Source organism: Marmota monax, unplaced genomic scaffold (assembly GCF_021218885.2).
Source record: "Marmota monax isolate L192 unplaced genomic scaffold, Marmota_monax_Labrador192_F-V1.1 WCK01_AAM20220418_F8-fsc00405, whole genome shotgun sequence".
NCBI classification, from domain to species: domain Eukaryota; kingdom Metazoa; phylum Chordata; class Mammalia; order Rodentia; family Sciuridae; genus Marmota; species Marmota monax.
In genome coordinates, this window is record NW_026694917.1 from 340,596 (window position 1) to 449,470 (window position 108,875).

Below are 108,875 nucleotides of genomic sequence, written 5' to 3' on the forward strand. Positions count from 1 at the left end.
AATTTCTTCTAATGGGTTAAAACACTAATTGGAATCATTCTTTCTATCTTTGTTTTCCTAGCCCTAGTTTGTATTTGCTCATCTTACCCCCTATTCTCCCTCTCACATGTCTTTAGGACCTCAACCCCACCCCATCATCTTTTTCTGCTTTTTAACTTGGTCTGTATCTCATAACAAAGTGGACTTCAAGACAAAGTTGACAGAAGAGACAAAAAAGATCACTTCATATTGGTTAAGGGAATTATCCAACAACAAGATGTAATGATTTCAATATTTATGCCCCAACCTGTGGGGACAAGTGCATGGAGTACTGCATACATGGCATACGTTAAGGGCGTAGGGCATCTGAGTTGCAGGCCACTCCCCTCGTCCTAGACAAGTGAGCAGCAGGCCTCTTAACCCTTAGGTAAGCCCTGGACGTGAGGCTATGTGTTGCAGTCCCTGTGCTTGCTCCATGGCCCACTCCTCAATTGGTTGCTGCAAGGACAGTTAGCAGGACATTGCATTGGTGGCTGCCTGTAACCCGCTTAGCTACTGCCTGAGTATATATACATGGTAACTGTGCAATAAAATCAGACCTGCTTCCTGCTTTGTTTCTGGAGATCTTGATTAGCAACTCTGCAGCCACACTCTCCTCCACCCTGTTCTGTGGACCTCCTCACTGGACGAAAGAGAGCCCACGCACCAAACAATGGTATATGTATATGTGTGTGTGTATATATATAAAACAAACTCTTCAATATTAAATATTATACTTAATACTGGGTGACTTCAACACACCTCTCACTACTAGATAGGTCATCCAGACATAAACTAAGTAAGGATTCCTCAGACCTAAAAAATACTATTAACTAAATGGACCTAATAGACATCTATAGAATATTTCATCCATCAATTACTGAATTTACCTTCCTCTCAGCAGTGCATGGAACATTTTCTAAAATATGTGATATTTTAGGTCATGAAGCAAATCTTAGCAAATATGAAAAAGTAGAATTCCTTGCATCCTATTGGAACATAATGGAGTGAAATTAGAAATCAATGACCAGATAAAAAATAGAAACCACTCTAACACCTGGAGATTAAATAATACATCTTTTAATGACAAATGGACAGCAGAAGAAATTGGAGGAGATATAAAAAAATTCTTATAAACAAATGAGAATATAAAAATCTCTGAGCCAGTATGAAGGCAGATCTAAGAAAAATTTTTAGCCCTGAGTTCATACATTAAAAAATTAGATATCACATAGATAATCTAACATTACACCTCAAGGCCCTGGAAAAAGAAGAACAAACAAACACCAAAGTCAGCAGAAAACAGGAATTAAAATCAGAGCCCAAAACCAATGAGATGGAGAATAAAAAAATACAAAGGATCAATAAAACAAAGAGTTGATTTTTTGAAAAGATAAGCAAGAATGATAACCCCCCTAGTCAAGTTAACCAAAATGAAGAGAGAAAAGACTCAAATAAATACAATTGGAGATGAAAAAGGAAATATTATCAGATACCACTGAAAGCCAGAGGATCATCAGAAATTATTTTGAAAATTTATACTCCAATAAGCTAGAACTTCTTGAAGATATCGACAAATTCCTAGAGACACATGACCTACTCAAATGAATCATGAGGATCTAAAAAACTTAAACAGATTAATATCAAGTAATGAAATTGAAATAGCTATCAAAAGCCTTTCAATAAAGAGAAATCCAGGACCAGATGGAGTCATAGCTGAGTTCTATCAAATCTTTAAAGAAGAATTAGTACCAGTCCTCCTCAAATAATTCCATGAAATTGAAAAGGAGGGAATCACTGCCAAATTCATTCTATGAGACCAGTATCACCCTGACCAGACAAACACACATCAAGGAAAGAAAACTTCAGGCTGATATCCTTGATAAACACAGATGCAAAAAATTCTTAAGAAAATATTGGGAAGCCAGGTGTGGTGATGTAGGCCTGTAATCCCAGTGGCTCTGGAGACAGGAGAATAGTGACTTCAAAGCCAGCTTCAGTAACAGTGAGGTGCTTAGCAGCTCAGTGAGACCCTGTCTCTAAATAAAATACAAAATAGGGCTGGGCATGTGGCTCAGTGGTCAAGTGTCCCTGAGTTCAATCCCCAGTCCCTCCTTGCCCCCTCCAAATATTTTGGAAAACTAGATACAAAAACATATTAAAAAGATAGTACACGACAATCAAGGGAGTTTAATTCCAGGGCTGAGAGGTTGGTTCAATATATGCAAATCAATAAATGTAATTCACCACATAAATAGACTTAAGGATAAGAATCACATGATTATCTCAATAAATGCAGAAAAATCATTTGACAAAGTACAACACCTATTAATGTTTAAAACATTAGAGAAAGTAGGGATAGAAGGAACTTACCTCAACATTGTAAAGGCTATACATGACAAATCCAAAGGCAATATCACACTGAATGGAGGAAAAACAGAAATCACTTCCTTTAAAAACAGGAACAAGACAAGGATGTCCACTATCACCATTCCTATTCAATACAGTCCTTAAAACTCTAGCCAGAGAAATCAGGCAAGAAAAGGAAACTAAAGAAATACAAAAAGGAAAAGGAGCTCAAATGATCTCTGCTAGCTATTGACATGATCATATATTTAGAAGACCCCAAAAACTCCAACACAAGACTTCTAGAGCTGATAAAATTTTAGTAAAGTATCAGCATCCAAAATTAACATATATAAATCAACCACTTTCCTATACTTCAATATAAATCAATCACTTTCCTATACTTCAATAAGGAACCACTGTAAAAGAAACAATAACCTGAAAAAAGTGGGACTAAATATCATGAAGGATGTCAGGAACCTTTGCAATGAAAAGTATAGAATGCTAAAGAAAGAGATTGAAGAAGACCTTAGAAGATGGAAAGATGTCCCATGGATAGGCAGAATTAATATTATTAAGATGACAATATCACCAAAACCACAATAGAGATTCAATCCAATTTACATCAAAATACCAATGACATTCTTAACAGATCTAGAAAAGGCAATTCTAAAATTCATTTGGAAAAATAAGAGACCCAAAATAGTCAAAGCAATCCTGAGCAAAAAAAGATGCTGGAGGCATCACGATACCAGACCTCAAAATATGCTACAGAGCTATAATAACAAAACAGCATGGTACTGGCACCAAAACAGAATGAAGAACAATGAAATAGAATAGAAGATAGAGAGGCAAATCCACATGAATACAATTATCTGATACTAGATGAAGGTACCAAAAACATTCATTGGAGAAAAGATAGCCTTTTTAACAAATGGTTTTGGAGTTATTGGAAATCCATATGTAGAAAAATGAAAGTTAACCTCTATCTCTCATCCTGAAAAGGTCAACTCAAAGTGGATCAAAGACCTAGGAATTAGACTGGAAACTGCAACTCCTAGAAAATGTAGGCCCAACAGTCCAACATGTTGGCACAGGAACTGACTTCTTTAACAAGACTCCTAAAGCAAAAGACATAAAACCAAAAAATCAATAAATGGCATGGCATAAAAATGAAATTTTTGTATAGCAAAGGAAACAAGTGAGTGAAGAGAAACCTTGCAGAATGGGAGATTTTTGCCATCTGTTATTCAGACAGGGCATCAATATCCATAATATAAAAAGAACTTAAAAATCTTGACACCCAAACCTCGCCAAATAGCTCAATTAAAAATGGGCAAAAGAATGAAACACACTTCTCAAAAGAAGAAATACAATTGGACAACAAACATGTAAAAATGTTCAATATCTCTAGCAGTAAGGGACATGCTAACCAAGAGTACATTGAGATTTTATCTCACCCCAGTCAGAATAGTAATTATCAAGAGTACAAATAATAATAAGTGTTGACAAGGATGTGGGGAAAAGGTATGCTTATACATTGTTGGTAGGACTGAAAATTAATGCAACTACTCTGGAAGGCCATATGGAGATTTCTCAAAAAACTAGGAATGGTCTCAGCAAAGGAAACAATCAATGAGGTGAACAGAGAGCCTACATTTTGGGATCAAGTTTCTGCCACACGTCAGATAGAGTACTAATCTCCAGGATATATAAAGAACTCAAATACTTAACGCCTAAAAACCAAACAACCCAATCAATAAATGGACTAAGGAGCTAAATAGACACTTCTCAGAAGATATATAACTGATCAACATATATATGAAAAAATGTTCAACATCTCTAGTAATTAGAGAAGTGCAAATCAAACTATTCTAAGGTTTCATCTTATGCCAGTCAGAATGGTAGTTATCAAGAATACAAACAACAATAAGTACTGGTGAGGATGTGGGGGAAAAGGCACACTCATACATTGCTGGTGGGACTGCTAATTGGTGCAACCAATCTGGAAAGCAGTATGGAGATTCCTTAGAAAACTTGGAATGGAACTACCATTTGTGTAGAGGGAAGTGAGGACTGGGGTGGGGCTGTGGGGATGAGAAAGATGGTAGAATGAGACAGACATTATTACCTTATATACACGTATATACTGGAGTGACTCTGTACCAAGTACAGTCAGAGGAGTGAGAAGTTGTGTTCCATTTGTGTACGATATGTCAAAATACATTCTACTGTCCCACTCCTTGGTCTATACCCAAAGGACTTAAAATCAGCATACTATAGTAACACAGTCACCAAAGTTTATAGCAACCCAATTCACCATAGCTAAACTGTGGAACCAACCTAGAACATATAGAAACTGTGTTACATATACACAATAGAATATTACTCAGCATTAAAAGAGAATAAAATTACGGCATTTGCAAGTAAATGGATGGAGTTGGAGAATATGATGCTAAGTGAAGTAAGTCAATCCCCCAAAACCAAAGGCCGTATTCTCTCTGATAAGTGGATGCTGATACTTAATGGGGGGACATGGGGAAAATGGAGGAACTTTAGGCAAAGGGGAGGGAGAGAAGGGAGGGGTCATGGGGGCAGGAAACATGGTGGAATGAGATGGACATCATTACCCTAGATACCTGTGAGACTGCACATATGGTGTGATGCTACATTGTGTACAGCCAGAGAAATGAAAAGTTGTGCTTGCTGTAATTGTGTACAATGAATAAAAATGCATTTTTCTGTCATATATACCTAATGAGAATAAATAAATAAATAAAAAACCCAAAGAAAAAAATTGAAAATTAAAGCAAAAAACAAAAACAAAAACAAACAAACAAAAAACAATATAGGAATGGGACCATCATACGTCTCCCACTTTTTGGTATATATCTGAAAGAGATAAAGTCAGCATGCTGTATGGATACAGCCACATCAGTGTTTGGTAGAAACACAATTCATAAAAATCAAGCTATGAACCAACCAAGGTGTCCTTCAACAGATGAATGGACAAAGAAAATGTGAAAATGTGATATATATCCATCTGTAGCCAATGGAGTATTAGTCATAAAGGAGATTGAAATTATAGTATTTGCTGGTAAATGGATGGAACTGGAGACCATCATGCTAAGTGAGTTAAACCAGAATCAGAAAGCCAAAGACTGAATGTTTTCTCTGATTTGTGAAAGCTGGCCCAAAATAAGAGGGAAAAAGAGAAAAAAAAGATAAAGGGAAAATGATTTCATAAAAATAGAAGAAAGATAGGTGGAATAGATAAAGGGGGCTGAGGGGGAGGAAGAAGGAACATGATAAGGGAAGAACAGCAGAGTGAATCTGACCTAACTTTCACATATATGAATATATGTGAAATACATATATGAATATACCACATATGTGAATATACCACAGTGAATCTCACATATATATCCACAAGACACTAACTATAAAAAACACAAAGTTCAATAGCAGAAAGATCTGTAGAGTAGAGGATAGGGAAGATGGGGAGGGAGGAGGGAAGGGAAAGGGAAAAATACTGGGGACTGAATTAGGACAAATTATATTTCATGCTTTTATAAGTATGTGAAAATGAATCTTAATGTTATATATAACTAAAATAACAAAAAATTTTGTTTCATGTCACTTGCATGGACATTGATTAATACAAATCCTTAACACAAGCTGACATAGTTGTATCTGTAAATCTTAAGGAGGAAAGGACCCCTCATGCTTGTTAATCACTATGTAATCAATCCAGTGCATGGTACACAGCAAGTGCTCATACAATGTCTATCAAACAAATGAATGAATCATATAAATGCCATAGCTGCCTTAATTTAAAGCTAATTATATTCTTGCATAAAGGAAGGTACGGGATAAAAGTAATAGTCTGTAGGTTTTGAAGACAGTGATAATACATTTCATCTATTTAAACAACAAGCCACAATATGGAGTCAAGTAAGCTCAGTGAAGCAAGACATTTTGATATCTAAGTTGAGAAAAGAGAAACAATAGCTCAAATATGCTTATGATGAGTGCTGGGGCTGTGGCTCAGTGGTAGAGGGCTTGCCTAGCATGTGTGGGGCACTGGGTTTGATCCTTAGAACCACATAAAAATGAAATAGATTATGTATGTCCATCTAAAACTAAGGAAGGAGATCCAACATGGCGATGGGAGCAGAGAGATCAAGTCTCTGACCTCTTCAGCTGTGCAGGCATAGGGAGTCGTAAACCGTCTAAATGCTGTTTGCTCAGGATCACTAGGCAATGCTGAGCTGACGTGGATCTGGTGTGAACAGTCTGGGCCTCTCAGAACACACACCGAGTCCAGATCGGCTGAATTCAAGCTCCCGTTTGCCTGCTTCTCGCAGACAAACTGCTGTGACTCAGCACTAAATGATCCCGCTGAAACAACTGGTCGGCCCTTCTGAATCTATGGAGGTTAATGCCAACCGAGCCTTCATAGGCAGTGGCCACAGGATTGAAATGGGGCTTGGTAGAGCCAGTCAGGACCCACCCGTTGCATTGGTCACCCGGCAAAGGGAACGAACTGTCGCCATTTGCATGGGATACCACCATGGCAGAGAACTGACGTCACCAGAATGCGGCGGAGGAGATAACTCCATTGAAACCTGCGGCAACAGCATCAAAAAAATTTATAGGAGTAAACAGTAACTCAGCAGTCAAACAGAACAAGAAGTAACATGAGCAGCATGAAAAAGCAAGGAAGAAAAGGAGTACAAACAATGCAGGACAGCCTAAATATTCAGGAGGACCTAGAGGCATCAGAAAAATGGTCAAATAAAGAACTCAAGGATTACCTTAGACAGATGGAATGGAACCTTAAAGAGGATATGCGACAGCAAATTCAAACAGTGAAAGAACACATTGAAAATGAATTACATAAACAGATAAAAGAAGAAATTCAGCATCTTTATCAGGAGATAGAGATTATAAAAAAAATCAAACAATAATTCTAGAAATGAAGGAAACTATAAACCAAATTAAAAACTCAAATGAGAGTATCACTAACAGAGTGGAGCAAGTAGAAGCCAGAACTTCAGATAATGAAGACAAAATATATCATCTTGAAAAGAGTCTAGCCAACTCAGAAAGGCTGGTAAAAAATCACGAGAAAAAAATCCAAGAGATATGGGATAACATAAAAAAACCAAACTTAAGAGTCATCGGGATAGAGGAAGGTATAGAGGTTCAAACCAAGGGAATGAGCAACCTGCTGAATGAGATAATTATAGAAAACTTTCCAGAAATAAAAAAAGGAAGCGGATATACAAATTGTAGATGCATACAGGACACCGAGCATACAAAATCACAGTAGACCAATGCCAAGACACATTGTTATGAATATATCCAATATACAGAACAAAGAGAAAATATTAAAAGCTACAAGAGAAAGGAGGCAGATTACATTCAGGGGTAAACCAATAAGGTTAACAATGGATTTTTCATCACAGACGCTGAAAGCGAGAAGATCCTGGAACAACGTATTTCAAACACTGAAAGACATTGGATGCCAACCAAGAATTTTGTATCCAGCAAAATTAAGCTTCAGGTATGACAACGAAATAAAAATCTTTCATGATAAACAAAAGCTAAAAGAATTTGCAGCCAGAAAACCAGCATTGCAAAGCATCTTGAGCAAAACACTACACGAGGAAGAAATGAAAAACAATAACCAAAACCATCAGTGGGAAGTGCCTCAGTAAAGACAGAGGGCGGGGGGCGGGGAAAGCTAATCATGGAGAAACAAACTAAATTAAAAAAAAGATAAATAATCAAACATGGCTGGAAGTACAAACCATCTATCAATAGTAACTCTAAACGTTAATGGCCTAAACTCTCCAATAAAGCGACATAGGCTGGTAACATGGATTAAAAAAAAAAAAACAAATCCAACAATATGCTGCCTCCAGGAGACACATCTGATTGGAAAAGACATACACAGGCTGAAGGTTGGGAAAAAAACATACCACACACATGGTCCTCGTAAGCAAGCAGGGGTGGCCATCCTCATATCGAATAAAATCGATTTCAAGACTAAGTTAATCAAAAGGGATAAGGAAGGACATTATATACTGTTAAAAGGAACCATTCACCAACAAGACATAACAATTATCAATATTTATGCACCAAATAATGGTGCTGTGATGTTCATAAAACAAATTCTCCTCAAGTTCCAGAATCAAATAGACCACAACCCAATAATTATGGGTGACTTCAACACACCGCTCTCTCCATTGGACAGATCCTCCAAACAAAAGTTGAATAAAGAAACTATAGAACTCAATAACACAATCAATAACCTAGACTTAACTGACATATATAGAATATATCAACCATCATCAAGTGGATATACCTTTTTCTCAGCAGCACATGGATCCTTCTCAAAAATAGGCCATATATTATGCCATAGGGCAACCCTCAGTAAATATAAAGGGGTGGAGATAATACCATGCATTTTATCTGATCATAATGGAATGAAACTGGAAATCAGTGATAAAAGAAGGAAGGAAAAATCCTACATCACATGGAAAATGAACAATATGTTACTGAATGATCAATGGGTTACAGAAGACATAAAGGAGGAAATCAAAAAATTCTACTAGAAATAATAAATGAATTCATCAAAGTGGCAGGATATAAAATCAACATGCATAAATCAAAGGCATTTCTGTATATCAGCGACAAAACTTCTGAAACGGAAATGAGGAAAAACACCCCATTCACAATATCTTCAAAAAAAATAAAATACTTGGGAATCAACCTAACAAAATAGGTGAAAGATTTATGCAATGAAAACTACAGAACCCTAAAGAGAGAAATAGAAGAAGATCTTAGAAGATGGAAAAATATACCCTGTTCATGGATAGGCAGAACTAACATCATCAAAATGGTGATATTACCAAAAGTTCTCTATAGTTTTAATGCAATGCCAGTCAAAATCCCAACGGCATTTTTGTAGAAATAGAGAAAGCAATCATGAAATTCATATGGAAAAATAAAAGACCCAGAATAGCAAAAACAACTCTAAGCAGGAAGTGTGAATCAGGCGGTATAGCGATACCAGATCTCAAACTATACTACAGAGCAATAGTAACAAAAACAGCATGGTACTGGTACCAAAACAGGCAGGTGGACCAATGGTACAGAATAGAGGACACAGAGACTAATCCACAAAGTTACAACTATCTTATATTTAATAAAGGGGCTAAAAGCATGCAATGGAGGAAGGATAGCATCTTCAACAAATGGTGTTGGGAAAACTGGAAATCCATATGCAACAAAATGGAACTGAGTCCCCTCCTCTCGCCATGCACAAAAGTTAACTCAAAATGGATCAAGGAGCTTGATATCAAATCAGAGACTCTGCGTCTGACAGAAGAAAAAGTTGGTTCCGGTTTACATATTGTGGGGTTGGGCTCCAAATTCCTTAATAGGACACCCATAGCACAAGAGATAATAACAAGAATCAACAAATGGGACTTACTTAAACTAAAAAGTTTTTTCTCAGCAAAAGAAACAATAAGAGAGGTAAATAGGGAGCCTACATCCTGGGAACAAATCTTTACTCCTCACACTTCAGATAGAGCCCTAATATCCAGAGTATACAAAGAACTCAAAAAATTAAACAATAAGATAACAAATAACCCAATCAACAAATGGGCCAAGGATCTGAACAGACACTTCTCAGAGGAGGACATACAATCAATCAACAAGTACATGAAAAAATGCTCACCATCTCTAGCAGTCAGAGAAATGCAAATCAAAACCACCCTTAGATACCATCTCACTCCAGTAAGATTGGCAGCCATTATGAAGTCACACAACAACAAGTGCTGGTGAGGATGTGGGGAAAACGGTACTCTTGTACATTGCTGGTGGGACTGCAAATTGGTGCAGCCAATTTGGAAAGCAGTATGGAGATTCCTGGGAAACCTGGGAATGGAACCACCATTTGACTGAGCTATTGCCCTTCTCGGACTATTCCCTGAAGACCTTAAAAGAGCATACTACAGGTATACTGCCACATTGATGTTCATAGCAGCACAATTCACAATAGCTAGACTGTGGAACCAACCCAGATGCCCTTCAATAGATGAATGGATTAAAAAATGTGGCATTTATACACAATGGAGTATTATGCAGCACTAAAAAATGACAAAATCATGGATTTTGCAGGGAAATGGATGGTACTAGAGCAGATTATGCTAAGTGAAGCTAGCCAATCCCTAAAAAACAAATGCCAAATGTCTTCTTTGATATAATGAGAGCAACTAAGAACAGAGCAGGGAGGAAGAGCAGGAGTAAAAGATTAACATTAAACAGAGACATGAGGTGGGAGGGAAAGGGAGAGAAAAGGGAAATTGCATGGAAATGGAAGGAGACCCTCATTGTTATACAAAATTACATATAAGAGGTTATGAGGGGAATGGGAAAAAAAACAAGGAGAGAAATGAATTACAGTAGATGGGGTAGAGAGAGAAGATGGGAGGGCAGGGGAGGGGGGATAGTAGAGGATAGGAAAGGTAGTAGAATACAACAGTTACTAATATGGCATTATATAAAAATGTGGATGTGTAACCGATGTGATTCTGCAATCTGTATTTGGGGTAAAAATGGGAGTTCATAAACCACTTAAATCTAATGTATGAAATATGATATGTCAAGAGTTTTGTAATGTTTTGAACAACCAATAAAAAAAATAAAACTAAGAAAAAAAAAACTCCAAAATATCCTTATTATAAGAGGAGGGCAGGGAGTGAATGAAACATGGGAGTAAATGCAATGTAGGGAAATGCACTTTTCTTTTTATTTGTCCATATAAAATCTCCTGACATGTTATTTAATGTACTTTATAAGAATTGGAGTACCAACAAGACTGAGAGTGGTAATTACCTGCTATCATTTGTATAATATAATACATGGGAAAGACAGAAAAGTGGCCATTGTGCAAGAAGATACTCAGACTGTCTTCTGAAAAGGGTAGCATGGAAAGAGGCTACAGAGATCTGGATTCTGTAATGAATACATTGTTATAAAATATCCTAACATGTTTTTTTATGATACTGTGCTCTGATTTTTAAAAAAATTGTTCTAATTAGTTATTCATAAAAGTAGAATGAATTTTGACATATTGTACACACATGCAGCACAACTTCTCATCCCTCTGACTGTACATGGTGCAGAGTCACTCCAGTATATACGTGTATATAAGGTAATAATATCTATCTCATTCTACCATCCTTCTCATCTTCACAGCCCCACCCCACCCCTCACTGCCCTCTACACAAACACCAAAGTTCCTTCATTCTTCCAGACCCACCTGTCCCAGTATGGATCAGCATCCACATACCAGAGAAAATATTTGGCTTTTTTTTTGGGGGGGGATTGGCTTATTTCACTTAGCATGATATTCTCTAGTTCCAACTATTTACCTGAAAATGCCATAATTTCATTCTTATTTAAGGCTGAGTAATATTCCATTGTGTTTATATACCACATTTTCCTGACATGTTATATTTATGTAGTAATATTTATTTCTGGAGAATCACCAAGTGTTAGTGTGGGAATTAACTTCCTTCATTTCTTAAATTCTTTTCTGTGTAAAGATATTCAGGAAGACCGTTAAAAGGGCATACTGGGTAAGGGAGACTCGATCTTTCTCAAAAATTGTCTTCTCAAAAGGGTAGCATGGAAAGGGGCTACAGAGATCTGGGTTCTGTAATGAATAAAACAAGTCAGGGATTGTAGGAATAGTTACTCTGCATTGTTAATTGGCCCCTAGAGAGGGTATTCCCATGCTATCTTCAGAGCCAGAGTCCCAGAATTATCAAGGTCCCCCAACCCTGCAAACAAACTTCAAGTACAGAACTCTGGGATTATCACCTCAGTGCACACAGCACAGAGTAATTGGTATCTTGGGTAATGGTGCCCAGAAGAGATCCGGCGTGTGTTCTGGTGGGAATTCTTGATGCCACTAGGGATTCAGATCTCTATTCACTTCTGCTGACATCATAGGTCCTGAGGACCAGGGGGCTATTTCATCTCTCATGGAGTATGCTCCTCTTTTCTCATGAATGACTCATGTCAGGCCAAGTCTGGCCTCTTCTAACCCTTGTGATTATTGTTGAGGAAACATCTGTGTAGTCCAGAAGGAGCTTAGTAACTGCATAACATATACATGTTTGGATGTTACTAAGTAGGGAATGAAGGTAAAGCTAGAAAGAGGGTACCTTAGTGATTCCAAACCACAGAGACTGCAAAGTGGATCTTTGTTGGACTCTGGGAGCATTGAAGATTAAGCTGGTATTATGTTTAGCATCTTACTCAGGTAACATAAATGGCCATTCCTATTTCCCAGGCTCTCAATCTGGTAATGAAAGGTAGTTCAAATATATGTTCAGGGACAGAGGAAACATATATACCATACCATGTTCCAACTAGGAAGGGCCAAATGCATTCAGTTACTTAATCTGTCCTGCTGTGGGCTCATGGGGCTCAAACTATGAGCACAGATATTGAGAGGGTCACAGAACCCCATATCCTATTGTTTCTGTGATGCTCCATCACTAGGGTAATTAGTGAAAATCATGATGACTATGCTGGACCAATGTCCTCTCTGGTATTCTACTAGGAGATGGCAATTTCCAGGGTTAGAGGAGGAGTCTGAGGAATACTTCAGCAAGTGCTTGTGTGGAAGACCAATAGCCAAAGTATGGCTGGGATGACTGTTCTTCCTTCTCCATTTCACTTCTGTGCTTGTTCTGTCTACAAATCTCTGCAGAGGAAATGCCAGGTAAGATAGTGCTGGAGCTTGAGGTTTTATTAGAAACTAGAGCATTGTGAGATTATCCTTTAAATCGAAGGAGACATTTGGTTAGCTCATGAGGATGCTTCCTGAGAAGGCAGAAAAACAAAACAAAACAAAACATTGAACCAAAAAATGTAATTTAAGGGCCAGAAGTAAGATTGGAAAATTATTAGGCGGGTTGCCTAAGGGAGGAAGAGGAATAGAGTCAGATGGTGGAAAACTTGTACTATGGAGATTTCCAGATATGGTTAGAAACTAATGAGGAAAGAGAGATGTGTATGGATAATTAGGTAGAAAGGATGTTTGTAGACCATCTTGACTCGGTTGGAGTAATCAGGGGGAGCAGTGTTGAAATTATTCTCTTAGTCCACAGAAGCTGAGTGTGAAATATGACATGACTGCCACAAAAATCCTAGAGTGACCCTAGGGCACAGGAAAAATGAATGTGAGCTCTTTATTTCCTGGAAAAAATTGCTATTTGATCAGAATGCATTCAGTCCTGTGTTTTTTGTTTTTATGTTTTAAGTTTTTTTTAATACTCACATATTTTTAATTATTTGTGTTCACTCTTATGAATGTCATGATCCTCACAAGTCTACCTAGGGCATAGGTATTGTTGCTTTGTTTTGTGTCAACACAGCATCCATTCACATTTTAAAAAATTATAATCAATAGTTAAATAAAGACAACATAAAATATCCTTTTACCTAGTCTGATATGACTATTCTATCGTTATCTTTTTCCAAGAATAATATATAAAATATACAACCCTTTCTTCATTAAGAGAAAAAAAAACCTTTTTTTTTGTATTTTGTGTGAAATTTATTCTATTCCTAATTCATACTCCTCCTTTTATATCTAGTAATTGAAATACTGAAATATGATATTAGGTTTTATTAATACCTCTTATGCTTGATAAGAGGGTGAAAATGAAATAAACACTTTATTTATATAATATTAATGGATAATATTCTTATCAGCATTAGGAAGAAATGCACAAACTATGGTGGTTTGTGTTCCTGAGGGTTGCCCACATGGTCATTATTGTTGTTTATAACTATCCTATTTCACTTCCCGGTCCATATTTCCTTGGTTCACAGATAGTCATTGTTCCTGGTCTGGTAGGGTGACCCAAATCTTCCTTTCTGAAGTATCTGAGCCCTTATCAGCATGATCTGACTTGGGCTTTAGTTTTCTATTGCTGTGCATTACAGGACCTGGGAGTTTGAAGACAAACTTTAGAAAATGTCCTCATTTCACACTTGCTCTTCCTCCTCTGTATTATATAGTTATAACAACTCAGTTTCCCCTTCCTAGTCAGAATCAATCACTCCATGCCATAGGGTGAACTTCTTCACCTGCTGATTCAGTTATAATGAGGATCCTAAAGTGGCAGCAGGGCAATCTCAACTCTCAGAAAATGGAATCACAAAACAAAAAACAAAAACAAAACGAAACAAACAAAAAATAAACCACAAGTGTCCATTTTATGTTAAATGTAGTCCAATACTATCAAGGTGCTATCAACTCAGGTTGGTCTTTGCTATTGGCAGTGGGTATTCAGCAATGGCTTCAGGCAGATTTGCCTTGGTGAGTGGAAGTCCATTGTGCTGAATCCAGGGATAGTCTTTACCCCTGCTGCCATGTCTGGTTTGTTCATGGTTATTGTGGGCAGATGCCAGAACTGAGTGAGGAAACGGCTGATAGCTAAAGAATGGGTAAATACTTTTTTGGATAAGATGATCTATTCTGTGGGTAGGAGTAATGAGGATTTCTTTCTTGTTTCCACATGAATATTCTTAATATATCTTAACCAGATAATTTTGAAGTTCCAGGAGACAAAAGGGTCACATGTTTCAGAAAAATGACTGTCTCCCATAGGTGGACTAAAGAACTGTGGATTTTCGCCTGGAGAAAGGGTTAACATTTGCCTTCATGCTGGATGTCCTGTATTTTGTTAGGCAGGTAACTGTTGTATTTGGAGGTTAACCTGACTGAAGGTGATGTGTATGTGTGCCAAATTGGTAGAAGATGGACTGCTGTGACTTTGTGATGTGTGAGGTTGGCTACAATGAACTAAATTCCACCAAATTCCCTCTAATCCATCGTTTCTGTTTAAGGTGGGTCTTAGAGAAGCTTCCTGGAAGATTAGAGGGCAGAAGGGAAGCAGCCATTCTGTAGTACTAATATGTTGTTGCTGGTCTGCTGGCTCACACCTCATTGGCATGGAGCAGTGGCTGGGCCTGCAGTTGCTCTACCTTCCCCAGGATTCTCCTTTAGGCTCTTGGAATTCTGGGCTAGGAGTGTGCATTCAGCTTCATTAGAAATCTGACCTAAATTTTCCATGTGCCTATATGAACATACCATATGGATCTCAACTTTATGTATAACCACAAGTAACTAATAAAAAATATAAATCAATAGCAGAGAGATCAGTAGAGTAGAGGGAAGGGAACAGAGGAAGGTAGGAGGAGAGGGAAAGGGGAAGTACTGGGGACTGAATTAAAGCAAATTATATTTTATGCTTTAGAATTATGTCAAAACAAACCCAAATATTTTGCATAACTAAAAAGAGTCAATAAAAAAGAATCCCAGCCACTGATTCCATAGGCAAGCACACCTGACATTTTTTTCATCTTCCCTTGTGGGGTTACCGCTCATGCTTTCAGATTTAGTATGCTTCTTGTCTGCCCTGCTTTATACTATCTTCCCTTTCTACTGCTTGTTTTGAAAAAAGTATATTTCAATAATTACAAATAGAAAAAAAATCTCTTCACAAATGTATTATTTGATCAAAAGGGCTTATCGCCATGTATGCAGGATCCCATATATCTGGCATCACACTTTGTCTCCACTCCCTGTTTCCCTAGGGAATGAGAAGGGACCATGTGGCTGAGGAATCAGACGTCTCTGGCAGACTTCTTCCTTGAAGGGCTCTTTGATGACTCCCCAACCCACCTTTTCCTTTTCTGCCTGACCTTGGTGGTCTTCCTTGTTGCACTGAGTAGCAACACCCTCACCATCTTCCTCATCTGTGTGGATCGTGGGCTTCACACCCCCATGTACTTCCTGCTCAGCCAGCTCTCCCTCATGGACCTGATGCACTTCTGCACAACCATCCCCAAGATGGCTACCAACTACCTGTCTGGCAGCAAGTCCATCTCCTTCGTGGGCTGTGCCACCCAGCACTTCCTCTATTTGTCTCTGGGTGGTGCTGAATGTGTTCTGCTAGCTCTCATGTCCTATGACAGGTATGTTGCCATCTGTCACCCTCTGCGTTACACTGTTCTGATGAGCAGGAAGGTGGTACTGATGATGGCTGTCACCTCATGGTTGGGTGCATCTCTGAACTCCCTAATTCACACAGTCATCTTGATGCACTTTCCTTTCTGTGGATCTCGGAAAATACACCACTTCTACTGTGAGTATCCAGCTGTCATGAAGTTGGTATGTGTTGACGTCACCGTCTATGAGACCACAGCGCACATCAGCACCATCGTGCTTCTCCTCCTCCCCATCATCCTGGTTTCTACATCCTATGGCTTCATCCTGCACAGTGTCATTGAGATGCGTTCAGCTGGGAGTAAGAGAAATTCCTTTGCCACTTGCAGCTCCCACTTCATTGTGGTCTCTCTCTGGTTTGGTGCCTGCATCTTCTCATACATGAGGCCCAGGTCCCAGCGCACTCCACTGCAAGACAAAGTTGGTTCTGTGTTCTATAGCATCATTACTCCCACACTGAATCCTCTGATTTATACTCTCCGGAATAAGGATGTAGCTAAGGCTCTGAGGAGAGTGTTGAAGAGAGATTTTATCTCCCAATGACTATACCCATGTTTGTCCCAGATGTAGATGTTATTCTGGGTAAATCTCTAAGAATTTTCAAGAATCCATATACCTGATGTTCTCTGACTCCTCCAAGAATAAAGTGGTTTACGTATACCTTCACTATTTTAACTTATTTGCAGGAATTCAAGCAGCATTGTATATGTGCCTACAGTCATTCAGAGTATTAGAGAAATATCTTTACAAATCCCATTAGAAGAAGACATATAATGGTTAGTGACACTCTAAAAATATTAAGATAAATATATAAGAACCTTTTTTATTATTATTTATCAATAAGATGTATGTAAATCATGCCACCAGAGGGTATTTATGGAGTGTAAAATTAGAATTTGTTGCTTAATATCAGAATCATGGGATGTAAAGGGTGTTTTGAAGGAAAGGGTAGATGATACAAAATTTATACTCATAGGCATTCATAGTTCTTGATTCAGTGTTTATGAATTTATAAGGGAAGGAATAAAGAGGTGAGGGTATGGAGAGGGGTGGAGAGAGTCCCAAGAGAGCCAGAGAGGATGAGTCTTCATGTTTGGCAATGAGGTGGTCACCTCCTTTCCATCACACAACTCAGAGTACTGTGTAGAGACACTGACCAAGCCCCGCATCACTAGTAACTCAAGAGCAGCATAAATCTATCTTCAATTCATTTTTTTATTCACAGAGCAAATCAAGATGCCTTTTGTTCTGACATACATCCTTCTTTAAGAACAGAGCATGAATCTTTAGGGAGATTCAAATTCTACTTTACAGGCTTTTCTCTTGACACAATCTTTAGAACATTGGTTTTTCTGGCTGAAGTAATGATTCCCTGCTGAATTTCAGAGGAATCTGAAAACATTAAACTAGCATACTTAAAAGTAGTAAATGAAGCACCAAAAACAGAAGGAATTAGAAAAGGTACATTTCAGATAATAAAGCTGTACAAACATATGAAAACTACTTTTATCCTTGTATGTCTGGGATTCCTTCCATTTATTTTATAAACTTTGTCAAGATTGGATAGTGAAAGCATATATACATCTGTCCATTCACCAAAATATTTCATGAGCATCTATTCACTACCATGCCTGGAATAAAATCATGCTGGCTTGTGTTTTTTTTAATTTAAATTTGTAACAATAGAGCTGGGGATGAGGCTCAGTGGTTGACACTTGCCTAGCAACCGTGAGGCCCTGAGTTCCCTGGTACCACAAAGAAAAACTTTTAAGTAAAATGGATGAATATAAAAAATTTAAACCAGAGTCAAACTCTCTATAAAGCTAAATAAAATGAACTTCATGGATGTTTGCTCAGGTTCCTTCATGCATGGGTTACACAGGAAACCCTGAGTAGGTTTTATAATTTGAAGTATATGAGTAGTCCTTCCCTTCTAAAAGAGTCCAGTCATGCCTCTTGATTGAACCCATGCAGTTTAAAGATGGAAAAGACCTTCAGGGACTATTATGCTTACCCCCCTCCAAGACTCCTCTTTGTCTTTACTTCCAAGAGAAGTGCAAATGGGGAACTTTTGAGTCCTACAGAGTTTTGAGGAGCACTTTTGCCCTATTCTCACCAAGGCATTCCTTTACTGTCAGGGTACCGCCAGCAGAGTAATCTTCTGATTCCGGGAGAGGGAAGAGAAGAAAATTGTCATGGAGATTGAGAAATTCCAGCTGAGAAAGACTAGGAGCTTGCAGAAAGTACCTACCCCATCCCAGGTGTATTAGAGACTTATTTTCTATCAGATCTAAGTTCCCTATATGTACATACGTGAAGCATAGCTACATGGCTGCCCTGAATCCTCAAAGAAAATGATAACCATATCTCGCCTCTCATTTTCCATATGGAAAACTAACTGATGGGGGAGGATTTGCATATTAAATGAACAATCCCTAGAAATAAGCCATATAAGTCCTTGCTTTTTATGACTCAATTACAACTTTACATTTTTCAGAGAAGAGATTCCACATTGTTCCATAAATGTAACAAATTACTATTTTTAAATTTCAAATAGTTTGCAGATATTTTCTGCATACAGAGAAACAGGTGTGTGCATGCACACACACACACACACAAACACACACACAGAGGGAGAGAAATGTCATTTGTAAAATTTTAAAATTAAAAAGAGCAAAAAAAAAAAAAAGACAGCCATGAAATCTAATTCAATGACAAGTCACTCCTTAAATATTTACTGACTGCTTGCCATGGGTGAGGTCCCCTACAAGTCACCACTGGGAGTTTATGTAAGGCATAAATAAGGTGATGTGGTTAAGTGGGATGATGTACTAAGATACAGAAAAAATAGGCCTCCAGGGGCTGTGGTTGTGGCTCAGTGGTAGAGGGCTTGCATAGCCTGTTTGAGGCACTGGGTTCAAGTCTCAGCACCACATTTAGAAAACTAAAAGAAAATAAAGATAAAATATAGGCCTACAAATGGGATGCTTTAATAACAAAATATTAACTTAGATGATGAAAACAGTTTGCAGTAACCAATCACAAAATGGAGGAGTGAATAAGTCTTGCATTAGATGGGGTCGACTCCTTGGAAGAGTTTGTATATTGAAATAGAATTTGAAGGATGAGAAGAAGGGGGGAATAAAATTCAGAAAGAGTTATTGTGGAAATGTAAAAGAAGTAGTTTTTCTGTAACAGGACTACTGGGGGTCAATCAGGATTACCCTGGACTGTATAAATCCTTCATAATGTTAAGAAATTATTGACATCAGTGATTCTCAATTTTGCCTGAGAATGAAAACGGAAGGATACAAGATCAGTATACAAAACAAACTGTGTTTTTTTACACTGTGATAAACATTCCAAAAGGGAAATTAGAAATGAATAAAATAATTCAATTTATGATATCATTGAAAAGAACAAATACTTAGGAATCAAATTGACAAAAGTGCAAAACAGGGCTGGGGCTGTAGCTCAGTTGATAGAGTGCTAGCCTAGCACTTGTGAAGTACTGGGTTTGATCCTCAGCACTACATAAAAATAAAATATATTGTGTCCATCTATTATGAAAATATTTTAAAAAACTAAAAAAGTGAAAAACAGGTACAATAATAACTCTAAAACACTGTTGAAATAAATTAAAGAGGATCTACATGACTATCAAAAAACATGCAAGGTTCATGGATCAGAAAATTTAATATCAGCAAATGGCAATACTCTTGAAATCAATTTGCAGGTTTGAATGACCTTTGTAAGAGAATCTTAGCTGACTTCTTTGTAGAAATTGACAAACTGATTTAAAATTTAAATTGAATTTAAAGGGATCCCAAATAGCCAAAATGATCTTGAAAAACAAGAATGAAGTATAGGATTCACATTTCTTTATTTCAAAACTTAATGCAAAGCAAAAATACATTTTTGGTGATAAAGCAAAGTGGTAGAACTATTATAGAAAAGAGTTTTGGTGGTTCTTTATTAAGTGAAACACAGAATTATTGGTACTGGCAGATGGGTAACATGTAGATAAATGGAATATGATTTGGAGTTCAGAAAGAAACCCACCTGTCTATAACCTGTGGAATTTTGAGAAAGGTGCCATTGCCACTGAATGGGGAAGACACTCTTCAAACAATGAAACTGGAACAACTGAATAGCTACATGCAAAACAATAAAGTGTTGTCCTTACCTGACCCTGTATGTAGAACTTAACTCAAAAATGGTTGAAATACCTAAGTATAAGAGTTAAATCTATGCAATTCTTGACAGAAAATTACAACTGTGTAACTCCATATGGCCTCAATGGAGTATGAGATTTGATACTTAAAGCACAAACAATAAAAGGAAAACACATAAATCACACATCATTCAAATGGAAGTTTCCATGACATGTTGAGTTTTTAACATTTTTATAAATAGCATCATATTGCATGCATCTTCTGTCAATTTCTTTTCTTTTACAAACTTTATAGCTTTGAGATTAATAGATTTAAGATTTTGAAATCTAGTTCATTCATTTTAATGGTTGAGGTATATAGTAGCTTCCATGAAAGGAATAAATTGCAAAAAACTAAAAACTTTGTGCTTCAAAGGACAATATCAAGAAAGGGAAAAGACATCTATAGAATAGGACAAACTTGTTGCAAATCATAATATAATAAAGATCTCTGTGAAGAATATATAAAGATTCTTAAGCCCCAGAATGAAAAGACAAATACTTTGGGTATACATGGGCAAAAGACGTGGTTAGATTTTTTTAAAAAATATTTTTATTAGGTATGGATGGACCTTTATTTATTTGCTTAAATGTGGTTCTGAGAATTGAACCCAGTGCCTCACACATGCCAGGCAAGTGCTCTACAACTGAGCCACAATCCCAGCCCATGGATAGATATTTCTTTAAAATAGTGGATCTGTCTTAACTTTCCTATGTACACAGATGAATACACCACAGTGAATCTCCACATCATGTACATCCACAAGACTGGGATTCTAATTAGAATAAGATGTACTCTATTTTTGTATAAATATGTCAAAATATACTCTCCTGTCATGTATACCTAAAAAGAACAAATAAAAATTAACTAACATTGCTCAGTACTATTAACCAATACGAACCAAAACCACGCAAGATGTCATCTTAAATCCACAACAATGTCTAAAATTAGAGGTGGAAACATAAAGTCTTAGAAAAGATGTGAAGTAATTGGAACTCTCATACATTTTTGGTGAGAAAGCAAAATGATACAACTATTATAGAAACAATTTTTGGTGATTCTTTATTAGGTGACACACAGAATTATTGCATAAGCCAGAAATTTCACTCCTGAGTATACACCAGATGAAATTGAAAACTAGAGTTCAGAAACAAGTTTCACACTGTTATTTATAACAGCACTATTCCCAATGGCCAAAAGGTGGAAATCACCCAAATGTCCATCAACTGATGAATGGATAACCAAACTGTGATGATACACACACACACACACACACACACACACATACACACACATAAATACACACACATAAATACACACACACAAAATGAAATATTATTTGGTCATAAAATCTGAGGTACTGATATATATTTCACTTGAAAACAAAATGCTGGGCAGACCTGTGACCGACTGGGAGAACAGGCCCAGCGGCCCGCCGGCGTGGTAGACAGATCACCCCAATTGGAGGAGGGGCCCAGCCACCGCCCGCAAGGTAGGCAGACTGCGCGTCCTGGAGAAGGAGCCTAGCGGTGCGCCGGCATGGTAGACAGAGCACCCCAATTGGAGGAGGCGCCCAGCCGCCGCCTGCGCCTGCATGGTAGGCAGACCTGCGACCTGGAGAACAGGCCCAGTGACTCGCCTAAGCGGTAGACAGACCTCCCCTGTTGGAGGAGCCCAGCCTCCCCCCGGTGAGGTAGACAGACCACTCCAACTGGAGGAGGGGCCCTGCCGCCCGCCTGTGTGTGGGGTCACCTGACTGAGCTCTTGACAAACATAAGGTTTCCCCAACACCCCCACCTCATCAAACACCTTATGAGAAAAACTGATGGAACTCATCTTGGAAAATCCCACCAACCCTTAAAACCCACCAACCGGTTAACTGGTGTGGCTACCAGTGCGGTTCTGCAGTGGATCAGGCACCTGGTTTACATCTCAGAGAATAAGAGTAGAGAGGACACAGGTGGAAGCTCAAGTCCTCTCACACTGACTACCACCACCATCCTGAACCCAGAGACTCAAGCTAGGAATAGACAACGCCACCAACTGGAAGAAATGAAAACAGAGTTCTGAGAGACTTTTTTTTCTTTCTTTTTCTCTCTTCTCTCTCTCTCTTTTCAGCCATTCACCCAGTCTCCTCTACCCTTCCCCTCAGGTCTTCGCTACCTCAACATATGTGAAACCAAAAATTGTACACGAAAAAGGTGTTTAACAACTGAATCACCAGAATAATATACTATAGAGGAATTTTATATGCCCCTCCTCCCTTCCCCCTTTTTATTCCTTTTCTTTTTTCATGTATTTTCTTTTTCCCACTCTCTTTTTTCTCTCCCTTTCCTTGTTATCTGTTTTCCTCCCTCTTACTCCCTCTATCCCACTAGCAAACCCCTAAATTTTACTATTCATAAATAGGGTAATCTTATAAATACAGATAGGAATTTGAATCTATACATTCTTCCATAAATTATGCATCTATTGGTTAGAGCTCTCCAAAGTTACTAAGTTAGATTAACCCCATACCCTCACTCCTTTCCCCATAAACATAACATCGTACACCTGGAACCCAGTTTTCTTCAAGCTACCAGAAATGGTATGCCTTTCATGAAACTAATGACTATATTTGTAAACGATAATTGTAACCAACATTTGTAGACACAGAGTCTAGCTATAAATGTAGTAATAAGGAAAACGTGTGCTTAGATGATGTACTATTGATATTGAGAACTGTTAACATTGTCTTTCTCCACAAAAGGGAGACTTTGCAACTATACAAGAGCAATATAAATATATAGGGGGAAAATTCAATAACCCAACAGTTTCAACAAGCAGAAAGAAACGCGAGCAGTATGAAAAGACAAGGAAAGAAAGGACCACAAGCAATGGGGTCAACTCAACTTTAGAAGAAGTAATATCTGCAGCAGATGGAATGTCAGATAAAGAATTAAGGATATACATGATTCAGATGATCTGGAGTCTCAAGGAAGACATTAGACAGCAAAATCAGACAATGAAAGATCACTTCGAAGATGAATTACAAAAACAAATCCAGGAAGCAAAAGATCAACTATACAGGGAGATAGAGGTTATAAAAAACAAACAAACAGAAATCCTAGAAATGCAGGAAGCAATAAACCAACTTAAAAACTCAATTGAGAATACTACCAGCAGAGTAGAACACTTAGAAGATAGAACATCAGACAATGAAGACAAAGTATTTCAACTTGAAAAGAACATAGACATCTCAGCAAGACTGTTAAGAAACCATGAGCAGAACATCCAAGAAATATGGGATAACATTAAGAGACCAAACTTAAGAGTCATTGGGATACAGGAAGGTATAGAACTCCAAACCAAAGGAATGAGCAATCTATTCAATGAAATAATACGAGACAACTTCCCAGACTTGAAGAATGAGACAGAATCCCAAATCCTAGAAGCCTACAGGATGCCAAATGTGCAAAATCATAAGAGATCCACACCTAGACACATTATAATAAAGATGCCCAACATACAGAATAAGGAGAGAACTTTAAAAGCTACAAGAGAAAGGAAGCAGATTACATTTAGGGGTAAACCAATCAGGATAACAGCTGATCTTTCAACATAGACTCTGAAAGCTAGAAGATCCTGGAACAACATATTTCAAACACTGAAAGAAAATGGGTTCCAACCAAGAATTGTGTATCCAGCGAAATTAAGCTTCAGGATGGAAGATGAAATTAAAACCTTCCATGATAAACAAAAGTTAAAAGAATTTGCAGCTAGAAAACCATCTCTTCAAAACATCCTCAGCAAAACATTACAGGAAGACGAAATGGAAAATAACAATGTAAACCAACAGTGGGAGGTAGTACAGTAAAGGGAAAAAATAATCAAAGAGGAAAACCAAACCATGTTAAGTAACATAAATAAACAAATATGGCTGGAAGAACAATCCATATCTCAATAATAACCCTAAATGTTAATGGCTTAAACTCACCAATTAAGAGACACAGGCTAGTAGAATGGATCAAAAAAAAAAAAAAACATCCAACAATATGCTGCCTACAGGAGATGCATTTGATAGGAAAAGACATACATAGACTGAAGGTGAAAGTTTGGGAAAAATCATATCACTCATATGGACTTCGGAAACAAGCAGGAGTGTCCATACTCATATCAAATAAAATAGATTTCAAGCCAAAGTTAATCAAAAGGGATAAAGAGGGACACTACATACTGCTTAAGGGAACCATACACCAACAAGACATAACAATCATAAATATATATGCCCCAAACAATGGTGCAGCTATGTTCATCAAACAAATTCTTCTCAAGTTCAAGAGTCTAATAGACCACCATACAATAATTATGGGAGACTTCAACACACCTCTCTCACCGCTGGACAGATCTTTCAAACAAAAGTTGAATAAAGAAACTATAGAACTCAATAATACAATTAATAACCTAGACTTCATTGACATATATAGAATATCCCACCCAACATCAAGCAGTTACACTTTTTTCTCAGCAGCACATGGATCCTTCTCAAAAATAGATCATATATTATGTCACAGGGCAACTCTTAGACATTATAAAGGAGTAGAGATAATACCATGCATCTTATCTGATCATAATGGAATGAAACTGGAAATCAACGATAAAAGAAGGAAGGAAAAATCATGCACCACTTGGAGAATGAACAATAGGTTACTGAATGATCAATGGGTTACAGAAGACATCAAGGAGGAAATTAAAAAATTCTTAGAGATAAATGAAAACACAGACACAACATATCGGAATCTATGGGAAACATTGAAAGCAGTTGTAAGAGGAAAATTCATTGCTTGGAGTTCATTCCTTAAAAAAAGAAAAAAAACAACAAATAAATGATCTCACACTTCATCTCAAAATCCTAGAAAAAGAAGAGCAAAACAACAGCAAAAGAAGTAGAAGGCAAGAAATAATTAAAATCAGAGCTGAAATGAATGAAATCGAAACAAAAGAAACTATTGAAAAAATTGACAAAACTAAAAGTTGGTTCTTTGAAAAAGTAAATAAGATCAACAGACCCTTAGCCATGCTAATGAAGAGAAGAAGAGAGAGAACTCAAATTACTAGCATACGGGATGAAAAAGGCAATATCACAACAGACAATTCAGAAATACAGAAGAAAATTAGAAATTATTTTGAATCCTTATACTCCAATAAAATAGAAGATAGTGAAGGCATCGATAAATTTCTTAAGTCATATGATCTGCCCAGATTGAGTCAGGAGGATATAGACAACCTAAACAGACCAATATCAATTGAGGAAATAGAAGAAGCCATCAAAAGACTACCAACTAAGAATAGCCCAGGACCGGATGGGTATACAGCAGAGTTTTACAAAACCTTTAAAGAAGAACTAATACCAATACTTTTCAAGCTATTTCAGGAAATAGAAAAAGAGGGAGAACTTCCAAATTCATTCTACGAGGCCAACATCACTCTGATTCCTAAACCAGACAAAGACACTTCAAAGAAAGAAAACTACAGACCAATATCTCTAATGAACCTAGATGCAAAAATCCTCAATAAAATTCTGGCGAATCGGATACAAAAACACATCAAAAAAATTGTGCACCATGATGAAGTCGGATTCATCCCTGGGATGCAAAGATCGTTCAATATACAAAAATCAATAAATGTCATTAACCACATCAATAGACTTAAAGATAAGAACCATATGATCATCTCGATAGATGCAGAAAAAGCATTCGACAAAGTACAGCATCCCTTTATGTTCAAAACTCTAGAAAAACTAGGGATAACAGGAACATACCTCAATATTGTAAGAGCTATCTATGCTAAGCCTCAGGCTAGCATCATTCTGAATGGAGAAAAATTGAAGGCATTCCCTCTAAAATCTGGAACAAGACAGGGATGCCCTCTCTCACCACTTCTGTTCAACATAGTTCTCGAAACACTGGCCAGAGCAATTAGAGAGACGAAAGAAATTAAAGGCATAAAAATAGGAAAAGAAGAACTTAAATTATCACTATTTGCAGATGACATGATTCTATACCTAGAAGACCCAAAAGGGTCTACAAAAAAACTACTAGAAATAATAAATGAATTCCACAAAGTGGCAGGATATAAAATCAACACGCATAAATCAAAGGCATTCCTGTATATCATCGACAAATCTTCTGAAATGGAAATGAGGACAACCACTCCATTCACAATATCTTAAAAAAAAAATACTTGGGAATCAACCTAACAAAAGAGGTGAAAGACTTATACAATAAAAATTACAGAACCCTAAAGAGAGAAATAGAAGAAGATCTTAGAAGATGGAAAAATATACCCTGTTCATGGATAGGCAGAACTAACATCATCAAAATGGTGATATTACCAAAAGTTCTCTATAGGTTTAATGCAATGCCAATCAAAATCCCAATGGTATTTTTGTAGAAATAGATAAAGCAATCATGAAATTCATATGGAAAAATAAAAGACCCAGAATAGCAAAAACAACTCTAAGCAGGAAGTGTGAATCAGGTGGTATAGCGATACCAGATCTCAAACTATACTACAGAGCAATAGTAACAAAAACAGCATGGTACTGGTACCAAAACAGGCGGGTGGACCAATGGTACAGAATAGAGGACACAGAGACTAATCCAAAAAGTTACAACTATCTTATATTTGATAAAGGGGCTAAAAGCATGCAATGGAGGAAGGATAGCATCTTCAACAAATGGTGCTGGGAAAACTGGAAATCCATATGCAACAAAATGAAACTGAATCCCTTTCTCTCGCCATGCACAAAAGTTAACTCAAAATGGATCAATGAGCTTGATACCAAATCAGAGACACTGTGTCTGATAGATGAAAAAGTTGGCTACAATCTACATACTGTATGGTCGGGATCCAAATTCCTCAATAGGACACCCATAGCACAAGAGTTAATAACAAGAATCAACAAATGGGACTTACTCAAACTAAAAAGTTTTTTCTCAGCAAAAGAAACAATAAGAGAGGTAAATAGGGAGCCTACATCCTGGGATCAAATTTTTACTTCTCACACTTCAGATAGAGCCCTAATATCCAGAGTATACAAAGAACTCAAAAAATTAAACAATAAGAAAACAAATAACCCAATCAACAAATGGGCCAAGGACCTGAACAGACACTTCTCAGAGGAGGACATACAACCAATCAACAAGAACAGGAAAAAATGCTCACCATCTCTAGCAGTCAGAGAAATGCAAATCAAAACCACCCTAAGATATCATCTCACTCCAGTAAGATTGGCAGCCATTATGAAGTCAAACAACAGTAAGTGCTGGCGAGGATGTGGGGAAAAGGGTACACTTGTACATTGCTGGTGGGACTTCAAATTGGTGCGGCCAATATGGAAAGCAGTATGGAGATTTCTTGGAAAGCTGGGAATGGAACTACCATTTCACCCAGGTATTCCCCTTCTCAGTCTATTCCCTAAAGACCTACAAAGAGCATACTACAGAGTCACTGGTACATCGATGTTCATAGCAGCACAATTCACAATAGCAAGACTGTGGAACCAAACTAGATGCCCTTCAACAGATGAATGGACAAAAAAAATGTGGCATTTATACACAATGGAGTATTACTCTTCATTAAAAAATGACAAAATCATGGAATTTGCAGGAAAATGGATGGCATTAGAGCTTTGAGCAGGTTGGATTGACAGGCCAGTCTCAAGCTGGGAAACATAATTATCTTTCCTTTTCTTTCTGTCCCTCCATGTGTGTGTAGTGGAGGATGATTCAAAAAAAAGGACTTCCATATAATTGCATTATTTTTTCAGAATTGAGAAGAAGTTCCTAATCTTTTAAGTTATTAGCTACTATTTTTAAGTGGCTATATCCTGGCATCCCTTGGAAGATATTCATGCTGTACATATATGGAAAAGCATAACTGGTCTGGGCAACCTAGTTTTCCAAGGTTATCTGGATGACTGCCATCAATCATTTTTTTTCCTGTGCTGCCTGTGTAGGATGCCCTAGGTCATAATGCTCTCTGTCCCCTGGGAGAACAGTTTACCTACCATGAGGGGCCTTTGTATTTACACAACAGCTGTAATATAAATACTGAACACACATCTGGTGGCTGGATACCCACTCTACCCTCACAAGAGAAGAGGAATTTGGGATAAAAGTTTATGGAGCATGTAGCACAGGGCCTGCCCCCTAGTAGACACTCAGTAAATAACTGATTAAAAAAACTGATGCCTGTTTAACAAGTTCTCTACAATGTGGAGACTTCCAAAACATACCTCATACAAAATGTCTTTTTCTTTGTGAACTTCAGGTAGTTGTGCCACTGGGATTTATGCAAAAAGCTCTCTTTGCAGCAAGGGATGAAGAGTGGAAGAGACTTCGAGTCTTGCTGTCGCCAGTGTTCTCCAGTGGGAAACTCAAGGAGGTAATAAACTAAGAGGACTTTAATTAGAAACTTAAATAAGGATTTGGGGATGGGACATATGTGAGAACATCATCGTTTTCCAAAGAATATTCCACTAAGTTTGAAATTCCTAATTAAAAAAAAAAAACTAAAAGCAAATATCAGAAAGATCAATAGAGTAGAAGGAAGGGAACAGAGGGAAGGAAGAGAGGAGAGAAAGGGGAAGTATTGGGACTGAGTTAGAACAAATTATTTTTCCATGCTTTTATAATTATTTCAAAAGGAAACATTGTTATATATAAATAAAAAGAACTAATTAAAAATTTCAAATCAACTTTTGTCTTTATGTCCTAGAAGAGTTATTATTTGATTCATTATAAATATCTCATACTTTATAATCCTGGGAAAACCAGAGCCTTGGGGACTCGATTCTCCTCTAACTGTGGTTGGAGTTGTGTTTGTGCTTAGATGTTCCCCATCATTAACCAATATGGAGATGCATTGGTGAAGTACCTGAGCCAGGAAGTGAAGAAAGGCAAGCCTGTTACTGTGAAGGAGTAAGTAGCAGGCAGCTCTGGGGTTCTGAGCTGTTTTAAGACCTTCCAGCAGCCTGCCAGGGAACTGAAATTACCACTGTTGAGCTACTTCCCTGACTAGACAAAAGTAAGTGTGGGGTTATCACAACCACAATGTGCCACCCAAGGAGGAGAGGCTCCTAGGATGAGGCAGGGTGCTGGGACATCTGTGTACAGAAAACAGAATTAGTTTATCTGCTTGATCGTCAATGTGAATATTATGTAAGTCAAAACACATGTTTTACAATGAAGAACATGATCACTCAGAAGTTGAGGGTAGAGCCTAGGGAATGTTGGATGGGGGGAAGTTTCTGGTACCTATTGAGCAGGGATAGAAAGATATAACGCAGGCTAGGGTTGTAGCTCAGTGTGAGAGCACTTCCTAGCATGTGTAAGGCACTGAGTTCAATCCTCAGCACCACATAAAAATAAACTGATAAAATATAGGCATGCTGTCCTCTACAACTAAAAAAATTATTTAAAAAAATTTTAGAAAGAAAGATACAATGCAGGCTATGGAATAACAAATCTCTTCATGGTTGCACTGAGAATATCAGCAAAATACAAAATATGAAATATTCTCACCACTTCTTCCTCCAGTCTCAACAGAGATACGGTCCTGAAAGGATATGGATTACAACTACCATATCATTTGTTGTATAAAATGGGTTATTTTGACCCATGAACAACCACTGATACTGTCTTGGGAAATCTGAGAGAATATGTTCACCAAGTTGTGAGCTCATCCAAGTACATTTTGAGGAGATTTTCAATGTTTTAACTGAGGATATTCTTACTCATTCCCTTTTGGGAGATTCTGTCCTTGGGGCCACTTTGGGTCCTGGAGTGCAGGACCTCTCAGGAGCTATAGCAGTGGGTGCAGATAAGGGGGTGACAATGTTTCTGCCTCTCAGAACAGGGTGTTGCTGTTATGTGATGTGCTAGAGAGGAATCAGCTCTGGGTACAGACTGTGCTTAGGCAGGACCTAGGTCAAGGTCACCTATCTTGGATCCCCTAGCAGGAGTCAATTATAACACCCTGGTCCTGCTGAAGCTCCGTACTTAATCACTTTTATCATCTACACTCCACTCACTGATGTAATTTGTCTGATTAAGGGTGTCTGTCTCTCTGTTACTGAACTCCTTGAGCTCACTACCCTAGTGTCCCTAACTCCCCTGGCACAGGGGCAGCTGCCTCATGGCATTTGATAGGAACATGGACTAGTCATTTTATCAACAGATATTTCTGAAAGTGTGTGAATGTGCTCATATCACTTCTTCCAGCATGTGTAGTAGGAGAGTAAAGCAATACAGATTAAAATCTTACATTTCTTTCTTTACTCAGAATGTTGGGGAGCTACAACATGGACGTGATCGTTAGCACCTCCTTTGGAGTTAATGTCAATTCCCTCAACAATCCACAAGATCCGTTTGTGAAAAAAGCCAAGAAGGTACTTGGTTCAGATGTCCTCCAAACATTTTTTTCTTATAATTAGTATGTGGATTACCATTTCTTTTTTCTTTTAAAATAACAACTTCATTAAGATATTATTTACATACTATATGATTCCTTAAAATGTAAAATTCCATAATTTTTAGCATGTTAAATGATACATGCAGCCATCACCATTGTCAAAACTCAGAAAACTCATTATCTTTTAACTGTCAGCTTTCAAAATCATTTACCCTAAACAAACACTACTCTGTTTTCTATCTCTTTAGCTTTGCATATGATGTATACATTATAAAAATGGAGACATGTAATATGTGGTCTTTTGAGATGCAAAGTGATATCATTTAGCATTCTGTTTCTAAGTGAAATATATATCAGTACTTCATGTTTATGGCCAAATAATATTCCATTGTATAGATATACTACAATTTAGTTATCTTTTCATCAGTTGATAGACATTTATGTTATTTCCACCTTTTGGCTATTATGAACATTAGTGTGAAAGTTGTTTGTGAACTGTAGTTTTCAATTTCATCTGAGTGCATACTCAGGAGTGAAATTTCTGCCTTACAAAGTACTTCTGTCAGTCTTTTCTATAATAGCTGTACCATTTAATATTCTTACCAAAAATGTATGAAGTTTCCAATTACTTCACTTATTTCCTAACACTTCCTGTTTCCATCTCTTATTTTAGACATTGTAGTGGATGTGAGATGGCATCTTATGTAGTTTTGATTTGCATTTTCCTGTTGGTTACTGATAACAAGCAATGTTAATCACTTTTTATTTGTTCTTTTTAGATATGCATGACATATCTATAAAAACATAAAGTATACCTTATTCTAATTAGGATCCCAGGCTTGTGTATGTACATGATGTGGAGATTCACTATGAGGTGTTCATCTATGTACATAGGAAAGATAAGTCAGATTCACTATTTTTAAGATTATCTATCTATATCTTTTGCCCACAATTACCTGAAGCATTTGTCTTTTTGTTTTGAAGTTTAAGAATTTTACTGGTGTGAGTCTGTACCTGTACAACCAGAGGAAAGAAATCTTGTGCTCCATTTGTGTACAATCTGTCAAAATGCATTCTACTATCATGTATAACTAATTGGAACAAATTAAAAATAAAAGAAAAAAAATAATTTTTAAATAATTTAATTGAAAAAATACTTCTTCATATATTCTTTACACAGTTTCTTACCAGATTATGATTTGTAACATGTTTTTCCTATTCTATAGATATCTTTTTACTTTCTTGATAGTGTCCATTGAAGCACAAAGTTTTTAGTTTTTTGCAGTTTATTCCTATCATGGGAGGTACTACATATCCCAACCATTAAAATGAATGAGCTGGATTTCAAAATATTAAAATGTATTAATTTCAAAGCTGTAGTGTTCACAAAAGAAAAGCAATTGACATAGATGCATTGAATTTGATGCCATTTATATAAATGTTAAAAACTCAACAGGACTTGGAAACTTAACATTTAAATGATATATGATTTATGTCATTTCCTTTTATTGTTTGTGCTTTAAGTATCAAATCTAAGAATTGATAGAAACCATATGAACTTACACACTTTTTATGGTTTACTACTAAAAATTGTAGTTTAGCTCTTATATTTAGGCTGCTCAACCATTTTAATTTAAGTTTTACATACAGGGCCAGGTGAGGACATCATGTTATTCTTTTGCATGTGGCTATCCAGTTGTTCAAGCACCATTTTTTGAAGAGTGTCTGCCCCATTCAATGGCCATGGCACCTTTCTCAAAATTCCATGGGCCATAGACATGTGGGTTAATTTCTGGACTCTAAATCCTATTCCATTTATATATATGTTTACCCATCTTCCAGGACCACATTTTATTTTTGCTTTGGAGTAGGTTTTGAAATCAAGAAATGTGAGTCCTACAACTTTAATCTCATTTTCCAACATCATTTTAGCTATTCTGTGTCCCTTTGAATTCTATGTGAATTTTAAATCAACTTGTCAATTCCTCAAAGAAGCCAGCTAAGATTCTGTTACAAATGCATTAGGATCTGCAAATCAATTTCAATACTATTTCCATTTGGATAATATTAAGTTTTCTGATCTACAAACCAGAGATGTTTTTCTAGTCATGTAGATCCTCTTTCTTTTATTTCAACAGTATTTTGTAGTTATTATTGTGCTTGTCTTGCACCTTTGTTAAATTGATTCCTAAGTATTTTATTCTTTTTAATGACATTGAATATAGAATTATTTTTTAACTTCTTAGTTTTTCTTTTGGGTTGGTTATTACAGTATATAGAAATGCAGTTTCTTTTTGTGTACTGATCTTACATATTGAAATGCTGGTGAACTTGTGCTTACTTGCAATACCCCAAGAGAAGTGGTGAGAGAGAGAGATGCTTGTCATGTTCTTGATTTGGGGTGAAATATTAAGCTACAAGTTTTCATAGATATCCTTTATCATGTTTACAAAATTTCATCCTAGTTCTAATTTGTTGAGTGTTTTATCACAAAAGAATGGTTTTGAGGATTATTTTTCCGGGGGGAGGGTTGGTTTTGATTTTTATCAAATGTTTTTTTCTGCATCAATTGAAACAATCCTCTGTGTTGACTTTTTATTTAATGGATTTGGTGTATTACACAAACTTTTCCTTGTTGTCTTTGCTTTGTGTTAGTATTAGGGTAATACTGGCCTTTAAGAATATATTTAGAAATGTTCTTTTAATTTTGGAAGTGTTTGTGAATAATTGTTATTAGTTCTTTATTTCATAGAATCTACTATTAAAACAATCCAGATCTGGGCTTGTATTTGTGAATAATTTTCTATTTATAGTGCAATCATGTTACATTTTACAATTTTATTCAGGTTGTATATTTAATTCTCAATCAATTTCTATAGTTTATGTCTTTAAGTATTTTCTGCACAAAGATATGTGAACAATCAAATTGTTAGAATTCTTTCAAAATCCATCTCCAATGTTAGTAATAATTTCTCCTTTCTTTTCTCTTGCTATTCATTGCATTCATTTCTTTTTTAATATTTATTTTATTTTTTAATTAACATGTATGAGTTATGCAAATAAATGGCGTTCCATATGATGTCTCAACACATGTATACAGCATACACAAATGAAATACAGCCTTTCTTTATCCACCTTCTGCCATAACCCTTCCCAACCTTTAATAATCACTATTATACATTCAGGTCAAATATTTTACCTTCCACATATGAGAAAGAACATGTGGTACTTGTATTGATGTGTCTAGTTTAGTTCATAAGCTGAATGTCCTCTAATTCCATCCACTTTTTGCTACAAAATACAGGATTTTATTCTTCTTTATGAATGAATGTTCCATTGGGCATATATGTATGTGTGTGTGTGTGTGTGTGTGTGTGTGTGTGTGTGTGTATATATATATATAAAATAAATACATAAATTTTATAATATATATATATATATCACTTTCTTTATCCATGCATTGATGGATACCTAGATTTAATGCACATCTCAGGTATTCAGAGAAGTATAGAAATAAATCTGGATGTACAGATGTGTGAACATCTAGAGCGTTCGGGTCCCTGGGTAAGGGTCGCGAGATAACCAGGACACAAGGGATGCAGAGCAAAGGCAGCAATTGCAACTGCATGCTGAGGTTTATTTGCAAGTTCCTTTTATTTACTTCTTCTAACAAAGCAAGCAATTCTTCAATATCACGTTACCCACATTGCCCAAATATCATGCCTCTGCGGATACACAGAGCTAAATTCAGATTGTTCCTGTTTATTTGAAAAGTACCCTCTTAAAGTTCTTTGTAGACATTATCTAATCCCCTCAGGATGCATTTGTTTCTTTAGAATGTACTGTTCCCAGGATAAGTATGCAGGAAGCTTCTTCCTCTTGGCCAAATCATGAAGAACTTGTGACTTGCGATAAGGGGAACAGAACTTTTTCTCCTCCTAACTGAGGTTTGCCTCAGCTGACCTAAATCACAGCCACAGCTCTTGCAACATGTCAGGCCTGAGGGAGCTAAACTCTGCACACTCAAACCCCAACACAGATGTTCCAATCATTTAGATAAAAAATAGATTAACATAAAATATGTTTTATATATCTATAGAGTATTACATTTATAAATGATATATATTTCCATTATATAACAAATTTTAGAAAACTTAATGACCAAAACCCCCAAGTAATCCAGTTTAAAAATAGGAAAATGCTCCAAATAGTTATTTCTCAAAAAAACAAATACAAATGACTTAAAAATACATGAAAAAACTATTCAATATCACTTGGTGTCAGGGAAATGCAAATCAAAACTACAATAAGACATCATCTCACCCTGGTTAGAATGACCATTATCAAAAAAAGAAAGAATGAATGAAAAAATAACAAATGCTGGCTAGATGTGGAGAAAAAGTTCTCTTACATATTGTAGGTGGAAATGTACACCATTCTGGAAAAGAGTGTGAAGGTCCCCCCAAAAATAAAAGTAGATATACCTTCTGATCCAGATGCCCTCTTCTAGTACATATTGAGAAGAAATATCATCATATGAAACTGTTATCCCTTTGTATTTCTTGGTCAATCTGGCTAATGGTTTGGTGATTTTTATGACATTTTCAAAGGGGTAAGGTGACTTATAGACACCTTTTGTTTTCATCAATTTTATTTCTTTTCTATTTCATTTGTTTCAACTTGGGTTTTTATGATTTTTTCCTTATGTTTGCCTTTTGTTTAATTTCCTCTTTTCACCATTTTATGATTTAACTTAGACTACTGACTTGAGAGCTATCTTTTATAAAAACTTATACATCTGTAGCTATATGTTTATGAGCGCTGCTTTTGCTACTTCTCCTAAGTGTGATATAACATGTCTTCACCTTAATTCACCTAAAAACAACTTCTAGTTGCCTTTGGATACCATCTTTGATGCTTGACAACTGTATCTAGAAGTTTTATGGTTAATTTGCACTTCTGTCTGAGTTTCCTGATTTTCCATCTGTTATTGATTTGTTATTGATGGGGCCACTGATCCCCTGCTATGGTGGCTGCAACCCCATGTATGAAGTGCCCTTGCTCAGCCATGAACCAGACATCAGGTCCCGGCCACAGAGGGAATGGCTGCTGGTTGAGAAAACTGATGATTTTTCTCTTCTGTATTTTTTAGAAAATGATCGATGCTCCTGGGATGTTGCCTTTTCATCAAGGTTTCTCTTTATTTTTTCTTGCACTTTCTTTCTAGTGCTATTTCCATTCCTTAGACCAGTGTTTCAAGCATTAAATGTCTGCAGGTTTTCAAAAAGTGTTCTGGATTTTTTTTAAATGCTGTAATGAGGATGAAACAAAAACGCCTAGAAGATAAAGAAAAGGTAAAACCTGGTGTTGGTGACATGACGATGTTCGCTTTCTGATCATTTATTTGCTGTGTACATCTGACTTGTGCATATACAAATATACATGTAATTTTGTATGTGGTGCTGGGGATTGAACCCAAGGCCTCATATATGCTAGACAAATACTGTTATCACTGAGCTTCATTCCCCAGCCCCTCTCTGTACATTTTTTAAAGTTGATGGAAAACTTTAAGATTTGCACTGGAGAATTTTTACATTTTGGTTAGAATGAAGATGAAATTTTAAAAAGGCAAACTGATAATGAGTAAGATTGACAATGTTTGATACAATAACAGATGTGATGTTATGTCTTGAGATTAATATCATTCAAATAAAAACCTTATCATTCACCTCCCATTCAGTAAACTGTCAAAATAAAAATCCTATTTCAAAATGATTTTACCATTAAAAAGTATTCCCCAAGACTTAGATTGATGAACAATCATTACAATTCCAAGCCCTTTACATCTTAGTTGACACATTCTTCAAAGGAAGGTCCTATTTGGCACCTCGTGAAGTATGTGTATGTTAAATGTGAGTCCTTTCCTGTCCACAACCAGGCCGTGCTCTTCAGTGACCTTGAAGGTGATATGCTAACCCAGCTTTGCCTTCTGCTTTGCCTGGAGGTCGGCAAAAGAATGTCTCCAGGTCAGGGAGGCAGGACAGCCGTCCCCAAGTGTGACTGAAGATTGAATCGTGTACCTAATGTGTGGAGAATTTGATGATACACAAACAAAAGCTAGTAATCATCTTTGAAAATACCAAGTGTATTCAGTGTGGCCATTGAATAAGAATTAAGGCAAACTAAAAGAATTGAAGTCCAGGACCACTTCCTGGGCAATCAGGTGTGACAGGAGAAGGAGACAAACCCAGCATTAGGGAGAGCAAAGACCAACAGATATTGGACACCATAGCTGGATTTCTCTCCGGCAAATATATCCTGTTTTCCATGGTTTATACATGCATGTTTTGTTCACTGGTGGGTTGTGCAAACCTAGCCAGACTTCTGGACTTAAAGGAGCCATATTCTAAGAAGGGAGGTGTAATGCTACATTCCAGATTTACTTCTGACTTTATGACTGATTTAGTCATTTCCATTTCCATTTCTGCTTCCAGCACCGCATTGATTTTCTCCAGTTAATGATTGATTCCCAGAATTCCCAAGACAAGGAGCCCTACCAAGGTAACCAAGAATATTTCATGGCCCATTGACAGGGAAATTCAAATAAGCAAATTATCCTGAAAATATACACGTTTTCTAGAGAAAATAGATTTCCACCAAATTGCAGGAAGAACACATTTGGATATTGCAAATGGTGCCCACATGTACTGTCTAGAATCATACAGGTGTAACAAGGCTCAAAAATTGAAGGGAAACTAGGAGAAAGCATTTCAGTCTTGAAGTTAGTCTGTTGTCTTTTTACCATCAACATCAGAACAAATGCTGTTTCGCAGCCCCATTCAGATGCACTGAATCAGAACCTCTGCCTGGATATTTGCATTTGTACATCCAATCAGGAGGTGCACTGTCCCAATAGTGGTGAGGGTCACTGGCAGTACTGGGTGAAAATGTGTTCACTAGCTTCATCTGATATTAAGATTAACTTTTCCAATGTAATTCATAAGAATGTTGTGGGGGAAATCTCTGATACTGTGTAAACATCCTATTCCTCAGCATGCTTTCGCCAACTAGTTTTATCATACATGTATGATTTTTGATAGAAAGCATTTGTATTATGATGTTTACAAACTGCGGTCTTTATCATCCTATCATCTACTGTACATATATGAATTGTATTAGATTGTAAGAGACTTCCATTCTTATTTATGTCAGTATGATGTTATATACTATGAATTTATTCTCTTGCTATCATTTTTTATTTTGATGGTCAAATCCTCTTGGGCTTAAGTCTTTTAACAACTTCTCCCTCCTCCTTCTGTTCTTCCTCCCTCCCCTCTTCCTCAGCTTATATTTTGATTGTTAAAATTGACTATATTTTACAGCAGTTTTAGTTTCATAACAAAACTGAGGAGAAGGCATAGAGATTGCCCATATCCATTTTTTCTCTAAATTCATATGTTGCCCCCATTACAAACATCCCTTACCAAAATGATATATTTTCCATAATCAATGAACCATCACAGATAAGTCACCTTACCCCTAAGTTCATAGGTTAACATAAGGGTTCTTGAGTTTGTACATTCTATAAGTTTTGATACCTATATAATGACACATATCCACATTATAGAAACATACACATTATTGCATATGTTTTCTCATATTGTTTTGAGAGAACATTCTTGCTTTCTGGTGCAAGAAACTCTAGATTCCCTGTCTATTTCCTCTGATCAGGCCTGGAACCACCCATTTATCCAGATGCCCTGGCTCCTTTAAGTGAGAGACGGTATTAGAAACCGAAATCTGGAATGTAATATGACCATTACTACTGTAGTTCCTTCTAGATCCTTTCTCTGAACAAAGATATGAAAATAAAATATATTTGTGCAGACTGAGCAATATAAATATTTCTATGTGAGGCCATATGCATGGTGTAAACAGTACTCCTCTCCCTGCTTCCACTATAATTTTCTGTGGTGAAGGAAATACTCAATATACGTATTGTTCATACAGTAAGCACTAAACACATGGCTACGAGCATTTGACATGTAGGTAGTGTTACTGAAGAAGTGAACTTTCTATTGTTATTTAGATTAAATTCATTAAAATTTAAATTTAGTTAGACACATATGGTTAGTGGCTACCAGATTGTACTGAACAGTTGTAACTTAAGTTTATAGTCCAATTTCATTTCAGTATCATTGGGTTTATGCCAGTAGTGGGGAAAACACGGTTTGAGTTTTCCCACAATAGCATCATAGAAAGCTTGTGTAAGCTAGAATTCAATGTAGATCTTTCTCACACTCATTTTGCATAATTTTTTGTTATGAATTACATGGTTGGAATGTATACCATGTTTCTTTCAGGTATTCAAGTATCAACAAATCCTAATCATTTCTCCAATCAATGAGATGAATGCTTGAATGTGACTTTTCAGGAGAAAAGTCAAGAGAAACAACACAAAGGCTGTTTGATGATTATGAAGTTGAGCAAATAGAGGGGACATGTACTAGGAAAGATGACGTTCAGCCCAAGATTGATTAGCAATGTTAATTCCACTCACTGAACCCCATCGTCCTGTCCTATGGATTCTGCCTAATGCCCTGTATCAATACATTCTTTCTTGTGTGATTTTAATACCACTCATTAGACTCCAGTTAATCACTACTCTTCTGGGTTTTTTTTTTCTCTGTATAATTTCTGCACACACTGAGATCATCCATTTTGAAGACTGGTGCCCCAGGTCTTCTATTACCTGATGATTCTTAGGTAATAGAACAGAGTTGACCACATCTCATGAAAGTTCAGATTTCAATTAGGTAGCTCTAGAGCAATGCTTGAGCTTCTGTGTTTCTAATAAACTCCTTGAAGCTGTTGATGCTGCTGGTCCATGGACCACAATTTGTGTAGAAAAATTTCTCTGTGGCTCAGTATAGTTCTGTCAATCATGGCCTTTATTTTCCCTGCAAAGATGCCAGTATTGCAAATGCTTTCAAGGTTCTTCAACCTATATTTTAGATAGAGTAATTTTATTTTTTTCCCCAGGGGAAGAATGCTACCCAATATTTATAGCTAAATAACTTTCTTGATTATGCAAGGCACATTTGAAAAATACTGTGTATGTTTGACATCCATACTATCCCTTGAAATGACCCAGTTGTGTTGGTGGTGGGGGGTGGCAGAATGAGGAACATTATGAATTGCTCTTCCAGTTTTTCCTCATGGGATTTTGGATCATCATTCTGATTTATCTTCATGCAAACTGTAAAGTGTGCATGGACCTGCTTAGAAGAAACTGTCTTTCCTCTCCTTTTAGGTCTATCTGATCTGGAGATTGCAGCCCAGTCTATTATCTTTATTTTGGCTGGCTATGACACCACTAGCAGCACTCTTTCATTTATTATGTATGTACTGGCCACCCACCCTGATGTCCAGAAGAAGCTTCAGCAGGAGATTGATGAGACTTTGCCCAATAAGGTGAGTGAATGGCACCTGGAGGGGAGAGGAGAGGTAAAATCTCTGGGCATCTCAGTGTGCCATTGGGCAGTTCTAAAATCATGATGGTTATTAAGTGCTTTGAAAATGCTATGGTATTTTACCAATATGAGTTATTTGAGGAGCTCTGAAAACATCAGTGTAATGTGTCAACAGAGTTTTAAGTCATTTCCAAATCTTAATTTGCAAAAATTTCTTTCTTGCCAGGCACCTGTCACATATGATGTACTATTTGAGATGAAGTATCTGTACATGGTGGTGAATGAAACTCTCAGATTATATCCAATTGTTGAGAGAATTGTGAGAGTCTGTAAAAAAGATGTTGAACTCAATGGGGTGCTCATTCCCAAAGGAACAATCGTGGCTATACCAACATATAGTCTTCATCAAAACTCCACGTACTGGCCAGAACCTGAAAAGTTCTACCCTGAAAGGCACAGGGCTCCTGAGAAAGGAAATCCACCCTTAAGAGGCTGTTTCACACATATTTCTGAGTTCTCTTAGTGCAGATGACATACATGTGATTTTAAAATTTTCTTGTTTTAAGAAAATTTTAAGAAGTCTTTTACAAAGTGGTAATTGGTTTAGAAAACAAACGGTAATAAAAATAAATGACTATAGCCATTTAAGGCCCTAGAACATCAAGATAGGCCCTATCTATTATTAATGTGATAAATGTCAGTATGGACATTTTTATGTAAATGTGTAGCTTTTAAGGGCTGAAATGCTATCACATTTCATATGATGTTGAACTGTTTTTTATTTTATTTAACAGTGATCTATAAACCTTTCTGCCACTTGACCACTCTCTTATTTTAGGTGCTTACATTTTTTAATCATTTTAGGGTTTTTGTCCTGTTCACTGTAGCTCCTTGTATTTTCTACCAGCTTTAGGAAGCACTTCTATCTTCCACTTGAGTAAACATTGGTTCCTAGTTCCTTCAGCACATTTGTTAAATGCAAGTTAAGGCCTGAGAATTCCCCCCCCCCCCGCCCCCAGATGGTTTAAGCAGCCTCAGTGAGGATGGAGAGAGCTCAGATCCTCTGAGTCTTGTCTCTGGAGTGTTCTGGGCCAGCTTCTCATACTCTCCACAGTTGATGAGTCTTTCAAAGCCAAGTAACCTGCCCCCAAGACACCTGAGATATTCATCCTTAAATATGTCTTGACCTTGGTCTTCTGAAAATTTGGATCCAACCTCACAGTTTGCACTCTGGAAAGAGTTACTGTTTTCCTGTTGTTGTACTGAAGAACAAAATAGAGAAAGTTTTCAGGGTAGTGTCTGGTGGGTCAGGTGGCATGGGATCAAGACTTCAATTGGCCTCTAACTTTACACTTCTTGATTAGAGTGACCTTGTCTTGTTGGTTATGAGTTCCTCAGTGCCAGTTTCCTCGAAATTCAGCACTTCCAACTTTTGAACTTCACAGATACAAAATCAGAGATTACACATCTCTTTGATTCACTGAGGCCTAATAAGATACTAAGTGCTTAAGGTGCATCAGGGACTAGACTAGGATGAGAAAAATGACAAAGATGTATGTTATGGAGGACACTTGACATACACGCAAGCATAATCTACAGACAGTAGTTTGGAAAACGCTTTTAATGCTTCCGCATCTGCTCATCATCTGCCCAAACAACCATCCACCAACCTAATCAGACTCTCCACACACCACCACACCCTCCAAGAGCTTCCATGTTACTTTGAATCACAATCACCTATAAATTTGCCAAAATGTTCTCAAATATATAAGAATACATTTAAAAACAATCACAATGTCATTATCACTTTCTCCAAATCAACACTTTCTCCTTAAAGCAATCCAATAACTAGGACTCGATTTGAATAAAACCTGGGTTCAACATTCAAGGAATTATTTGTAACCTGATGAGACAGACTCAGAAGACAATGATGATATTCTATGGGGAGAGAGGCAGAGACAGAAGGAGAAGGAGAAAAAAGAAGAATGAGGATGAGGAAGAGGAAGAGAGGAATTGGGGAAAAAAAGGGAGAGAGGAAGGAAGGGAGAAAAGAAGATCGAGAAAAAAAGGAGTATAGAGAAGAGAGGTAATTATAGTGGGAGCATTTTCTCCTCTTTCATCAATAAAAATATGAAATGCAGGAGTGGGAGTTGAGGCAGGAACACACTTTTCTTCATTTATAAGCTCATTTTCTAATTTTTCAGTGTGTGTATGGATCACAATCCTGAATATAATTTCAGTACTTAAAGACATATTTTCTTTTAAATAGCATTCATCACATCTTAACAAGACAGAGAGCTCCTCTAGTGTAAGGAGAATGAAAAAGTTTTGTAGGTTTCAATTTTTATAAGCAAAGTCACAGCAGGATTTCAATGACCATTCCACAAAAGAATCCTGTGTTTTGCTGGTTATGAATGTTTAGGAGACAACCCCAATTATGTAGCTTATGTAGATTTATGTCTCAATAACTTGTTTTCATCTACTATTGTGGAATCAGGTTCAGTAAGAAGAACAAGGACAGCATCAATCCTTACGTATACATGCCCTTTGGAAATGGACCCAGAAACTGCATTGGCATGAGGTTTGCTCTCATGAACATGAAACTTGCTCTCATCAGATTACTGCAGAACTTCTCCTTCCATCCTTGCAAGGAAACACAGGTCAGGACACTTTATGAAAAAGTAAGGTCTTGTGGGTAGTTTCTTTTAGTTGAGGAACCTATTTAAAGAAAAGTATCTGCTCATTCAAAGAATCTCTTTTGAGACACTTGTGCGATCTTAGGCTTCTTCAGTTTTGGAGCTCTATATCTGTGGCTTTATAAAAAACAAGAGTTTAAAGATCAGGTAGAGTCTATTGAGATTAGGTTGACATGCTTATGTGCAGTGTTTTTGAACTTTATCAAAGTATAAACTCAATTATAATTCAAATGAAGATGAGGCTGCTTTACATAATCAATCCTGAACTATGAAAATCATGTTTTGATGATGTCAAGTGCTGTTTTCCTCAACAAAACTTATGGAAATTTTGTGACAGTTTTTCTCAACTATTGTCTGAACATTGAAATCAACATAGAATTTTAAAAATACAAGATATTTGGGTCATCTCCAAAATTCTAAAATCACTTGCCTAGAGTTTGACTCTAAAAGCTCCCTATTGTCTCATTCTCAGACAAAGTTGAGAAACATTGACATCAATCATTTCTTAAAGATAGGAAGGATTTATGCAGGTCAGCGTTTTCCTAATTGATCCAACCTTCCTGGAGTCCTGTTGCAGAAAAACTATTTTTACATTTCAATATTAACTCTTTGAATCTTATTTCCCCATTTTCCTCATTCTATTCTCATCTTTCAACTTCTAGTTCAATCCCCAAACTCCTCTAAGGAGTCCTCCCATCAATGCAAGACCCATTCATTCCTCTCTTTTGATATTGGTTACTCCAAACTTTTATGATCATCTAAGTTAACATTTTGTCCCAAAAGCATCCCATTTGGAGGCCCATTTTTTTCTGTATATTAACTACATCATTACCACTTAACTACATCACCTCATTTTTGCCCTTCATGAACTCTCAATGGTGATTTAGAGGGAAACTTGTTCATGGAAGGATTCAGGAAATATTTAAGGAGAGACTTATCATTGATTTAGAGTACTTGGCTGTCAATTTTTTGCTTTTTTTAATTTTAAAATTTAACAAATGACATTTCTCTCTCTCTCTCTCTCTCTCTCTCTCTCTCTCTCTCTCTCACCCTCTTTCTCTTCTAATCTAATGTCAACCTAATCTAATGTTTGTGTTTCTCTCTATGCAGAAAATATTTGCAAACTATCTGAAATTTAAGAATAGTAATGTGTTACATTTATGGAACTATGTGGAATCTCTCCTGCGAAGAATACACTTTTCATTGAGTCACAAAAAGCAAGGTTCTGTATGGCTTATTTCTAGGGACTGATCATTTATTATGCAATTTCTTTCCCATTTGTTCATGTTCCATATGGGAAAGGAGGAGACAGAAGTGGTGACCATTTTATTTGAGGAGTCAGGGTAGTCAGGTAGTTACCCTGTAAGCAGGAAGGAACTTAAATCTTGGAGAAAGTAGGTCTCTAGTACATCTGAGATGGGGCAGGTACTTTCTGCAAGCTCCTAATATTTCCCAGATTGGAACTTCTCAATCTCCATGACAATTGTCTTCCCTTCTCTCTCTTGGGTGTAGAAGATTACTCTGTTGGAGGTACCCCCAACACTAAAGGAATGACTTGGTGAGAATGGGACTAAAGGGATACTCAAAACTATGTAGGACTCAAATGTTCCCCATTTGCACTTCAAAGAGGAAGAGAAACTTTAGGGGGAGAAAGCATGTTGTTCCCTGAAGGTCTTTTCCATCTTTAAACTTCATGGGTTCTATCAAGAGGCATGCCTGGACTCTTAGAAGGGAAGGACTGCTCCTAGAGTTCAAATTATAAAACCTGATCAGGGTTACCTATGAAACCCATCCATGAAGCAACCTAAGCAAACATCCATGAAGTTCACTTTATTTCGCTTTAAAAAAAGGGTTTGAAATAATACCAAAAAGTTAATTTAAATTAGTTAAATTCATCTATTTTGCTGAAAATTTTTTATTTGTGTTGCTGGGGAACCAAGGGCATCACACATGCTAGGCAAATGTTCTACCACTCAGGCTCATCATCACCTGTTTTCCTAAAATTTAAATTAAAAAGAACACAAGCCAACATTATTTTATCTCAGCGATGGTAGAGAATAGATGCTCATGAAATACTTCTTTAAATGGACACAGGCATGTATGCTTTCATTCTACAATATTGTCAAAGCTTAAAGAATAAATGTAAGGAATCCCAGACACATGAGGCTGAAAGTAGTTTTTATATGTTTGTATAGCTTTATTGTCTGAAATGTACCTTTTCCGATTCTTTTCTGTTGTTCGGGTTTCATTTACTACATCTAAATATACTTGCTTAATGTTTGCAGATTCCTCTGAAATTAAGCAAGACACCATTTCTTCAACCAGAAAAACCCATTGTTCTAAAGGTTGTGTCAAGAGATGAGCCTGGAAAGTAGAGTCTAAATCTCCCTAAAAATCTCTGCTCTGTTCTTCAAAGAAGATGTATCTCAGAACAAAAGACATATTGATTTTCTCTGTGAATAAAAATTGGTATTGAAGATGGATTTATGGGTGCATGCTGCTCCTGAGTTACTAGGGATGCTGGACCTTTGCTGGGCTTGTTCAGTGTCTGTGCACAGTATTATGTGTTGTGTGATGGAAAGGAGGTAACCATCTGTGTGCCAGATATGAAGACTCAGCCTCTCTGGTTTTTGGGGATTCTATCCACCCACCTCTGCACCCTCACCTCTTCATATTTGCCCTTATAAATTCTTAAACACTGCTTCAGTAACTCAAAAGATCTGAGTACAAATATTTTATCATCAACTCTTTCTTTCAAAACACGCTTTACTTCACAGGTTTCTAATATTAATCAGCACATTCTAATTTTATACTCCCTAAATAGTCTTTGCTGTCGTGATTTACATATGTATTATCAATAAAAATAATGATAGAAAAGGTCTTTATATATTTATCTTAATATTTTTAGAGTATCACTGAACTTCGTATGTCTACTTTAAATGGGATTTGTAAAGGTTTTTCCATAATACTCTGAAGGATTATAGACACATACACAATGCTACTTGAATTCCTGCAACTAAGTTAAAATAGTGAAGGTATACGTAAACCACTTTATTCTTGGGATAGTCAAAGTACGTCATGGATCTGGATTCTTGAAAATTCTTAGAGGTTTACCCATAATAACACTCTATACTTGGGCCAACTACAGGTGTAGTCATTGGGTGATAATACCTCTCCTCAACACTCTCCTCAGAGCCTTAGCTACATCCTTATTCCGGAGAGTATAAATCAGAGGATTCAGTGTGGGAGTAATGATGCTATAGAACACAGAACCAACTTTGTCTTGCAGTGGAGTGCGCTGGGACCTGGGCCTCATGTATGAGAAGATGCAGGCACCAAACCAGAGAGAGACCACAATGAAGTGGGAGCTACAAGTGGCAAAAGCATTTCTCTTACTCCCAGCTGAATGCATCTCAATGACACTGTGCAGGATGAAGCCATAGGATGTAGAAACCAGGATGATGGGGAGGAGGAGAAGCACGATGCTACAGATATACACTGTGGTCTCATAGACGGTGACATCACCACATACCAACTTCACAACAGCTGGATACTCACAGTAGAAGTGGTGTATTTTCCGAGATCCACAGAAGGGAAAGTGCATCAAGATGACTGTGTGAATTAGGGAGTTCAGAGATGCCCCCAACCATGAGGTGAGGGCCATCATCAGCGCCACCTTCCTGCTCATGAGCACAGTGTAACGCAGAGGGTGACAGATGGCAACATACCTGTCATAGGACATGAGAGCTAGCAGAACACACTCAGCGCCACCCAGAGACAAATAGAGGAAGTGCTGGGTGGCACAGCCCACGAAGGAGATGGACTTGCTGCCAGACAGGTAGTTGGTAGCCATCTTGGGGATGGTTGTGCAGAAGTGCATCAGGTCCATGAGGGAGAGCTGGCTGAGCAGGAAGTACATGGGGGTGTGAAGCCCACGATCCACACAGATGAGGAGGATGGTGAGGGTGTTGCCACTCAGTGCAACAAGGTAGACCACCATGGTCAGGAAGAAAAGGAAAAGGTGGGTCGGGGAGTCATCGAAGAGCCCTTCAAGGATGAAGTCTGCCAGAGACGTCTGATTCCTCAGCCACATGGTCCCTTCAAAGTCCTTGGGGAAACAGGGAGTGGAGACAAAGTGTGATGCCAGAAATATGGGATCCTGTGTACAGGGTGATAAGCTCTCTTGATCCAAGAAAACATTTATGAAGAGCTTTTTCTCTCTTTGTAAGTATCCAGAAACTGAAATTATTGAAATTCAATTTTTTTCAAAAGAAGACAAACCTAAAATTTGTCATCACGATCATGGTCATTTGAAATTCCAAGACTCTAATAAGGGCCAGAATTTATGACTCTTCTTACTAAATATAGGCATATGTGTGTGTAATCATATATATGATTTGTGTTAGTGTGTTTCCGTGTTTTTATGGTTGTTGGATTATGTTTCTTATTTTACCAGGCAGGTTCTAACAAGAGCAGATGAACCACTAAGACATTTCTAGTTATGCATGTAATTGTTAAGGGTTGTGTTACAGAACTTTGGCCTTATTTCTTTGTGGAAGCTGGTTAAGGAGTTGGTGTACAGCTGTCATGTTTAAGTCTGCTGTGGAAACTTAAAGTCTACAGGACAAGCAGTAGAAAGGGAAAATAGTACAAAGCCGGGCAGACAAGAGACAGACGAAATCCCAAAGCATGAGCTGTGACCCCACAAGAGAAAACAAAAAGAGTCAGTCTGCTTGTCTATGGAATTAGGGATTAAGGTTCTTCTTTTTATATTGGCCCTTTTGAATTCTACAAACTATTAGGGTTTCTTTTGACATAATTAAAAAGCATAAAATAGGCTTCAATTCAGTCCCCATACTTCCCCTTTCCCTCTCCTCCTCCCTTCCTCTGATGCCTTCCCTCTACTCTGCTGATCTGTATTTATGTATGGTTTTTTTGTTAGTTACTTGTGGTTATACCTAAAGATGAAATCCATATGGTATGTTCATACAGGCACATGGGAAATTTAGGTCAGATTTCTAATGAAGCTGAATGAACACCCCTAGCCCAGAATTCCAAGAGCCTAAAGGAGAATCCTGGGGAAGGTAGAGCAACTGCAGACCCAGCCACTGCTCCATACCAGCGAGGTGTGAGCCAGCAGACCAGCAAAAATGTATTAGTACTACAGGATGGCTGCTTACCTTCTGCCCTCTAATCTCCCAGGAACCTCTTCTTGAGACCCACCTTAAACAGAAATGATGGATTAGAGGGAATTTGGTGAGATGTAGTTCATCCTAGCCAATCTCACACATCGCAAAGTCACTGCAATCCATTTTCTGCCCTTTTGGTACACATGAACACCTCCATCAGTCAGGGTAACCTCCAAATACAAAAATGATACCTGTGTAACTAAATACAATACATCCAGCATGAAGGCAAACACATTAACCCTTTCTCCAGGAGAAAATCCAAAGTTCTTTATTTTTCCTTGGGGAGATATTCATTGCTCTGATACATGTGTTCCCTTTAATATCCTGGAACTTCAAAATTTTCTGGATGAAAGGCTGGCTTTGAACTCAAGATCTTCCTGTCTCAGCCTCCTGAGCTGCTGGGATTACATGGTGTGTGCCACCGTGCCCAGCAGGCATAGTGGTTTTAACCTACCAAAGAAGAACAAGGAAGGAGGACCCCAATCTACCTTTAGCATGATCTAAAGGAATTCTCTGAAATCTCACGTCCAACTCTAGGACCTTGCAGGTGACCAGAAAGGAGTTTTGACCAAACACATTCATCAGGTTTCCATGTTACAAAGGTGGCAAGATTAGGCAGGTAACATGACTAAGCCAAACAGACCAGGTCTCAGGAAAACAATGGCATGAATGCCATGATGAGTGATCAGTGTCACTCAGGGTCAGAGACAGAAGTGGTAGAGCTGCATGAGACAGGAGTGCTGCCCTGTCCAAAGCCCCTTCACTCCAGTTCATTGCTACTAAACATCTGGATTTTTGAAGAAAATTTGAAAATATCAGTTTTATTTGAAATCTCCGGTTTTTAAAGTTTTGTCAATTAATTAGAACTTAAAAAAAAAAAAAACACCCTGGCCAACATCATTCAGGCCAAATAAAAAATATCTGCAAAATGGATATTTTTATCCTTTGTGAATCACCCAATTTGTAGTTTAGGGCAGATGTATCCCTTACATTATGTGACCTTCTTTTCTCTTCTGACTACATGAAAGTAGGCTATTATTTGAGGGTTCAAGGGACCTAGGGTTCCAATATCTATATCAGATGGTGGAACTAACACTACCTGCTAAATAAACAGAAGATACTTTAAAAATGAGATTAAGAAAGTAATATGATGAATATATTGCATTGAATTGGAATTGAAGGTGATAATTTTACTTCCATTTTCATCTCAAAAGCTAGGTAAAAAGAGGAGAAAAAGATGGAATTGAAGACAAGGTACAAAACCATAGTGAATTCAGGAAGAATATGGTATTATAAAATATGTTGACAATACCTAACGCAGATGAGATTTTAAGAACAAATTTATGTTAAATATAGTACTCAATTCTCTGATTTTTAGAATGGGAATTGTTAGCACCCAGAAAAGAAAGAAATTATATCAGATATGGACCAAAGTAAGAACAGGAAGTTCTATTTATAGAAAACTTGAAAGTGCGCCAATTTTACTATATGATTCAAGTCAGGGGAAAAGCAGAAAACTATTGAAGATACATTTTATTTTATAAACACAACCAAATAAATAAGTTCACTTCTTAGGAAAATAATCCTGGGTTAGTTTAAAGGAAACACGCCACAGGCTTTCTGCATATAATTTAAAAACAACTCACTGGGAACTTAATAAAATATGTGGCATGAATTTAAAAGGCCAGGTTTTTGGAAAAAATAAATTATTTGTGGTTGATTGAAATGTCTTACAAAATGCAATGTCAAAGTCACTGTCACAGGAAGGAATAGAACTTCTCTTTAAAAATGTAAAGATTGCTCATGCTGAAAATCATGTAAAAATAAAATTATGAGAAAAAAAAATTCTGGATGATATATATGAAAAAATTCTTATGGAAACAACAAAGAAATACTATTTACTACCACCCATGGGATAGATCTTCTTATCCAAAAGATGGTTAACCAGTAGTTTGGATATCAGCCCCTGTTTCCTCACTCAGTCCTGGCATCTGTTCAATAGATCCATGAACAAACTGGACATGGCATCAGGGAGAAAGATTATTCCTGGATTGAGTATGATGGATGTACACTCACCAAGACCAATCTGTCTGAAGCCACTGCTGAATATCCATGGCTAACAGCAAAGACCATCATGAGTTCCCAACATCGCACCATTCCCTGGGGTGATCAGCCAGCCCCTCCATAGCACATTGATGACATTGAACCACATTCAACATGAAAGGGACACTCCTTTTTTTTTACCTCGACTGGACACTCACTCTGGGTATGGATTTTGCTTCCTCTCCTGAAGTGCTGCTGCCAGAACTACCATCTCTGGACTCACAGAATACTTTATTCACCATAAGGGTATTCCATGCAGCATTGCTCCTGAACAGGGAGCTCGATTCACAGCAAACAAGTGTGTAATGTGGCCTGTGTTCATGGGATTTGTTATACTTAACATAGGTCCTCCATCTTCCTGAAACACAAACCTGATAGAATGGTGAAATACTCATGTAAGACTCTGCCTCAAGCAACACCTAGGTGGCAACACCTCTCATTGCTGGGCAATGTCCTCCAGGATGTGATACATGCTCCATGTCTCCATCTAATTTATGGTACTGCTTCTCCCACAGCAAGAATTCATAGGATCAGACCCCCAAGCATTCAATGGATAGAAATGAGAGTGTGTTCTCTCCCTATAAAATTGATGTCGATGAACCACCAACATTTCTGTTCTGCTGCTTTAGAAAACTCTTAGCGACAAAGGGAGAGATTCTTCCACCCAGACACAAAGTGATTACATTTTCTTACGGAAACAAGAAAGAAATACTCATTACTACCACCCACTGGATAGAGATTCTTATGCAAAAAAGGGTTAACTTGAACTTTGGATATCAGCCCCTGTTTCCTCACTCAGTCCTGGCATCTGCCCAATAGATCCGTGAACAAACTGGACATGGCATCCAGGGTAAAGTTTATCCCTGAGACTTGAGGTTGCCACTTTAGGATGCTCATTATAGCTGAATCAACAGGTGAAGAAGAAGGTCACTCTGTGGCAGGGAGTGATTGATTCTGCCTAGGAAGGGAAACTGAGTTGCTACTACACAATACAGAGAGGAAGAGCAAGTGTGCCATAGGATGTTTTCTCGGTGCCTCTTCAAACTCCCAGGTCCTGTGATGGAGGGCAATAGGAAACTAAAGCCCAAGTCAGGTCACACTGATAAGGGCTCAGATACTTCAGAGATGAAAGATGAAGGTTTGGGTCACCCAACTGACCAGGAACAATGACCAGCTGTGAACCAAGGCAGTATGGACAGTGGAGTGAAATAGGATAGTTATAAAGACCAGTAATGACCATGTGGACAACTCTCAGGAACACAAACTGCCATTCTTTTCCATTTCTTTTTAATGCTGATAAGAATTTGTATATTTATATTACACAAATTAAGTGTTTATTTCATTGTCATCCTCCTATCAAACATGAGGTGTGAATAAAACCTAAAATCATATCTCAGTATTTCAATAACTGGATATAAATGAAGGAGTATGAATCAGTAGAAACAGAATATATTTCACACAAAATGCAAAAAAAAAGGATTTTTCTCCCTTAATGAGGAAAGGGTTGCATATTTTATGTAATCTACTTGGGAAAAGATGATAATATCTTAGGTTATACATAGAATAGTCATATCAGATTAGGTAGAAGGACATTTTATGTTGTCTTAACTTGAATAATGAGCAAAATTTTTAAAAACTGCATGAGTGCTGTGTTGACACAAAACAAAGCAACCATACCTATGTCGTGGGTAGATTTGTGAGTCAACAGATGACAAAAAAAATGCTGAAAAAACTAGGTTTTTCACATTGATTCAGCCACACTTGCCAATCTGCCCTCTCTCCAGTTCTCCCACAAACACTAGTCAGAATGAGAAGTTGATCTCCATGGGGAAATTAGACTCAAAAAAGTCATAAACTAAGTAGAGCCTTCTATCACTTCTTACCTCCTAAATATCTTCCTATACTTTCACATATTCTTAATCACAGATGTACATTAACAGGAAAGAACCACCACCATTGAAGGAAAGTGATCATGACAATTGTAAGAGTAAATACCAGTAATTAAAAATAATTATGTGAGTATGAAAAATAAACTTCAAAAATAAAAGCAAAAAACACAGGACTTAATGCATTCTGATCACATTTCAACTCTGCCAGTAAAAACGAACTCACATTTATTTTTCTTCTGTCCTAGGGTCGCTCTAGGATTATAATGACAGTCATGTCACACTGCTACTTCCTGCTCAGCTTCTGTGGACTAAGAGAACAATTTCAACCCTGATGCCCCTGATTACTCCAACCCAGTCAACATGATCTGCATACTTCTTTTCTACCTAATTATAGACACACATTTCTTTCTCTTTCTTCATTAGTTTCTGAATATCTCTATGAACCTCTTGGCATAAGTTTTCCATGATCTGGCTCTATTCTCTTTTCCTTCCTTAAGCAACCCATTCTTACCTGTACCCTTAAATTATGTTTTTCTCTATCTTCTCAGGAAACATCCTCATGTGCTGATGAGATGTCACCATTGATTAAAGGATAATCTCACAATGCCCTAGTTTCTGATAAAGGCTTCTAAACACCTCAAGCCCCAACACTATCTTACCTGCAATTTTCTCTGCAGAGATTTTTGCACAGAAGTGAAATGGATTGAGAAGAAGAACAGTCCTCCCAGCCACACATTGGCTATTGGTCTTCCACACAAGCACTTGCTGAAGTACTCCTCAGACTCCTCCTCTAACCCTGGAAGCTGCATCTTCTTGTAGAATATTAGATAGAATATTTGTCCAGCTCACTCATCATGGTTTGCACTAATTACCTTAGGATGAAGCATCACACAAACAACAGGACATGGTGTTCTGGGAGCCTCTCAAAATCTGTGTTCATTATTTTGAGCCCTGTCAGATAGATTAAGTAAAACTGAACACATCGGGCCCCTATTAGTTGGGACTTGGTGTGGTGCATATGTTTCCTCTTGACTCTGAACTTATATTTGAACTTCCTTCCATTACCAGATTGAGAGCCTGGAAAATAGAAATGGCCATTCATGTTACCTGAGTAAGGTACTAAACATAATAGCAGGTTAATCCTCAATGCTCCCAGAGTTCAACAAAAAACCTCTTTGCAGTCTCTGTGGTTTTGGATCACTATAGCACACTTGTCATAGTTTACCTCATTCCCTAGTAGTAACATACAAGTATGTATGTGTTATGCAGTTACTAAGCTCCTTCCATATCACAGAGATGTTTCCTCAACAGTAATCAAAGGGGTCAGAAGAGGCCAGACTGGCCTGACCTGAGCCAGTCATGAGGAAAGAGGAGCATGCTCCATGAGGGATGAAACATCCCCACTAATCCTCAGGACCTGTGATGTCAGCAGAGGTGAATAGAAATCTGAAGACCTGATGGCATCAGGGATTCCCATTCAGAAGACACACCGGATGTCTTCTGGGCACCATTACTCGAGATACCAATTAGTCTGTGCCGTGTGCACTGAAGTGAGTATCCCATGGTGCTGTATTTGAAGTTTGTTTGCAGGGGTGTGGGAATTGGGTAATTTGGGGAATCTGGTTCTGAAGATAACATGGGAATACTCTCTCTAGGGGCTAGTTAATAATACAGAGTAACTGTTCCTACAGTCCCTGATTTGTTTTGTTCATTACAGAATTCCATGTCTCAGTAGCCCCTTTCCATGCTACTCTTTTGAGAAGACAGTCTGAGTGTCTTCTTGCCCAGTGGCCACTTTACTGCTTTTTCCCATGTGTCGTATTATAGAAATGGCAGCAGGTAATTCTCATGCTCAGTCTTGTTGGTGCTTCAATTCTATGGACCACACAAAATAGCATGTCAGGAGAGAGAGAAAGAACAGTACATTTCCCTACATTTCATTTACTCCCATGTTTTATTCACTCACTGCCCTCCTCTCATCATGAGCATATTTGAGCTATTCTTGTTTCTCTTTTCTCAACTCAGATATTAAAATGCCTTGCTTCACTGAGCTTACCTTGACTCTATATCATGGCTTGTTGTTTAAGTAGAGGAAACATATTAGCACTTGCTTCAAAACCTACAGGCTATTACTCTTATCTGGTACCTCCCTTTATGACAGAATATAGTTTTAATTAAGGCAGTCTTGGCATTTATATGATTTATTCATTGTTTGAGAAATATTTTATGAGCACCTGCTGCATTCCAAGAACTGTACTGATTACATAGTGATTAACAAGCATGAGGGGTCTTTTCATCCTTAGGAGTTACAGACACAACTATGTCAACTTGGGTTAAGGATTTGTAATACAAGTGACATATGACAGAAGGTGTTGAATCTTTTTTTTTTCTTTTTAGTTATGTCTAACATTAGGATTCATTTTGACATAATTACAAAGCATGGAATGTAATTTGTCCCAATTCAGTCCGTAGTATTTCTCTTTCCCTTCCTTTCTCCCTCTCCCTTTTCTTTCTTCTACTCTACTGATCTTTCTGCTATTTACTTTCAGGGTTTTTAAATAGAAACTTATGGATATACATTATGGTGAGATTCCTTGTGGAATATCCACGTATGTGATATAATCATATATGAATTTTACATATATTCATATATGTGAAAGTTACTTCAGATTCACTCTGCTGCTCTTCCCTTATCATGTACCATCTCCCCCTTCTCATTCCCCTTTATCTAGTCCACCTATCTCACTTCTATTTTGATAGAATCCCCCATTTTCCTTTAATCTTTTCCTCTCTTCTTTTTTTCTTATTTTGGACTAGCTTTTACAAATCAGAGAAAACATTCAATCTTTGTCTTTGTTAGAGATAGAGGTCAAGTTTCATTTTTCGACATATGGATTTCCAGTATTCCCAGCACCATTTACTCAAAAGGCTGTCTTGTCTCCAGTGAATGTTTTTGGTATGTTTGTCTAGTATTAGATAATTGTTATTATGTGTGTTTATCTCTCCATCTTCTATTCTGTTCCATTGTTCTTCAGTCCATTTTTGTGCCATGCTGTTTTGTTACTATAGCTCTGTAGCATATTTTGAGGTCTGGTATTGTAATGCCTCCAGCATCACTGTTTGCTCAGGATTCCTTTGGCTACTCTGGGTCTCTTATCTTTTCAAAGGAATTTTAGAGTTGCCTCTTCTAGCTCTGTGAAGAATGTCATTGGTGTTTTGATGGAAATTGGATTGAATCTCTGTAATACTTTGTGTGATATGGTCATCTTAATAATATTAATTCTGCCTATCCAAGAACATGGGACATTTTTCCATATTCTAAGGTCTTCTTCAATCTCTGTGTTAAGCATTATATAGTTTTCATTGCAAAGTTTCCTGAAATCCACTATAATATTTAGTACCACTTTTTTCCAGGTTATTGTGAATGGAATAGTTTTCCTAATTTCGTTTACAACAGTTTTCTTTATTAAAGTATAGGAAAGTGATTGACTTTTGTATGTTTACTTTAGAAACTGACTTTACTAAAATTTTATCAGTTTTAAAAGACTTATGTTTGTCTCCTCCAATCTGTAACCCATTGTTCATTCAGTATCATATTGTTTAGTCTCCAGGTGATGGAGAAATTTTTATTTTTTATTTTGTCATTGACTTCCAATTTCATTCCATTATGATCTGACAAAATGCATGGGAATATCACTACTTTTTTATTTTGTTCCAAGCTATGGAACCAACCAAGTTGTGTTTCAAGAAATGAATGAATAAGAAAATGTGATATATCTCCACCCATAACCAATGGACTATTATTCAGCCATAAAGGAGAATGAAATTATGGTATTTACTAGTTACTGGATGGAAAGGGAGACTATCATTTTCATTGAGATATGCCAGATAAGAAAAACTAAAGATTGAATGTTTTCTCTGATTTGTAAAAGCTAGTCCAAAATAAGAAAAAAAGAAGAGAGGAAAAGATTAAAGGAAAATGGGGGATTCTATCAAAATAGAAGTGAGATAGGTGGACTAGATAAAGGGGAATGAGAAGGGGGAGATGGTACATGATAAGGGAAGAGCAGCAGAGTGAATCTGAAGTAACTTTCACATATATGAATATATGTAAAATTCATATATGATTATATCACATACGTGGATATTCCACAAGGAATCTCACCATAATGTATATCCATAAGTTTCTATTTAAAAACCCTGAAAGTAAATAGCAGAAAGATCAGTAGAGTAGAAGAAAGAAAAGGGAGAGGGAGAAAGGAAGGGAAAGAGAAATACTACGGACTGAATTGGGACAAATTACATTCCATGCTTTGTAATTATGTCAAAATGAATCCTAATGTTAGACATAACTAAAAAGAAAAAAAAAGATTCAACACCTTCTGTCATATGTCACTTGTATTACAAATCCTTAACCCAAGTTGACATAGTTGTGTCTGTAACTCCTAAGGATGAAAAGACCCCTCATGCTTGTTAATCACTATGTAATCAGTACAGTTCTTGGAATGCAGCAGGTGCTCATAAAATATTTCTCAAACAATGAATAAATCATATAAATGCCAAGACTGCCTTAATTAAAACTATATTCTGTCATAAAGGGAGGTACCAGATAAGAGTAATAGCCTGTAGGTTTTGAAGCAAGTGCTAATATGTTTCCTCTACTTAAACAACAAGCCATGATATAGAGTCAAGGTAAGCTCAGTGAAGCAAGGCATTTTAATATCTGAGTTGAGAAAAGAGAAACAAGAATAGCTCAAATATGCTCATGATGAGAGGAGGGCAGTGAGTGAATAAAACATGGGAGTAAATGAAATGTAGGGAAATGTACTGTTCTTTCTCTCTCTCCTGACATGCTATTTTGTGTGGTCCATAGAATTGAAGCACCAACAAGACTGAGCATGAGAATTACCTGCTGCCATTTCTATAATACGACACATGGGAAAAAGCAGTAAAGTGGCCACTGGGCAAGAAGACACTCAGACTGTCTTCTCAAAAGAGTAGCATGGAAAGGGGCTACTGAGACATGGAATTCTGTAATGAACAAAACAAATCAGGGACTGTAGGAACAGTTACTCTGTATTATTAACTAGCCCCTAGAGAGAGTATTCCCATGTTATCTTCAGAACCAGATTCCCCAAATTACCCAATTCCCACACCCCTGCAAACAAACTTCAAATACAGCACCATGGGATACTCACTTCAGTGCACACGGCACAGACTAATTGGTATCTCGAGTAATGGTGCCCAGAAGACATCCGGTGTGTCTTCTGAATGGGAATCCCTGATGCCATCAGGTCTTCAGATTTCTATTCACCTCTGCTGACATCACAGGTCCTGAGGATTAGTGGGGATGTTTCATCCCTCATGGAGCATGCTCCTCTTTCCTCATGACTGGCTCAGGTCAGGCCAGTCTGGCCTCTTCTGACCCCTTTGATTACTGTTGAGGAAACATCTCTGTGATATGGAAGGAGCTTAGTAACTGCATAACACATACATACTTGTATGTTACTACTAGGGAATGAGGTAAACTATGACAAGTGTGCTATAGTGATCCAAAACCACAGAGACTGCAAAGAGGTTTTTTGTTGAACTCTGGGAGCATTGAGGATTAACCTGCTATTATGTTTAGTACCTTACTCAGGTAACATGAATGGCCATTTCTATTTTCCAGGCTCTCAATCTGGTAATGGAAGGAAGTTCAAATATAAGTTCAGAGTCAAGAGGAAACATATGCACCACACCAAGTCCCAACTAATAGGGGCCCGATGTGTTCAGTTTTACTTAATCTATCTGACAGGGCTCAAAATAATGAACACAGATTTTGAGAGGCTCCCAGAACACCATGTCCTGTTGTTTGTGTGATGCTTCATCCTAAGGTAATTAGTGCAAACCATGATGAGTGAGCTGGACAAATATTCTATCTAATATTCTACAAGAAGATGCAGCTTCCAGGGTTAGAGGAGGAGTCTGAGGAGTACTTCAGCAAGTGCTTGTGTGGAAGACCAATAGCCAATGTGTGGCTGGGAGGACTGTTCTTCTTCTCAATCCATTTCACTTCTGTGCAAAAATCTCTGCAGAGAAAATTGCAGGTAAGATAGTGTTGGGGCTTGAGGTGTTTAGAAGCCTTTATCAGAAACTAGGGCATTGTGAGATTATCCTTTAATCAATGGTGACATCTCATCAGCACATGAGGATGTTTCCTGAGAAGATAGAGAAAAACATAATTTAAGGGTACAGGTAAGAATGGGTTGCTTAAGGAAGGAAAAGAGAATAGAGCCAGATCATGGAAAACTTATGCCAAGAGGTTCATAGAGATATTCAGAAACTAATGAAGAAAGAGAAAGAAATGTGTGTCTATAATTAGGTAGAAAAGAAGTATGCAGATCATGTTGACTGGGTTGGAGTAATCAGGGGCATCAGGGTTGAAATTGTTCTCTTAGTCCACAGAAGCTGAGCAGGAAGTAGCAGTGTGACATGACTGTCATTATAATCCTAGAGCGACCCTAGGACAGAAGAAAAATAAATGTGAGTTCGTTTTTACTGGCAGAGTTGAAATGTGATCAGAATGCATTAAGTCCTGTGTTTTTTGCTTTTATTTTTGAAGTTTATTTTTCATACTCACATAATTATTTTTAATTACTGGTATTTACTCTTACAATTGTCATGATCACTTTCCTTCAATGGTGGTGGTTCTTTCCTGTTAATGTACATCTGTGATTAAGAATATGTGAAAGTATAGGAAGATATTTAGGAGGTAAGAAGTGATAGAAGGCTCTACTTAGTTTATGACTTTTTTGAGTCTAATTTCCCCATGGAGATCAACTTCTCATTCTGACTAGTGTTTGTGGGAGAACTGGAGAGAGGGCAGATTGGCAAGTGTGGCTGAATCAATGTGAAAAACCTAGTTTTTTCAGCATTTTTTTTGTCATCTGTTGACTCACAAATCTACCCACGACATAGGTATGGTTGCTTTGTTTTGTGTCAACACAGCACTCATGCAGTTTTTAAAAATTTTGCTCATTATTCAAGTTAAGACAACATAAAATGTCCTTCTACCTAATCTGATATGACTATTCTATGTATAACCTAAGATATTATCATCTTTTCCCAAGTAGATTACATAAAATATGCAACCCTTTCCTCATTAAGGGAGAAAAATCCTTTTTTTTTGCATTTTGTGTGAAATATATTCTGTTTCTACTGATTCATACTCCTTCATTTATATCCAGTTATTGAAATACTGAGATATGATTTTAGGTTTTATTCACACCTCATGTTTGATAGGAGGATGACAATGAAATAAACACTTAATTTGTGTAATATAAATATACAAATTCTTATCAGCATTAAAAAGAAATGGAAAAGAATGGCAGTTTGTGTTCCTGAGAGTTGTCCACATGGTCATTACTGGTCTTTATAACTATCCTATTTCACTCCACTGTCCATACTGCCTTGGTTCACAGCTGGTCATTGTTCCTGGTCAGTTGGGTGACCCAAACCTTCATCTTTCATCTCTGAAGTATCTGAGCCCTTATCAGTGTGACCTGACTTGGGCTTTAGTTTCCTATTGCCCTCCATCACAGGACCTGGGAGTTTGAAGAGGCACCGAGAAAACATCCTATGGCACACTTGCTCTTCCTCTCTGTATTGTGTAGTAGCAACTCAGTTTCCCTTCCTAGGCAGAATCAATCACTCCCTGCCACAGAGTGACCTTCTTCTTCACCTGTTGATTCAGCTATAATGAGCATCCTAAAGTGGCAACCTCAAGTCTCAGGGATAAACTTTACCCTGGATGCCATGTCCAGTTTGTTCACGGATCTATTGGGCAGATGCCAGGACTGAGTGAGGAAACAGGGGCTGATATCCAAAGTTCAAGTTAACCCTTTTTTGCATAAGAATCTCTATCCAGTGGGTGGTAGTAATGAGTATTTCTTTCTTGTTTCCGTAAGAAAATGTAATCACTTTGTGTCTGGGTGGAAGAATCTCTCCCTTTGTCGCTAAGAGTTTTCTAAAGCAGCAGAACAGAAATGTTGGTGGTTCATCGACATCAATTTTATAGGGAGAGAACACACTCTCATTTCTATCCATTGAATGCTTGGGGGTCTGATCCTATGAATTCTTGCTGTGGGAGAAGCAGTACCATAAATTAGATGGAGACATGGAGCATGTATCACATCCTGGAGGACATTGCCCAGCAATGAGAGGTGTTGCCACCTAGGTGTTGCTTGAGGCAGAGTCTTACATGAGTATTTCACCATTCTATCAGGTTTGTGTTTCAGGAAGATGGAGGACCTATGTTAAGTATAACAAATCCCATGAACACAGGCCACATTACACACTTGTTTGCTGTGAATCGAGCTCCCTGTTCAGGAGCAATGCTGCATGGAATACCCTTATGGTGAATAAAGTATTCTGTGAGTCCAGAGATGGTAGTTCTGGCAGCAGCACTTCAGGAGAGGAAGCAAAATCCATACCCAGAGTGAGTGTCCAGTCGAGGTAAAAAAAAAGGAGTGTCCCTTTCATGTTGAATGTGGTTCAATGTCATCAATGTGCTATGGAGGGGCTGGCTGATCACCCCAGGGAATGGTGCGATGTTGGGAACTCATGATGGTCTTTGCTGTTAGCCATGGATATTCAGCAGTGGCTTCAGACAGATTGGTCTTGGTGAGTGTACATCCATCATACTCAATCCAGGAATAATCTTTCTCCCTGATGCCATGTCCAGTTTGTTCATGGATCTATTGAACAGATGCCAGGACTGAGTGAGGAAACAGGGGCTGATATCCAAACTACTGGTTAACCATCTTTTGGATAAGAAGATCTATCCCATGGGTGGTAGTAAATAGTATTTCTTTGTTGTTTCCATAAGAATTTTTTCATATATATCATCCAGAATTTTTTTTTCTCATAATTTTATTTTTACATGATTTTCAGCATGAGCAATCTTTACATTTTTAAAGAGAAGTTCTATTCCTTCCTGTGACAGTGACTTTGACATTGCATTTTGTAAGACATTTCAATCAACCACAAATAATTTATTTTTTCCAAAAACCTGGCCTTTTAAATTCATGCCACATATTTTATTAAGTTCCCAGTGAGTTGTTTTTAAATTATATGCAGAAAGCCTGTGGCGTGTTTCCTTTAAACTAACCCAGGATTATTTTCCTAAGAAGTGAACTTATTTATTTGGTTGTGTTTATAAAATAAAATGTATCTTCAATAGTTTTCTGCTTTTCCCCTGACTTGAATCATATAGTAAAATTGGCGCACTTTCAAGTTTTCTATAAATAGAACTTCCTGTTCTTACTTTGGTCCATATCTGATATAATTTCTTTCTTTTCTGGGTGCTAACAATTCCCATTCTAAAAATCAGAGAATTGAGTACTATATTTAACATAAATTTGTTCTTAAAATCTCATCTGCGTTAGGTATTGTCAACATATTTTATAATACCATATTCTTCCTGAATTCACTATGGTTTTGTACCTTGTCTTCAATTCCATCTTTTTCTCCTCTTTTTACCTAGCTTTTGAGATGAAAATGGAAGTAAAATTATCACCTTCAATTCCAATTCAATGCAATATATTCATCATATTACTTTCTTAATCTCATTTTTAAAGTATCTTCTGTTTATTTAGCAGGTAGTGTTAGTTCCACCATCTGATATAGATATTGGAACCCTAGGTCCCTTGAACCCTCAAATAATAGCCTACTTTCATGTAGTCAGAAGAGAAAAGAAGGTCACATAATGTAAGGGATACATCTGCCCTAAACTACAAATTGGGTGATTCACAAAGGATAAAAATATCCATTTTGCAGATATTTTTTATTTGGCCTGAATGATGTTGGCCAGGGTGTTTTTTTTTTTTTTAAGTTCTAATTAATTGACAAAACTTTAAAAACCGGAGATTTCAAATAAAACTGATATTTTCAAATTTTCTTCAAAAATCCAGATGTTTAGTAGCAATGAACTGGAGTGAAGGGGCTTTGGACAGGGCAGCACTCCTGTCTCATGCAGCTCTACCACTTCTGTCTCTGACCCTGAGTGACACTGATCACTCATCATGGCATTCATGCCATTGTTTTCCTGAGACCTGGTCTGTTTGGCTTAGTCATGTTACCTGCCTAATCTTGCCACCTTTGTAACATGGAAACCTGATGAATGTGTTTGGTCAAAACTCCTTTCTGGTCACCTGCAAGGTCCTAGAGTTGGACGTGAGATTTCAGAGAATTCCTTTAGATCATGCTAAAGGTAGATTGGGGTCCTCCTTCCTTGTTCTTCTTTGGTAGGTTAAAACCACTATGCCTGCTGGGCACGGTGGCACACACCATGTAATCCCAGCAGCTCAGGAGGCTGAGACAGGAAGATCTTGAGTTCAAAGCCAGCCTTTCATCCAGAAAATTTTGAAGTTCCAGGATATTAAAGGGAACACATGTATCAGAGCAATGAATATCTCCCCAAGGAAAAATAAAGAACTTTGGATTTTCTCCTGGAGAAAGGGTTAATGTGTTTGCCTTCATGCTGGATGTATTGTATTTAGTTACACAGGTATCATTTTTGTATTTGGAGGTTACCCTGACTGATGGAGGTGTTCATGTGTACCAAAAGGGCAGAAAATGGATTGCAGTGACTTTGCGATGTGTGAGATTGGCTAGGATGAACTACATCTCACCAAATTCCCTCTAATCCATCATTTCTGTTTAAGGTGGGTCTCAAGAAGAGGTTCCTGGGAGATTAGAGGGCAGAAGGTAAGCAGCCATCCTGTAGTACTAATACATTTTTGCTGGTCTGCTGGCTCACACCTCGCTGGTATGGAGCAGTGGCTGGGTCTGCAGTTGCTCTACCTTCCCCAGGATTCTCCTTTAGGCTCTTGGAATTCTGGGCTAGGGGTGTTCATTCAGCTTCATTAGAAATCTGACCTAAATTTCCCATGTGCCTGTATGAACATACCATATGGATTTCATCTTTAGGTATAACCACAAGTAACTAACAAAAAAACCATACATAAATACAGATCAGCAGAGTAGAGGGAAGGCATCAGAGGAAGGGAGGAGGAGAGGGAAAGGGGAAGTATGGGGACTGAATTGAAGCCTATTTTATGCTTTTTAATTATGTCAAAAGAAACCCTAATAGTTTGTAGAATTCAAAAGGGCCAATATAAAAAGAAGAACCTTAATCCCTAATTCCATAGACAAGCAGACTGACTCTTTTTGTTTTCTCTTGTGGGGTCACAGCTCATGCTTTGGGATTTCGTCTGTCTCTTGTCTGCCCGGCTTTGTACTATTTTCCCTTTCTACTGCTTGTCCTGTAGACTTTAAGTTTCCACAGCAGACTTAAACATGACAGCTGTACACCAACTCCTTAACCAGCTTCCACAAAGAAATAAGGCCAAAGTTCTGTAACACAACCCTTAACAATTACATGCATAACTAGAAATGTCTTAGTGGTTCATCTGCTCTTGTTAGAACCTGCCTGGTAAAATAAGAAACATAATCCAACAACCATAAAAACACGGAAACACACTAACACAAATCATATATATGATTACACACACATATGCCTATATTTAGTAAGAAGAGTCATAAATTCTGGCCCTTATTAGAGTCTTGGAATTTCAAATGACCATGATCGTGATGACAAATTTTAGGTTTGTCTTCTTTTGAAAAAAATTGAATTTCAATAATTTCAGTTTCTGGATACTTACAAAGAGAGAAAAAGCTCTTCATAAATGTTTTCTTGGATCAAGAGAGCTTATCACCCTGTACACAGGATCCCATATTTCTGGCATCACACTTTGTCTCCACTCCCTGTTTCCCCAAGGACTTTGAAGGGACCATGTGGCTGAGGAATCAGACGTCTCTGGCAGACTTCATCCTTGAAGGGCTCTTCGATGACTCCCCGACCCACCTTTTCCTTTTCTTCCTGACCATGGTGGTCTACCTTGTTGCACTGAGTGGCAACACCCTCACCATCCTCCTCATCTGTGTGGATCGTGGGCTTCACACCCCCATGTACTTCCTGCTCAGCCAGCTCTCCCTCATGGACCTGATGCACTTCTGCACAACCATCCCCAAGATGGCTACCAACTACCTGTCTGGCAGCAAGTCCATCTCCTTCGTGGGCTGTGCCACCCAGCACTTCCTCTATTTGTCTCTGGGTGGCGCTGAGTGTGTTCTGCTAGCTCTCATGTCCTATGACAGGTATGTTGCCATCTGTCACCCTCTGCGTTACACTGTGCTCATGAGCAGGAAGGTGGCGCTGATGATGGCCCTCACCTCATGGTTGGGGGCATCTCTGAACTCCCTAATTCACACAGTCATCTTGATGCACTTTCCCTTCTGTGGATCTCGGAAAATACACCACTTCTACTGTGAGTATCCAGCTGTTGTGAAGTTGGTATGTGGTGATGTCACCGTCTATGAGACCACAGTGTATATCTGTAGCATCGTGCTTCTCCTCCTCCCCATCATCCTGGTTTCTACATCCTATGGCTTCATCCTGCACAGTGTCATTGAGATGCATTCAGCTGGGAGTAAGAGAAATGCTTTTGCCACTTGTAGCTCCCACTTCATTGTGGTCTCTCTCTGGTTTGGTGCCTGCATCTTCTCATACATGAGGCCCAGGTCCCAGCGCACTCCACTGCAAGACAAAGTTGGTTCTGTGTTCTATAGCATCATTACTCCCACACTGAATCCTCTGATTTATACTCTCCGGAATAAGGATGTAGCTAAGGCTCTGAGGAGAGTGTTGAGGAGAGGTATTATCACCCAATGACTACACCTGTAGTTGGCCCAAGTATAGAGTGTTATTATGGGTAAACCTCTAAGAATTTTCAAGAATCCAGATCCATGACGTACTTTGACTATCCCAAGAATAAAGTGGTTTACGTATACCTTCACTATTTTAACTTAGTTGCAGGAATTCAAGTAGCATTGTGTATGTGTCTATAATCCTTCAGAGTATTATGGAAAAACCTTTACAAATCCCATTTAAAGTAGACATACGAAGTTCAGTGATACTCTAAAAATATTAAGATAAATATATAAAGACCTTTTCTATCATTATTTTTATTGATAATACATATGTAAATCACGACAGCAAAGACTATTTAGGGAGTATAAAATTAGAATGTGCTGATTAATATTAGAAACCTGTGAAGTAAAGCGTGTTTTGAAAGAAAGAGTTGATGATAAAATATTTGTACTCAGATCTTTTGAGTTACTGAAGCAGTGTTTAAGAATTTATAAGGGCAAATATGAAGAGGTGAGGGTGCAGAGGTGGGTGGATAGAATCCCCAAAAACCAGAGAGGCTGAGTCTTCATATCTGGCACACAGATGGTTACCTCCTTTCCATCACACAACACATAATACTGTGCACAGACACTGAACAAGCCCAGCAAAGGTCCAGCATCCCTAGTAACTCAGGAGCAGCATGCACCCATAAATCCATCTTCAATACCAATTTTTATTCACAGAGAAAATCAATATGTCTTTTGTTCTGAGATACATCTTCTTTGAAGAACAGAGCAGAGATTTTTAGGGAGATTTAGACTCTACTTTCCAGGCTCATCTCTTGACACAACCTTTAGAACAATGGGTTTTTCTGGTTGAAGAAATGGTGTCTTGCTTAATTTCAGAGGAATCTGCAAACATTAAGCAAGTATATTTAGATGTAGTAAATGAAACCCGAACAACAGAAAAGAATCGGAAAAGGTACATTTCAGACAATAAAGCTATACAAACATATAAAAACTACTTTCAGCCTCATGTGTCTGGGATTCCTTACATTTATTCTTTAAGCTTTGACAATATTGTAGAATGAAAGCATACATGCCTCTGTCCATTTAAAGAAGTATTTCATGAGCATCTATTCTCTACCATCGCTGAGATAAAATAATGTTGGCTTGTGTTCTTTTTAATTTAAATTTTAGGAAAACAGGTGATGATGAGCCTGAGTGGTAGAACATTTGCCTAGCATGTGTGATGCCCTTGGTTCCCCAGCAACACAAATAAAAAATTTTCAGCAAAATAGATGAATTTAACTAATTTAAATTAACTTTTTGGTATTATTTCAAACCCTTTTTTTAAAGCGAAATAAAGTGAACTTCATGGATGTTTGCTTAGGTTGCTTCATGGATGGGTTTCATAGGTAACCCTGATCAGGTTTTATAATTTGAACTCTAGGAGCAGTCCTTCCCTTCTAAGAGTCCAGGCATGCCTCTTGATAGAACCCATGAAGTTTAAAGATGGAAAAGACCTTCAGGGAACAACATGCTTTCTCCCCCTAAAGTTTCTCTTCCTCTTTGAAGTGCAAATGGGGAACATTTGAGTCCTACATAGTTTTGAGTATCCCTTTAGTCCCATTCTCACCAAGTCATTCCTTTAGTGTTGGGGGTACCTCCAACAGAGTAATCTTCTACACCCAAGAGAGAGAAGGGAAGACAATTGTCATGGAGATTGAGAAGTTCCAATCTGGGAAATATTAGGAGCTTGCAGAAAGTACCTGCCCCATCTCAGATGTACTAGAGACCTACTTTCTCCAAGATTTAAGTTCCTTCCTGCTTACAGGGTAACTACCTGACTACCCTGACTCCTCAAATAAAATGGTCACCACTTCTGTCTCCTCCTTTCCCATATGGAACATGAACAAATGGGAAAGAAATTGCATAATAAATGATCAGTCCCTAGAAATAAGCCATACAGAACCTTGCTTTTTGTGACTCAATGAAAAGTGTATTCTTCGCAGGAGAGATTCCACATAGTTCCATAAATGTAACACATTACTATTCTTAAATTTCAGATAGTTTGCAAATATTTTCTGCATAGAGAGAAACACAAACATTAGATTAGGTTGACATTAGATTAGAAGAGAAAGAGGGTGAGAGAGAGAGAGAGAGAGAGAGAGAGAGAGAGAGAGAGAAATGTCATTTGTTAAATTTTAAAATTAAAAAAAGCAAAAAATTGACAGCCAAGTACTCTAAATCAATGATAAGTCTCTCCTTAAATATTTCCTGAATCCTTCCATGAACAAGTTTCCCTCTAAATCACCATTGAGAGTTCATGAAGGGCAAAAATGAGGTGATGTAGTTAAGTGGTAATGATGTAGTTAATATACAGAAAAAAATGGGCCTCCAAATGGGATGCTTTTGGGACAAAATGTTAACTTAGATGATCATAAAAGTTTGGAGTAACCAATATCAAAAGAGAGGAATGAATGGGTCTTGCATTGATGGGAGGACTCCTTAGAGGAGTTTGGGGATTGAACTAGAAGTTGAAAGATGAGAATAGAATGAGGAAAATGGGGAAATAAGATTCAAAGAGTTAATATTGAAATGTAAAAATAGTTTTTCTGCAACAGGACTCCAGGAAGGTTGGATCAATTAGGAAAACGCTGACCTGCATAAATCCTTCCTATCTTTAAGAAATGATTGATGTCAATGTTTCTCAACTTTGTCTGAGAATGAGACAATAGGGAGCTTTTAGAGTCAAACTCTAGGCAAGTGATTTTAGAATTTTGGAGATGACCCAAATATCTTGTATTTTTAAAATTCTATGTTGATTTCAATGTTCAGACAATAGTTGAGAAAAACTGTCACAAAATTTCCATAAGTTTTGTTGAGGAAAACAGCACTTGACATCATCAAAACATGATTTTCATAGTTCAGGATTGATTATGTAAAGCAGCCTCATCTTCATTTGAATTATAATTGAGTTTATACTTTGATAAAGTTCAAAAACACTGCACATAAGCATGTCAACCTAATCTCAATAGACTCTACCTGATCTTTAAACTCTTGTTTTTTATAAAGCCACAGATATAGAGCTCCAAAACTGAAGAAGCCTAAGATCGCACAAGTGTCTCAAAAGAGATTCTTTGAATGAGCAGATACTTTTCTTTAAATAGGTTCCTCAACTAAAAGAAACTACCCACAAGACCTTACTTTTTCATAAAGTGTCCTGACCTGTGTTTCCTTGCAAGGATGGAAGGAGAAGTTCTGCAGTAATCTGATGAGAGCAAGTTTCATGTTCATGAGAGCAAACCTCATGCCAATGCAGTTTCTGGGTCCATTTCCAAAGGGCATGTATACGTAAGGATTGATGCTGTCCTTGTTCTTCTTACTGAACCTGATTCCACAATAGTAGATGAAAACAAGTTATTGAGACATAAATCTACATAAGCTACATAATTGGGGTTGTCTCCTAAACATTCATAACCAGCAAAACACAGGATTCTTTTGTGGAATGGTCATTGAAATCCTGCTGTGACTTTGCTTATAAAAATTGAAACCTACAAAACTTTTTCATTCTCCTTACACTAGAGGAGCTCTCTGTCTTGTTAAGATGTGATGAATGCTATTTAAAAGAAAATATGTCTTTAAGTACTGAAATTATATTCAGGATTGTGATCCATACACACACTGAAAAATTAGAAAATGAGCTTATAAATGAAGAAAAGTGTGTTCCTGCCTCAACTCCCACTCCTGCATTTCATATTTTTATTGATGAAAGAGGAGAAAATGCTCCCACTATAATTACCTCTCTTCTCTATACTCCTTTTTTTCTCGATCTTCTTTTCTCCCTTCCTTCCTCTCTCCCTTTTTTTCCCCAATTCCTCTCTTCCTCTTCCTCATCCTCATTCTTCTTTTTTCTCCTTCTCCTTCTGTCTCTGCCTCTCTCCCCATAGAATATCATCATTGTCTTCTGAGTCTGTCTCATCAGGTTACAAATAATTCCTTGAATGTTGAACCCAGGTTTTATTCAAATCGAGTCCTAGTTATTGGATTGCTTTAAGGAGAAAGTGTTGATTTGGAGAAAGTGATAATGACATTGTGATTGTTTTTAAATGTATTCTTATATATTTGAGAACATTTTGGCAAATTTATAGGTGATTGTGATTCAAAGTAACATGGAAGCTCTTGGAGGGTGTGGTGGTGTGTGGAGAGTCTGATTAGGTTGGTGGATGGTTGTTTGGGCAGATGATGAGCAGATGCGGAAGCATTAAAAGCGTTTTCCAAACTACTGTCTGTAGATTATGCTTGCGTGTATGTCAAGTGTCCTCCATAACATACATCTTTGTCATTTTTCTCATCCTAGTCTAGTCCCTGATGCACCTTAAGCACTTAGTATCTTATTAGGCCTCAGTGAATCAAAGAGATGTGTAATCTCTGATTTTGTATCTGTGAAGTTCAAAAGTTGGAAGTGCTGAATTTCGAGGAAACTGGCACTGAGGAACTCATAACCAACAAGACAAGGTCACTCTAATCAAGAAGTGTAAAGTTAGAGGCCAATTGAAGTCTTGATCCCATGCCACCTGACCCACCAGACACTACCCTGAAAACTTTCTCTATTTTGTTCTTCAGTACAACAACAGGAAAACAGTAACTCTTTCCAGAGTGCAAACTGTGAGGTTGGATCCAAATTTTCAGAAGACCAAGGTCAAGACATATTTAAGGATGAATATCTCAGGTGTCTTGGGGGCAGGTTACTTGGCTTTGAAAGACTCATCAACTGTGGAGAGTATGAGAAGCTGGCCCAGAACACTCCAGAGACAAGACTCAGAGGATCTGAGCTCTCTCCATCCTCACTGAGGCTGCTTAAACCATCTGGGGGCGGGGGGGGGGAATTCTCAGGCCTTAACTTGCATTTAACAAATGTGCTGAAGGAACTAGGAACCAATGTTTACTCAAGTGGAAGATAGAAGTGCTTCCTAAAGCTGGTAGAAAATACAAGGAGCTACAGTGAACAGGACAAAAACCCTAAAATGATTAAAAAATGTAAGCACCTAAAATAAGAGAGTGGTCAAGTGGCAGAAAGGTTTATAGATCACTGTTAAATAAAATAAAAAACAGTTCAACATCATATGAAATGTGATAGCATTTCAGCCCTTAAAAGCTACACATTTACATAAAAATGTCCATACTGACATTTATCACATTAATAATAGATAGGGCCTATCTTGATGTTCTAGGGCCTTAAATGGCTATAGTCATTTATTTTTATTACCGTTTGTTTTCTAAACCAATTACCACTTTGTAAAAGACTTCTTAAAATTTTCTTAAAACAAGAAAATTTTAAAATCACATGTATGTCATCTGCACTAAGAGAACTCAGAAATATGTGTGAAACAGCCTCTTAAGGGTGGATTTCCTTTCTCAGGAGCCCTGTGCCTTTCAGGGTAGAACTTTTCAGGTTCTGGCCAGTACGTGGAGTTTTGATGAAGACTATATGTTGGTATAGCCACGATTGTTCCTTTGGGAATGAGCACTCCATTGAGTTCAACATCTTTTTTACAGACTCTCACAATTCTCTCAACAATTGGATATAATCTGAGAGTTTCATTCACCACCATGTACAGATACTTCATCTCAAATAGTACATCATATGTGACAGGTGCCTGGCAAGAAAGAAATTTTTGCAAATTAAGATTTGGAAATGACTTAAAACTCTGTTGACACATTACACTGATGTTTTCAGAGCTCCTCAAATAACTCATATTGGTAAAATACCATAGCATTTTCAAAGCACTTAATAACCATCATGATTTTAGAACTGCCCAATGGCACACTGAGATGCCCAGAGATTTTACCTCTCCTCTCCCCTCCAGGTGCCATTCACTCACCTTATTGGGCAAAGTCTCATCAATCTCCTGCTGAAGCTTCTTCTGGACATCAGGGTGGGTGGCCAGTACATACATAATAAATGAAAGAGTGCTGCTAGTGGTGTCATAGCCAGCCAAAATAAAGATAATAGACTGGGCTGCAATCTCCAGATCAGATAGACCTAAAAGGAGAGGAAAGACAGTTTCTTCTAAGCAGGTCCATGCACACTTTACAGTTTGCATGAAGATAAATCAGAATGATGATCCAAAATCCCATGAGGAAAAACTGGAAGAGCAATTCATAATGTTCCTCATTCTGCCACCCCCCACCACCAACACAACTGGGTCATTTCAAGGGATAGTATGGATGTCAAACATACACAGTATTTTTCAAATGTGCCTTGCATAATCAAGAAAGTTATTTAGCTATAAATATTGGGTAGCATTCTTCCCCTGGGGAAAAAAATAAAATTACTCTATCTAAAATATAGGTTGAAGAACCTTGAAAGCATTTGCAATACTGGCATCTTTGCAGGGAAAATAAAGGCCATGATTGACAGAACTATACTGAGCCACAGAGAAATTTTTCTACACAAATTGTGGTCCATGGACCAGCAGCATCAACAGCTTCAAGGAGTTTATTAGAAACACAGAAGCTCAAGCATTGCTCTAGAGCTACCTAATTGAAATCTGAACTTTCATGAGATGTGGTCAACTCTGTTCTATTACCTAAGAATCATCAGGTAATAGAAGACCTGGGGCACCAGTCTTCAAAATGGATGATCTCAGTGTGTGCAGAAATTATACAGAGAAAAAAAAAACCCAGAAGAGTAGTGATTAACTGGAGTCTAATGAGTGGTATTAAAATCACACAAGAAAGAATGTATTGATACAGGGCATTAGGCAGAATCCATAGGACAGGACGATGGGGTTCAGTGAGTGGAATTAACATTGCTAATCAATCTTGGGCTGAACGTCATCTTTCCTAGTACATGTCCCCTCTATTTGCTCAACTTCATAATCATCAAACAGCCTTTGTGTTGTTTCTCTTGACTTTTCTCCTGAAAAGTCACATTCAAGCATTCATCTCATTGATTGGAGAAATGATTAGGATTTGTTGATACTTGAATACCTGAAAGAAACATGGTATACATTCCAACCATGTAATTCATAACAAAAAATTATGCAAAATGAGTGTGAGAAAGATCTACATTGAATTCTAGCTTACACAAGCTTTCTATGATGCTATTGTGGGAAAACTCAAACCGTGTTTTCCCCACTACTGGCATAAACCCAATGATACTGAAATGAAATTGGACTATAAACTTAAGTTACAACTGTTCAGTACAATCTGGTAGCCACTAACCATATGTGTCTAACTAAATTTAAATTTTAATGAATTTAATCTAAATAACAATAGAAAGTTCACTTCTTCAGTAACACTACCTACATGTCAAATGCTCGTAGCCATGTGTTTAGTGCTTACTGTATGAACAATACGTATATTGAGTATTTCCTTCACCACAGAAAATTATAGTGGAAGCAGGGAGAGGAGTACTGTTTACACCATGCATATGGCCTCACATAGAAATATTTATATTGCTCAGTCTGCACAAATATATTTTATTTTCATATCTTTGTTCAGAGAAAGGATCTAGAAGGAACTACAGTAGTAATGGTCATATTACATTCCAGATTTCGGTTTCTAATACCGTCTCTCACTTAAAGGAGCCAGGGCATCTGGATAAATGGGTGGTTCCAGGCCTGATCAGAGGAAATAGACAGGGAATCTAGAGTTTCTTGCACCAGAAAGCAAGAATGTTCTCTCAAAACAATATGAGAAAACATATGCAATAATGTGTATGTTTCTATAATGTGGATATGTGTCATTATATAGGTATCAAAACTTATAGAATGTACAAACTCAAGAACCCTTATGTTAACCTATGAACTTAGGGGTAAGGTGACTTATCTGTGATGGTTCATTGATTATGGAAAATATATCATTTTGGTAAGGGATGTTTGTAATGGGGGCAACATATGAATTTAGAGAAAAAATGGATATGGGCAATCTCTATGCCTTCTCCTCAGTTTTGTTATGAAACTAAAACTGCTGTAAAATATAGTCAATTTTAACAATCAAAATATAAGCTGAGGAAGAGGGGAGGGAGGAAGAACAGAAGGAGGAGGGAGAAGTTGTTAAAAGACTTAAGCCCAAGAGGATTTGACCATCAAAATAAAAAATGATAGCAAGAGAATAAATTCATAGTATATAACATCATACTGACATAAATAAGAATGGAAGTCTCTTACAATCTAATACAATTCATATATGTACAGTAGATGATAGGATGATAAAGACCGCAGTTTGTAAACATCATAATACAAATGCTTTCTATCAAAAATCATACATGTATGATAAAACTAGTTGGCGAAAGCATGCTGAGGAATAGGATGTTTACACAGTATCAGAGATTTCCCCCACAACATTCTTATGAATTACATTGGAAAAGTTAATCTTAATATCAGATGAAGCTAGTGAACACATTTTCACCCAGTACTGCCAGTGACCCTCACCACTATTGGGACAGTGCACCTCCTGATTGGATGTACAAATGCAAATATCCAGGCAGAGGTTCTGATTCAGTGCATCTGAATGGGGCTGCGAAACAGCATTTGTTCTGATGTTGATGGTAAAAAGACAACAGACTAACTTCAAGACTGAAATGCTTTCTCCTAGTTTCCCTTCAATTTTTGAGCCTTGTTACACCTGTATGATTCTAGACAGTACATGTGGGCACCATTTGCAATATCCAAATGTGTTCTTCCTGCAATTTGGTGGAAATCTATTTTCTCTAGAAAACGTGTATATTTTCAGGATAATTTGCTTATTTGAATTTCCCTGTCAATGGGCCATGAAATATTCTTGGTTACCTTGGTAGGGCTCCTTGTCTTGGGAATTCTGGGAATCAATCATTAACTGGAGAAAATCAATGCGGTGCTGGAAGCAGAAATGGAAATGGAAATGACTAAATCAGTCATAAAGTCAGAAGTAAATCTGGAATGTAGCATTACACCTCCCTTCTTAGAATATGGCTCCTTTAAGTCCAGAAGTCTGGCTAGGTTTGCACAACCCACCAGTGAACAAAACATGCATGTATAAACCATGGAAAACAGGATATATTTGCCGGAGAGAAATCCAGCTATGGTGTCCAATATCTGTTGGTCTTTGCTCTCCCTAATGCTGGGTTTGTCTCCTTCTCCTGTCACACCTGATTGCCCAGGAAGTGGTCCTGGACTTCAATTCTTTTAGTTTGCCTTAATTCTTATTCAATGGCCACACTGAATACACTTGGTATTTTCAAAGATGATTACTAGCTTTTGTTTGTGTATCATCAAATTCTCCACACATTAGGTACACGATTCAATCTTCAGTCACACTTGGGGACGGCTGTCCTGCCTCCCTGACCTGGAGACATTCTTTTGCCGACCTCCAGGCAAAGCAGAAGGCAAAGCTGGGTTAGCATATCACCTTCAAGGTCACTGAAGAGCACGGCCTGGTTGTGGACAGGAAAGGACTCACATTTAACATACACATACTTCACGAGGTGCCAAATAGGACCTTCCTTTGAAGAATGTGTCAACTAAGATGTAAAGGGCTTGGAATTGTAATGATTGTTCATCAATCTAAGTCTTGGGGAATACTTTTTAATGGTAAAATCATTTTGAAATAGGATTTTTATTTTGACAGTTTACTGAATGGGAGGTGAATGATAAGGTTTTTATTTGAATGATATTAATCTCAAGACATAACATCACATCTGTTATTGTATCAAACATTGTCAATCTTACTCATTATCAGTTTGCCTTTTTAAAATTTCATCTTCATTCTAACCAAAATGTAAAAATTCTCCAGTGCAAATCTTAAAGTTTTCCATCAACTTTAAAAAATGTACAGAGAGGGGCTGGGGAATGAAGCTCAGTGATAACAGTATTTGTCTAGCATATATGAGGCCTTGGGTTCAATCCCCAGCACCACATACAAAATTACATGTATATTTGTATATGCACAAGTCAGATGTACACAGCAAATAAATGATCAGAAAGCGAACATCGTCATGTCACCAACACCAGGTTTTACCTTTTCTTTATCTTCTAGGCGTTTTTGTTTCATCCTCATTACAGCATTTAAAAAAAATCCAGAACACTTTTTGAAAACCTGCAGACATTTAATGCTTGAAACACTGGTCTAAGGAATGGAAATAGCACTAGAAAGAAAGTGCAAGAAAAAATAAAGAGAAACCTTGATGAAAAGGCAACATCCCAGGAGCATCGATCATTTTCTAAAAAATACAGAAGAGAAAAATCATCAGTTTTCTCAACCAGCAGCCATTCCCTCTGTGGCCGGGACCTGATGTCTGGTTCATGGCTGAGCAAGGGCACTTCATACATGGGGTTGCAGCCACCATAGCAGGGGATCAGTGGCCCCATCAATAACAAATCAATAACAGATGGAAAATCAGGAAACTCAGACAGAAGTGCAAATTAACCATAAAACTTCTAGATACAGTTGTCAAGCATCAAAGATGGTATCCAAAGGCAACTAGAAGTTGTTTTTAGGTGAATTAAGGTGAAGACATGTTATATCACACTTAGGAGAAGTAGCAAAAGCAGCGCTCATAAACATATAGCTACAGATGTATAAGTTTTTATAAAAGATAGCTCTCAAGTCAGTAGTCTAAGTTAAATCATAAAATGGTGAAAAGAGGAAATTAAACAAAAGGCAAACATAAGGAAAAAATCATAAAAACCCAAGTTGAAACAAATGAAATAGAAAAGAAATAAAATTGATGAAAACAAAAGGTGTCTATAAGTCACCTTACCCCTTTGAAAATGTCATAAAAATCACCAAACCATTAGCCAGATTGACCAAGAAATACAAAGGGATAACAGTTTCATATGATGATATTTCTTCTCAATATGTACTAGAAGAGGGCATCTGGATCAGAAGGTATATCTACTTTTATTTTTGGGGGGACCTTCACACTCTTTTCCAGAATGGTGTACATTTCCACCTACAATATGTAAGAGAACTTTTTCTCCACATCTAGCCAGCATTTGTTATTTTTTCATTCATTCTTTCTTTTTTTGATAATGGTCATTCTAACCAGGGTGAGATGATGTCTTATTGTAGTTTTGATTTGCATTTCCCTGACACCAAGTGATATTGAATAGTTTTTTCATGTATTTTTAAGTCATTTGTATTTGTTTTTTTGAGAAATAACTATTTGGAGCATTTTCCTATTTTTAAACTGGATTACTTGGGGGTTTTGGTCATTAAGTTTTCTAAAATTTGTTATATAATGGAAATATATATCATTTATAAATTTAATACTCTATAGATATATAAAACATATTTTATGTTAATCTATTTTTTATCTAAATGATTGGAACATCTGTGTTGGGGTTTGAGTGTGCAGAGTTTAGCTCCCTCAGGCCTGACATGTTGCAAGAGCTGTGGCTGTGATTTAGGTCAGCTGAGGCAAACCTCAGTTAGGAGGAGAAAAAGTTCTGTTCCCCTTATCGCAAGTCACAAGTTCTTCATGATTTGGCCAAGAGGAAGAAGCTTCCTGCATACTTATCCTGGGAACAGTACATTCTAAAGAAACAAATGCATCCTGAGGGGATTAGATAATGTCTACAAAGAACTTTAAGAGGGTACTCTTCAAATAAACAGGAACAATCTGAATTTAGCTCTGTGTATCCGCAGAGGCATGATATTTGGGCAATGTGGGTAACGTGATATTGAAGAATTGCTTGCTTTGTTAGAAGAAGTAAATAAAAGGAACTTGCAAATAAACCTCAGCATGCAGTTGCAATTGCTGCCTTTGCTCTGCATCCCTTGTGTCCTGGTTATCTCGCGACCCTTACCCAGGGACCCAAACGCTCTAGATGTTCACACATCTGTACATCCAGATTTATTTCTATACTTCTCTGAATACCTGAGATGTGCATTAAATCTAGGTATCCATCAATGCATGGATAAAGAAAGTGATATATATATATATATTATAAAATTTATGTATTTATTTTATATATATATATATATACACACACACACACACACACACACACACACACACACACATACATATATGCCCAATGGAACATTCATTCATAAAGAAGAATAAAATCCTGTATTTTGTAGCAAAAAGTGGATGGAATTAGAGGACATTCAGCTTATGAACTAAACTAGACACATCAATACAAGTACCACATGTTCTTTCTCATATGTGGAAGGTAAAATATTTGACCTGAATGTATAATAGTGATTATTAAAGGTTGGGAAGGGTTATGGCAGAAGGTGGATAAAGAAAGGCTGTATTTCATTTGTGTATGCTGTATACATGTGTTGAGACATCATATGGAACGCCATTTATTTGCATAACTCATACATGTTAATTAAAAAATAAAATAAATATTAAAAAAGAAATGAATGCAATGAATAGCAAGAGAAAAGAAAGGAGAAATTATTACTAACATTGGAGATGGATTTTGAAAGAATTCTAACAATTTGATTGTTCACATATCTTTGTGCAGAAAATACTTAAAGACATAAACTATAGAAATTGATTGAGAATTAAATATACAACCTGAATAAAATTGTAAAATGTAACATGATTGCATTATAAATAGAAAATGTGTAATATGTATATATTATATTATATTATAAATAGAATATATGTATATATTGTATTATATATATGTATATATTATATATGTATATATTATATTATAAATAGAAATTATATATATGTATATTATATTATATATTATATTATATTATATATTATATTATATATTATATTATATATAATATATTATATTATATATAATATAATATATTATATTATAATATAATATATTATATTATATATATTATATTATATTATATGTATGTATATTGTATTATATATGTATATATTATATATGTATATTTTATATTATAAATAGAAAATGTGTAATATGTAATATCTACAATATGTAAGAGAACTTTTTCTCCACATCTAGCCAGCATTTGTTATTTTTTCATTCATTCTTTCTTTTTTTGATAATGGTCATTGTAACCAGGGTGATATGATGTCTTATTGTAGTTTTGATTTGTATTTCTCTGATACCAAGTGATTTTGAATAGTTTTTCATGTATTTTTAAGTCATTTTTGTTTTTTCTTTTTAGAAGTAACTATTTAGAGCGTTTGCCTATTTTTAAACTGGATTACTTGGGGATTTTGGTTGTTAGTTTTTTAAAAAAATTGTTATATTATGTATCATTTATAAATGTAATACTCTATAGATATATAAAACCTATTTTATATTAATCTCTTTTTTATCTAAATGATTGGAACATCTGTACATCCAGATTTATTCCTATATTTTTCTGAAAATCTGAGATGTGAATTAAATCTAGATATCCATCAATGAATGGATGAAGAAAGTGATATATATATATATATATATATATATATATATATGCAACATATATGTATATAAGTATATATACATATATATTTATTATATATTATAATATAGAATTTATGTATTTATAATATATTATAATAAAATATATATATACACACTATACCTATGTGCCCAATAGAACATTCATTCATAAAAAAGAATAAAATCCTGTATTTTGTAGCAAAAAGTAGGTGGAATTAGAAGAAATTCAGCTTATGAACTAAACTAGATACATCAATACAAGTACCACATGTTCTTTCTCATATGTGGAAGGTAAAATATTTGACCTGAATGTATAATAGTGATTATTAAGGGTTGGGAAGGGTTATGGCAGAAGGTGTATAAAGAAAGGCTGTATTTCATTTGTGTATGCTGTGTACATGTTTTGAGACATCTCACAGAGCCCCATTTATTGACATAACACATACATGTTAATTAAAAATAAAATAAATATTAAAAAAGAAGTGCATGAAATTAATAGCATGAGAAATGAAAGGAGAAATTATTACTAACATTGGAGAAGGATTATGAGAGAATTCTAACAATTTGATAGTTCACATATCTTAATGCACAAAATCCTTAAAGACATAAACTACAGAAATTGATTGAGAATTAAACATGCAACCTGAATAAACTTGTAAAATATAACATGATTGTGTTAGTAGTAGAAATTATTCATAGTAGATTCTATGAAATAAAGAACTAATATCAATTATTCACAAACACTTCCAAAATTAAAAGAACATTTCTAAATATACTCTAAAAGGCCAGTATTACCCTAATACTAATACCAAGCAAAGACAACACAGGAAAAGTTTGTGTAATACACCAAATCCATGAAATAAAAGTCAACATAAGAGGATTGTTTCAATTGATGCAGAAAAAAAACATATGATAAAAACCAAAACCAACCCTGCCCCTGGAAAAATAATCCTCAAAACCATTCTTTTGTGATAAAACACTCAGCAAATTAGGACTAGGATGAAATTTTGTAAACCTGATAAAGGATATCTATAAAAACTTGTAGCTTAATAATTTAATAGTTTCACCCCAAATCAAGAACATGACAAGAATCCCTCTCTCATCACTTCTCTTGGAGTATTGTAAGTAATAACAAGTTCACCAGCATTTCATGATGCAAGATCAGTACACAAAAATAAACTGCATTTCTATACACTGTAACAAACAACCCAAAAGAAAAACTAAGAAGAGAAAAAAATAATTCTATATACAATGTCATCAAAAAGAATAAAATACTTAGGAATCAATTTAACAAAGGTGCAAAACAAGCACACTAATAACGACAAAATACTGTTGAAATAAAAGAAAGAGGATCTACATGACGAGAAAAAAACATCTCAGGTTTGTGGATCAGAAAACTTAATATTGTCCAAATGGCAATAGTATTGAAATTGATTTGCAGATCCTAATGCATTTGTAACAGAATCTTAGCTGGCTTCTTCGAGGAATTGGCAAGTTGATTTAAAATTCACATTTAATTCAAAGGGACACAGAATAGCTAAAATGATGTTGAAAAATGAGATTAAAGTTGCAGGACTCACATTTCTTGATTTCAAAACCCACTCCAAAGAAAAAATGAAATGTGGTCCTGGAAGATGGGTAAACATATATATAAATGGAATAGGATTTAGAGTCCAGAAATTAACCCACATGTCTATGGCCCATGGAATTTTGAGAAAGGTGCCATGGCCATTGAATGAGGCAGACACTCTTGAAAAAATGGTGCTGGAACAACTGGATAGCCACATGCAAAATAATAACATGTTGACCTAACCTGGCCCTGTATGTAACACTTAAATTAAAATGGTTGGACAACCTAAATATAAGAGCTAAACTACAATTTTTAGTAGTAGACCATAAAAAGTGTCTAAGTCCATGTGGTTTCAATTGATTCTTATATTTGATACTTGGAACACAAATAATAAAAGGAAATGACATAAATCATACATCATTTAAATGTAAGTTTCCAAGACCTGTTGAGTTTTTAACATTTATATAAATGGCATCAAATTTCATGCATCTACTGTCAATTGCTCTCTTTTGAGATCACTACAGCTTTGAGATTAATACATTTTAAGATTTTAAAATTCAGCTCATTCATTCATGATAGGAATAAACTGCAAAAAACTAAAACCTTTGTGCTTCAAAGGACACTATCAAGAAAGTAAAAAGATATCTATAGAACAGGACAAACATGTTACAAATCATAATCTGGTAAGGAACTCTGTAAAGAATATATGAAGAAGTATTTTATCTTTTTTTTAATTGGTTGTTCAAAACATTACAAAGCTCTTGACATATCATCTTTCATACATTTTGCTGAGAGCCATAGCTAAGTGGGTACGACACATGGCAATTTCCTTGTCAGCCTACCCCATGTTGCTTAGAGGAAGGACTCTCCATTGTGGAAATGGGCTTGCCTTGGACCCAGGTCATTTGCAGTGACATTGCATGAAGTTTGAGTAAGGTGACCCTGCTCAGCGGATCCGGGTTTAGGGCGGATCAGGGTTTAAGGCGGATCGGGGTTTAGGGTGGTTCCAGGTTTAAGATGATTCCTGCTGGGAATAGGGTGTATCCTGCTGCCTCAGGCGCCTGCCCGCTCCTTGAGTTCCCATTGAGTTCTCGCGGGATTGAGAGAGTATTTTGGGATACAGAGCAGAGTGCCGGTGGATTGCCCCAGAACGTGCTTGTAGAGTGCCGGTGTGAGTTCGGGAATAAAGAAATGCTGTTTGAATCTACAAGGCTGTGAGTGGCTCGTGATATTGTGCCCAGCCAGACTGTGGCAATTGGTGGCCCGTACGGGGAACGCCTGAAACTTGGAGGTAAGTGAAATCGCTCGCCCCTGAAGGAGAGCGAAAGAATGGGTGACCATTTCAAAAAACAATGTGTTCTTGTTTTGATTTATTATGTTTTTATTTCAAGTTGCCTGTTCCTAGAACTTTCTCAGGCAAACTGGGGAAAATGGTTGACTCAAGGTTTGAAGTTGTTCGCCTCCGAGGAAGAGAAATTGTTAGAGGAAGGAGGCACCCCAGGAAGACCAAGAACAGTTAGGACATATGTTGATACAATACAAAAATGTAGCCCATGGCTTTTTAAAGACGAGTTATTAAGTATATCAATGGGACCATCATGGTATCCTGTAGAAGGATTTTTCTTTAACAAGAAAGAGATGGCTAGTTCTGTTTACTACACTTGTCTAAGATCTTGGTTTTTACGGACATCTGATTAATTTACAAAGCTAAAGTGTTAAAATATCAATCACTAAATATAAAATCAAGTACTCTTTACTTATTAAGTTCCATAAGGTAATATATTTAAACATTATGTGTGTTTTCATAAATTGGTGAATGGAAAAATGTTTGATATTGCTTTGGTCTGTGTCTTTGCTGAAACAAGGTTACTAAATGTTAAGATTCTATCAGGTGTAATTTATATACAAAGAGTATAAGAAGTTTCAGTTGGGTTTCAATTATAGTATTATAGTACCATAAAAAGCATGAAAGTATTTCATCTTATTAAAGTGGAGTAATTTGTCTAAATCAAAAATTTTATAAGAGTTGTTTCAGAATGTGAATTTATAAAAAGGGTTAATGGCTACAAATGAGACATAAAAAGATTCAAGATGTGGAAATATATTTTAATGTAAAGGTTAAAAATGTTTCTAGATGAGATAATCTCTGTGTGGTAAAGTAAAAAGTTGTAAAATGCCATTTAAAAAGATTTTGAGGAAACTAGACTTACTTTAAAAGTTTGAGAAAGGAAGAAAGAAGAAAAAGATATTTGTACATGGCAGATTGAGACAAAGCTTCTTAATGGAGTTTAAAAAAAAGCCTTTGGTTGAAGGGCAGCCATGTAAACTAACATTGAAGCAATTTAAACAAAATCTAAGCCTCGTTTAAAAGAGTGAAGCTATAGGTGGTGAAAAAGTACATTTAAAAGTACAGTATAGATGATAATTGGAAGGCTTTAAAAGGTTAAATTACAGGTGGTTAAGATGCCTTCATGGTGGAGGAAAGAGTGCATCATTAGAAGCCTAGTTAATCTTAAAAGCATTACTTAAAAAAAACCATGAAAATTGGAAGATAATAGGATAAAAGATACTTAGATAAAGAAGATTAAAAATTTGAAGTGAAAAACTTTAAAGACAGAAGTATAGAAAGTTAAAAAGAAAAAAAGATAGAAAAGATGTAGGAAGATAAAAAAGATGTAGGAAGACAAGAATGTTAAACCCACAAAATAGGAAACAAGAAGAAAACTAAGAGGAAAAAGAGCAACTAAGGGTGAATGTACAAACTTCAGGGAAAAAAACTAGAAGATAGAAATAAGATAGAAAATGGTTGAAAATGTCAAGTAAAGGTATTTCAGATAAAAAATACAGAAAGCTAAGACAACTATTAGATACAGACATTCAAGATAGAATTAAAACGTACTTATTAAAGCAAAAAGAGGGAATTGGAAAGGGGTATATATCCCCCAAAGATAAACTTAAAATAACCCTTTTTACTCTAAACTTTTAAAATTTGGATTCATCAGGACTTAGTGCTGCGGAAAGACATATGTAATGTACATATGCCTAAGGTACTTTGGAAAGATATTCTAACAGGACAATGGAAAGGTCCTGACCCAGTGATTGTCTGGAGTCGGGGTTCTGTTTGTGTGTTTCCACAGGGAGAACAGCAGCCGATTTGGATTCCAGAGAGACTAACCAAAGCAATTTCTACAGACCAAAAAGAAGATGATTTAACACAAATCCATAACAGCTGATATCCAGAGCTCCAGCTTGGCTATTCCTACATCTGTGACAGTGATTAACGAGGATGCTTTTTTCAATATCTATTTTATTATTGCCTTTTCCCACATCATAAAGTTCTATTTTATTTTTTGAGCTCATACAAACCTAGGTTAATGTTTTTCTGATCAGTTTTATTTTTTGACTGTGGAGTTTTTAAACATTGCAATGGAGATTTCACCTAGGTAAAGCTACAAGGCCTTTACTATTGTCTTATGTGTTGTATGTTATGTGTGCACACTTCTGTTTTGTGTCGTATGTCTGTATGTGCGTATGTCCATATTTCATATATGAGGAGCGCTCATGAAAAAATGGATCCGAATTTTTTTATTCACGTGATTTAAATGGTTTAATTTAAATTAGGTAAACAGCTGTTAAGGATTATTTTTAAAGGAGGTTCACAGATCTGTTTGTTTACTTTCACCTTTTCTTTTCATTATATTTAATAATTCTGTTCAGGATAATGTCTCTTTAGCATCATTGCCAGAATTCCTATCTTCATCCCAGTGCCAGTGAAGACAAAGATAAAATCAAACTACAGCTTCTATGATAGCTATCACAGTAAACTGTATAAACTGATGCATCAATGAATATAACTCAACAAGTAATGCTCAATCAAGGAGTCAATTTTCTTAGGGAGGAAATGGACATATTGATAGATTCCTCCACTTTGAACTGCTTGCAGAACTTGCCTGGACTATGTATCACTTGTATAAAATTGTGAACTATCGTTTGGTGCAGCGGATTGTGGTAGTGCTGGCATATATTTGCTGATGGTGTCACCAGTGATGTGATTTTTCCAAGGGAGTGTCAATTGGCTTGGTGTCATGGCATTTCTGTATCCTCCTCCCTTCTGCTAGTGATGGTTTAAAATTTGGGGGCCAACAGAGGTGAGGCAAAGAACCTCACCCCCCACTGGCACCAAGGCCAAATTTGGAGGCCAACAGAGGTGAGGCAAAGAACCTCACCCCCCAACTGGTGCATAGGCCTATCCACAAGTATGGCTGTATGCTGGACTGGTAGTCAGTGATGGGTATGATCCAATTGCAGTGGTATTAACCTAAGATAGGAGGCTGACGCCTAGAGGTCAGTTCATCCCGTGATGGGTAAGAAACATATGTTGAATTGGACAACCTACCAGGCACGGTCCCTAAGCCACATTGCTTATTGTTTAATTAATCAGAAGGGGGGAGGTGCTGAGAGACATAGCTAAGTGGGTACAACACATGGCAATTTCCTTGTCAGCCTACCCCATGTTGCTTAGAGGAAGGACTCTCCATTGTGGAAATGGGCTTGCCTTGGACCCAGGTCATTTGCAGTGACATTGCATGAAGTTTGAGTAAGGTGACCCTGCTCAAGGACCAGGGCGGATCCGGGTTTAGGGTGGATCAGGGTTTAGGGCAGACTGGGGTTTAGGGCGGTTCCAGGTTTAAGGTGATTCCTGCTCAGAATAGGGCGTATCCTGCTGCCTCAGGCGCCCACCTGCTCCTTGAGTTCCCGTTGAGTTCTCGTGGGATTGAGAGAGTATTTTGGGATGCAGAGCAGAGTGCCAGTGGATTGCTCCAGAACGTGCTTGTAGAGTGCCGGTGTGAGTTCGGGAATAAAGAATTGCTGTTTGAATCTACAAGGCTGTGAGTGGCTCATGATTTTGTGCTCAGACAGACTGCGGCAACATTTGATTCAAGTGGCTTATGAACTCCCATTTTTACCCCAAATACAGATTGCAGAATCACATCGGTTACACATCCATGTTTTTACATAATGCCATTTAGTGACTGTTGTATTCTGCTACCTTTCCTATCCCCTAATATCCCCCCTCCCATCCCCTCCCATCCCCTCCCATCTTCTCTCTCTACCCCATCTGCTGTAATTCAATTCTCTCCCTTGTTTTTTTCCCTTTCCCCTCACAACCTCTTATATGTAATTTTGTGTAACAATGAGGGTCTCCTTCAATTTCCATGCAATTTCCCTTCTCTCTCCCTTTCCCTCCCACCACTCATCTCTGTTTAATGTTAATCTTTTCCTCATGCCCTTCCTCCCTGCTCTGTTCTTAGTTGCTCTCCTTATATCAAAGAAGACATTTGGCATTTTTTTTAGGGATTGGCTAGCTTCACTTAGCATAATCTGCTCTAATGCCATCCACTTCCCTGCAAATTCCATGATTTTGTCATTTTTAGTGCTGCGTAATACTCCATTATGTATAAATGCCACATTTTTTTTTATCCATTCATCTATTGAAGGGCATCTAGGTTGGTTCCACAGTCTAGCTATTGTGAATTGTGCTGCTATGAATATTGATGTGGCAGTATCCATATAGTATGCTCTTTTAAGGTCTTCAGGGAATAGTCCGAGAAGGGCGATAGCTGGGTCAAATGGTGCTTCCATTCCCAGCTTTCCCAGGAATTTCTATACTGCTTTCTAAATTGGCCGCACCAATTTGCAGTCCCACCAGCAATGTACACGTGTACCCTTTCCCCCACATCTTTGCCAGCACTTGTAGTTGTTTGACTTCATAATGGCTGCCAATCTTACTGGATTGAGATGGTATCTTAGGGTGGTTTTGATTTGCATTTCTCTGACTGCTAGAGATGGTGAGCATCTTTTCATGTACCTGTTAATTGATTGTATGTCCTCCTCTGAGAAGTGTCTGTTCAGGTCTTTGGCCCATTTGTTGATTGGGTTATTTGTTATCTTATTCTTTAACTTTTTGAGTTCTTTGTATACTCTGGATATTAGGGCTCTATCTGAAGTGTGAGGAGTAAAGATTTGTTCCCAGGATGTAGGCTCCCAATTACCTCTCTTATTGTTTCTCTTGCTGAGAAAAAACTTTTTAGATTAATTAAGTTCCATTTGTTTATTCTTGTTATTAACTCTTGTGCTATAGGTGTCCTATTAAGGAATTTGGAGTCTGACCCCAAAATATGTAGATTGGAGCCAACTTTTTCTTCTATCAGGCGCAGAGTCTCTGATTTGATATCAAGCTCTTTGATCCATTTTGAGTTAACTTTTGTGCATGGCGAGAGAAAGGGATTCAGTTTCATTTTGTTGCATATGGATTTCCAGTTTTCCCAGCACCATTTGTTGAAGATGCTATCCTTCCTCCATTGCATGCTTTTAGCCCCTTTATCAAATATAAGAAAGTTGTAATTTTGTGGATTGGTCTCTATGTCCTCTATTCTGTACCATTGGTCCACCCGTCTGTTTTGGTACCAGTACCTTGCTGTTTTTGTTACTATTGCTCTGTAGTACTGTTTGAAATCTGGTATCGCTATACTGCCAGATTCACACTTCCTGCTTAGAGTTGTTTTTGCTATTCTGGGTCTTTTGTTTTTTCATATGAATTTCATGATTGCTTTCTCTATTTCTACAAGAAATGCCGTTGGGATTTTGATTGGCATTGCATTAAACCTATAGAGAACTTTTGGTAATATCACCATTTTGATGATGTTAGTTCTGCCTATCCATGAACAGGGTATATTTTTCCATCTTCTAAGATCTTCTTCTATTTCTCTCTTTAGGGTTCTGTAGTTTTCATTGTATAAGTCTTTCACCTCTTTTGTTAGGTTGATTCCCAAGAATTTTATTTTTTTTGAGGATATTGTGAATGGAGTGGTTGTCCTCATTTCCATTTCAGAAGATTTGTCGCTGATATACAGGAATGCCTTTGATTTATGAGTGTTGATTTTATATCCTGCCACTTTGCTGAATTCATTTATTAGCTGTAAGAGTTTCTTTGTAGACCCTTTTGGGTCTGCTAGGTATAGAATCATGTCACCTGCAAATAGTGATAATTTAAGTTCTTCTTTTCCTATTTTTATGCCTTTAATTTCTTTTGTCTGTCTAATTGCTCTGGCTAGTATTTCAAGAACTAAATTGAATAGAAGTGGTGAGAGAGGGCATTCCTGTCTTGTTCCAGATTTTAGAGGGAATGCCTTCATTTTATCTCCATTTAGAATGATGCTAGCCTGAGGCTTAGCATATATAGCTTTTAAAATGTTGAGGTAAGTTCCTGTTATCCCTAGTTTTTCTAGTGTTTTGAACATAAAGCGATGGTACTTTGTTGAATGCTTTTTCTGCATCTATCGAGATGATCATGTGGTTCTTATCTTTAAGTCTATTGATGTGGTGAAAAACATTTATTGATTTCTGTATATTGAACCAGCCTTGCATCCGAGGGATGAATCCTACTTGATCATGGTGCACAATTTTTTTGATATGCTTTTGTATTTGATTCACCAGGATTTTATTGAGGATTTTTGCATCTAGATTCATTAGAGATATTGGTCTGTAGTTTTCTTTCTTTGAGGTGTCTTTGTCTGGTTTTGGGATCAGGGTGATGTTGGCCTCATAGAATGAATTTGGAAGAGCTTTTTCTTTTTCTATTTCTTGAAATAACTTGAAAAGTATTGGTATTAATTCTTCTTTGAAGGTTTTGTAAAACTCTGCTGTATACCCATCTGGTCCAGGGTTTTTCTTGGTTGGTAGTTTTTTGATGGCTTCTTCTATTTCTTCCTTTGTTATTGGTCTGTTTAAATTGTGTGTATCTTCCTGACTCAATCTGGGCAGATCATATGACTTAAGAAATTTATCGATATCTACACTATCTTCTATTTTATTGGAATATAGTGTTTCAAAATAATTTCTAATTATCTTCTGTATTTCTGTAGTGTCCATTGTGATATTGCCTTTTTCATCCCGTTCGTTAGTAATTTGAGTCCTCTCTCTTCTTCTCTTTGTTAGCATAGCTAAGGGTCTGTCGATCTTATTTATTTTTCGAAGAACCAACTTTTAGTTTTATCAATATTTTCAATGTTTTTTTTTGTTTCAATTTCATTGATTTCTGCTCTGATTTTAATTATTTCTTGTCTTCTACTACATTTGCTGTTGTTTTGCTCTTCCTTTTCTAGGGTTTTGAGATGAAGTGTGAGCTCATTTATTTGTTGTTTTTTTCTTTTTTTGAGGAATGAACTCCAGGAAATGAATTTCCCTGTTAAAACTGCTTTCATTGTTTCCCATAGATTCCGATATGTTGTGTCTGTATTGTCATTTATATCTAAGAATTTTTTGATTTCCTCCTTTATGTCTTCTGTAACCCATTGATCATTTAGTAACATATTGTTTATTTTCCATGTGATGCAGGATTTTTCCTTCCTTCTTTTATCATTGATTTCCAGTTTCATTCCATTATGATCAGATAAGGTGCATGGTATTATCTCCACACCTTTATATTTACTAAGAGTTGCCCTATGGCATAATATATGGTCTATCTTTGAGAAGCATCCATGTGCTGCTGAGAAGAACGTGTATCCACTTGATGATGGTTGATATATTCTATATATGTCGGTTAAGTCTAGGTTATTGATTGTGTTATTGAGTTCTATAGTTTCTTTATTCAGCGTTTGTCTGGAGGATCTGTCCAATGGAGAGAGCGGTGTGTTGAAGTCACCCATAATTATTGTGTTGTGGTCTATTTGACTCTTGAACTTGAGGAGAGTTTGTTTTATGAACATTGCAGCACCATTGTTTGGTGCATATATATTAATAATTGTTATGTCTTGTTGGTGGATGGTTCCTTTTAACAGTATATAGTGTCCTTCTTTATCCCTTTTGATTAACTTAGGTTTGAAATTGATTTTATTCGATATGAGTATGGGTACTCCTGTTTGCTTCCGAGGACCATGTGAGTGGTATGATTTTTCCCAACCTTTCACCTTCAGCCTGTGTATGTCTTTTCCTATCATATGAGTCTCCTGAAGGCAGCATATTGTTGGATCTGTTTTTTTAATCCAGGTTACTAGCCTATGTCTCTTGATTGGTGAATTTAAGCCATTAACGTTTAGGGTTACTATTTATATATGGTTTGTACTTCCAGTCATGCTTATTTATTTATTTATTTTAATTTGGCTATTTTTTCCTCTTTGGTTATTTTTCTCCCCCTTTACTGAGATACCTCCTGCTGTTAGTTTTGGGTGCTGTTTTTCAATTCCTCTTCTTGTAGTGTTTTGCTCAAAATGCCTTTCAGTGCTGGTTTTCTGGCTGCAAATTCTTTTAACTTTTGTTTATAGTGAAATATTTTAATTTCATTGTCAAATCTGAAGCTTAATTTTGCTGGATACAGTATTCTTGTTTGGAATCCATTATTTTTCAGCATTTGAAATACGTTGTTCCAGGATCTTCTCACTTTCAACATCTGTGATGAAAAATCAGCCGTTAACCTAATTGGTTTACCCCTGAATGTAACCTATCTCCTTTCTCTCATAGCTTTTAATATTCTCTCCTTGTTCTGTATGTTGGATATCTTCATAATTATGTGTCTTGGAGTTGGTCTATTATGGTTTTGTATGTTTGGGGTCCTGTAGGCTTCCAGGATTTGGCAATCCATTCCAGCTTTCATATCTGGGAAGTTTTCTAAGATTATTTCATTCAACAGTTGTTCATTTCTTTGGTTTGAACCTCTATACCTTCTTCTATCCCAATGACTCTCAAGTTTGTTTTTTTATGACATCCCATATCTCTTGGTTGCATTGCTCATGATTTTTTAACATCCTTTCTAGCTGACTATATTCTTTTCGAGTTGATAAACTTTGTCTTTATTATCTGATGTTCTGACTTCTATTTGATCTAGTCTATTTGTGATATTCTTGTTTGAGTTTTTAATATGGTTTATGGTTTCCTGCATTTCTAGGATTACTGTTGGATTTTTTTTTAAATCTTTATCTCCTGGTAGAGTTCATTCTTTGCAATTTGAATTTGCTTATGCAATTCGTTTTCAAAGTATTCTTTCATTGTTTCGACTTGCTGTCTAATGACTTCTCTAAGATTCCATTCCATCTGAGTCTGGTATGCCTTGAGTTCTTTTTCTGTCCATTTTTCTGATGCCTCTAGGTTCTCCTGTAAATTTAAGTTGTCCTGCATTGTTTGCAATCCTTTTTTCCCTTGTTTTTTTCATGTTGTTCACGTTAATTTCCAACTCTGTTTAACTGCTGTGTTTCTGTTTTCTCCTATAAATTTGTTTTGGTTTTGTATATCTCTGTGGTCTCTCCTTTGTGGTGGGAGACTATGCCTAGAAATGTTGGGCTTTATTGTACTTTAAAGCTGATTCATTCAATTCATAAAAGGTTTCTGGATTCTGTATGCATATAGTGATTTGTTGTTTTGTCTTAGGACTTTTTGTTTAGGTTAGGTGCTATGATGGTATTAGGGTTAGTATGTCTTAGCTACCTTGGAAGATTGCTCTACTGAAGGGGGATATTAACAGGTGATTGGATCAGGGTGTTTGGTAATAGCTAGGTATTTAGGAGCCCTATAGACAGCTTCGAGACATTCACCTATTTGCATTTAGACAATTACACGTAATGGAAGATGTAATGCTTGGGATGAGGGTTGGGGGGAAGGGGAAGGAAGGTGCTCTTAAAACGAAAGAGGGAGATAGAGATAGACAGAATAGAGGAGAATGGAAAGAACAGTAAAACTTGAAAAGGGAAAGAAAGAAAGAAAGAAGGAAAAGGGGAGAAAAAACTAATAAAATAGAAGTTAAAAAAATGAAGTCTTAGAGATCCATTTTCTTCTCTTCCAGTATGCGGAGCTGTGCCCTCCAAGCCGAGTTTCTGCCCTCTATGTGCCGACAGCAATCCCTGTAATGCGGCTCCTGGGAGTCTCTCAATCCTGTTAGTCCAGAGCCATTTCCCTTCTCCGGCCCCTCCCCCCTTCCTCCTGTCAGCCAGCCAGGCCCCGCTCACCTGAGGAGCTCCCAAAGGATCTGGTTACACTTGCAGCCCCACTGTGTGCCCTATTTCCCGAACGACTGAGCACTCTGTCATTCATCTAAGCCCCAGTGCTGTGGAGCGGTGATCTTGGAACCGACAGTTTAATTTTTCCAGACCCCTTTGGTGGGCATGCCCTCAGGAACTGGCAGCTAAGAATTTGGGTGTCGCCGCGGGTGTTAAGGGGAGTTCGGGATCGAGAATCCCCTCTGCTTCCCTCAGCCCCTACAGTCATGCCCATGCTGGTGTTTGCAGTGGGAGTTGGGGGTCGGGAGTCTCCTCCATTTCCCTCGGCCCCTACAGTCACGCCCATGGAGAGATTTTTGAGGTTTCCTGGCTGTATGTATCTGGTGGGGGTGAGAGTCACACACCAGCTAAAGTGGATTCCGCTGGGAAGGAATCCCGTTGGCCGAATTCTGGTGACGTCACCTCTTTGCTATGGCAGGCCCCAGGCTCCTTGCTGGAGTGTCCGAAGGGAGGGGTAGGACTGGCCTGTCTCTGGTCTGACCCAGTCTCGGTTGGTTTCGGTTCTGGGTTCGCTATTTCATGAAGGCTTGGTTAGAGACCTCTTCATAGGGTCCCTGCACCGGGCCTGCTGAGCTGCCTTGGAGGCTGGTGGCTGCGCATCAGTGGCGGGTGGTGGGTATGGACCTCCACGCCAAGTGGCGGAGATTCACTCGTCTGGGGCAAACTGTCACCTCCAATAATCCTACTAATTCACCTGCAGGTCTCACTTCAGTGGAATTTTGCTAGAAGTTTCTCAGCAGGTAGAATCTGAACATATTAATGCATCTCTCTGACCCCGTTATTGAGGAGATACTGAAAGCACTGCCTCTCCGCCCACCGCCATGTTGGGTCCACATGAAGAAGTGTTTTTTCAATTAAATTATTTAAAAATTATTTTTTCTTTTATTTTTAATTTGTTCCAATTAGTTATACATGACAGTAGAATGCATTTTGACACATCGTACACAAATGAAGCACAAGATTTCCTTCCTCTGGTTGTACATGGTACAGACTCACACCAGTAAAATTCTTAAGCCTCAAAACAAAAAGACAAATGCTTCAGGTAATTGTTGGCAAAAGATATGGATAGACATTCTTTAAAATAATGAATCTGAATTATCTTTCCTATGTACATAGATGAACACCTCATAGTGAATCTCCACATCATGTACATACAAAAGCCTGCCATCCTAATTAGAATAAGGTATACTTTATGTTTTTATAAATATGTCATGGATATCTAAAAAGAACAAATAAAAAAGTGATTAACATTGCTTGTTATCAGTAAACAACAGGAAACTGCAAATCAAAACCACATAAGATGCCATTTCACATCCACTACAATGTCTAAAATAAGAAATGGAAACAGGAAGTGTTAGGAAATAAGTGAAGTAATTGGAACCTTCATACATTTTTGGTAAGATTATTAAATGGTACAGCTATTATGGAAAACACTGACAGAAGTACTTTGTAAAGCAGCAATTTCACTCCTGAGTATACACTCAGATGAAATTGAAAATTAGAGTTCACAAACAAGTTTCACACTAATGTTCATAACAGCATCATTCACAATAGCCCAAAGGTATAAATAATACAAATGTCTATCAACTGATGAAAGGATAACTAAATTGTGGTATGTCTATACAATGGAATATCATTTGGCCATAAACATGAAGTACTGATATATATTTCACTTGAAAACAAAATGCTAAATGATACATTTTGCATCACAAAAGACCACATATTACATGTCTCCATTTTTTATAATGTATACATTATATGCAAAGCTACAGAGACAGAAAATGAATTTTCTGAGTTTTGACAATGGAGATGGCTGCATGTATCATTTAACATGCTAAAAATATGAAATTTTAAATTTTAAGGAATCATATAGTATGTAAAAATATCTTAATGAGGTTTTTATTTTAAAAGAAAAAAGAAATGGTAGTCCACATATTAATTATAAGAAAAAACCGATGGAGGACATCTGAACCAAGGATGCTCTTGGCTTTTTTCACAAATGGATTTTTGAGGGAATTGACATTAACTCCAAATGATGTGCTAATGATCACATCCATGCTGTAGCTCCCCAAAATTCTGAGTAGAGAAAAAATGTAAAATTTTAATCTGTACTGCTTTACTCTCCTACTACACATGCTGGAATAAGTGGAACAGGAGGTCCTCACACTGTCAGAAATATCTGTTGATCAAATGACTAGTCCATGCTCCTATCATATGCCATGAGGCAGCTGCCCCTGTGCCAGGGGAGTTAGGGACCCTAGGGTAGTGAGCTCAAGGATTTCAGTCACAGAGAGACAGAAACCCATAATCAGACAAATTACATCAGTGAGTGGAGTGTAGATGATAAAAGATGATTTAAGTATAGAGCTTCAGCAGGACCAGGGTGTTATAATTGACTCCTGCTAGGGGATCCAAGATAGGTGACATTGACCTAGGTCCTGCCTAAGCACAGTCTGTGCCCAGAGCTGATTCCTCTCTAGCACATCACATAAAAGCAACACCCTATTCTGAGAGGCAGAAACATTGTACCCCCTTCTCTGCACCCACTGCTACTGCTCCCGAGAGGTCTTGCACTCCAGGATCTGAATTGGCCCCAAAGACAAAATCTTGCGAAAGGGAATGAGTAAGAATATCCTCAGTTAAAATATTGAAAATCTCCTCAAAATGTACTTGGATGAGCTCACAACTTGGTGAAAATATTCTCTTCAGATTTTCCATTACAGTATCAGAGGTTGTACATGGGTCAAAATAACCCATTTTACACAACAAATGATGTGGTAATTGTAATCCGTATCCTTTCAGGACCCTATCTCTGTGGAGATTGGAGGAAGAAGTGGTAGGAATATTTTATATTTTTCATTTTGCTGACATTCTTAGTGCAACCATGAAGAGATTTTTTTTGTTCCATAGTCTGCATTGTATCTTTCTATCCCTGATTAATAGGTACCAGAAACTTCCCCCCAACCAACATTCCCTATTCTCTACCCCCAACTTCTGAGTGATCACATTCTTCATTGTAAAACATGTGTTTTGACTTACATAATATTCACATTGATGATCAAGCAGATAAACTAATTCTGTTTTCTGTACACAGATGTCCCAGCACCCTGCCTTATCCTAGGAGCCTCTCCTCCTTGGGTGGCCCATTGTGGTTGTGACTCCACACACTTGCTTTTGTCTGTTCAGGGGAGTAGCTCAACAGTGGTAATTTCAGTTCCATGGCAGGCTGCTGGAAGGTCTTAAAACAGCTCAGAACCCCAGAGCTGCCTGCTACTTACTCCTTCACAGTGACAGGCTTGCCTTTCTTCACTTCCTGGCTCAGGTACTTCACCAATGCGTCTCCATATTGGTTAATGATGGGGAACATCTAAGCACAAACACAACTCCACCCACAGTTAGAGGAGAACCGAGTCCTTGAGGCAGTGGTTTTCCCGGGATTATAAAGTATGAGATGTTTATAATGAATCAAATAATATCTCTTCTAGATATAAAGACAAAAGGTCATTTGAAACTTTTCATTAGTTCTTTTTATTTATCCATAACAATAAGTTTCATTTTGACATAATTATAAAATCATGGAAAATAATTTTGCACTTCTCTAATTGCTTGACCTGTTGAACATTTTTTCATATACTCAGTGATCATTTGTATTTCTTCTTTTGAGAAGGGTCTGATCAGTTCTTTTGCCCACTTATTGATTGGGTTATTTGATTTTTGGTATTAAGCTTATTGAGTTCTCTGTATATTGTGAATATTAACACCATAAATGAAGTGCAGGGGGAAAAGATTTCATCCACTTCTGAAGGTTCTCTCTTTATGCTCTCAATTGTTTCTTCTGATGTGAAAGTATATTAGATTAGAGAAAATAGACAACAATTAAATTATTGTTGTCTATTAAATTAAATTATTAAGTTCTTTCAAGTGCTTAAGATGCAAGAGACAGTATCAGTGGAGACTCAGCCCCGTGTGCTTTTTCCACTCAACAACATGCCCTTTATGGGCCATGCTAGTTAGGCAGGATAATGTGGCCAGCTCTGCAGTTTTGAGGACTTGATGAGAGAAGATGAAGAAGGAGGAAGAGGCAAAGCCTCCTCCCATTTGCTTGTGGCACACAAGAACTACAATAATACCTCTGGAACTGCTTTCATCAAGCACTATTAAGAAAATGGCTACTGAAATTAGCTGATTTCAACCTAACATATTATGAAGTACTAAAGGTCATGGGAACACAGTGGTTTAAAATGTACTGGAAGTCCATTCTTCAAAGTCAATTGAATGAGGTAGGCAGAGAAATCCCTGTGTACACTTCTATTGAAAACTCCTAATTGACAGGGTAAAATAAATGAAATCCCCAAGACTTTACACTTGCAGACAGAGTTAAAATAAAAGAAAGCAGAGGTCAAATCATTTCCCAATCTGTTCATCTCTGTCTCCACTTTTCATTCAAATGTACATAATAACCCCCAGATTTATATAAAGGTTGCTTTTACTAAAGTGACAATCTTGAAAGGAGATTAAGCCATGCATGGTGCACATTTTAGAAAGGTCTGACTTAATGCCTCCCATGCAGTATTAAAGGCTCCTAATAAAGAAAAAAAATGGAAAAGGGGGTAGAGTCTGAGCACTTGAGAGAAGGTGAGGCCAAGAGTGTTTGGGTCATCAGAGACTGAGAAAAGTCTGAAGTGTGACATTCTTGGACATAAACCTTGACACCTGGTGAAATATGGGACCCTTGGCAGGAGGAGGAGCCCCTAAAAGCTTTATGATAATTAATTATCAGTAGTAGCTCTGGGCTGCATTGTCCTCTTGCCTTGGAGTGCCCCATCCAAGAAATCGACCCAAGGGAAGTTTCCAAAACACTCACCCCCACATTTTCCCATACTTTTCATGACATTGGGGGTCATATTGCCAAAGACCATGAGAGGAGAAACAAGAGAATTTATATTGTTATTTTGAAAATATTGAACCCTGCTTCTAATTGAGGAACCAATTATTCCAATCTCTTGAAATCAGACTGGAATATGGTCCATCACTGGCAGTTAGAGGGCAGCTCTTATTCTAAGACATCCAAATGCAAAGAAGAGGAAATAAATGAGATATTTGAAAAGGGAATTTAGAGTCCATCTTGAATTTTCTTTAAGTATTGTACATATTGAAGAAATTATCCATCTTTTTTTTGAGACAAGGTATTGCCATGTTTCCTATATTGCTCAAGCTGACCTTGAATTTGTGATTCTCCTGCCTCAGCCTCCAGAGTGGTTGGGACTACAGGTGTGTGGCACTGTTTGGCCAGTTGTCCTTGAGTATGAATATGAAGCAAGCCTGGCTTTCTGTATCATTTTCTCATGTGCATGGACTGTTTCTGAAATCCTGCCAACTTTGAATCATTCCCTCCACATGGATGTGAAAAAAGCCAAAGCTGAGAGAAAGTGAGTGAGTTTCCCAGGGACATTCACAAGGCTACGTCACTCATTTTTCCCCAGATCTTTTTCATTTCTCTCATGAATCTCCCTAGAATACTTGGGAAATTAGGAAGTTCAAGGCACCAGTCGCCTCTAACTTGACCATGTTGATATGATTATTTTAGTTGGTTTTTTCACTACTGTGACACTGATAAGAACCATGTAGAAAATTAAGATTTACTGGGCCCACACGTGAGCTTCTGCGGGACATTACAACCATAACAGTGATTCTCGTGCATGTTGTGGAGTGAGAAAGAATAAGTGAGGATTGACAAAATGGAGTCACCCTCCAGTTTTCCAGATCAACGTGGAAAAGATGGGGAGATGCCACCCCTACCCATGGGAGTCAATAAATTAAGTCCTTGCTCTAAGTTTTTGCTTCTAACACTTAAAAAGATTTTTTTCTGTTGCTGTGTTTCAGGGATGATGTTTTCATGATGCACAGGGAGACCCCAATTATGGACCTTACAGGCTGTTTAGTAAACAGTTTATCTGGGAAGTGTGAAGATTAAATGATTGTTTTTCCAAAGAGAACATAATTATGGAATTCTCAAGTGGTCATTAGGTCTCCAAATTGTAGAAATTGAATCTAGTTAAGAAGCCTCTGTCTTTGGGAAAGATAATCTAAGCAGAGAGCAGCATATCCTCTGACCATCTGGATTAGAGTTCATGAATTTCTATCCAGTATTCAGGTCCTGAGTCAAATACCTAACCAGGTTAATCACCAATGCAGCTACAAATTCACATTTCTTTTGGAACACTCCATTCAATTGACTTACATTTTAATAATTTTTTTAAATCATCCAATTTCTGTTCATTTTATATCACTAAATCTGACCTTGCTGAAAAACAATACTTATCTTGTGATTAATTATGTGAAGTCCATAGATAAGAGCTGTCTTATCTCTTTCATATTTTTTTCCCTTCTAAGACTCACAGATAGGGTGTTATCTTTGAAGGATAATAAAAAATGCAGATTGATTTTGTTTCATCTCTCCAATCCTCTACATGTACCTTTAGTAGTAAAACTTGGGTACTGACATGGAAATAATCATAGATTTAGACATTAAGAAATTATGTATGTGCAAACATGAATATGAATACTTGCATTGTTCAAGAAATTGTAGTTTCAAATATATCCATGAACACTTTTTAAAATAAAGCTACTCATGAGATCTAGTTATGAATAGAAATGTTTGAATGTGCTTGACAGCTTCTCTTTCACAGATTTTTGCTCAAATGTGCAAAGGCAAATTAAACATCCTCTTTATGATATGTACAAGTCTGGAAAACATCGTGAGCATCAAACGCAGGTGAATTAGGGATCTGAGTATTTCCACTGAGGCTCTTGAAGAGTTTACAACAGATCCCCAAGGAAAACCTGGCCATGCTCAGGGTGGAGCTTGCACACTGTTTCAAAAATGATGAGAGTTGGGAACTTTCTCCCAAAGAAGTGCATTTTTACCAATGACATTAATGTGGCATTTTCTTTGCCAAAGAAAAAGAAGAAACACAACCATACTCACCTTACAGAAGCATTCCAAAGAAATGCAGAGGTGTTGGCCCAGGAATTCCCAGCTTCTCACAAAGCACATGTGAATAGGTTCCATATCTATAAAGTGAGAGAGAAAGCCAGGTCACCATGATTGTCATTCTATAAATAAGGGCCTGACAAGTCTCTGACTCAGAAACTGGACCAGACAATGAGGGAGGTAACATGTAGGTGATATATAACAACAAAAACTCCAACAACGCATTAACTCCTTCCCAACTCCATTTAGAGAGCCCCCCCCTCACCCCAAAGGCACAATGATGAGCTAAGATAAGTTGAGACTTCATGCCCCAATTCTTGGGTTCATACTTGAACATTCCCAGACTTGAGTGCTCCTGCAAGGTCCAGCCTGGCTTTCTGCCAGGCATTTCATTTGCATGTCTCTTTGGTATGTTGACCCTTCCTTAATGTAGTATTTTCAGTCTAAAAAGGGTGTGTGTATGATATTTTGGTGCTACTTTGATGAAGGGATTTTGGTTAACACAATCTACTCAATCACAGCAGATCCAATGAGAGCCTCTGGTGACATTTTTTTTTTCTTACAATGGTCATAAAGCTTTTGGGATTTTCCTTCTTTCCATGCCATGCTCCTGGTTCATATGTATCCTTGGAAGCAGTAATAATATTCTTTGGTTGAATGGCAAATGTAGCATTTTGAAACAATGAGACTTCCCTCTACCTCACACAAATGTGAGCCATGTTGAGTATCACTGAAATCTGTTGTCAGACAATCTGGTTGCCTTGAGCCAGAGGGAAGGCTGAGTTCCCTATGTACTCTGAGTGCTACTGCAAGGAATGAATGACTGAGGAATCATTTCCAGCCCATTCTCCCTCTCATTGAGTCTGTTCCTCCAACTGGTGATGCTCAGATGATAGCGCAGAGCCAGGCATGCTCATGTTCATCAAGGTGGCCAGTCACAGCACAGTTTGTTTATTGCCCCCGTGCATCAACTCCCTTTGTATGAAAACCCACAAAAGCTGGTGCTCCTTTGGCCTGGCTGGCCAGCAACTCAGAGGTGTCATACTCACAGCCCCATGCCAGAGTGTTCTATGTGATACAACCCCTGCGCCACCATCTCAAAAGATGAGAGAAATATGGAAAAAAGAAATGATGTACAAGAGAGTCCTGGCAGCTATTTTAACCATGAAACAGCTAGTTCTGCAAAAGTGGCCCCATAGTGGCAGAGGAGAAAACTGTGGCATGAATAAATGGCCCAGCATGCTCTGTAATTCCTTTCATCTACATGAAGGGGGACCCTCCAAAGTTCAGGAACTGTCCTGTCGACTGAGAAGAAAATATGCAATATAAAATAAGAACCCATAATGTGTTCTAGACAGTTGCAATAAGAACTTGCTGCTGCTTTTTAGAGGAGAATGTTTAAGGCAGTGTAGGTTTCATATATTCTGTACAAATCCTGCTATTAAATACTGTGATAGTAAAATCAAATATGATTCCATTTTGTTTTGTGCCTCCATTCTATAAAACAACCATGCCAAGTAGAAGGGTCATGACTGGGTCAAGATGTTCCTTTCCTCTTGCTATCAAAACTTTTAAGGACACAGAACTACCTAACGGGGCATTGTTTCTGTAACTAGGGTGACTGAGCCAACTGTGATTGGTTAGGCTTCCTGCCACTTGACTGCACTCTCCTGCTTCTGTAACCTGGCTTGCTTGCATTGGCTAGACCCCCAAGCGACCCTTTGGTGGTTTTCAGGGTTATAAGGAGCACCCTTGTGATTGTTCACGGTTGATCAAGGGATCAGCTTTATATTCTGGTCAGTGGCCACTAGTGTGTTTCAATAAAGACTTGATTCTGTTATACAAGAGTGGTCTGGAAGTCAGTTTATGAAACCCTGGGATGAAGCTTTAACTATAACATCTGGGGACTCATCCAGGATTCATTTCTTCCTTACCCTCACACCAAATTTGCCTCCAATCATGGGCCTTTGAACTTTGGCCCCATCCTAGGATGCTCTGAAAAGCCTCTTGCCGGCCTGTGAGATATGGTGATTCGAGTCCCTGGGGAAAATTTCATATTGGATGCTGTTGCTTACACCTTTCCCAGGACAGGATGAGATGTTGTCACTGTCTCCCTGGAGGCCTCCCAGTGGGCCCTTACCTCTACCTGGGGGCAGGACCAGTCATGTCTCTGCCCCTTTGGAGTTCTCCCTGTGTGACCTCATCTGTCTGTATCTGGGGGCAGGCTGAGATGTTGTCTCTGTCCCACTGGAGGCCTCCCTGCAGCCTCATCTGTTCCTGGGGGCAAGACAAGACATGATCTCTGCCCATTATAGGTCTCCCTGTGTGACCTTACTTGTTGTTGCTTGTCCTGCATCTGTTCTGCTGTTTGTCATTTTTCCAGCTTCTGCCTTGCTATTTGTCATTTGTCCAGTGTCTGTTTTCCGGCCGTCTGTCTTGTGTTTATCTGTGTGTGTGTGTGTTGTGCGTGGACCTTTTCTTGTTCTCATTACTGCTCTTCTTTCATCAGGACTCCTTCCCTCTATCAACACCATGGGACAAGGGAGCTCTATAGTGATCTCTACCTGGACCCATTTAACTTATTTTCTTAACAATTTCAGAACTTTTGTTTGTTGGTTTGTTTTTGTTTGTTCCCTTTGTGTTCTGTGCTAATTTCTACTTCAGTTTGTTTCTAATGGGAAAAAAATGGTTAAAATGGTTTTAACTGTGCTCACTACAGCTTTCATTAAAATGTAAAGTGCTGCCAACAGGACTAAAAGAATTGTCAAAAGTAAAAGCTAAAGGTTAAAAAAAAAGCATTCTGGAGATTGCCTTCATTTAGGAACTGGGCCAGGTGGCCAACTGGGTAAATCATGTCAGTTCCTATAGAGGACAGATTAAAACTAAAGTGTTTTATAAAATTATTATTCCTAAATTGTATAATCAAAAGCATAATTTTGTCTAGGAAATTTGGATTTTGTCTCTCAGTATTTGCAAGCATGAATAACTCCCAAGTATTAAAAAAGTGGTCCAAAGATTTTTCAATATCAGGCTAAAATTTGGTGGCCACTATCCAAGAAACTAGAAAAAACAATTTAGAATGGGACCCCAACCTGGAGGACTCTCCCAAGGAGACCAATGGAGCTGCATCTTTAGGAAATTCCTTCAGGAAAAAAAAATAATACCCTTTCATTTTTCTATATTCCCTTAACTCTATTTAGCTTTGATGAACAGGACCACCTCAGGAAAAAGGTCAGAAAAACTTTCAAAATTCTATATTTGTCAAATTGATAATTTTGATCCAATATGCCTAGATTAATATGTTTTTCCGATTACACTCTACTTTATTCTAAGGCCAATTTACAAGGGTTAACTCTCAATCTAATAGGTTTTTAAAAATAAGCTACAAGGCTTTTGTTTGTCTGTTTGCTTTGTGTGGGTGCACCAGTGTACTGTCCATCTACATGTATTGCCATGTCTACATATATTTGGTACAAAAAAATTGACATCTGAGCTCATAAATTAAAATTTAAAAAATAGATCCAAATATTTTTGGTTAATATGATTTAAAAGGTTCAATTTCAATTGGAAAAAATAAATAAAAGTACAAATATCGTTAAAGTTACTAATGCACAGTTTTGTTTCTAGATGGTTAAACAGCTGTTAAAAAATGTTAATGTTTATGAAGTGTCTGATATCCATTGTCTCTAGGATTTTTCTTCAACAGGAAAAAAAGATTACTAACACTATTCAATACACTTGTATGATACCTTGTTTTTAAAAAAGAAACATAAATTACATCTAAACATATATAAAATTAATCATGGATGTGTTTGTTAGAGACATCTAATTGTTTTACAAAGTTAAAATGCTAACTGTTAAATATCATATCAAGTACTCTTAACTCCTTAAAATCCATAAGACAAAATACTCAAACAATGTTGGTGTTTTCATAAGTTTGTAAATTAAAAAAAAATAAAATTATTTTGTGTCGGGCTGGGGAAATGGCTCAAGCGGTCTCGTGCTCACCTGGCATGCGCAGGGTGCTGGGTTTGAACCTCAGCACCACACAAGAATGAAATAATGATGTTGTATTCACCAAAAACAAAAAAATAAATATTAAAAAATTCTCTCTCTCTTTTTAAAAAACATTTTGTGGTATCATAAAAAATAAGGTTACTATAAATTAAAAACCCCAACAGGTATAATTCTATATACAATGAGTCAAGAGGTTTCAATTACATTTCAATTAAAGTACCATAAATAACAAAATATTTCATCTTATTAAAATGGATTAATTTATCTAAATTCAGAAATGTATAAGGGTTATTTCAAGGTACAAACAGAAAGAAGGATCAATGGATTAAAAATTATTAAAAGGTTCTAATATAAAAATATATTTAGTGAAAAATGTTTCCATATAAAAAGTCTTTATGTGGTAAAGTATAATTATAACATATCTAAGTAAACAACAAAAGGGTCTAATTAATTAATATATAGGTCTACATATAAAAGATAAATATTAAAATGTTTACATGTAACTAAGTTGGTTATATATGTAACACAAATAGTTAAAACTATTCAAGGTCATTCCCTACAGACAAATATTAATGTACTGATATATTTATATGCTAAAACGACAAAAACTTCTAAAAATATTAATTACATTGTGTCTGTTAATTTTATCCCCTAGAACAAGTAATCTTGGTTACACAGCAAAGTTTATTTAAAAGTATTGTCCTACATTACAGAGTCTAGATTTTTCTTTAAAAGCTAACCTTGGTTAATATAAAAACATTGATAAAAGTCTGGCACATTACTCTTCTTTACAGATTAAATGTGTTCATATTTTTTGGATATGCAAGTCTTTAAGGTAAAAGGTTTAAAGGAACATTTTATCAAGTTGGTATTCTCCAAACTAAAATTGTCTGTAATGGTAATTTAAACTTATAGGGATAATAGATTTTAATGGGAATTTATTTATATTATTTGATGTTTGTAACCAAACCTTATGTTACCTTTTACACTGGGATATAAAAATTTAAAGGTATTTTAAAAGATAATGAGAGCCTGATCTATTTAAAGGTTAATATTATAAAACATTTTTCCACTTTGCCACATAAAAAAGAGCGCTTAGCCTTTTCTTAATTAATGTTTCAGATTTATGTCATATTGTTCTAGCTAACATTTATACAGAGTCAGAAAACAATATATGTAAACTTTATAAAATAATATCTAAAAAGAGAGACAAAGATCAGCTTTAGAACTAAAACACTTTACCTAAGATTTGTGAAGAGCCCTGCCTTACCTGAGATAAGGCTCTTCCTCCCACCTTACAGCATGTCAAAATAACTTCAAAGTAGGCCAGATTTCACTTAATTTAAAGTTATATTCAAAGATTGATTTTATTAAAGAGATTACTATGATCTCAAATAAAAAATATATAACTCAGCCAAGGTTCAAAATTATATACAAGCTAGATATGTTTTTACTATTGTTAATTTCACTTTGTATTTTCATTATAACTAAAAAAAGTGACCATAACACTCATAACAACCAAGAGACCTTTATAGTGGCAGTGTCTGATTAATAGGAAAAAAAGAGAGAGAGAGAGAAAGGAAAATACTAGAGGTGGGGGGAAACAAAGGGCATGAAAGAGGGAAAGAAAGAAAGAGAAAGAGAATTAGAAGGAGAATGAAAGAAAAAGTGAGATAAGAAAGAGAGAACAAGAGAGGGGAACCTGGCAAGAGAGAGATTTTATAGCCAAAATCTAATGGGCTCTCTGGGTCTACAAGCTGCCTTGTTGGCATACAGTGATTGTATCACTGTAGTTGCTAAGGGTGTCATCTTCTGCCTTCAGGCAGACCAGTCAGGGGTCAGATGTGGGTTTCCATTATACCAGATGGGTGAAAGTCGAGTGTTTAACCTTAAGTGGGGTTGAGTGTTCAGACTTGAGGCAAACAAGTGAAGCTAACATTTGTTCAGCCTGCTCCGCAACTAACAATAACTGATGCCTGTTAATGTTTTACAGAGGTAATACGTCATGAACACACAACCTAAGTTAATTTGAGATACTAAGCCATCATCTGTAGACAGATAATAATTAAAAGGGATTAAACTAACTGTAAAGGGACTAAAGTTATGGCTCAGCAGTAGAGTGCTTGCCTTGCATGTGTGACTCACTGGGTTCAATCCTCATCATTAAATAAGTTAATAAATAAAATAAAGATATTGTGTTATGTAAAAAATTAACTCTAAAGTTATAAATATTAAAGTTAAAACAGAGTATTTTCAGTTTAATACTGATAAAACTGACTTGCTTGATGTTTAAGGTCAAACTTAAAAATTAAGGTTAAAATAAAAGGGACAAGAAAACCAATATTTGGCTCTTGCTCTGTGAGTCAGCCTGAACCCAGGACAGGGGGAAGAGCTTTGCAACTCTGGGCCACATAACCTCCTGATAAGGGAGATTAATGAGACCACTGAAGAACAGAAAGCCAATGAGTGTGCATGCTGAAAAAGAGGAGGGTCATTAAAAAGGGGAGACATGCCTGATGCTTCCAAGGGAAGCCACATGGTCAGCAAGACCTTGAACCATCCTAATGCAGATGGCACTAGCAGAGCTGAAATGTGGCTCACAAGTTCCCCACGAGTGTTCTCCAAGAAAACTCAGGTGACTCTTACCAATAGATAGGAAATAGTTCAATTTGACCAGCTTGGTCTTAAACACCTAGCAAAAACAGTTAAAAAACAAAGCACAGCCATTCCTGGGAATTTAAAATAAACAACAGTTATTTTAATGTAACTTAAAATGTATACTTGTGTTAACAGCCCCCCAAAATAAGTAAGACTGGAGGCAACAAAAGAAAAATTCTTAGGCAAGAATGCCTGCTAATAAAAATTGTCAGAGCCAGAAGTTTTTAGTCAATTTAAGGCCTACATATTTTCCTAACCTCATACACAAGTAGACTTAATCAGTGTTTGCTAGTATAATTACCTAGCCCTTAGTAACAAAGAAATCTCTACTGAATGTAGAGGTCATGCCAATAAAGATATTTTACAAAAATCAGATGACATTAACTAACTTAACTAAATGTTGTGTCTACATTCCTGATAATTCTGACAATGTTAAAGATTTATGTCTCTAAAAAAGGGCCTTATTAGGCTTTGTTAGACCTTGTTATGGGAACGATTTCTCAGGTCTTCCACCTCCTGGTAAACAATTATTAATTTCTATCATTTTCATAATATTCATGAAGAGATTTCAGATGGTATAACTGCTATTTTGCATTAATTTTATTTCACTACTCATGTCTTTTTTGTTTCTCTCATACAAGTGCACACCCCCAGGTTAATTTTCAATCGGTTCTTCCTGAAACAGATTTTTACCATGGACTCCTCGACCTTCTCAATTTCTACAAAGATACTCCAAACTGCTTGCCCACTGCACATTTCCCCCTCTCACCTCTAAGAAGCAAGAACGGTCATCGCCCTTTTCCCTTACAGTAGTAGTAGGTCCCTAATATTAGAGAAAAAGTTATGGTCAGTATAGATGTTCCCCAATATGTCTAGCTCAGGAAGATGTACCTGGGGAATTACCCCCAATATCACCCTGGGTGATCTCTCAGAGAGAGACACTTGCTTCCACAACCCAAATTATAAGTAGTACAACTCCCTGTTCACCAAAAACTGTGCTTCCCGGGTCCGACTTCAAACTTCTTGCCTAAATCTCAAAACTGTCAATAACTCGGAACTATGTAACCTACTATTTTGATGGAGAAAAAGGAAAAGAACCTGGACTTATTAAAAGGCCAGGGCCCACTGACTTATCAACATAGACAGGCTGCCCCCATTTTAGTTCCCCTCCTGGCTGGTATGGGAATAGCTGGATCAGTATACTGCTTTGGGAACTGCAGCTCTTATCACAGGCTCTAAAAAGTTTAAGTCTCTCAGCCGTCAAATAGATATAGATTTAGGAGAACTAAAAGTGTCAATATCCAAACTACAGTTTTCACTAGACTCTCTAACAGAAATAGTATTACAAACAGATGGGGTCTAAATCATTTCTTTCTAAAACAAGGAGGACTTTGTATGGCCCTAGAAAAAACTTGTTGTTTTTATGCAAACCATTCTTGGAAAATAAAAAAAAGTTTGGTGCTAGTGAGAAAGAAAAAAAAAATACATAAGACGCTTCAGGCAATTAGTTCCAAAACCTATTCTCATGGTCTCCTTGGCTGACTACCATCATTTCAGCCATAGTTGGGCCCCTAGTCCTTCTCCTGATTGGGACTATTATGGCCCTGCCTATTAAACAAGAGTGTAGGTGAGGTCCGACTTATGGTCTTGCGAGCCTAGTATGGTCCCTTAGATGCAGAAGGATGAAAAAGAAACTGAGGCCTAATGATGTGCAAGATTGACGTCAAACCTACTAAAACCAGTGGGGAATGTGATAGTAAAAGCAAATGTGATTCCATTTTGCTTTGTGACTCCATTCTGTAAAACAACGATGCCAAGTAGAAGGGTCATGACTGGGTCAAGATGTTCTTTTCCTTTTGCTATCAAAACCTTTAAGAACACGGGACTACCTAATGGGGATTTGTCTGTAACTAGGGTAACAGGGCTCTGTTTCTATAACTGGGGTGACTGGGATCACTGTGATTGGTTAGGCTTCCTGCCGCTTGACTGCACTCTCCTGCTTCTGTAACCTGGCTTGCTTGCATTGGCTAGACCCCTGAATATCCCTTTTGAGATTTTCAGGCTTATAAGGAGCACCCTTGCATTGTTCAGGGCTGATTGGGGGAACAGCTTTATGTTCTGCTCAGTGGCCACTAGTGTGCTTCAATAAAGGCTTGATTTTATTATATGAGAGTGGTATGGAAGTCAGTTTATGAAATCATGGGATGAAGCTTTAACTATAACAATATAATAAAATTAAATTACATCACTTCTAGATGGTATAGATTCATTCTTTCATGCTGGAGTGTAGAGGGAAATAAAAAAGAAAAGCCCAATTGAATTAGGGGTATTTGTCACCCCAAATATAGATTTTATATTGGGGGGTAAATAAGTCTCTTTACTGATGCTAATCTTCCAGAGGGAGGAAAGATAATACAAAAGAAAAGAATAAAACTTCTTAAAACTTCTGTCAGGTATTTTCCCTTCTACACACTCATCATTTAGACATTTCTGTGAATTTCAGGGTGGGAGAATGGAGTTTCAGGAGGGAAGGATGAGTTTTAGAGGGAAGGAGAGGTTCACAGAAAAGAGGGAATTCTTCAGTCAGCCTCCCAGGGAGTCTGAGGGGCTATGGTGCATTGTACAAAGGGTTCTACTGCCAGGAGGTCATAGGACTCAGTATATAAACAGGTACAGTCCTCCAGAATGTCTTTTTGTAGAAAACCCAGAATATGGAGAGACAAAACCCAAGGAACCTGGTTTTCCCCAGAATTCCCAAAGCTTGAAAGGGTGAGGTTCCCACTGCATGTGATAAGAACTTACACATTAGCTGTATGGCGAATTCTGGTTCATCACACTACGTGCAAACTCAGAGCCAATCAGATAATCCCTGGGAACATACCTCCACATGAATCCCCAAACCATAGTAAAATAGATTTCAGGATAGGGAGAAGCTCAAGCAGTCTGCCTAAGATCAATAGAAAATACTTAAGTGTTCATAGCAATTTCAATTCCATCATCTATTTTGATCTTCCAAATAGTTAAGGAAAACAGGAACCTGATTAGGCCACCAACTCCAGGCTTCTGGAGGAGAAAAGGCTGGACAGTGACTCACAGATAGAAAGCATAAGGCTGATAGCCAGGAGGACCCGGGTGTCTATGGAAGAATTCGGGGTCAGGTTCTTCACCACTTTCCTTCATCAGTTTTGAATTCTGTATCTTTCTTTCAGGTATATGGGCTGCCCTTTGCAGAACTGTGCCTACAGAGTGTCCCTTCTGTGACAAGCTATGATTCAGTGAGGCCAGTTTTTGTGCTGGGAAAGGAGGTGAGGCCAGAGATGAATTCAGTGGAAAGGCCACCTTTGCATCTCCTGGAATTGGAGGGGTCAAGTGTCCTCTTTGCAGTTGGCAAAGAATCATGCACTCTCCTACTTTGACCTTTGTTTGAAAACAGGGACTTACAGATACTGCCTTGGGTAAAGACAATGATTCTGGAACCTGCAGCTGTACAGTGAGTAACTAAATGCAGGATAAAACTTGGAATTCTGCCTTCATTAGGTATCCTTTACTAACTTAATATTTGTGACTGCTCAGCTCTGCACACAGACATGTTAATAATTTAAGGAGTGCTCATATAAAAACTAGCAATAGATTACAAATTTATCTAATCTATCTTATCCCTCTTGAAGATTGAGGCAAGATTGAAGGGATATTCAACCATCAGCTTTTATAAAAATATTCTTTTTCATTGTAGATGAACAAACACCTTTGTTTAATTTATTTATTTTTGTGCAGTGCTGAGTGTCAGACCCAGTGGCTCACACATGCCAGTCAAGTGATCTACCATTGAGCCACAACCCCATCTCCTCAAGTGTCAGCTTTTACAGTATCTTATTTCAGAACCCCAGGGTGGTTCCCAGAAGTCTTCATTCGTTGTTCATTTCCTTCCCATTAAGGCAGAGCCTTGTAGACAGATAAATACAGGAGTTTATTCCCTCAACAGGAGCAATCATCCCA

The 108,875-nt window shown here is 37.2% G+C and overlaps 3 protein-coding genes and 2 pseudogenes across 3 annotated transcripts; 3 read left to right on the forward strand and 2 right to left on the reverse strand.

Moving 5' to 3' along the window:
- The first annotated feature begins 16,078 nt into the window (after positions 1–16,078).
- LOC124081065 (olfactory receptor 2AE1-like) lies at positions 16,079–17,017 on the forward strand. The gene has a single exon (XM_046427197.1). It carries the CDS (start codon positions 16,079–16,081, stop codon positions 17,015–17,017), a length of 939 nt encoding a protein of 312 aa, XP_046283153.1.
- An 11,993-nt stretch (positions 17,018–29,010) lies between these two features.
- Positions 29,011–46,096, forward strand: LOC124081069 (cytochrome P450 3A11-like; annotated as a pseudogene).
- A 370-nt stretch (positions 46,097–46,466) lies between these two features.
- LOC124081067 (olfactory receptor 2AE1-like) lies at positions 46,467–47,405 on the reverse strand. The gene has a single exon (XM_046427199.1). The coding sequence runs from the start codon at positions 47,403–47,405 to the stop codon at positions 46,467–46,469; it is 939 nt and encodes a 312-aa protein (XP_046283155.1).
- Positions 47,406–64,329: 16,924 nt separating this feature from the next.
- On the forward strand, positions 64,330–65,268 carry LOC124081066 (olfactory receptor 2AE1-like). The gene has a single exon (XM_046427198.1). The coding sequence runs from the start codon at positions 64,330–64,332 to the stop codon at positions 65,266–65,268; it is 939 nt and encodes a 312-aa protein (XP_046283154.1).
- A 370-nt stretch (positions 65,269–65,638) lies between these two features.
- On the reverse strand, positions 65,639–99,483 carry LOC124081054 (cytochrome P450 3A11-like; annotated as a pseudogene).
- Between the last annotated feature and the right edge of the window lie 9,392 nt (positions 99,484–108,875).

What these genes read in the sequence shown, in the direction of transcription:
- LOC124081065 (XM_046427197.1), top strand. Translation starts at nt 16,079, where the DNA reads ATGTGGCTGAGGAATCAGACGTCTCTGGCAGACTTCTTCCTTGAAGGG.
- LOC124081066 (XM_046427198.1), top strand. Translation starts at nt 64,330, where the DNA reads ATGTGGCTGAGGAATCAGACGTCTCTGGCAGACTTCATCCTTGAAGGG.
- LOC124081067 (XM_046427199.1), bottom strand. Translation starts at nt 47,405, where the DNA reads ATGTGGCTGAGGAATCAGACGTCTCTGGCAGACTTCATCCTTGAAGGG.